Below are 144,179 nucleotides of genomic sequence, written 5' to 3'. Positions count from 1 at the left end.
CGTGTTCAACCTTTGGATTGCACGTACCACCTGATGAAGATCGCTTGCGTTGTGATCGAAACGTCGTGATTGTTTTGATTTAAAGCTTTCGTGACTGCAGTAATTCATATTCTTACCTCAATTGGTAAAGTCACGTTGAAGGGAAACAATATTGTTTATATATTTTATATATATTTTATTGTTTCCCTTCAACGTGACTTTACCGAAAGAGCTAAGAATGTCGTGATTGTTTTTTGTTTTTATATAATTTTATTGTATTTCTACATACGTGACTTTACCGAAAAAAACAATGAGTAATTTTATGCAGTCACGAAAGCTTTAATGCTTTATTAAGTTCTGAATTGTCTCGTAGTAAGGTAGGGGCAACTGATGAGGGGTTGACAGCTGCGCCATCGAGAGGGAATCTTGATGGTGACGGTGTTTGTCTTTGTGGGTGAAGGACGCCAGTGGGAGAGCCTCGCCATGGACACGTCAGGTGACGAACTTGGTCGTGGTGCCAGCAGCAGCAGCAAGGCCGCTTCTGACAGCCGGTGATGGCTCTGTGGTGATCGTGATGGGGTTGGTGGTGGCGATTGTGAGGGTGGTAGTGATGGATGGTGATCGTGATGGGTGGTGATCGTAATGATTGTGGTAATGGTGGTGATGGTTGGGGATCGTTATGGTGATTGTGAGGGTGGTAGTGATGGTGGTGATCGTGAGGGTGGTAGTGAGGGTGGTTATCGTGATGGGTGGTGATCGTAATGATTGTGGTAATGGTGGTGATCGTGAGGGTGGTAGTGAGGGTGGTTATCGTGATGGGGTTGGTGGTGATCATGATGATGGTAGTGATGGTTGGAGATCGTTATGGTGATTGTGAGGGTGGTAGTGATGGTGGTGATCGTGAGGGTGGTTATTGTGAGGGTGGTGGTGATGGTGGTTATCGTGATGGGGTTGGTGGTGATCATGATGATGGTAGTGATGGTTGGAGATCGTTATGGTGATTGTGAGGGTGGTAGTGATGGTGGTGATCGTGAGGGTGGTTATTGTGAGGGTGGTGGTGATGGTGGTTATCGTGATGGGGTTGGTGGTAATCACGATGATGGCAGTGATGGTTGGGGATCGTTATGGTGATTGTGAGGGTGGTGATCGTGAGGGTGGTGACCGTGAGGGTCGTGGTGATGGTGGTGATTGTGAGGCTGGTGGTGGTGATTGTGAGTGTGGTGGTGATCGTGATGATGGTGATCATGATGGTGATGATGTTCATGACGATGGTGCACGTGATGGGGATGGTTATGATGGTGATCGTGGTCATCAGGGCCATAGAAAGTAATAGACGACGGTTAGGCAATACGTAAAAAGATGTATTCTTGACCAGGGAGTATACATTTTGTGAAGTATAATTACCTTCTCAGGGAGTATAATCTCCAAAGTTTTGCACTATTGGACATTGTGCTCCCTAGTTGGATCGTATTCTCCCCGTACAGAAATTCACGATCACATTGTGTCTCGTACATTTTCTCTCCCACCTGTCACAATCCCAACACCAGGTACGATTCCAACACCAATTATGGCCCTTCCACCCAATTATCTCCAGCCGCCGAGGAGGCCTTGACCCTGCTCTCAAGCCCCTCAGGCAGGCCCACCTCTGACGATCTGACAAACGAGCTGGAAGCACTGGTGCAGGAGATTAACGATAAACGTGCCAGGGACTTGGAGATGTTGAACGAGTTCCAGAATTCACTATTATTCGAGGTGAGAGGATGTTACTACGACCCAGGGTCGCCTTAATCTGGCTCTCTTGAGCCTCTAGGGCTTAACGCCTGGGTCCTTAGGCGCCCTCATTCTGGCTTTGAAACTGTGCGAAGGATTTATGAAACAAGCCTCAGAGTTGTAACACTGAACCTGACGGGGAGCCTTCAGACCAAATTGAACGAGGGCCATTTTCAGGAAACGGTTGGCAAAAATCATCAATGATGATTGCATGTGAAAGAAATGCTGTATCTTAAAAAAAAAACTGACTCAAATCTGATGACTTGATCTCCCTGTTGTACATTTGGGTAAGCAACTTCCGTTGAGATCTTAGAAGTCACCTTTCTTGAGGTGCGCTCTTCAGTGGTCGTTCATGTAACCCACGTAGCAACAAACTCGTTTTTTTTACCAGCTCGACCAGGGGGTGGGCAATTTTTTTGACTCGCGGTGCCACAGTGGGTTCTAAAATTTGACAGAGGGGCCGGGCCAGGAACAGATGGATGGAGTGTTTGTGTGAACTAAATATAAATGACGTGTTAAAAATCATTACGTGAAAGGATCTGGCCTTTAACAGGTAGCAAAGCATTCATTTGCAAGGCAATTTAACAAGTTGCACGAACATAAACGGTACAAAAACATAAATTTTGATTTAAAGCTTTCGTGACTGCAGTGATTCATATTCTTAGCTCTTTCGGTAGTCACGTTGAAGGGAAACAATAAAATAATAAACTATATATAAAACAATAAAAATTCTCACGACGTTTCGACCATAACACAAACGGTCGTGATCAGGTGCGTCGGTTTGCATTAATTAATTTATTTTTAAATATATTTTATTGTTTCCCTTCAACGTGACTTTACCGAAAGAGCTTAGAATATGAAATACAAAACGTGTCGTAACTCGCGGTCAAAGTGCGCCATGTAATGGGGAAATGGGGGCATTACAGGATAAAGGTAAAATTTCATTTAACAATAATAATAATAATATTTGGACAAGTTCGGCGGGCCGGATTATAAAGCCCAACGGGCTGTAGAAGGCCCGGGGGCCGTACTTTGCCCACGTCTGAGCTAGACACAACTCTTTCACCATACGGCAGGATTCCTCACGGCTATTAGGCCACGTGACATCATGCACGTTATCTCTGTCTTGGGGGAGCTTGGCTGCAATCTCGCTTTATCTCTTATCTCCAGCTATTTAACAACAAAAAAACACTCAGTGGGACACTCCAAGAGCATTTGACTTACAGCCCACCGGTTGCGCATTTACTTACCGTGACAATATGTGTTTCCCTCAAGTTTAGTTCAAATAAATGTTTAACGAGGTGAGAACTCAAGGGACCAGGATAGTCTCATTATTCAAAATCGATCCCCCGAGTCCAAGGTTGACAAAAGAGTAAGCAACAAAGAAAGTACAGAAATTATCAAATAAAAAATCGGAAGAAAAAACAACAACAGCCGCCATTCACCGCTCCGCCACTAACTGGTGGTAATGCCACCAAATAGCTTGCGCCTTTGAATCCATGGTGCCCGTTTCGAAGGCAAGAGGTCATTGGACAGGCCCAGATCATTGTGGGTTAACTGACAGAGGTAAATGGCAGATGCACGGCCTGTGAGCCACACTGTGCCAACTTGTGTGTTTTAGCCGCCCACTGCTCCACTCTTGAGCGTCGCTCCTCCACCCTACGTTGATGCTTGCAGAGCGACTGCCTCCAACTGCCCAGTAGCATCCTTCATGAGCCTCCTCCACAGAGGCCGATCTTGACAACGCTGGTACCAATCCTTGGCAAGTCCAATCAGCTTTATATTCTCCTGTACCACAGCAGCCCCTGTGTTCTGTAGCTTGTACCATGACCATGCAGTCCCTTCTATCTGGCTAGACAGAAACTGATTGGGCATGCGGTGGCTGGGCATGTGGGCTATGTGACCCAGCTAACACACAGTCTAGCCTCATTGAGGAAGTCACTGGTGTGACTTTGTCCAGATCTTTCAAGAACATGTGAGTTCCTCACAACACAGCAGGGTGGATTGGAGGCAGGCCAGCCTGAATGTTTCAAACCGATGCAAAATGTTCCTTTAAATGTGTTCAGTTCCATGAAAACAAAACACGATCATATGAGGAATTGAAAACATTTCCCTCCATTATTGCTTGTAAAATTGCCCTTTCGCCCCCCCCCTCCCCCCACTGTAGGTGTCTCAGGTGTGCGATGCTATCCGCTCCTCCATCATGTCACGTCACGAAGGCTACAATATCCGCTTGACCATGCAGTTTGGGGAAATGGCGACGGTGCTGCAACAAGCTCGACAACAAGAGGTAGCTCTCGCCACCTCGTGGCAAGCCCTGGACTCAATCATGCAGTTACAACAGAGGCCCTAGAGGGTGTCAGTAATGGTCGTGTCAGACATGAGCCCTGGGGTGTTTATTTACAGAGAGAAAAAGCAACGTTGGAAGTTCACAACGCCCATGGCGGATTAACAACGGATTTGTTGGTTAAGTCACGTAAAATAGAAATAATAATAATAATAAAAGGAAATGAATAAAAATAAAACCTACGATGTTTCAATCGCAGCACAAGCGGCGATCGTCATCAGGGTTCATATTGGCCATGCCATGTTCTGACTGAGTTCGTACCGGATTGAGGCTTCACTTGAGCCTAACGAGGTGCAGAGTAATGGGAGAAAACTGGCAGAGGAAAAAAAAACCCTACAGAGGAATCGAGCCGGAGGACTCCACCATTTGTGAGGTGCAGATGTGCGTGTTTGGCAGGGGTTTTACACGAGACCAGCATTTGAAACATTCATATGCCAGGTTCCTAAACTTAAATACAAATTGTTGGCTAATCCTTCACTCACAACGCTCCTCCACACGTGGAATTATATCACATTTGTATAACATCTAAACATGATCCTGGCCCACTCAGTTTTTATAATTGTCAAGTCAAAGTTGATTTCCTGCTCAAATGTGCAATGGTGTTGTGTTTTTACGGCCCTTAACCAGTCTTAGAAATGTCACATTTCAATGATGGGTGTGAGTCGACCCATAGGACAACCACTGTTTACTTCCCTACTTAGTGGTACTAATTGTATTGGCCCTTGAGGGCTCATAGGCTGAGTCAACCCCCAACCTTAGGATTTTATTGGTTTTTAATAAGCTATTAATTCCATAATTGGATGTTATAAATTTGAGCGCTTTTCAGTTTTGTTGCATAGATAGTGTGAGTTTTCAGATTTTAGTTAGACCTTTTCGGCAATGTTAATTGTAAAATGTTGTGAAATGTATTCTAATATATTCTTAGCTGTTACTGCAACTGCTTTTAAAATTGCTTTGTACTTGCTGTGCTTTCGTGATGTTTCATGAGTGCTGACCCAGGGCTCACTGAAATAAAATACATCGAGACTCTGGGCTTACACTTGGTTATAAAGTTAATACTGGTAGGAACCTCCTGGTTATTACACCACCAGCCCACGGGATTATTGTTAGGTCCGTCCGTCGTGCATCCACCAATGGGAGGGGTGGGGCTGGGTGGAGAGGGGAGGGTGGGGAGGGGCTGGGTGGGGAGGGGAGGGTGAGGAGGGGAGGGTGGGGCTGAGTGGGGATGGGTGGGGCTGGGTGGGGAGGGGCTGGTCACCCCGTGGTGCCCTTATAAAACTCAACGTGTAACCTACTCACGCCGGCTCATGCCCGCCCTCACAGTCGAGCATATTTACGGAATACACCACGTGGTGGTGCCGCCGTTGACCCTGGCCATTGACCGAGCAGCCCAACGTTCCTACTACCAACTCCCTCCGCAAGAGAATCTGTTATCTTATGGTTGTGCCTCTACGTGCCTTTGGCCTTGCTTTACATACCCTTTAACTCTCTAAACATTGGGCCTCGCTCTTTGGCTCTTTAGGTAAAGTCACGTAGTAGGTATAAAATAAATAAAATCCGCGACGTTTCGGGCGCAACACAAGCGTCCGCCGTGAGGTGGGACAATAACAGCAAGAAAACAATTGCTGAAGTGGGCAAAAGGGCTGCTGTGACAAGAGGCTATGTAGGTAAGAGAGGGGTTCAGGAGCCAGGGAGGAGAGAGTAGAGGGGGTGTGGAGTAGGGGCAGTGGAGTGCTGCAAGTGAGTCACATCTAGATTGGGTCTTGCGTTTCATTATCAAGTTACATTTTCCGAAAGCGCACGAACCTGCTCTCATCCGCTTATTTTGTAAGTTTGATCCCAGGCGGCCTTCAGTTTTATGCGTGCCTCTTATGGCAGCCAGGATGCGTTCTTGATAAACGGAACACTTCGTGAAACAGCGCTGTAGGAAGTCATCATAACATGCTTCCAATGGAGATGCATTACCGAATGAGCATTGGTTTTCCTCTGACCAAATATGAGCACTTTATTGGGGTATCAGTACCCGCCTTAATTACGATACTGTGCACATGATAAATGTTTAGAGTTTTTATATGTATTTAAAACAAGTTCAATGGTTAAAGACGTAAGAGTTATTCCTGTACATGTGTAGTGGGTTCTTTAAGACAGCGTAGAGACGAATCGGTAGAGGCAATGCTTATTTATTACAAAGGTGCTTAACACAATACAATACAGCCTTCTACTTGAAGGGGTAACGGCCCCTTCACCCGCTGCTAGCTGAGGAGGTACGGCTTCGGTCTAACTCGCCCTATTCCTGGGCTATTCATTTACTCACCTAGCCACCCACACACTCAGTCATTCACTCACCTAGCCGCACACACACACAGTCACTCATTCACCTAGCCACCCACACACTCACTCACCTAGCCACCCACAGACACAGTCACTCACCTACCCACCCACACAGACACTGTCACTCACTCACCTAGCCACCCACACAGTCACTCACTCACCTAGCCACCCACACAGTCACTCACTCACCTAGCCACCCACACAGTCACTCATTCACTCACCTAGCCACCCACACACTCAGTCACTCACTCACCTAGCCACCCACACACTCAGTCACTCACTCACCTAGCCACCCACACACTCAGTCACTCATTCACTCACTCACCTAGCCACCCACACACACTCATTAACACACTCACCTAGCCACCCACACACTCAGTCACTCATTCACTCAGTCACTCACTTAGCCACCCACACACTCATTCACTCACCTAGCCACCCACAGACACAGTCACTCATTCATTCAGTGACTCATCTAGCCACCCACACAGTCACTCACCTAGCCACCAACACTCAGTCACTCATCTAGCCACCCACACACTCACTCATTCACTCAGTCACTCACTTAGCCACCCACACAGACACTTAGTCACTCATTCAGTCACTCACCTAGCCACCCACAGTCACTCACCTAGCCACCCACACAGTCACTCATTCACGCACTCACCTAGCCACCCACACATTCACTCACTCATTCACTCAGTCACTCACCTAGCCACCCACACACTCATTCACTCACCTAGCCACCCACACACTCAGTCACTCAGTCACTCACCTAGCCACCCACACACTCAGTCACTCACCTACCCTATGCCCAACTTCCTTCATGTCTCCACGCTCATGTTCAATCGATTCCAGTTCGATGTCAAACATGCATCTCTCCATACTTTTATTTTCAAACACTGTTCTATTTTCTCTTGGGGTTTATATTTGCAAGCGTATTAACCTGCTAAATACACGCACTGTACAGAATGGCAACCCATGTTTTTCAATGGGATTGTCAATGAGTCAGGGTATATTTTTACCAGCCCCCCCCCAAAAGGGTCTTTAATTTCAGAGCTCTCCGTTATGAAATTAAATGGGCAATATTAGTGCCATGGGCTACAGCAAGAAAGGAGCATCACTCGTGGTGGGAGCAAAAACTTTGGCTATGAGCAAGTTGAGAACCCCCCCAAATTGTAAATTAATTGGAGCCGCTAAAGTTACCGCACCCGAGGACTGCCAAGTGAAATCTGGTTTGGGGCTCATGGACAAAATGGCAATGCACACGGCAGACAAACTCGGCAGGTTAAGGAGACTAACCATAATTATTTTAATTTCAACATTCTTCATTTCCACTGCGACCTTTAAAATCTTTCGGTGCAGTCAATATAGAAATCTAAATTAATCCTCCAAAAAATGACAACTAAAATGTAAACACATCAAATTGCACTTTCGACCTATACCCACGGTTAACTTTCAACAAGATGGGACATTCACAAATAATACACAAAGTGACAATGATGTTGACACCGACGTTCAATACGGCATGAAACATGTTGAGTTGTCTTCTATGAAGGCTGGGCAGTGGAGAAGCACAGTTTGAGGGTGTAGAAGTATGGAACATCTGAGAAAATAAAAACAGGGGAGCCACATGACGTCTTCACTGGAGCACACAAAAACTTAAAACAATGAAGCGATTCTTAGGAGGGTCTTTGTCGGTCGACAAACTCGTTCAGGGAGCTAAGATAACGTTGAGTTGTGATAAGTGAAAGTGCTTGGCTATGTCAACTTTCAATTCCATTCTGTATATGCAAACAACGAAATCCAAATCGCCCATAAATAACAACCTGTTAATATATAATACAACAATCTACAACTGCTTTCACTTCCTGCAATTTCACCCAAGGCTGCTAGGCAGCCAGTGTACACAGATGGTGCTATGGTAATAACAAGCGCCCCCCCCCCCAAATCTGAACATTTGGTGCTCAACAGAGCGTACGACCAAAGATTTGCCGATAATGCAGCACTGCTTCAATGTCATCGCACCAACACAAATGGCCAACACCCCACAACTTACTTGCGTTCTTCAGGGGGTGATGGTTAATGCACGCCAGAGCCTCCATGGCATCGTTCTTGGTCTCCCACTCCGTCAGGCCGGACACGCTCCTATCGGCTGGACACGTGGACGGACCGTTGCTCATGGAGTCATTTGGGTCGTGTAAAACGCAACACCCTTCACCATTTTGATTTAAAGCTTTCGTGACTGCAGGGATTCATATTCTTGGTTCTTTCGGTAAAGTCACCACCACGTAGAAGGGAAACAATAAAATAATAAAAATATAAAACAATAAAATTCTCACGACGTTTCGACTGCAACACAAGCAATCATCATCAGGTGTGAAAACCACAGCAAGAAAATTTGAAAAAAGTGGCGGTTATTTTTAACGTTAGCACCACGGAGAGCGATTTGGCAGTTGTTCAGATGGACGAGTCCATCTATATTCTGAAAAGAGGAGGGGGGAGACGAAAATAATGGATGCGGTCTGAAAGCCACCGTAAGCGTGAACAATCAATTAAGACCCGAAATGGTTTATCAAATCCTTCCAATGATTGCTAAGCCAGAATCCATCTTCTCGGTTGAAATTGTCTGTGTATATATTTATTATTCTGTTGTTTCCCTTCTACGTGACTTTACCTAAAGAACCAAGAATATGAAACCCTTTGCCGTGTTTAAAGGGTGGTGTCAGTCGTTGGTGAATTTCTGCAGCAGGAAGGCTTCAGTCCGATGCCTTGGCTACGCTAACACGCTTCAGTCAGCTTGGGCGCGAGTGAATAGCAAGGACTGCTCTCGGGAGAGAATTTCTCACAGGGTTTCTTGAGCATGGCCTCATAGCACACGTTGCAGATCATCTGGTGTCGTGCTGTAAATCAAGCGACGATTGCATGGAGAATACAGTACACGATTTATTCTGTGCCATGACACGTAAGATAAATAATAAACATACTTTGCGGGACTTACTTTTTCCAGAAAACACTTTGAAAGAGCGGGGCCTCGCAATCGACATTTCGTCGCACAGCTGCGGGGACAGAACGGGTGGCGTTCACGTTATAGTTGGTAACAGTTAACGTGCACCGGTAAAGCATTCGGGAGATGTCATTTTAATTGCAGGCACAAATCCCGTTGTCCATTTTTAAATTTACATTCGCCAGCTTTGGAGCAGTCTTTCAAAGTGCTCAGATTATTGTGAACACCAAGCATAGACTCAGGGGGAATGCAACCATTTGCAGAAACAATGTCCAAAGACTGAAATGGAAACCTTTCGAATACGAATGAATATGAATCGTAATGTATTAAACAGGACAAATTAACGCGAGGTGTTGTCTAGTCTGTAACAAAAAAGTCCCTTTGGAACATCGACTGCATTATTTATACATCTTATGTTTTAACCGCTGAAAGGAAACTACATTACACCATTTTACATTTGTCCCGTCACAGGAAACGTGTCATGGGCCACCACAAACTCCACAACATCAATAGGCTCATCTTAAAAACCCACGATTGTTTCACGTGCAAACTTTGGACTTGAATATTTATAAAAGCTTCACCTGGGAAAACTTTTAAAGAAACCGAACGCGCTCCCCTTCTGCGCTGCTGGCAGCAGGCTGAAGGGGCGGCGGGGGCACGGACCTGCGCGAACATCTCGGCCGTGATGTCCGTGGGCGCGTTGAAGAAGTGCAGCACCGCGGTGGGACGCTGGTTGCGGTTCTTCGCCGCCTTCTCGCTGTCGGCATAGCGGTGGTTGCGAGAACCTGCGTAGTCCCTGTAGCTGTCGGTGCCGTCCGGCAGCTCGAACGCCTGGCCCGGCACAATCGACCGCTGCCTCGACACGCTGCCGAAGAAACTGTTTTTAGTTTTTATTTTATCACGTTCCAAATTTCATGTGCTCTTTGGTTCGATTCGGTAAAGTCACGTGGGTAAAAAATAAAATAACAAAAAATCACGACGTTTCGGCCACAACACAAGTGGCCTTCATCAGGTGAAGGGACCGGACTGTCCAGAGGACAGCGTTGGAGTGAAGACAGCAAGCCCAGGTCGCGTCCTTTAAGCTTGTTGTCGCGGCATCTTTTGAGGAAGGTCAGCGTCTCGATGAGCTTTGACTTCTTGTCCCATTGTCTGTTGAAAGCTCTAACAGATAGGTGAAAGCCCTCCCCGTAGAGCTTCAAATCTAGAATCCAAATTTCACGTTCGCTATTTCAATAAAGGCCCTCCCCGTAAAGCTTCAAATCTAGAATCCAAATTTCATGTTCGCCACTTCAATAAAGGCTCTGGACAGTAAGTAATCGGGGTCCTCGTGAGCTGTGTGACAAGTGTTTCGTTCACGGTATTCATCAGCTCTCTTTTTCACCGTCCTAAAATTTCGTCATTTGCACTAAATATTTACTAAAGTGTCTTCCCTAAAGAGAAAGCAGTATCCAATTACATTAACAGGATATGACGAGTTACATTTACCAATTTAACACGGGAACAAAAAGGCTCACCAGAGGTTGATTTTATTTCCAAAGATCTGAGACATATTGAGGTGAAAAACCGCCCTGTGCACGGCGTACTGATCTCCCATCTCGACCATGGCGGCTCCCGGCTTGCTCTTCAGGAACTTAACCTACAAAAATAACAACCCGTAAGACGGTTCAGCATCGCGCAATCTTGCACGAAAATATCTACAAGTTTCGTTGTAACGCATTGTTTAAATGTGAAGTGTTGGCCGAGGGGCCATTAGAAAACATGCACAAAGAACACTTCGCATTGGGTACATTTTTGTAAAGAAAATGACCAAATGTGTATGTTGTCAATCGGTGAACAAATTTGGTCGTGTGAATCTCCCACTTTATATAACACGATCAGCGCACGACGTGCACCACACGCATGCGTACGCATTGCACCGCGGTTGAACCTTTGGAAGAAAAAAAACGGGGACTCATTTCAAAGCAGGTGCGCGCAACACCCAGCGAAGGCACCTTCTCCACGTCGCCGAAGAGGCAGAGGATGTTAAACACGCGGTCGCAGTTGAAGCGTTCGGCGTCCAAGTCGTACACAATGAGGACCTTGTTGTCGGCCTGCTGGTTCATCATGGCCTGCACGTGCTGGCCCTGGGTACCACCCAGGTTGCCCATTCCTCCCATGCCCATTCCTCCCCCACCGCCCATGCCCATGCCGTCGCCGCCAGATCCGTAGTCGACGCCCGGTGGCGATGGCTGCTGGTGGCCTGTGACGCAAATACACAAGAGGGGGAAACGCATCGTGAACAGCTGAAACTCTCTAAACTTCTCTGAAAAACAGATTTACCACAGCCATCATCCTACACACACGTGTGCCCTTTCCTATAAGATCAGGCAACCCAGGATTCACCACTCTACCCCTTGGAGACACTGGAAAACATTGGTCCAGAAGACTCAGTTGCCTAGGGAAGACTAAACTAGTTTTTATTTTAGGTTGAGGCCCACCAAGCTCTTATTCAGCATAGCTTGTTTTAAATACCCAATACATCTGATAACTGTTGGAAATATCGTCTCTTAAAACACAAAGCAACTCGTACGTTGCAATTGTTAACCGCAAAAAAAGGTTTTTAGGATGCACCTTAACACTAATTCCAAATAAGAAATGTTCTCAACAGGCAGCAGGTTCTTTCAATCTGACAGCAAGCTGAAGGAAACCGAAATTACAGCATTCGCAACAAAGGGATTACCTCCACAGTCGCCACCACCGCAAGCGTGTGCTTTGGGATGTTCGCCAAGGAGAGACGTTTGCTTCGCTGGCATCACTGCATTGCCCTCTGAAAACAACAAAAAAACGATCACCAAATTCACCCACGGGAAACATAAGCGCTCACTGCTGCACAAAATATGACAATCCAAAAAATTAATTCTGCACCCAGAACATTCACACTACCAACACATTAAGAAATTCCGGGCACACTCCACAAGGGGGCGCGCTGCGTCTGCCCATAAAACAATCGGCGGTATTTTAAAAATGCAGATTTCACACGGCGCAACATAAATAACGAGTGCCATACAAAATACAGCGCGTAAAGAAATGCTCATCGCAAGAAGAAGAAAAAAACAAAATTTATTGGAGGTGTACAGATGCACGCGACAAATTGTTCTGAGGTGCGGCGTCAGCGAGTGTCCGTGGTTGCCGCCTGCGATGCCCGCTCGTTTCTTACCCAGTCTACGCTTCGACGGGAACACAAAGTTGCCCAGAGTCGGGCGGCGGCTGACGACCCATCGCGAGGAGGATGCAACAGAAAGGCCGGCACCTTCTTTCCTGCGCCAACAGCAGTCAGACTCGGCACAAACGGACCCCCCCGCGTTGTCCGTGCCACCGCACCTCTCGCTCTCCGGCGACCCTTTTTGGTTTGGGGCTTAAAATTGGGACGCTTGAAGTGGGCGACGGGGCCTTACGAACCTTTAAAATGAAAAAGATCGCCGCTTATAAACCGATGCGAAATGCGTTGTGTCTGGCATCTGCAATGTCAAAAGCCTCGTTTGCAAACAAAACTTTAGCAAGGCAGTCTAAACGTACGAGCGTGGAGGTAAATTCTCACCAACGGAGCGATTTTAAGCCCCAAACGCATCGGCACGCATTCCGTTCGGCTTATTTCCAAGTCCCGTTCGCGGTGAATGCGGGCTTTCGTCGCTCCCGGCTTCTTCGCGGCGGTTCCGGTGCTTTGCCGGTCTGTCAGCGCCGTGTCCCCCGGTGCCTGCGGCTGGACGCGGGTTATCCGATGGCCTCTGCCAAGCGGCACGTGGCGGTTGCGGTGCAGCGGACGCGGCGTGCTGCGCCGAGTGTTCCGTGACGTGGCGCTGCAGGCGTGGGGTGCGCGGGTCAGCCGTGCGTGTCACAGCGGTGGCGGCGTGTTGGTTGCTTGGTCCCTGGTGCCTCCCAAGTGCCGACGAGGATGTCGCCAATGTCGCCGTTCGTGTCGTCGCCGTTAACGTCGGTGGCTGTTGGCTGCCGGGCGCTTGATTGCTCGTGTGTTGCTTGCAAATTGCCTCCGTGTGCTTCTGTGTGCGGCAATGCTCGCAGATGCTCCTTGTAGCGTTGATGTTGGGAGTGAGGAAAATACTCTTCGAAGCGTTTACGGAAATTTGGCGATTAAATCAAACCGCACCGTGTCCCTGAAGCTCCTTTGATAAAGTGGCGAGACTTACCTCTTCGGAAACTAATATCTGTGCGTACACACAATGTACTCGGGACAAAGATACCATTTTCCTGTTCAGGCTCAATCGTACCAAATTAAAAGGGTTACTTTATAATAAGTGATATTTTCAATCGTAAATATCGGCTTTTCTGACATCCTCTAAGCTTCTCCGCTTAGTATCCAGACACCACATAATGCAGTCAAGGTTTCTCAACCCTACAAAATATAAAAACGCAACGTGCAATGTCCACCTCAAATATGCCAGTGAAAGTTGGCACCTACTTCTGATCCAACAGACACACACCCTGGTAAATCTAAATATAAAAGTAAAACCTTGGATTGCGAGTAACTTGGTCTGCAAGTGTTTTGCAAGACGAGCTAAAATTGTAAATAAATATTAACTTGATAAACGAGCGAGGTCTTGCAATACGAGCAGTGTACGTGTAGACACACTTTGTACTGCCGTGAGTCACGTGATCACACAACTGATAGACGAGTGCTTTGATGTACGAGCGCTTTGGATTACAAACACGTTCCCGGAACGAATTATGCTCGCAATGCAAGGTTTTACACTGAAGTGTTATAATGCCCAGCCTTGATACACCCCGAACAACCGAGTACCCGCCTATGGGCCACATGCACTTGACGTTGGGAAAATCTTCAAAGCTGATCAAAATCTAAAACGCCACCAACTTAATGGCAATGTCTATCGCATGTCCAGTACCAGGGCAACAGCTTTAATGGTAACATAAAAATGAATCCAATGGATTATTGAACACTCCAGCAGCCACATGCCTCCTTGTGAATCCTGTTCTTCACAACATTCACTTATACTGCCACATTGTTCTGAAGGGTAAACTAGAAAAACAAAGTACACGGGCACGAGTTTAAAACCAATCTGCCCAGAGTAAACTACGCAAGCTGAGCATGGGCTAAAAAAACACAAAGATTATTTACTTATATGTTGCGCTAGCTGTTACTACCCGGCTTCGCCCGGGACTTGGATCCACCACGCCCGGCCGTCTTTGTCTCCCCAGTAGCGATGTTCACACACCACAGCAGTTAGTCGTTTGAGGCTGAGTCGACCTAGGGGAGGCCCAGGACCGGTTAAAATAATCGTCACCGGCGGTGGCGGTGAGCAGGAATCGAACTTGGGTCGCCGGGTTCATAGCGCAGCGTAACGCTAACCGCTACACTACGGGTCACGTGACAGATTTGACGTCACAGCTCACTTGCCGTACAAAAAATAAGTGCATTATTGAGCTCCCCCCCACCCCCCAGAAAAAAAGTGTATTTTTATAATGTTTGCACGGTGTACAGTCTGGAAAGTACCCACATGGCAAATTTCCAGTTTGTTGCATGTCGGGAAGTACGCTAAACATTTTGAACAGACACACACAATCACAACTTTGCCTTTTATATATATGGAGAAGATAGGTATAAACGAAAATAACCTTGACCAGCTCTACACAATTGCAGTGATTGCATGTTTGATACAGAAGAGGGGAGTGGCGTTTCAAATAACTTCCTGTGACATCGACCAAGTTCTGTAGATTTTTCGATTTAAAGCTTTCGTGACTGCAATGATTCATCTTCTTTGGTTCTTTCGGTAAAGTCACGTAGAATGAGAATAAAATAATGAATTGATAAAATAACACAATAATATTCTCATGACGTTTCGGCCACAACACAAGCGGCCTTCATCAGGTGAAGGGGGCGAGACTGTCTGGTAGGACAGCGCTGGAGTGAGAGAGCCACGTTCAGATCACGGCTTTTAAGCTGTGTGAGAGGAACAAAGAGCCTTGACGAAGGAATTAGCATAAAATTTAGCATTGAAATGGCTGAATGATTAGCTTGTGACTGGTCACAGAAATAGCTATGTTAAAAGTTAAAGCATACACATCCGCAGAGGCACCCATTGTTAAAAGGAATTAGCATAGAATTTAGCATTGAAATAGCTAAGTTAAGGCATACACATCCGCAGAGGCACCCCTTGACAATGGGATTAGCATAGAATTTAGCATTGAAATGGCTGAGTGATTCGCTTGTAACTGCTACAGAAATAGTTACGTTGAAGTCAGAGCATACACATTCACCGAGGCACTTAGTACAAATCAAACAGGAGAATTTAGCATTGAGATAACTAGGCGAATTTAGCATTGAAATAACTGGGTGATTTGCTAGTGACTGGTCACAGAAATGACTACACATCTGAGCTATTCACAGTACTATATAGTGAACCAATAAAAACTAAAATATAAATTACCTTCATGTTATCAATAAACTCTATATTCTCCAATCAGCTAAGCTACCAACCATAAGTCGTTATATATCACAATGCTATATGGCGAAAAAATGGGTGGATTCTTACCCTCAAATTTCCGTACCACGGATAGCTACGGGCCCCGTTCAGACGGACGAGTTCGTCCATGGTCGGAACAGAGGAGGGGGAGAGAGACAGCTGCGAAGCCCTAGTATACTCCATGTTGTAAACCATACCATTAACCGTGGTGTGAGAGGTATTAAGAGGCAATGCTGGCGAAAGAGCTGCGGTCTGAAGGTCATCGTAAAATTACAATTAATTAAGAACAGAAATGATTTAACACATCTTTCCAGTGGTTACTAAGCCTGAATCCATCTTCTCGGTTGAAATTGTCTCTGTGCTTGTATATGTGAATGGCCTCATGAACGAATCTCTCATGGTAGCCAGTTGGTTTGCAAAGAACCTCCGTCTTGGAGAAGTCAATGTCATGTGAGCCCACTGAATTGTTACAGTGATCTGCCACGGCAGAGGAGTTCGTCTTACCGTGTTTCAAGTCTGCTTTATGTTCGCGGATGCGGTCCGAGATATGTCTTTTGGTTTCTCCAATGTAGCTACTACCACAGAGGCACTTTAGTTTGTAAACGCCCGGGTACTGTATGTCTGGAAGAGCATCTTTTACAGATGGAACTAAATCACGGATTTTGTGTACTGTGTTGAATCGGACCTGGATCTTGTGTTTATTCAGGATTTTGGAGATCTTTTTAGTGACCCCTGCAATGTAGGGTAAGGTGATGGTTTTGAGTGGCTCCACAAGAGGATCCTTCTTCATGACTGGAGTGATGGCTTTGCGGATTGTGTAGTCGGAGTAGCCATTAGCCCTGAGAGCCTGGTGTACGTGCTTGAGTTCACTGGTAATGTGTTCCTGGTCGGAAATGCATTGGGCTCTATGGTATAGAGTCTTGATGAGGCAGTTCTTCTGGGATGGATGGTGGTGGGAATCCGGTTTCAAGTAAGCATCTGTATGGGTAGCTTTCCTGTAGACAGAGTGGCTCATTGAACCATCATGTCTCCTTTTAATTAAGACATCCAGAAAGGGTAGTTTGCCATCTTTTTCGACCTCCATGGTAAATCTGATGGCTGGGTGTATGGAATTGATGTGGTCGCGGAATTGGTCTAGAGCAGGCTGGCCATGTGGCCAGATGACAAAGGTGTCATCAACGTACCTCTTCCATAAGGTCGGGCGTAGAGTGGCAGTCTGGATGGCGTCAGTTTCAAATTTTTCCATGAATACGTTGGCTACAACCGGAGATAGGGGGGAGCCCATTGGGGTGCCCTCAGTTTGTTTGTAGAAAGTTCCATTCCAGGTGAAGTATGTGTTGGTTAAGCAATGTCTCACCAGGGGGGGTACATCAGTATGCAGTCCTTGATGAACCAGGTCTTCAATGATAGCGATGGTGTCAGGTACCGGGACTTTGGTGAACAAGGACACCACATCAAAACTGACAAGCAGGTCGTTTGGGGACAGGGAAATGTCTTTGATTGTCGATACCAGGTGAGTAGAATTTAGTACCGCAGAGGTGGTTTTTCCAGTGAAAGGTCGCAGTATATCAGCCAGAAAACGTGCCAGTTTGTAGGTGGGGGAGCTGATAGTAGAGACGATGGGACGAAGGGGTGTATCTTCTTTGTGTATCTTTGGAAGGCCATATAATCTTGGTGGTCTGGCAGCAGAGGGTTTCAACAAGAACTGTTTGTTCTCATCAATTAATGCTGTTGAATCAGAGATAATTTTGTTCGTTTTTGTGACCAGGCTGTTGGTGGGATCTCTTTTTATTTTTGTATAGCTGCCATCGTTGAGTAGTTCTTGAATTTTGTTGTTATATTCTGTTTTGTCCATGATGACAGTGGCATTGCCTTTGTCGGCTGAGAGAACGACAATATCATCCCTCTTTTTTAATTGAGATAATTCAAAACGTTCGTCTTTGCTGATGTTGCTAGGTGGCAACTTAGCGTTTTTGAGGGTTGCAGCGATTTCAGATCTTGCTACGTCTGCAGAGATGTGACTCAAGCCCTTGAGTGCAACGTCGACATGGGCAATGATATCATTAACCGGTAAGTGTCTCGGTGTGACAGCAAAGTTTAGACCTTTAGCTAAAACGGATTTCAGACCATCAGAAATGGAACTGTTACTGCGATTAATTACGACTTTGTTGACGTCTATCTTTTCGGTGTGTGGATCCGATTTTTTGCTGGAGAGGTGATTGAATTTGGAAATCAAATTGTCCCTACATTTGTTCGACATAGTGGCAGCCGAAGAGGTAGTCATATTGTCTACATGTTCCCAATCCGATGTAGACATTGTTGCTGTCAATTTTAAGTGTGATTTGTAGAGTGTCTTGTCTAACTGATCGAGTTCGGTGCGTGTAAGTCTGATTTTTTCCGAGATAAGAGCGAAGCTAGTTCTAGCTAGAATTCGTTTTGCATTGAGAGAAGTTGCAACAGCAGAGGTTAGTGTAAATGCGGTTGGTATTACCTTAGAGTCGCGGCATCTCTTCAGAAAGGTGAACATAAAGCAGACTTGAAACACGGTAAGACGAACTCCTCTGCCGTGGCAGATCACCTTTACAATTCAGTGGGCTCACATGACATTGACTTCTCCAAGACGGAGGTTCTTTGCAAACCAACTGGCTACCATGAGAGATTCGTTCATGAGGCCATTCACATATACAAGCACAGAGACAATTTCAACCGAGAAGATGGATTCAGGCTTAGTAACCACTGGAAAGATGTGTTAAATCATTTCTGTTCTTAATTAATAGTAATTTTACGATGACCTTCAGACCGCAGCTCTTTCGCCAGCATTGCCTCTTAATACCTCTCACACCACGGTTAATGGTATGGTTTACAACATGGAGTATACTAGGGCTTCGCAGCTGTCTCTCTCCCCCTCCTCTGTTCCGACCATGGACGAACTCGTCCGTCTGAACGGGGCCCGTAGCTATCCGTGGTACGGAAATTTGAGGGTAAGAATCCACCCATTTTTTCGCCATATAGCATTGTGATATATAACGACTTATGGTTGGTAGCTTAGCTGATTGGAGAATATAGAGTTTATTGATAACATGAAGGTAATTTATATTTTAGTTTTTATTGGTTCACTATATAGTACTGTGAATAGCTCAGATGTGTAGTCATTTCTGTGACCAGTCACTAGCAAATCACCCAGTTATTTCAATGCTAAATTCGCCTAGTTATTTCAATGCTAAATTCTCCTGTTTGATTTGTACTAAGTGCCTCGGTGAATGTGTATGCTCTGACTTCAACGTAACTATTTCTGTAGCAGTTACAAGCGAATTACTCAGCCATTTCAATGCTAAATTCTATGCTAATCCCATTGTCAAGGGGTGCCTCTGCGGATGTGTATGCCTTAACTTAGCTATTTCAATGCTAAATTCTATGCTAATTCCTTTTAACAATGGGTGCCTCTGCGGATGTGTATGCTTTAACTTTTAACATAGCTATTTCTGTGACCAGTCACAAGCTAATCATTCAGCCATTTCAATGCTAAATTTTATGCTAATTCCTTCGTCAAGGCTCTTTGTTCCTCTCACACAGCTTAAAAGCCGTGATCTGAACGTGGCTCTCTCACTCCAGCGCTGTCCTACCAGACAGTCTCGCCCCCTTCACCTGATGAAGGCCGCTTGTGTTGTGGCCGAAACGTCGTGAGAATATTATTGTGTTATTTTATTTTATCAATTTATTATTTTATTCTCATTCTACGTGACTTTACCGAAAGAACCAAAGAAGACAAGTTCTGTAGATTGTAAACAGTACACCAATGTGCTTCAAGACAACCAAGTGTCTGCAGGTGTGACATTTTTCTGCAACCAAAATCTCAAGTGCAGAAGCTGCATTATCCTCTTGAGAACGCTCCAAACTTCCCCCTCTACTTGGCCACGGATCTTCAAGTATAACACGGCAAAGCCGGCTGCGTACAGAAATAGTCAATGCCTGTTTCATCACGCCGTGCACACCCCCCACCCCTTGCGTTAAAAACGTCACCCCCCCCCCCCCCCACACACTGAGGGCTCACCACCACCAGCTGTCGAGAGAGCGCGGCTCTGATATGCTCAATATTGGTCTTACCTTGCTTGAGGCCAGGGTTGGTGAAGTCCCAGGTCTCAGAGTCATTTTTAAACACATTCAGACGCGTCGCCTGTAAAGAGGACACAGCAGGGGGAAAAGATAAACATTATTCGTGGCCAGCATATAGGGCATAGATGCTCGGAAAAAAATTATATTACTTTAGAACCTTCTTTGGTTCTTTCGGTAAAGTCATCACGTAGAATGAGGATAAAATAATAAACTAAAACAATAAAAGTCTCACGACGTTTCGCCACAACACAAGTGGCCTTCTTCAGGTGAAAGGAAGAAACCTGTCGTCCCGACCTTGTGTTGTGGCCGAAACGTCGTGAGAATTTTATTGTGTTATTTTATTATTTTATTCTCATTCTACGTGGTGGTGACTTTACCTGAAAGAACCAAAGAAGATGAATCCTTGCAGTCACGAAAGCTTTAAATCGAAACTTTAGAACCATTTAAAATGTACAAGCATAATAATTATTAAGCAAGTCATTACCCCCGAGACAATTACGGCATGCAACTTGCGGTGAAACCGAGGTACTTAACGCAACCCTTCACCTCCTGGGAGATGAATGAATAAAAGCTGCCACACGTAGGAAGTCAACGGTAAGCTAAACTTTCGCGCCGTACGTAGCAAAAGCGTGCTTCTTCTTTGGTTTTGCAGTCACGAAAGCTTTAAATCGAAATAAAAGCGTGCTTATCGGAGTTGTGGGAAACAGTGGCCATTCTGCCACCGTTTTTTTTTTAATATCACGTGTTGATTATCCCTCTTCGTTGGAACAAGCTCCCTTCGTGTTTGCAGATAAAAATTGCTAACCCTCGGTGGCCTATTTAAATTCCAAACTTGTTTAATTGCACATAAGTTTGGCATGCTTTGCCTAACTTGGTATTATTTATTCGCGGTGTTCCTCGTGTACTGTGAAGCGTTAGCCTTGATCGTATACCTCAAAAATGTTGAAGTGCCATAACCCCGTTATGAAAATGATGCATTCGTTATTACTGTTCTGTAATTTTATTTCCTGCTAACAATGTAACATCTCCCCTCAAGTACTCTGCAGGTCTCGCAAAGCAGCCTATGGCTGAATGTTAATCACCCGTCACCAAATAAAATTGAATTAAAAACCAACTCTACCCTTCCCACTGGATGCGAATTTTCCACTAACTGGCTCAGGGCACTGGCTCAGATGAGAACCACCCTCACGGTAATATCAATTAGGAAAAGTTTGACTTTAGACAACGGCAAGGATGACCGTCATGCACAATGGGTTGTTGTAGGTTGTGGGGCTGTGTGGTGGGCAGCTGTAAAACCCACTGGGTGCATTGTATTTCTATGCTGCCACAAAATATGCTACACTCCTTTACCCCGCACACAAGTCAAATAACCCCACAACAGGCGTCGAGTGCGGAAGCCCTCATCTGGCAATGAATTGCCGTGTGTATTCAGCATTATTTGCTCACCAAAGTGGTCAATTCAGAATATTAAATTAATCTTTGGTCTGTGGGTGAAAAAACCCAGGTTGTGGTGCACACACTTGTGAATGTACAAAGTATCGGTTGTACTTGCCCTCGCATAGTCCACTATAAGAGTACAGCAGCCCGAATAGATGTCTGCTCCATTCAGAGATGAGTTCGCTCTCTCGGCGCTCTCAACCGAAACAAACGTGGCCAAAAATTAAGGAAAACACGACCATTTCATTTTAAAAACAATACATTTACCATCTCCAAAATAACACGTAAAATTACGTGAATGGCGGACATGTCGTTACGGTTATGCATCTCGTTGAAAGGATATTCCACAAAGGCCTGCAGGCCATTCTTCCTGAAGATCACAATGCGTTGCAGAGGCCCAAATGGTTTGCAAATGTTGTAAAGCACATCCTGCAGGACCACATGGAGCACACAAACGCAGCGAGGTGATTTTGCACGCATTACCAAGTAAATTTGAAAAGCTTTTTTTCCAGTGAATTTTTAAGATCGAGCCATACAGGACATCAACGCTTTCCAAAATCAACATTAGGTCTATATATTTTTTTTTTATTCAATGCCATTGGTAGACTTCAAAGCACAAACAAAAAACACGACTTCAATTGCCTCAAATGAACCAAAGGATCGATGTAATTTCCTTAGCAAAGCCATTCACTGTAATCCAAAACGGACATAATTTCACTCGTAAAAATGAAACACACGTGTGTGCGCGCGTGTGCGCATGGCACACCCGACAAATTATTCACGAGTGAATGTCCAGCTGCTGTGAGCGTAACAATGCCCACCGTGGTGATGGGGTTGAGGATGGTGAAGAGCAGGACGTGGTTGCTGTTGCCGTTATCCCCCGGGACGCCAGGGCGCCAAAGCTTCTGGCTGGTAGAGAAGTTAAAATAGGCCGGCTGCCCGCACACGTAGACGGAGCCCGTGGACGAGTAGTCGACGCAGCTGCGGGAGCTCTCCGGGTCTTCAAACTCCACCAGCGCCTGCCGCGTCTTGGGCATCATCACCACGTAGCTGCACGGAGGGAGCGATTCAAACGAGTGCCGTTATTCAAAGATGTGGCCGACTTTAAAATGCGTGCCTGTTGTTGATGTTAAACACGAGGTTGGTCTGCTCCAAGTCACCTCATTTGATCTCAAGAAATGTTTCAATGCATGCAACGGAGTGGAGACTGGTTGGATGCAGGTTAGATGCCACGTCCCATTTCAGTTTGGCAGTGTAGTGCGTTGGAATTGAATGTACTGTAACAATATAATTAGATTTAGAATACATCTTGAGGGTAATGTAGTCTTCTTCTGTCGATGTATCACCTGATAAAGGAAGCCTCTTCAAACGTACATAAACAAGGTATGTGTGCACCATTTCAATACAAGATATTAATTTTTAACACGGTTACTAATCACATTTGAACGTGTGCCGCTTTTGTCAGACGGCACAACAAAAGCAGCAGCGGCACTTTAATTCGGAGGGAATTCGTGACTTGGGAAAATTGAAAAACAAACGGTTTTTTGTTTCGATTTAAAGCTTTCGTGACTGCAAGGATTAATCTTCTTTGGTTCTTTCGGTAAAGTCACCAACACGTAGAATGAGAATAAAATAATACAATAAAATAACACAATTCTCACGACGTTTCGGCCACAACACAAGTGGCCTTCATCAGGTGAAGGGACGAGACTGTCCCATTTCAGTTTGGCAGTCTCGTCCCTTCACCTGATGAAGGCCGCTTGTGTTGTAGCCCGAAACGTCGTGAGAATTTTATCGTGTTATTTTAAGTTTTATTAATTTATTATTTTATTCTCATTCTACGCGGTGGTGACTTTACCGAAAGAACCCCAAAGAAGATGAAGCAGTTTTTGGTTGGTCACTTCAGGCTGTAAAGGCCCCGAGTAAGCCACGCACGGCGGCGCCGCTCACGCCGTGACGTGGGCAACGCCGCGCCCTCTCGTCCACCGCCACACGCGGCCACGGCTTTTTATTTACGGAAGTGGTTCTTGAGCTTTAACCTGCAGCCTTGCCACCCCCCCTTTGGTTCTCAATATTTTTTTTAAAACGTACAATGTTTATTAATTTAGAGGTTTGATGGAACAAAGTAGCGGTGCTTACGTGCCCGTGCTCAATGTGTTTCGATGATTTACCTTGTTAAAAATAATCTGGCACGTCTTGCGCCCCCAGAAAGGGCATCTCCCACCCCGTGCTTAAGAACCATCGAGTATTTTCGTGTTATGCAATTTCTTGAGTTGTCGAAGCGAAAATCGGTAATATTCGAATTTCCAAGGTCCAAGTTCACTCCACGTCCGCAAACACCACCACCACAACAATAATAACAATAACAACAATAATAATAACAACAATAATAATAACAACAATAATAACACCAATAATAATAACTATAATAACAATAATCTTTGTTTTTTTCGGTAAAGTCACGTATAAATAAGAAATAATAAAATAACATAATAGCGTACGACGTTTCGGTTGCAACACAAGCAGCCATCATCAGGTACAGAAGAGCTAAATTTATGAGAGAGGGGAGACACATAACCTCAGATGTATATACAGACACCCAAGTAGGGGGGAACTAACACCGACACAATAGGGGACACAGAGAGAGAAGCATACCAAACAGACAAGAGTTTAGCAGAATTTGGAAACCAAATAAAGCAACACAGACGGTCGGTCAAAACACAATTAACGCAAAGCCTGGTTGATTACGTTATTTCAAAGATTGCTAAATTGCAAGTTAAGTATGAAATTTAAGATACAGACGGCACACACACACATAGACATTCAAGTAGAGCGGACCAGCACAGGTACAAGCACACAGTGAAGTCGCCTTAAATAGGCAGAGAAGGCAAGGCTGAGAGACAATGGGACATATTAGCATGAGAAGGCAAGGCTGAGAGACAATGGGACATTTTAGCATGAGGTATGCATAGAGCAAAGTGGAGCACGGCAGCAAACATTCGGAAGCACCAAGACCGACACACAGGCAGAGACAGCACAGAGAAACAAATCCAAGCACAGACACAAAGGCAGATACACAAGCAGAGACAACACACAGACAACACAAGACAACACAAAGACAGACACAAAGATACAGACCTTATACCTCCCCGTAGAGGCGGTTTAAACTTGGTTCAAAGCTTTCGTGACTGCAGGAATTAATCTTTGGTGTTTTCGGTAAACAACAATAATAATAATACAGCTTCCTTCCCCATGCGGGCAACGGTCACCACCGACTGGTCACCTGACTAGGCCAAAGTGCTGCACGGCCTCCACGAGGTCCGACTCGAGGGCTGTGTCCAAGAGTCCCCGCACGTGAACCACAGCCGACGGTGGGGGCTTGTGTGGGTCCTCAAACGTGTCCTGTGCACGTCGGCAAGGAAGCAAACTCAACACGACTATTGTGCAAAGCTGTTGTTTCCTCCTATACCGAGAAGAGTTTTCAGTTTCATTTATTTGGTATAGCCCTGTGAGCCATTCGGCTCTTGAATCGGGTGCAACCGCAACAAACAAAAACATGAACAAGAAAAACATCTTACAGTGATTATTTGACTGTGCAAACAGAAAATCCAGGAAAAAACAGCAAAATAATCCTTGAAATAGCACCGTACACCAACGCTGTGTGCAAAAATCCCAGTGGGATCCAAGTCAAACAACAACAACAACCACAAGACAACTTAGATTAAGGCCATCAGTCTAACTCCATACTACAACAAAACAAACATGGCCAAACCATAAAACTTTTTCAAAATCACCAAAATAAAGCCACGGCTAACATCGCCGGCAAGTGATATCGGAGCAGATGCAGACACTTGCATTAAAGGGGTTTTTAAATCTGCATCCGTTTGGCAAAAAATGTCCATAGCTCAGTGCCATCATTTCAGTAATTGCTAAGAACGTTCGCGAGTTTAACTTTAAATCTAAACGGCCCTCGAGTTACAAACTCTGGAACTCGCATCCCCCACCGCCAGGTGCGCTTTTGTAGATGCTGTAAAGTTTTATTATTCCGCAAAGTTTTTAATCACATTGGGGAGGGTCGAAGAGCTACCCCACGACGCCATCGCGTGGGACATTTAACACATCGGTATTTTAACTTAATTAGTATTTTAACTTTTGATTTAAAGCTTTCGTGACTGCAGGGATTAATATTCTTGGTTCTTCCGGTAAAGTCACCACGTAGAAGGGAAACAATAAAATAATAAAAATATAAAACAATACAATTCTCACGACGTTTTGACTGCAACACAAGAAGCAATCATCGTCAGGTGTGAAAACCACAGCAAGAAAATTTGAATAAAAGTGGCGTTTTTTTAACGTCAGCACCACGGAGAGCGATTTGAGAGTTTGTTCAGATGGACGAGTCCATCTATGTTCTGAAAAGAGGAGGGGGGAGACGAAAATAATGGATGCGGTCTGAAAGCCACCGTAAGCGTGAACAATTAAGACCTGAAATGGTTTATCAAATCCTTCCAATGATTGCTAAGCCAGAATCCATCTTCTCGGTTGAAATTGTCTCTGTGCTTGTATATGTGGATAGCCTCATGAACGAATCTCTCCTGGTAGGCAATGTTTTTATTCGTGGTCCGCCAGGAAGTGTCTGTGTCGTTGGCCTGACTGGATGTGCTTCACGTAATGTTGTTTCAGGTTTGTTGAATTCTCGTCTCTCATCTTTTGCTGTATTTACCTCCGTGATTTGTTCTTGACACCTGATGAAGATCGCTTGCGTTGTGATCGAAACGTCGTGATTGTTTTTTGTTTTAATATAATTTTATTGTATTTCTACATACGTGACTTTACCGAAAAAAACAATGAGTAATGTTTTTATTGTTTCATATTTTTTTATTATTTTAGTTCAGTGCAAAGAGAATACACACCCTTAGAAGAGAAAACGCCGTATAAAAAAATTACACTGGAAATAGCCCAAAGTGTTAACGAACACGAAATCCACGTTTACCAAAACGCGTTTTACTGAACGTAAGCAGAGCCTAGCGATGCTGTGGTCCGCGTGGTCCATCCCCAACACCAACAACGAGAAGCTCTTCGCAACGGCACTGGAATCTGCGAGTTACAAAGCTAAACAATCACGTTAAATAATATAAACACGGCTGGTGGTGGTGGTGGCACGTCGCCTGAGTGAAGCCTCTGGCCCAGGCCTCACAACGAGGCTCTGGGCGAGGAGTAAAATAAACATCTTCTCGTTATAAAAACACCTCGTCAAGTCGCTCGTCACTGACGCTCACCATCGCGCCCGCCTGGACGCGGTCGTTGCCTTCGCCTTTGACTCCCAGGCGCTTGGCCGCGTGCCGGGCGGCGGAGGCGGCGGTGGTCAACATCGTCGTGATGGCGTGGAGCGCCGGAGGGAATCGATTCGCGATCCTGTCGCTAAAAATCGACGCCTGCGCGGATCGCCGAGCGTCAGCGGCAGCAGCGGGCGGCGGCGGGGCGATTCCAACGCGTGACATCGATTCTCGGATCGATGTGTCCTCTGGCGATGTTCGCGCGGCTTGGTGTGACCCCACAGCCACTCGTCACGTGACGCCTCTCTCGGCCGACTGGGGCCGGCGACGGAGATTTGAAGCAGTCGTGGGCCTCCCCCTAGGTCGGACTCGGACTACAATTAAATTTGATTATATTTTTATAATATTAAATAAATAATAATAAAAATGATAAATAAAAGTACTCAAATTTGATTATTGTAAAATCATTATAAATAAATAAAAATAACTTAAAAATAATCAAATTTGATTACTTTTAAATAAGAATAAATTAAAAAAACAAATTTGATTATTTTTAAAATAAGCATAAATAAATAAAAATGTATAAACTAAAATAATGAAATGTAATTATTATTAAATAATAAACAAATATACATTATATGTTAAAATAATCAAATTGGATTATTAAATAATAATGAATAAATATGAAAATAATTGCCCAATTTCGATCACTTTTACATAATAAATAAAGGCAGAAATATTTAATTAATAATTTCGCCTTTCTTTATAACCTAATTTTAATATTTTAAAGTAATAATAAATAAAACTTACAAATAATCACATTTGATTATTTAAAATAATAAATATATAACATTTCGTTTAAAATTTAACTAAGCAAATTTGATTATATTTAAATAAGAATAAATAAATAAAAATAATCAAATTTGATTATTATATGAATTAAAAAAAGAGGGATGACATTGTCATCCTCTCAGCCGACAAGGTCAACGCCACTGTCATCATGGATAAAATAGAATATAACAACAAAATTCAAGAATTACTCAATGATGGTAGCTATACAAAAATAAAAAGAGATCCCACCAACAGCCTCGTCATACAAACCAAAATCATTTCTGATTCAACCACATTAATTGATCAAACCAAACAGTTATCTTTGAAACCTTCTGCTGCCAGGCCACCAAGATTATACGGCTTACCAAAAATACATGAAGTAGATACACCCCTTTGTCCCATCGTCTCTACTACAGTGAGGGAAAAAAGTATTTGATCCCCTGCTGATTTTGTATGTTTGCCCACTGACTCAACACCGCACCATAGACTCAACACTGCCCATAGACTCAACACTGCACCATAGACTCAACACTGCACCATAGACTCAACACTGCACCATAGACTCAACACTGCACCATAGACTCAACACTGCTACCCATAGACTCAACACTGCACCATAGACTCAACACCGCACCATAGACTCAACACTGCCCATAGACTCAACACTGCACCATAGACTCAACACTGCACCATAGACTCAACACTGCACCATAGACTCAACACTGCACCATAGACTCAACACTGCTACCCATAGACTCAACACTGCACCATAGACTCAACACTGCACCATAGACTCAACACTGTACCATAGACTCAGCACTGCACCATAGACTCAACACCGCACCATAGACTCAACACTGTACCATAGACTCAGCACTGCACCATAGACTCAACACCGCACCATAGACTCAACACTGCACCATAGACTCAACACCGCACCATAGACTCAACACTGCCCACTGACTCAACACTGCACCATAGACTCAACACCGCACCATAGACTCAACACTGCCCACTGACTCAAAACTGCACCATAGACTCAACACTGCACCATAGACTCAACACTGCACCATAGACTCAACACTGCACCATAGACTCAACACTGCACCATAGACTCAGCACTGTCCCATAGACTCAACACTACCCATAGGGGGATCCCTGCCTAGGGGGTGTGAGGGGTCAAGGAGATCCCTGCCTAGGGGGTGTGAGGGGTCAGGGGGATCCCTGCCTAGGGGTGTGAGGGGTCAAGGGGATCCCTGCCTAGGAGTGTGAGGGGTCAAGGGGATCCCTGCCTAGGGGTGTGAGGGGTCAAGGGGATCCCTGCCTAGGGGTGTGAGGGGTCAAGGGGATCCCTACCTAGGGGGTGTGAGGGGTCAAGGGGATCCCTGCCTAGGGGGTGTGAGGGGTTTTACCGGCACGAAGTTTTCGCCGAGGCTTCGCGGTCCGCCCCTCTAGGCCGCTGTAACTTTATTGACACCACGTGGTGGCTGTAACTTTATTGACACCACGTGGTGGCTGTAAACTTTACTGACACCACGTGGTGGCTGTAACTTTAGTGACACCACGCGGTTCCTGTAACTTTATTGACACCACGTGGTGTCTGTAACTTTATTGACACCACGTGTGTCACTATGTGTGTCGCTGTGTCACTGTTTGTGTACACTGTGTGTGTGTACACTGTGTGTCACTGTGTGTGTGTACACTGTGTGTGTACACTGTGTGTGTGTACACTGTGTGTGTGTACTGTGTGTCACTGTGTGTCACTGTGTACACTGTGTGTGTGTACTCTGTGTCACTGTGTGTGTGTGTCGCTGTGTCACTGTGTGTGGGGAGCGATAGTGTAGCGGTTAGCGCGCTGCGCTATGAACCTGGCGACCTGGGTTCGATTCCCGCTCACGGCCAACACCAGTGACGATTTTCTGAACCGGTCCCGGGCTTCCCCTAGGTCGACTCAGCCTAAAATGAGTACCTGGTGCGGTGTGTAAACATTGCCACTAGGGAGACAAAGGCGGTCGGGCGTGGTGCTGGGGACCCACCCCCTCGTGTACCGTTCAGGCCTTCATAGGTGCTCGCTAACAGCACTTGCCCCTATAGTCTAAGGCTATATGGGGGATCTTTGTATCTTTGTTTTTGTCACTGTGTGTGTCGCTGTGTCACTGTTTGTGTACACTGTGTGTGTATACACCGTGTGTGTGTACACTGTGTGTGTACACTGTGTGTACACTGTGTGTGTGTTCACTGTGTTTGTGTACACTATGTGTGTATACACTGTGTGTGTGTCCACTGTGTGTGTGTACACTGTGTGTATACACTGTGTGTGTACACTGTGTGTGTGTACACTGTGTGTGTACACTGTGTATACACTGTGTGTGTACACTGTGTGTGTGTGTACTGTGTGTACACTGTGTGTGTGTACACTGTGTGTGTGTACACTGTGTGTGTACAGTGTATATACTGTGTGTGTGTACACTGTGTGTGTGTACACTGTGTGTGTGTACACTGTGTGTATACACTGTGTATAAACTGTGTGTGTACACTGTTTGTGTCCACATTGAACCGAACCCCCTGCAAGGCCATCCACTTAACGACGAGAGAAAATTCACACGAAATGTCCTTTTCAATGAAGTCTTCCACATGTAAATTGATACAAGCTTTTAATGAAGAAATAAAATCATCTAATTCAAAACACAACACAATTCAAAGATGTTTCATTTTAAAACTTCAAAACGGAGCATGGGGTATTTGCGTGAATGCGTCCTTCGTGTGCAAATGTTGTGACTTTCCTGGCCTGAAGGCCGTCAATGTGTTGGACCCTTATTGGTGCACAATGTCTCAACAACAGCAGTGGGGTTTGCTTCAAGTGATAGGTACGAACATCCAGACGTCAATCAGCAAGGAGCACTTCTAGTCCCAGTTAGACAAAATCCACGTCAACACGTAAGACAAAACTACAATTCGTGTTGTAGAGAATGTACCTCCTCCTATACGTGTAACTTTCAAGTGGTATGCCTTGTAACTGATGAATGATCCGAGCGTGCTACCTATTTCAAAGACAATGAGTTGCTCCAGAGGCAGACGCTTCGTGAAACACAAAAGTACCCTTTGACCTGTATCACAAGAACAACGGGTCTCACCCGAGTTCTCTGTACAGGTTACTTCCAAAACACACACACACTTTTTCCTAACATCACTTATTCAATGTGTGACCCTCAGACAAAATGTTACATGTACGCACACAATCAGACAAGTATTAATTCTAAATTATTGACGGGCATATTAACATTGAATTACTGCAGCGAAATTGACTGCATCACGTTACATCGTATTAACAAGAAGTTATTTTACAAATACGCACCGTCTGCTTAACAGTGTATGTACAACGTACTATTGTTGCGTCATTCAAAACGAGTAGGCCGTTGCATGCTGGCGTCTGGGTCAAAATGTAGCAAATTCTAAACATTACGCTACAAATAATAAATCACGGCGTTTTGATGGCAACACAAGCAATCGTCATCAGGTGGGACAAGCACAGCAGCAATAAGAAGAAACTGCTGGAGTAGGCGCCTACTACTTCAGCAGTTCCTCTTGCTGTGGTTGTCCCACCTGATGACGATTGCTTGTGTTGTGATCTAAACGCCGTGATCTGTTATGTTTCTACCCACGTGGTGACTTTACCGAAATAACTCAAGAGTGTGGATTCCTGCAGTTACGAAAGCTTCGAATCAAGATTGCCTACAAACTACACAACTGAGATGACGCATCAATCATTGCCCCCTACTGACAGGCTCTTGTCTACATGCAGGCTGGTGCAGGGCCACGACCTTGTGCCACACAGGGGCAGCTGCTACTTGGGGATGCTCTTCGAGTGTTTCAGACAAGGTACGACACGAAACTTTGAGTTGCTGAGGCGATAAAGCAAGCACCGTGTAAATGCAATTGTTATAACATAGTGAATGCTTGGGAGCTTATTGTCTCTCGCTCCTGGTTACAGATCTACCCAACCCATGGGCCCACAAAGTGTTCAACTTCACGTTCTTGTCATTAAAGGCCTGTGACAAAGGTGCATCTATTGGAGCGACATCGTCTCTGGCTTACACATCTACCGGGTCTCCACTTGACTTTGTATTGTCTCGGAGGAAGTCCACCCACACCTCCACTTCCACAAACTGCTGGGAGTTGCCTCGCTCTGCCTCACAGTCAGAATTCTCCTCCTGCTTCACGATGTGAAGGTCCCATTTTGGAGTTGAATCTTCACCTTCACATTTTACCTTCACGTCTTCGCTCTTCACCATCACTTCTTCTCTCTTCACCATCACCTCTTCATATTTCACTTCGATACCTTTAATCGTGTCCAAGCTGGGATTTTCTTCCGGTTCTTGTTTCATGAGGGATGGGCTCATGATGGCACTTTGACTTTCACAAGCTGATTTCAGACTCCACTCCTTGTGAATCTTCTGATGCTTCTGTGTTTTCTGGTGTACTTGAAGATGTTGTTGCTGTGAAAAAGTTATCCCGCACGGAGTGCACTTGAAGGGTTTCTCTCCCGTGTGTGTTCTTTGGTGTACTTGAAGATTTGATGAATCTGCAAACGCCTTCCCACACACAGTGCACTTGAAGGGTTTCTCTCCCGTGTGTGTTCTCTGGTGTTTTTTAACAATAGATGACTGTGCAAACGCCCTCTCACACACACTGCACTTGAAGGGTTTCTCTCCCGTGTGTGTTCTCTGGTGTGTTTTAACAACAGATGAACATGCAAACGCCTTCCCACACACAGTACATTTGAAGGGTTTCTCTCCTGTGTGAGTTCTCTCGTGCCGTGTCAAATTTCCAGTCCGATCCGTGCTGTATGCACACCGGTCGCATTGGAGCCTTGTAGTACCGAGCTGCTGTACTGACTGCCTTTGCTCCATCAGACCAGCGTCAGCTGCAGACAGAAAAAAATAATATCCACACCATCTACACGACAGTATCGAGGCACAGAGGAATGCATATATAGTCACATGTGACTTACACGTCTATACTTATTCATATATTCAGGATGTAGTAAAAACGTTTCCCAAATTCATCACAGGGCTGTTATGGCACACAATGAGAGGGCAAATGGTCATAAACATGCCTGGAAGTCCTCGTATCTTCAAAATTAATGTTCACCCAAAACTCCGAGCACACAATTTCGGTTGTCTGTCTACAAAAGGAATATTTATGAGAGCCAAATTCAGCTGACATAGCAAAGGGTGTTGAAAACAATACTATTTGCAGAGGTGTGAATCCAGGCTCAGATGTCCTTGAATGCTGGGGATGAACAGTTCTGACTTCAGCTGAATGTGTGTGCTGTGTTCACCTCCTGTTTCCATTCTTATAAAGAGTTCCAGAGGAAAACAAAAATAGACTACTGTTACGCTATAACCTCCGTGTTCAACAGAGTTAATAGACGTTACTGCAAACACAAACTGTACACTGTCACTGGGTAAACAGGTGGTGGCGTGTCTAGAATCACGCCTGGCCACCTTCATTTGCTCGGTATTAATGCTTCCTCACTACACCAAGTAATTCATCGAGGATCAACGAACATAGCCGAGGCTAACTGGAGTTTGCGTGTCTCTCTCCGTGGTGAGATGTTAACTACCTCACCTGGTATACAGGAAGTTGTGGGTTCGATCCCGACCCTGACGCCTGCTGTATATTTGTATTTTGCGCGTCACTCCGTTTAGTGTCTTTGACCGATAGACATTGACACACGTATTCTTGTTGATTTCGGTAAAGTTACGTAGATAGAAAATAACAATAACTGATAATACAATTACATTAAATAAACACCACTTGTGTTGCGATCAAAACGACGTGAGTTGTTTTGCTTTATTTGGAATTATTCATTTATTTTATTGTTATTTTTATTTTATTTTCTATCTACGTGACTTTACCAAAAGAACCATGAATATTAATTCCTACAGTCACCAAAGTTTTAAGTCAAAACATTCACACACGTTGACAAAGCCTCACCTTGTGTTGTTGTGGGCAGGTCGCTTCTGATAACAAGAGCGGTATAGCAGCTCAAGCGGGCTTGGCCTGCTAACAAAAGAAAATAAAAACTGCGTGAATATTTACAATAAAACAAAGTTACAAAGTGGCGAGCCGGGTGAAGACAAATTGAACTTAAGCGAGATAATTAAAGTGAATGCAATCAGGCAAGGGCAGGAGGCAAGGCCCTGCGTGGCTAGGCCCCGCGTTGTAAAGTTCCAACCTGGACATCGATTCCCATGCTCGCTGCTACTCAACTGACATCCCTACGAGAGAGAGGCTCTACCTTGGTAAACAACAACAACCACCACCACCACCACAACGATGAGAATTTCTCACCTCGGATTTCAGTGCAAGCGCACACACGGCAGCTTCCTGTTACTCTCCCACGAGCGGCTCTGTAACTGAATAAATTATATTCTTAGTTTTTTCGGTAAAGTCACGTTGAAGAGAAACAACAAAATAACAAAATATATATAAAACAATAAAAAATTCTCACGACGTTTCGACCATAACTCAAACGGTCATCATCAGGTGTGTCGGTTTGCATAAATTTATTTTGAAAACGGCATATTTATTTATTTATATATAAAAAAATAACGTTTGCGTCGCGCGCAACGATTGGCTGTTTGCCAGGACTAGTCCATCTATTTTTTGAAAAGAGGAGGGGGGAGACGAAATTTGTTTTTATGTATGCTGTCTGAAAGCCACTGTAAGCGTGAACAATCAATCAAGAACTGAAATGATTTATCAAATCTTTCCAATGATTGCTAAGATAGAATCCATCTTCTCGGTTGAAATTGTCTCTGTGTTTGTATATGTGGATAGCCTCATGAACGCATCTCTCATGGAAGCCAGATGGCTTACAAAGAACCTCCGTCTTAGAAAAGTCAATGGCATGTGAGCCTACTGAATTAGAACAATGATCTGCTACGGCCGAGGTGTTGGTCCTACCGTGTTTAAGGTCTGCTTTATGTTCACGAATGCGGTCCGAGATATGGCGTTTGGTTTCTCCAATGTAACTACTACCACAGAGGCAACTTAGTTTGTAGACACCAGGGTATTGTATGTCCGGAATCACATCTTTTACAGACGGAACCAGATCACGGATTTTATGTAATGTGTTGAAACGGACCTGGATCTTGTGTCTATTCAAGATTTTGGAGATCTTTTTTGTGATCCCAGCAATGTAGGGTAAAGTGATGGTTTTGAAAGGCTCCTCAAGAGGGTTCTTCTTCATGGTTTGAGTGATAGCTTTGCGGATTGTATAGTCGGAGTAACCATTAGCCCTAAGAGCTTGGTGTACGTGCTTGAGTTCACTGCTTATGTGTTCCTGGTCGGATATGCATTGGGCTCTATGATACAGAGTCTTGATGAGAGAATTCTTCTGTGATGGATGGTGGTGGGAATCCGGTTTCAGATAAGCATCCGTATGGGTAGCTTTCCTGTAGACAGAGTGGCTCATTGAACCATCAGGTCTCTTTTTATAAGCCATCTGGCTTCCATGAGAGATTCGTTCATGAGGCTATCCACATATACAAACACAGAGACAATTTCAACCGAGAAGATGGATTCTATCTTAGCAATCATTGGAAAGATTTGATAAATCATTTCAGTTCTTGATTGATTGTTCACGCTTACAGTGGCTTTCAGACAGCATACATAAAAACAAATTTCGTCTCCCCCCTCCTCTTTTCAAAAAAATAGATGGACTAGTCCTGGCAAACAGCCAATCGTTGCGCGTGACGCAAACGTTATTTTTTTATATATAAATAAATAAATATGCCGTTTTCAAAATAAATTTATGCAAACCGACACACCTGATGATGACCGTTTGAGTTATGGTCGAAACGTCGTGAGAATTTTTTATTGTTTTATATATATTTTGTTATTTTGTTGTTTCTCTTCAACGTGACTTTACCGAAAAAACTAAGAATATGAATTACTGCAGTCACGAAAGCTTTAAATCAAAATTTAATCGCCTCTACGGGGAGGGTTTTCACGTAACTTTAAGATCCTTCAACAAACTCCGGGATAAGAAAGCTCAGCTGATCGAGTCTCTCACCTTCCTGAAGAGATGCCGCGACTCTGGGGTAATACCAATCGCATTTACACTCACCTCTGCTACTGTAACTTCTTCTAATGCGAAACGAATTCTTTTCAAAACTAGCTTAGCTCTTATCTCAGAAAAAATCAGACTTATACGCACAGAACTAGATCAGTTAGACAAGCCACTCTACAAATCACACTTATCATTGACGGCAATAATGTCCACATCGGATTGGGAACATGTAGACAATATGACTGCCTCTTCAGCTGCTACTATGTCGACCAAATGTAAGGAAAACCTGATTTCCAAATTTAACCTCCTCTTTAACAAAAGACCGGACCCACACACCAAAAAGTTAGACGTTAATAAAGTCGTAATTAATCGCAGTAACAGTTCTATTTCCGATGGTCTGAAATCCGTTTTAGCTAAAGGTCTAAACTTTGCAGTCACACCTAAACACATACCAGTTAATGATATAATTGCCCAAGTAGACGTTGCTCTCAGGGGCCTGGGTCACATCGCTGCAGACGTAGCAAGATCTGAAATCGCTGCAACCCTCAAAAACGCTAAGATGCCAGCTAGCAACCTCAGCAAAGATGAGCGTTTTGAATTATATAAATTAAAAAAGAGGAATGATATTGTAGTTCTCTCAGCTGACAAAGGCAATGCTACTGTCATCATGGATAAAATAGAATACAACAACAAAATTAAAGAATTACTCGACGATGGTAGTTATACAAAAATAAAAAGAGATCCCACCAACAGCCTCGTCACACAAACCAACAAAATAATTTCTGATTCAACCGCATTAATTGATCAATCTAAACAGTTTTCGTTGAAACCTTCTGCTGCCAGGCCACCAAGATTATACGGCTTACCAAAAATACATAAAGTTGATACACCTCTTCGTCCCATAGTCTCTACTATCAGCTCCCCCACCTACAAACTAGCTCGTTTTTTGTCTGAAATCCTGCGTCCTTTCACTGGAAAGACCACCTCTGCGGTACAAAATTCTACTCACCTGGTATCAACAATCAAGGGTATTTCCCTGTCCCCAGACGACCTGCTTGTCAGTTTTGATGTAGTTTCCTTATTCACCAAGGTTCCTGTACCTGACACCATTGCAATCATTGAAGACTTGGTTCATCAAGGAATAAACACTGAGGTACCCCCCCTGGTGAGACACTGTTTAACCAATACATACTTCACTTGGAATGGAACTTTCTACAAACAAACTGAGGGCACCCCAATGGGCTCCCCCCTTTCTCCAGTTATAGCTAACATTTTCATGGAGAAATTTGAGACTGACGCCATCCAGACTGCCACTCTGCGCCCAACCTTATGGAAGAGGTACGTGGATGACACTTTTGTCATCTGGCCACATGGCCGGCCTGCTCTAGACCAATTCTTCGACCACATCAATTCCATACACCCAGCCATCAGATTTACCATGGAAGTCGAAATAGATGGCAAGATACCTTTTTTGGATGTCCTAATTAAAAAGAGACCTGATGGTTCAATGAGCCACTCTGTCTACAGGAAAGCTACCCATACGGATGCTTATCTGAAACCGGATTCCCACCACCATCCATCACAGAAGAATTCTCTCATCAAGACTCTGTATCATAGAGCCCAATGCATATCCGACCAGGAACACATAAGCAGTGAACTCAAGCACGTACACCAAGCTCTTAGGGCTAATGGTTACTCCGACTATACAATCCGCAAAGCTATCACTCAAACCATGAAGAAGAACCCTCTTGAGGAGCCTTTCAAAACCATCACTTTACCCTACATTGCTGGGATCACAAAAAAGATCTCCAAAATCTTGAATAAACACAAGATCCAGGTCCGTTTCAACACATTACATAAAATCCGTGATCTGGTTCCGTCTGTAAAAGATGTGATTCCGGACATACAATACCCTGGTGTCTACAAACTAAGTTGCCTCTGTGGTAGTAGTTACATTGGAGAAACCAAACGCCATATCTCGGACCACATTCGTGAACATAAAGCAGACCTTAAACACGGTAGGACCAACACCTCGGCCGTAGCAGATCATTGTTCTAATTCAGTAGGCTCACATGCCATTGACTTTTCTAAGACGGAGGTTCTTTGTAAGCCATCTGGCTTCCATGAGAGATTCGTTCATGAGGCTATCCACATATACAAACACAGAGACAATTTCAACCGAGAAGATGGATTCTATCTTAGCAATCATTGGAAAGATTTGATAAATCATTTCAGTTCTTGATTGATTGTTCATGCTTACAGTGGCTTTCAGACAGCATACATAAAAACAAATTTCGTCTCCCCCCTCCTCTTTTCAAAAAAATAGATGGACTAGTCCTGGCAAACAGCCAATCGTTGCGCGTGACGCAAACGTTATTTTTTTATATATAAATAAATAAATATGCCGTTTTCAAAATAAATTTATGCAAACCGACACACCTGATGATGACCGTTTGAGTTATGGTCGAAACGTCGTGAGAATTTTTTATTGTTTTATATATATTTTGTTATTTTGTTGTTTCTCTTCAACGTGACTTTACCGAAAAAACTAAGAATATGAATTACTGCAGTCACGAAAGCTTTAAATCAAAATTGAATAAATTATGTTAATGAGGCCGGCCCATATGTCGAGGGATGGGGGCGTGGGCGCTGAACCCGTCGCAATAAACTCGCGACGGCTTTAACGGATGTCTTAATTAAAAGAAGACATGATGGTTCAATGAGCCACTCTGTCTACAGGAAAGCTACCCATACAGATGCTTACTTGAAACCGGATTCCCACCACCATCCATCCCAGAAGAACTCCCTCATCAAGACTCTATACCATAGAGCCCAATGCATTTCCGACCAGGAACACATTACCAGTGAACTCAAGCACGTACACCAGGCTCTCAGGGCTAATGGCTACTCCGACTACACAATCCGCAAAGCCATCACTCCAGTCATGAAGAAGGATCCTCTTGTGGAGCCACTCAAAACCATCACCTTACCCTACATTGCAGGGGTCACTAAAAAGATCTCCAAAATCCTGAACAAACACAAGATCCAGGTCCGATTCAACACAGTACATAAAATCCGTATACACAGTGTACACACACACAGTGTACATACAGTGTGCACACAATGTACACACACATTGTACACACACAGTGTACACACACAGTGTACACACACATTGTACATACAGTATATACACAGTGTACACACACAGGGTACACACACAGTGTATATATACACACTGTACACACACACAGTGACACACAGTGTACACACACAGGGTATACACAGTGTACACACACACAGTGACACACAGTGACACACAGTGTATACACATGGTGTACATACACACAGTGCACACACACAGTGTATACACAATAATGTCCACGTTGTTGTAGCTGAGCTCACACACCAAAGGGAGTGAGCAATGGAAAATGAATCTAAATCAACTTAAACTCCAACCCCGCTCTGTGACGTCACCACTCAGCATTACTTCATCGGCGTGAAACGCCAGGGGGAGGTGTACCTCGCTAGTGACGTCATGTCACCAAGTTTTTTCACTGCGATTTTGAGCGTGATGTCCAATCCGCTTGGGTCACTGCCAATATCGTTCCAGTGGCAATCCTTATTTGGGCAAAACTACGCCCAGTGACTGATGGCTCATTAACATAATGTGTCCGTTAAAGCCGTTGCGAGTTTGTTGCGACGGGTTCAGCGCCCACGCCCCCATCGCTCGACATATGGGCCTGCCTCATTAACATAATTTCTTCAGTTGGAGAGCCGCTCGTGGGAGGGAAGTGACGTCATACTACTTCCTGCTGTCGCGAGGCAACAGGAAGCTGCCGTGTGCGCGCTTGCACTGAAATCCGAGGTGACAAATTCTCATTGTGGTGGTGGTGGTTGTTGTGGTGGTGGTGGTTGTTGTGGTTGTTGTGGTGGTCGTTGTTGTTGTTTACCAAGGTAGAGCCTCTCTCTCTCGTAGGGATGTCAGTTGAGTAGCAGCGAGCATGGGAATCGATGTCCAGGTTGGAACTTTACAACGCGGGGCCTAGCCACGCGGGGCCTTGCCTCCTGCCCTCGCCTGATTGCGTTAACTTTAATTATCTCGCTTAAATTTAATTTGTCTTCACCCGGCTCGCTACTTTGTAACTTTGTTTTATTGTAAATATTCACGCAGTTTTTACTTTCGTTCTTTTGTTTGCAGGCCAAGCCCGCTTGAGCTGCTATACCGCTCTTGTTATCAGAAGCGACCTGCCCACAACAACACAAGGTGAGGCTTTGTCAACGTGTGTGAATGTTTTGACTTAAAACTTTGGTGACTGCAGGAATTAATATTCTTGGTTCTTTTGGTAACGTCACGTAGATAGAAAATAAAATTAAAATAACAGATAATATTTTTTCTTTTTTTAAATGAAGCAAAAACCCCACGACGTTTCTATGGCAACATTAATGTTGAAGATGCGAGGGCTTACAGGAATATTTATGACATTTGCCCTCTCATTGCGTACCATGACAGTGCTGTTTGCACAGTCACACATAGTCACTGTAAGATGTTTTTCTTGGTCGTGTTTTTGTTTTGTTGCTTGTTGTGGTTGCACCCGATTCAAGAGCCGAATGGCTCACGGGACTATAACCAACATAAATCAAACTGAAAATCAAAAAAACTGAAACCGCGTGATGAATTTTGGGAAAGTTTTTCACTGCATCTCCAAATATATATAAAAGGCAAAGTTGTGATTGTGTGTGTCTGTTCAAAATGTTTGGCGTACTTCCTGACATGCAACAAACTGGAAATTTGCCATGTGGGTACTTCCCAGACTGTACACCGTGCAAACATTATACAAATACACTTTTGTGTTTTTTTGGGGGGGAGCTCAATAATGTATTGATTTTTTGCACGGCAAGTGAGCTGTGACGTCAAATCTGTCACGTGACCCTCGCACGTGGAAGTGTAACGCATTGTAGTGTAGTGGTTAGCGTTCTCTGTGTGTGTGTCTGTGTGTGTGTCTGTGTGTGTGTGTGTCTGTGTGTGTGGAAGCATAACGCATTGTAGTGTAGCGGTTAGCGCTACGCCGCGCTACGAACCCGGTGACCCGAGTTCGATTCCCGCTCACGGCCACCACCGGCGACGATTATTTGAACCGCTTCTGGGCCTCCCTTAGGTCGACTCAGCCTCAAACGAGTAACTGATGTGCTGTGAACATCGCCACTGGGGAGACAAAGGCGGCCGGATGTGGTGGATCCAAGTCCCGGGCGAAGCCGGGTAGTACAGCTAGTCATGAATATATGAATGAATATAGACGTGCAAGTCACGTGTGACTGTATATATTCATTCCTCCATGGCTCGATACTGACGTGTCGATGGTGTGGATATTCTTATTTTCTGTCTGCAGCTGACGCTGGTCTGATGGAGCAAAGGCCCTCAGCACAGCAGCTCGGTACGACAAGTCAACAATGCGACCAGCGTGCATACAGCACGGATCGGACTGGAAATTTGACACAGCACCAGAGAACTCGCACAGAAGAGAAACCCTTCAAGTGCACTGTGTGTGACAAGGCATTTGCATGGCCATCAGTTCTTGAGACCCACCAGAGAACACACACGGGAGAGAAACCCTTCAAGTGCAGTGTATGTGGGAAGGCATTTTCACGGTCATCTACTCTTAAAATACACCAGAGAACACACACGGGAGATAAACCCTTCAAGTGCGCTGTGTGTGGGAAGGCATTTTCAGATTCATCTGCTCTTAAAACACACCAGAGAACACACACGGGAGAGAAATCCTTCAAGTGCAGTGTGTGTGGGAAGGCATTTCCAGATTCATCTAGTCTTAAAAAACACCAGAGAACACACACGGGAGAGAAACCCTTCAAGTGCAGTGTGTGTGGGATGGCATTTTCATGGTCATCTGCTCTTAAAACACACCAGAGAACACACACGGGAGAGAAACCCTTCAAGTGCACTGTGTGTGGGATGAAATTTTCAGATTTATCTACTCTTAAAAAACACCAGAGAACACACACGGGAGAGAAACCCTTCTGGTGCACTCCGTGCGGGAAGGCGTTTTCACAGCAACAACATCTTCAAGGACACCAGAAAACACAGAAGCATCAGAAGATCCACAAGGAGTGGAGTCTGAAATCGGCTTGTGAAAGTCAAAGTGCCACCATGAGCCCATCCCTCATGAAACAAGAACTGGAAGAAAATCCCAGCTTGGACACTTTTAAAGGTGTCGAGGTGAAATGTGAAGAGGTGATGGTGAAGAGGGAAGAGGTGAAGGTGAAATGTGAAGAAGTGATGGTGAAGAACAAAGAAGTGAAGGTGAAATGTGAAGATGAAGATTCAACTCCAAAATGGGCAAACCTTCACATTGATGGAGGCAACGTGAAGCAGGAGGAGAATTCTGACTGTGAGGCAGAGCGAGGCAACTCCCAGCAGTTTGTGGAAGTGGAGGTGTGGGTGGACTTCCTCCGAGACAATACAAAGTTAAATGGAGACCCGGTAGATGTGTAAACTTTGCGTTTGAATAATTGTGTTTTTTTATTTTATTTTGGGCACCTTTATAATATATGCCACAGGACCCGCACGAGCTTAATCCGGCACTGTGTGGGATACCGTTCAAGTGCCCAACCAGGCTGTTGAAAACACCGTGAGTGGATATTCTTAGCTCTTTCGGTAAAGTCACATTGAAGGGAAACAATAAAATAATAAAAAATATATATAACAATTAAAATGCTCACGACGTTTCGACCATAACACAAACGGTCGTCATCAGGTGTGTCGAAACGTCGTGAGAATTTTTATTGTTTTTTATGTATTTTATTATTTTGTTGTTTCCCTTCAACGTGACTTTACCGAAAGATCTAAGAATATGAATTACTGCAGTCACAAAAGCTTTAAATCAAAATTTAACCGCGAGTGGAGTTGAGGGTGATGGTGGAGGGTGCGAAGGGGGCGAGTGATGCCAATGGGCGGCGAGGGGGTCATCCGAGAGGATGCCCAGTGGGGAGACGAAGCAATGAAATCACTCCACCTGTCAGGCGACGGCACGTGGAGGTCTCTACCCGCCAGTGGATTGACCGTGGCTGATGGTGATGACGACGACGATGGATGTTGCTCACTCAACTCTGCGACGTACGAAACGCCGGAGACGCACGGCGATGTGCGGGGTGTTCAGCGGCACGGTGGAGCCGATGGCCTCCTTGCAGCCGCTGTACAGCTGACGCACGACGTGGAGCAGGGCAGGGAGCACGCTGTCCACTATGTCCTGCCAGCTGCCGCTCAGCTGACCCATAGCCTGCACTAGGGCAGGGAGCATGCTGTCCACAATGTCCTCACTGTGGCTACTGCACAGCTGACCCATAGCCTGCACTAGGGCAGGGAGCACGCTGTCCACTATGTCCTCACTGTGGCTACTGCACAGCTGACCCGCAGCGTGCAGGAGAGGAGTCTGCGCGCTGTCCATGAGCCAGGACATCCCGGGGGGCTAGGCTGGGCCGTCCCTCTCCTGTCTGTCTGCGTGGCCGCTGGTGAACATCGGTCCCCAGGTGGCGACCGCTGCCGGTGGAGAGACGTCCTTCATGAGTCCCGAGTAGTTGTTGATCGTGGTGGTGGTGGTGGAGCCGTTGATGTTCGTACCTCCACGCCGAGATCCTCCGAGGAGTTCCACCACTGGCTGCGTGAGCAGCAGAACCAAAGTGAGCACAGCCGTGAAGATCGCCACGCTAGTGGTGGTGGCGAAGTTCTCCGCAGACCTCGAAGTGGAGGAGCAGCGTGGGGCAAGGTGGTTGCCTCTCCCGGAGCCGACTCCACTCTGGTCGCTCCAATGGATGCACCTTAGTCACAGGCCTTTAATGACAAGAACGTGAAGTTGAACACTCAGTTCCTTGGTTAAACCTGCATGGTGAGAGCGGCCAGTCTTTGTGGACCTGTGGGTTGGGTTGATCTCTAACCATGAGCGAGAGCCAATAAGCTCCCAAGCATTCACTCGGTTTTAATAATTCCATTCTAGATTTGAAGCTTTCGTGACTGCAAGGATCCATACTCTTTGGTTCTATTCGGTAAAGTCACGTAGGTAAAAAGATAAAGTAAAAAAAATCACGACGTTTCGGCCACAACACAAGTGGCCTTCATCATGACAGCACGGTCCCTTCACCTGATGAAGGCCACTTGTGTTGTGGCCGAAACGTTGTGATTTTTGTTATTTAATAATTCCACTTATATGGTGCTTGCTTAATCGCCTCTGGCAATTCGGAGTTTTGTATCTCGTCTCAGACACACGAAGAGCATCCCCAAGTAGCAGCTGCCCCTGTGTGGCACACGGTGGTGGCCCTGCACCGGCCTGCATGTGGACAAGAGCCTGTCAGTAGGGGGCGATGGTTGATGTGGCATCTTAGTTGTGGAGTTTGTAGGTAATGTTTAGAATTTGATCAATTTTGACTCAGACGCCAGCATGCAATGGCCTACTCGTTTTGAATGACGCAACAATAGTACGTTGTACATACACTGTTAAGCAGACGGTGCGTATTTTTTTAAATAGCTTCTTGTTAATACGATGTAACGTGGTGCAGTATATTTCAGTGCAGTAATTCAATTTTGTTAATATGCCTGTCAATAATTTAGAATGAATACTTGTTTGATTGTGTGCGTACATATAACATTTTGTCTGAGGGTCAAACATTGAATAAATGATGTTAGGACAAAGTGTGTGTGTGTTTGGAAGTAACCTGTACAGATAACTCAGGTGACACTCATTGTTCTTGTGATACAGGTCAAAGGGTATTTTTGTTTTTCGATTTAAAGCTTTCGTGACTGCAAGGATTCATCTTCTGTGGTTCTTTCGGTAAAGTCATGTAGAATGAGAATAAAATATTAAATTGATAAAATAAAATAACACAATAAAATTATGACGTTTCGGCCACAACACAAGTGGCCTTCATCAGGTGAAGGGACGAGACTGTCTGGAGGAAAGAACCAAAGAAGGGTATTTTTGTGTTTTCAGGAAGCATCTCCCTCTGGAGCAACTCATTGTCTTTGAAATAGGGAGAACACTCGGATCATTAATCAGTTACATGGCACACCACTCAAAGATTAGACGTAGAGGAGGTTCATTCTCTGCAACACGAATTGTAGTTTTGTATTACGTGTTGACGTAGATTTTGTCGAACAAGGACATAGTTCATAGTTCATTTATTTGGTATAGCCCTGTGAGCCATTCGGCTCTTGAATCGGGTGCAACCACAACAAACAAAAAACATGAACAAGAAAACATCTTAAAGTGACTTTGTGTGACTGTGCAAACAGAAAATACAGGAAAAAAAATATCAAAATATTCCTGAAATAGCACCGTACACCAACGCTGTGTGCAAAAATCCCAGTGGGATGCAAGTCAAATAACAACAACAACCACAACACAACTAAGATTAAGGCCATCAGTCTAACTCCGTACTACAATAAACAAAAACATGGCCAAAAAAAAAAAAACTTTTCGAAATCAAAATAAAAGCCATAAATCCAATGTAACAGTGATCATAGGGACTGTGACCGAATTTTTAACAATAAACTACATAAATTATAACACCAAAATCTAGAGCCATATTTTAGGCCACTGAATAGCAGTGGCAGCTAGGGTTGTACAACTCCTCTAGCGCAGTTTTGAGTGAAGATCTCATAGGTAGTGATTCAAGTTGCAGTTTATTGGCAATAGCATTACAGACCCTGGGGGCATCGATAGCAAAGGCCCTTCCTCCGGTTTTTGTACGGCAATAGGGAATGTGAAGCTGGTAAATGAGCGAAGACCTGAGGTCAAATTTGTTCTTTGAAACAGGAGATCCAGTAGGTAGTCTGCGGAATTTTTTGTAAGCACATCGTGAATAAATAAGATCTGGTGCACAAGCTGTCGAATATTAAGAGATGTTAAGTTTGACCCAATGTAGAGATCACAGTGGTGAGTCCTATATGGGCAGTTCAATGCAAATCTTAAGGCCGAGTGATAGATGGAATCAAGCTTCTTCAGTACAGTACTTGGGGCTGATTTATACACGATGTCACAGTAGTCAAGTAGAGGCAGTATGGTAGCTTTTATCAATTCCAAACGAAACATTGGGGGGAAGCAGTGCTTGTGTCGATACAGAAAACCAATTTTTATTTTTGTCTTTTTACCAATATAATCAATGTGATCTTCAAAACTAAGTTTTGAATCCAGGATGACCCCAAGATACTTATAGATCTTGACTTGCTCTATTTGATAATTATTCAAGGAATTGTAATTGGGGAAAAATAACTTCCTGCTTTAGTCCCGGAGAGAAGCATAGCACCTTGGTTTTGGAGGTATTCAGGACTAGTTTAAGAGAAACTAGCTGATGTTGTAGTTTGTTGAAATCACCCTGGAGCTTAGCAATCACGTCATCCGGAGAGCGGCCAGCAGTAATCAGTATCGTGTCATCTGCAAAAAGATTTACCCTGGAATTATCCAGTTCAGTGGCCAAGTCATTGACATACATACATACACACACACAGAGACACAGATACACACATACACACAGATACACACACTATTACACTATTCAACTACAGACGAGAGACCTTCTGCAGTGATCTGTCAGTGCAGGAGCGGAGCTGCTGTGAGGCGAGGCGCTTGGAGCTCTCTGATTGGTCCAAGCGGCGACTTGGAGCCAATCAGATTTGGTTCCTCCCTAGCCACGTGACGCGGGATTTTTTTTTTCCGCCAAATTTTTGAGACTCCTCCTCGGCCAGGCGCCATTTTGAGAGTCGTGAGGTGCGGATTTGAATTTTTTTTATTTCGGAGCAGAAATTAACGACGATGACGACCCCCCAGGGGTGCGAGATCGCCTCTCGTGAGGGAAAACGTGAGGTAAAAAGTGGCCTCAAATGTCCAGCCCGTGATTCTCAGATAGTTTAAATATGCACTGTTGAATTTATGGGCAGTGTTGGGTCTATGGGGCGGTGCTGAATCTATGGGGCAGTGTTGAGTCTATGGGCAGTGCTGAGTCTATGGGGCAGTGCTGAGTCTATGGGGCAGTGTTGAGTCTATGGTGCAGTGTTGAGTCTATGGGGCAGTGTTGAGTCTATAGGCAGTGCTGAGTCTATGGGGCAGTGCTGAGTCTATGGTGCAGTGTTGAGTCTATGGGGCAGTGTTGAGTCTATGGGCAGTGCTGAGTCTATGGGGCAGTGTTGAGTCTATGGTGCAGTGCTGAGTCTATGGGGCAGTGCTGAGTTTATGGGGCAGTGCTGAGTCTATGGGGCAGTGCTGAGTCTATGGGGCAGTGCTGAGTCTATGGGGCAGTGCTGAGTATATGGGGCAGTGCTGAGTCTATGGGGCAGTGCTGAGTCTATGGGACAGTGCTGAGTCTATGGGCAGTGTTGAGTCTATGGTGCAGTGCTGAGTCTATGGGACAGTGCTGAGTCTATGGGGCAGTGCTGAGTCTATGGTGCAGTGCTGAGTCTATAGTTTACCTCGTGAGGGGCATAAGATGCGCCAGTATTCGTCGAGATGACTGTTTTCTTTTCACCCCGTGAGTAATTTATTGCTTACAGGAGACATCGTGGAGGGAAACAATGGGAGTGATATAAAACTACATCTGTGTGCTTTGTGGTTGTTCCTACAAGTAACTAAACCTACCCACGTGACGCGGGAGTTTTTTCCCCGCCACATTTTTTTTGGCTCCTCCCCGCCCCCGCCTTGGAGCCAATCAGGTTTCGTTCCCTCCTACCCACGTGACACGAGATTTTTTTTTTATCCCGCTAAATTATTTTGGCGTCTCGCCCTCCTCGCTACGCCTTGGAGCCAATCAGGTTTGAGTCCTCTCTACCCACGTGACGTGATATTTTTTTCCCGCCAAATTTTTTGTGACTCCTTTTCCTCGGCCAGGCGCCGTTTTTAAAGTCGTGAGGTGCGGTTTTGATATTTTTTTTATTTCGGAGCAGAAATTAACGACGATGACGACCCCCCAGGGGTGCGAGATCGCCTCTCGTGAGGGAAAACGTGAGGTAAAAAGTGGCCTCAAATGTCCAGCCCGTGATTCGCAGATAGTTTACAAATGCACTGTTGAGTTTATGGGCAGTGATGAGTCTATGGGACAGTGCTGAGTCTATGGGGCAGTGCTGAGTCTATGGGGACAGTGTTGAGTTTATGGGGCAGTGCTGAGTCTATGGCACAGTGATGAGTCTATGGGACAGTGCTGAGTCTATGGGACAGTGCTGAGTCTATGGGACAGTGTTGAGTCTATGGGACAGTGCTGAGTCTATGGGACAGTGTTGAGTCTATGGGACAGTGCTGAGTCTATGGGACAGTGCTGAATCTATGGGACAGTGGTGGGTCTATGGGGCAGTGCTGAGTCTATGGGACAGTGCTGAGTCTATGGGACAGTGCTGAGTCTATGGGGCAGTGCTGAGTCTATGGGACAGTGCTGAGTCTATGGGACAGTGCTGAGTCTATGGGACAGTGCTGAGTCTATGGGGCAGTGCTGAGTCTATGGGACAGTGTTGAGTCTATGGGGCAGTGTTGAGTCTATGGGACAGTGCTGAGTCTATGGGGCAGTGCTGAGGCTATGGTCATTGACAAAATACAAACGATTTAATTTGTGAATAGTTTACCTCGTGAGGGGCATAAGATGTGCCAGTATTCGTCGAGATGACTGTTTTCTTTACACCCCGCGAGTCATTTATTGCTTAAAGGAGACATCGTGGAGGGAAACAATGGGAGTGATATACAACTACATCTGTGTGCTTTGTGGTTGTTCTTACACGAATGTAGACTGTAGTAATGGTTATTAACCAGAGTGTACTGACAGTCTATAATGTAGACTGTAGCCTGGTTATTAAGTATGGTGAGTGTACTGACAGTCTATAATGTAGACTGTAGTAATGGTTATTAAGTACGGTGAGTGTACTGACAGTCTATAATGTAGACTGTAGTAATGGTTATTTATTATGGTGAGTGTACTGACAGTCTATAATGTAGACTGTAGTAATGGTTATTAAGTATGGTGAGTGTACTGACAGTCTATAATGTAGACTGTAGCCTGGTTATTAAGTATGGTGAGTGTACTGACAGTCTATAATGTAGACTGTAGCCTGGTTATTAAGTACGGTGAGTGTACTGACAGTCTATAATGTAGACTGTAGTAATGGTTATTTATTATGGTGAGTGTACTGACAGTCTATAATGTAGACTGTAGTAATGGTTATTAAGTATGGTGAGTTTACTGACAGTCTATAATGTAGACTGTAGTAATGGTTATTAACCTGAGTGAGTGTACTGACAGTCTATAATGTAGACTGTAGCCGGGTTCTTAACCTTGGTGAGTGTACTGACAGTCTATAATGTAGACTAGTAATGGTTATTAACCTGAGTGAGTGTACTGACAGTCTATAATGTAGACTGTAGTAATGGTTATTAAGCTGAGTGAGTGTACTGACAGTCTATAATGTAGACTGTAGCCTGGTTATTAAGCTGAGTGTACTGACAGTCTATAATGTAGACTGTAGTAATGGTTATTTATTATGGTGAGTGTACTGACAGTCTATAATGTAGACTGTAGTAATGGTTATTAAGTATGGTGAGTGTACTGACAGTCTAGAATGTAGACTGTAGTAATGGTTATTAAGTATGGTGAGTGTACTGACAGTCTATAATGTAGACTGTAGCCTGGTTCTTAACCTTGGTGAGTGTACTGACAGTCTATAATGTAGACTAGTAATGGTTATTAACCTGAGTGAGTGTACTGACAGTCTATAATGTAGACTGTAGTAATGGTTATTAAGCTGAGTGAGTGTACTGACAGTCTATAATGTAGACTGTAGCCTGGTTATTAAGTATGGTGAGTGTACTGACAGTCTATAATGTAGACTGTAGCCTGGTTATTAAGTATGGTGAGTGTACTGACAGTCTATAATGTAGACTGTAGCCTGGTTATTAAGTACGGTGAGTGTACTGACAGTCTATAATGTAGACTGTAGTAATGGTTATTTATTATGGTGAGTGTACTGACAGTCTATAATGTAGACTGTAGCCTGGTTATTAAGTATGGTGAGTGTACTGACAGTCTATAATGTAGACTGTAGCCTGGTTATTAAGTACGGTGAGTGTACTGACAGTCTATAATGTAGACTGTAGTAATGGTTATTAACCTGAGTGAGTGTACTGACAGTCTATAATGTAGACTGTAGCCGGGTTCTTAACCTTGGTGAGTGTACTGACAGTCTATAATGTAGACTAGTAATGGTTATTAACCTGAGTGAGTGTACTGACAGTCTATAATGTAGACTGTAGTAATGGTTATTAAGCTGAGTGAGTGTACTGACAGTCTATAATGTAGACTGTAGCCTGGTTATTAAGCTGAGTGTACTGACAGTCTATAATGTAGACTGTAGTAATGGTTATTTATTATGGTGAGTGTACTGACAGTCTATAATGTAGACTGTAGTAATGGTTATTAAGTATGGTGAGTGTACTGACAGTCTAGAATGTAGACTGTAGTAATGGTTATTAAGTATGGTGAGTGTACTGACAGTCTATAATGTAGACTGTAGCCTGGTTCTTAACCTTGGTGAGTGTACTGACAGTCTATAATGTAGACTAGTAATGGTTATTAACCTGAGTGAGTGTACTGACAGTCTATAATGTAGACTGTAGTAATGGTTATTAAGCTGAGTGAGTGTACTGACAGTCTATAATGTAGACTGTAGCCTGGTTATTCAGCTGGGTGAGTGTACTGACAGTCTATAATGTAGACTGTAGTAATGGTTATTAAGTATGGTGAGTTTACTGACAGTCTATAATGTAGACTGTAGTAATGGTTATTAACCTGAGTGAGTGTACTGACAGTCTATAATGTAGACTGTAGCCGGGTTCTTAACCTTGGTGAGTGTACTGACAGTCTATAATGTAGACTAGTAATGGTTATTAACCTGAGTGAGTGTACTGACAGTCTATAATGTAGACTGTAGTAATGGTTATTAAGCTGAGTGAGTGTACTGACAGTCTATAATGTAGACTGTAGCCTGGTTATTAAGCTGAGTGTACTGACAGTCTATAATGTAGACTGTAGTAATGGTTATTTATTATGGTGAGTGTACTGACAGTCTATAATGTAGACTGTAGTAATGGTTATTAAGTATGGTGAGTGTACTGACAGTCTAGAATGTAGACTGTAGTAATGGTTATTAAGTATGGTGAGTGTACTGACAGTCTATAATGTAGACTGTAGCCTGGTTCTTAACCTTGGTGAGTGTACTGACAGTCTATAATGTAGACTAGTAATGGTTATTAACCTGAGTGAGTGTACTGACAGTCTATAATGTAGACTGTAGTAATGGTTATTAAGCTGAGTGAGTGTACTGACAGTCTATAATGTAGACTGTAGCCTGGTTATTAAGTATGGTGAGTGTACTGACAGTCTATAATGTAGACTGTAGTAATGGTTATTAAGTATGGTGAGTGTACTGACAGTCTATAATGTAGACTGTAGCCTGGTTATTAAGTATGGTGAGTGTACTGACAGTCTATAATGTAGACTGTAGCCTGGTTATTAAGTACGGTGAGTGTACTGACAGTCTATAATGTAGACTGTAGTAATGGTTATTTATTATGGTGAGTGTACTGACAGTCTATAATGTAGACTGTAGTAATGGTTATTAAGTATGGTGAGTTTACTGACAGTCTATAATGTAGACTGTAGTAATGGTTATTAACCTGAGTGAGTGTACTGACAGTCTATAATGTAGACTGTAGCCGGGTTCTTAACCTTGGTGAGTGTACTGACAGTCTATAATGTAGACTAGTAATGGTTATTAACCTGAGTGAGTGTACTGACAGTCTATAATGTAGACTGTAGTAATGGTTATTAAGCTGAGTGAGTGTACTGACAGTCTATAATGTAGACTGTAGCCTGGTTATTAAGCTGAGTGTACTGACAGTCTATAATGTAGACTGTAGTAATGGTTATTTATTATGGTGAGTGTACTGACAGTCTATAATGTAGACTGTAGTAATGGTTATTAAGTATGGTGAGTGTACTGACAGTCTAGAATGTAGACTGTAGTAATGGTTATTAAGTATGGTGAGTGTACTGACAGTCTATAATGTAGACTGTAGCCTGGTTCTTAACCTTGGTGAGTGTACTGACAGTCTATAATGTAGACTAGTAATGGTTATTAACCTGAGTGAGTGTACTGACAGTCTATAATGTAGACTGTAGTAATGGTTATTAAGCTGAGTGAGTGTACTGACAGTCTATAATGTAGACTGTAGCCTGGTTATTCAGCTGGGTGAGTGTACTGACAGTCTATAATGTAGACTGTAGCCTGGTTATTAAGTATGGTGAGTGTACTGACAGTCTATAATGTAGACTGTAGTAATGGTTATTTATTATGGTGAGTGTACTGACAGTCTATAATGTAGACTGTAGTAATGGTTATTAAGTATGGTGAGTGTACTGACAGTCTAGAATGTAGACTGTAGTAATGGTTATTAAGTATGGTGAGTGTACTGACAGTCTATAATGTAGACTGTAGCCTGGTTCTTAACCTTGGTGAGTGTACTGACAGTCTATAATGTAGACTAGTAATGGTTATTAACCTGAGTGAGTGTACTGACAGTCTATAATGTAGACTGTAGTAATGGTTATTAAGCTGAGTGAGTGTACTGACAGTCTATAATGTAGACTGTAGCCTGGTTATTCAGCTGGGTGAGTGTACTGACAGTCTATAATGTAGACTGTAGCCTGGTTATTAAGTATGGTGAGTGTACTGACAGTCTATAATGTAGACTGTAGTAATGGTTATTAAGTATGGTGAGTGTACTGACAGTCTAGAATGTAGACTGTAGTAATGGTTATTAAGCTGAGTGAGTGTACTGACAGTCTATAATGTAGACTAGTAATGGTTATTAACCTGAGTGAGTGTACTGACAGTCTATAATGTAGACTGTAGTAATGGTTATTAAGCTGAGTGAGTGTACTGACAGTCTATAATGTAGACTGTAGCCTGGTTATTAAGCTGAGTGTACTGACAGTCTATAATGTAGACTGTAGTAATGGTTATTTATTATGGTGAGTGTACTGACAGTCTATAATGTAGACTGTAGTAATGGTTATTAAGTATGGTGAGTGTACTGACAGTCTAGAATGTAGACTGTAGTAATGGTTATTAAGTATGGTGAGTGTACTGACAGTCTATAATGTAGACTGTAGCCTGGTTCTTAACCTTGGTGAGTGTACTGACAGTCTATAATGTAGACTAGTAATGGTTATTAACCTGAGTGAGTGTACTGACAGTCTATAATGTAGACTGTAGTAATGGTTATTAAGCTGAGTGAGTGTACTGACAGTCTATAATGTAGACTGTAGCCTGGTTATTCAGCTGGGTGAGTGTACTGACAGTCTATAATGTAGACTGTAGTAATGGTTATTAAGTATGGTGAGTTTACTGACAGTCTATAATGTAGACTGTAGTAATGGTTATTAACCTGAGTGAGTGTACTGACAGTCTATAATGTAGACTGTAGCCGGGTTCTTAACCTTGGTGAGTGTACTGACAGTCTATAATGTAGACTAGTAATGGTTATTAACCTGAGTGAGTGTACTGACAGTCTATAATGTAGACTGTAGTAATGGTTATTAAGCTGAGTGAGTGTACTGACAGTCTATAATGTAGACTGTAGCCTGGTTATTAAGCTGAGTGTACTGACAGTCTATAATGTAGACTGTAGTAATGGTTATTTATTATGGTGAGTGTACTGACAGTCTATAATGTAGACTGTAGTAATGGTTATTAAGTATGGTGAGTGTACTGACAGTCTAGAATGTAGACTGTAGTAATGGTTATTAAGTATGGTGAGTGTACTGACAGTCTATAATGTAGACTGTAGCCTGGTTCTTAACCTTGGTGAGTGTACTGACAGTCTATAATGTAGACTAGTAATGGTTATTAACCTGAGTGAGTGTACTGACAGTCTATAATGTAGACTGTAGTAATGGTTATTAAGCTGAGTGAGTGTACTGACAGTCTATAATGTAGACTGTAGCCTGGTTATTAAGTATGGTGAGTGTACTGACAGTCTATAATGTAGACTGTAGTAATGGTTATTAAGTATGGTGAGTGTACTGACAGTCTATAATGTAGACTGTAGCCTGGTTATTAAGTATGGTGAGTGTACTGACAGTCTATAATGTAGACTGTAGCCTGGTTATTAAGTACGGTGAGTGTACTGACAGTCTATAATGTAGACTGTAGTAATGGTTATTTATTATGGTGAGTGTACTGACAGTCTATAATGTAGACTGTAGTAATGGTTATTAAGTATGGTGAGTTTACTGACAGTCTATAATGTAGACTGTAGTAATGGTTATTAACCTGAGTGAGTGTACTGACAGTCTATAATGTAGACTGTAGCCGGGTTCTTAACCTTGGTGAGTGTACTGACAGTCTATAATGTAGACTAGTAATGGTTATTAACCTGAGTGAGTGTACTGACAGTCTATAATGTAGACTGTAGTAATGGTTATTAAGCTGAGTGAGTGTACTGACAGTCTATAATGTAGACTGTAGCCTGGTTATTAAGCTGAGTGTACTGACAGTCTATAATGTAGACTGTAGTAATGGTTATTTATTATGGTGAGTGTACTGACAGTCTATAATGTAGACTGTAGTAATGGTTATTAAGTATGGTGAGTGTACTGACAGTCTAGAATGTAGACTGTAGTAATGGTTATTAAGTATGGTGAGTGTACTGACAGTCTATAATGTAGACTGTAGCCTGGTTCTTAACCTTGGTGAGTGTACTGACAGTCTATAATGTAGACTAGTAATGGTTATTAACCTGAGTGAGTGTACTGACAGTCTATAATGTAGACTGTAGTAATGGTTATTAAGCTGAGTGAGTGTACTGACAGTCTATAATGTAGACTGTAGCCTGGTTATTCAGCTGGGTGAGTGTACTGACAGTCTATAATGTAGACTGTAGCCTGGTTATTAAGTATGGTGAGTGTACTGACAGTCTATAATGTAGACTGTAGTAATGGTTATTAAGTATGGTGAGTGTACTGACAGTCTAGAATGTAGACTGTAGTAATGGTTATTAAGCTGAGTGAGTGTACTGACAGTCTATAATGTAGGCTGTAGTAATGGTTATTAAGTATGGTGAGTGTACTGACAGTCTATAATGTAGACTGAAGCCTGGTTATTAAGTATGGTGAGTGTACTGACAGTCTATAATGTAGACTGTAGTAATGGTTATTAAGCTGAGTGAGTGTACTGACAGTCTATAATGTAGACTGTAGTAATGGTTATTAAGTATGGTGAGTGTACTGATAGTCTTTAATGTAGACTGTAGTAATGGTTATTAAGTATGGTGAGTGTACTGACAGTCTATAATGTAGACTGTAGCCTGGTTATTAAGCTGGGTGAGTGTACTGAAAGTCTATAATGTAGACTGTAGTAATGGTTATTAAGTATGGTGAGTGTACTGACAGTCTATAATGTAGACTGTAGTAATGGTTATTAAGTATGGTGAGTGTACTGACAGTCTATAATGTAAACTGTAGCCTGGTTATTAAGTATGGTGAGTGTACTGAGAGTCTATAATGTAGACTGTAGTAATGGTTATTAATTCTGGGTGAGTGTACTGATAGTCTATAATGTAGACTGTAGTAATGGTTATTAAGTATGTTGAGTGTACTAATAGTCTTTAATGTAGACTGTAGTAATGGTTATTAAGTATGGTGAGTGTACTGACAGTCTATAATGTAGACTAGTAATGGTTATTAACCTGAGTGAGTGTACTGACAGTCTATAATGTAGACTGTAGTAATGGTTATTAAGCTGAGTGAGTGTACTGACAGTCTATAATGTAGACTGTAGCCTGGTTATTAAGCTGAGTGTACTGACAGTCTATAATGTAGACTGTAGTAATGGTTATTTATTATGGTGAGTGTACTGACAGTCTATAATGTAGACTGTAGTAATGGTTATTAAGTATGGTGAGTGTACTGACAGTCTAGAATGTAGACTGTAGTAATGGTTATTAAGTATGGTGAGTGTACTGACAGTCTATAATGTAGACTGTAGCCTGGTTCTTAACCTTGGTGAGTGTACTGACAGTCTATAATGTAGACTAGTAATGGTTATTAACCTGAGTGAGTGTACTGACAGTCTATAATGTAGACTGTAGTAATGGTTATTAAGCTGAGTGAGTGTACTGACAGTCTATAATGTAGACTGTAGCCTGGTTATTAAGTATGGTGAGTGTACTGACAGTCTATAATGTAGACTGTAGTAATGGTTATTAAGTATGGTGAGTGTACTGACAGTCTATAATGTAGACTGTAGCCTGGTTATTAAGCTGGGTGAGTGTACTGAAAGTCTATAATGTAGACTGTAGTAATGGTTATTAAGTATGGTGAGTGTACTGACAGTCTATAATGTAGACTGTAGTAATGGTTATTTATTATGGTGAGTGTACTGACAGTCTATAATGTAGACTGTAGTAATGGTTATTAAGTATGGTGAGTTTACTGACAGTCTATAATGTAGACTGTTGTAATGGTTATTAAGTATGGTGAGTGTACTGACAGTCTATAATGTAGACTGTAGCCTGGTTATTAAGTATGGTGAGTGTACTGACAGTCTATAATGTAGACTGTAGCCTGGTTATTAAGTACGGTGAGTGTACTGACAGTCTATAATGTAGACTGTAGTAATGGTTATTTATTATGGTGAGTGTACTGACAGTCTATAATGTAGACTGTAGTAATGGTTATTAAGTATGGTGAGTTTACTGACAGTCTATAATGTAGACTGTAGTAATGGTTATTAACCTGAGTGAGTGTACTGACAGTCTATAATGTAGACTGTAGCCGGGTTCTTAACCTTGGTGAGTGTACTGACAGTCTATAATGTAGACTAGTAATGGTTATTAACCTGAGTGAGTGTACTGACAGTCTATAATGTAGACTGTAGTAATGGTTATTAAGCTGAGTGAGTGTACTGACAGTCTATAATGTAGACTGTAGCCTGGTTATTAAGCTGAGTGTACTGACAGTCTATAATGTAGACTGTAGTAATGGTTATTTATTATGGTGAGTGTACTGACAGTCTATAATGTAGACTGTAGTAATGGTTATTAAGTATGGTGAGTGTACTGACAGTCTAGAATGTAGACTGTAGTAATGGTTATTAAGTATGGTGAGTGTACTGACAGTCTATAATGTAGACTGTAGCCTGGTTCTTAACCTTGGTGAGTGTACTGACAGTCTATAATGTAGACTAGTAATGGTTATTAACCTGAGTGAGTGTACTGACAGTCTATAATGTAGACTGTAGTAATGGTTATTAAGCTGAGTGAGTGTACTGACAGTCTATAATGTAGACTGTAGCCTGGTTATTAAGTATGGTGAGTGTACTGACAGTCTATAATGTAGACTGTAGTAATGGTTATTAAGTATGGTGAGTGTACTGACAGTCTATAATGTAGACTGTTGTAATGGTTATTAAGTATGGTGAGTGTACTGACAGTCTATAATGTAGACTGTAGCCTGGTTATTAAGTATGGTGAGTGTACTGACAGTCTATAATGTAGACTGTAGCCTGGTTATTAAGTACGGTGAGTGTACTGACAGTCTATAATGTAGACTGTAGTAATGGTTATTTATTATGGTGAGTGTACTGACAGTCTATAATGTAGACTGTAGTAATGGTTATTAAGTATGGTGAGTTTACTGACAGTCTATAATGTAGACTGTAGTAATGGTTATTAACCTGAGTGAGTGTACTGACAGTCTATAATGTAGACTGTAGCCGGGTTCTTAACCTTGGTGAGTGTACTGACAGTCTATAATGTAGACTAGTAATGGTTATTAACCTGAGTGAGTGTACTGACAGTCTATAATGTAGACTGTAGTAATGGTTATTAAGCTGAGTGAGTGTACTGACAGTCTATAATGTAGACTGTAGCCTGGTTATTAAGCTGAGTGTACTGACAGTCTATAATGTAGACTGTAGTAATGGTTATTTATTATGGTGAGTGTACTGACAGTCTATAATGTAGACTGTAGTAATGGTTATTAAGTATGGTGAGTGTACTGACAGTCTAGAATGTAGACTGTAGTAATGGTTATTAAGTATGGTGAGTGTACTGACAGTCTATAATGTAGACTGTAGCCTGGTTCTTAACCTTGGTGAGTGTACTGACAGTCTATAATGTAGACTAGTAATGGTTATTAACCTGAGTGAGTGTACTGACAGTCTATAATGTAGACTGTAGTAATGGTTATTAAGCTGAGTGAGTGTACTGACAGTCTATAATGTAGACTGTAGCCTGGTTATTAAGTATGGTGAGTGTACTGACAGTCTATAATGTAGACTGTAGTAATGGTTATTAAGTATGGTGAGTGTACTGACAGTCTATAATGTAGACTGTAGCCTGGTTATTAAGTATGGTGAGTGTACTGACAGTCTATAATGTAGACTGTAGCCTGGTTATTAAGTACGGTGAGTGTACTGACAGTCTATAATGTAGACTGTAGTAATGGTTATTTATTATGGTGAGTGTACTGACAGTCTATAATGTAGACTGTAGCCTGGTTATTAAGTATGGTGAGTGTACTGACAGTCTATAATGTAGACTGTAGCCTGGTTATTAAGTACGGTGAGTGTACTGACAGTCTATAATGTAGACTGTAGTAATGGTTATTAACCTGAGTGAGTGTACTGACAGTCTATAATGTAGACTGTAGCCGGGTTCTTAACCTTGGTGAGTGTACTGACAGTCTATAATGTAGACTAGTAATGGTTATTAACCTGAGTGAGTGTACTGACAGTCTATAATGTAGACTGTAGTAATGGTTATTAAGCTGAGTGAGTGTACTGACAGTCTATAATGTAGACTGTAGCCTGGTTATTAAGCTGAGTGTACTGACAGTCTATAATGTAGACTGTAGTAATGGTTATTTATTATGGTGAGTGTACTGACAGTCTATAATGTAGACTGTAGTAATGGTTATTAAGTATGGTGAGTGTACTGACAGTCTAGAATGTAGACTGTAGTAATGGTTATTAAGTATGGTGAGTGTACTGACAGTCTATAATGTAGACTGTAGCCTGGTTCTTAACCTTGGTGAGTGTACTGACAGTCTATAATGTAGACTAGTAATGGTTATTAACCTGAGTGAGTGTACTGACAGTCTATAATGTAGACTGTAGTAATGGTTATTAAGCTGAGTGAGTGTACTGACAGTCTATAATGTAGACTGTAGCCTGGTTATTCAGCTGGGTGAGTGTACTGACAGTCTATAATGTAGACTGTAGTAATGGTTATTAAGTATGGTGAGTTTACTGACAGTCTATAATGTAGACTGTAGTAATGGTTATTAACCTGAGTGAGTGTACTGACAGTCTATAATGTAGACTGTAGCCGGGTTCTTAACCTTGGTGAGTGTACTGACAGTCTATAATGTAGACTAGTAATGGTTATTAACCTGAGTGAGTGTACTGACAGTCTATAATGTAGACTGTAGTAATGGTTATTAAGCTGAGTGAGTGTACTGACAGTCTATAATGTAGACTGTAGCCTGGTTATTAAGCTGAGTGTACTGACAGTCTATAATGTAGACTGTAGTAATGGTTATTTATTATGGTGAGTGTACTGACAGTCTATAATGTAGACTGTAGTAATGGTTATTAAGTATGGTGAGTGTACTGACAGTCTAGAATGTAGACTGTAGTAATGGTTATTAAGTATGGTGAGTGTACTGACAGTCTATAATGTAGACTGTAGCCTGGTTCTTAACCTTGGTGAGTGTACTGACAGTCTATAATGTAGACTAGTAATGGTTATTAACCTGAGTGAGTGTACTGACAGTCTATAATGTAGACTGTAGTAATGGTTATTAAGCTGAGTGAGTGTACTGACAGTCTATAATGTAGACTGTAGCCTGGTTATTAAGTATGGTGAGTGTACTGACAGTCTATAATGTAGACTGTAGTAATGGTTATTAAGTATGGTGAGTGTACTGACAGTCTATAATGTAGACTGTAGCCTGGTTATTAAGTATGGTGAGTGTACTGACAGTCTATAATGTAGACTGTAGCCTGGTTATTAAGTACGGTGAGTGTACTGACAGTCTATAATGTAGACTGTAGTAATGGTTATTTATTATGGTGAGTGTACTGACAGTCTATAATGTAGACTGTAGTAATGGTTATTAAGTATGGTGAGTTTACTGACAGTCTATAATGTAGACTGTAGTAATGGTTATTAACCTGAGTGAGTGTACTGACAGTCTATAATGTAGACTGTAGCCGGGTTCTTAACCTTGGTGAGTGTACTGACAGTCTATAATGTAGACTAGTAATGGTTATTAACCTGAGTGAGTGTACTGACAGTCTATAATGTAGACTGTAGTAATGGTTATTAAGCTGAGTGAGTGTACTGACAGTCTATAATGTAGACTGTAGCCTGGTTATTAAGCTGAGTGTACTGACAGTCTATAATGTAGACTGTAGTAATGGTTATTTATTATGGTGAGTGTACTGACAGTCTATAATGTAGACTGTAGTAATGGTTATTAAGTATGGTGAGTGTACTGACAGTCTAGAATGTAGACTGTAGTAATGGTTATTAAATATGGTGAGTGTACTGACAGTCTATAATGTAGACTGTAGCCTGGTTCTTAACCTTGGTGAGTGTACTGACAGTCTATAATGTAGACTAGTAATGGTTATTAACCTGAGTGAGTGTACTGACAGTCTATAATGTAGACTGTAGTAATGGTTATTAAGCTGAGTGAGTGTACTGACAGTCTATAATGTAGACTGTAGCCTGGTTATTCAGCTGGGTGAGTGTACTGACAGTCTATAATGTAGACTGTAGCCTGGTTATTAAGTATGGTGAGTGTACTGACAGTCTATAATGTAGACTGTAGTAATGGTTATTAAGTATGGTGAGTGTACTGACAGTCTAGAATGTAGACTGTAGTAATGGTTATTAAGCTGAGTGAGTGTACTGACAGTCTATAATGTAGGCTGTAGTAATGGTTATTAAGTATGGTGAGTGTACTGACAGTCTATAATGTAGACTGAAGCCTGGTTATTAAGTATGGTGAGTGTACTGACAGTCTATAATGTAGACTGTAGTAATGGTTATTAAGCTGAGTGAGTGTACTGACAGTCTATAATGTAGACTGTAGTAATGGTTATTAAGTATGGTGAGTGTACTGATAGTCTTTAATGTAGACTGTAGTAATGGTTATTAAGTATGGTGAGTGTACTGACAGTCTATAATGTAGACTGTAGCCTGGTTATTAAGCTGGGTGAGTGTACTGAAAGTCTATAATGTAGACTGTAGTAATGGTTATTAAGTATGGTGAGTGTACTGACAGTCTATAATGTAGACTGTAGTAATGGTTATTAAGTATGGTGAGTGTACTGACAGTCTATAATGTAAACTGTAGCCTGGTTATTAAGTATGGTGAGTGTACTGAGAGTCTATAATGTAGACTGTAGTAATGGTTATTAATTCTGGGTGAGTGTACTGATAGTCTATAATGTAGACTGTAGTAATGGTTATTAAGTATGTTGAGTGTACTAATAGTCTTTAATGTAGACTGTAGTAATGGTTATTAAGTATGGTGAGTGTACTGACAGTCTATAATGTAGACTAGTAATGGTTATTAACCTGAGTGAGTGTACTGACAGTCTATAATGTAGACTGTAGTAATGGTTATTAAGCTGAGTGAGTGTACTGACAGTCTATAATGTAGACTGTAGCCTGGTTATTAAGCTGAGTGTACTGACAGTCTATAATGTAGACTGTAGTAATGGTTATTTATTATGGTGAGTGTACTGACAGTCTATAATGTAGACTGTAGTAATGGTTATTAAGTATGGTGAGTGTACTGACAGTCTAGAATGTAGACTGTAGTAATGGTTATTAAGTATGGTGAGTGTACTGACAGTCTATAATGTAGACTGTAGCCTGGTTCTTAACCTTGGTGAGTGTACTGACAGTCTATAATGTAGACTAGTAATGGTTATTAACCTGAGTGAGTGTACTGACAGTCTATAATGTAGACTGTAGTAATGGTTATTAAGCTGAGTGAGTGTACTGACAGTCTATAATGTAGACTGTAGCCTGGTTATTAAGTATGGTGAGTGTACTGACAGTCTATAATGTAGACTGTAGTAATGGTTATTAAGTATGGTGAGTGTACTGACAGTCTATAATGTAGACTGTAGCCTGGTTATTAAGCTGGGTGAGTGTACTGAAAGTCTATAATGTAGACTGTAGTAATGGTTATTAAGTATGGTGAGTGTACTGACAGTCTATAATGTAGACTGTAGTAATGGTTATTAAGTATGGTGAGTGTACTGACAGTCTATAATGTAGACTGTAGTAATGGTTATTAAGTATGGTGAGTGTACTGACAGTCTATAATGTAGACTGTTGTAATGGTTATTAAGTATGGTGAGTGTACTGACAGTCTATAATGTAGACTGTAGCCTGGTTATTAAGTATGGTGAGTGTACTGACAGTCTATAATGTAGACTGTAGCCTGGTTATTAAGTACGGTGAGTGTACTGACAGTCTATAATGTAGACTGTAGTAATGGTTATTTATTATGGTGAGTGTACTGACAGTCTATAATGTAGACTGTAGTAATGGTTATTAAGTATGGTGAGTTTACTGACAGTCTATAATGTAGACTGTAGTAATGGTTATTAACCTGAGTGAGTGTACTGACAGTCTATAATGTAGACTGTAGCCGGGTTCTTAACCTTGGTGAGTGTACTGACAGTCTATAATGTAGACTAGTAATGGTTATTAACCTGAGTGAGTGTACTGACAGTCTATAATGTAGACTGTAGTAATGGTTATTAAGCTGAGTGAGTGTACTGACAGTCTATAATGTAGACTGTAGCCTGGTTATTAAGCTGAGTGTACTGACAGTCTATAATGTAGACTGTAGTAATGGTTATTTATTATGGTGAGTGTACTGACAGTCTATAATGTAGACTGTAGTAATGGTTATTAAGTATGGTGAGTGTACTGACAGTCTAGAATGTAGACTGTAGTAATGGTTATTAAGTATGGTGAGTGTACTGACAGTCTATAATGTAGACTGTAGCCTGGTTCTTAACCTTGGTGAGTGTACTGACAGTCTATAATGTAGACTAGTAATGGTTATTAACCTGAGTGAGTGTACTGACAGTCTATAATGTAGACTGTAGTAATGGTTATTAAGCTGAGTGAGTGTACTGACAGTCTATAATGTAGACTGTAGCCTGGTTATTAAGTATGGTGAGTGTACTGACAGTCTATAATGTAGACTGTAGTAATGGTTATTAAGTATGGTGAGTGTACTGACAGTCTATAATGTAGACTGTAGCCTGGTTATTAAGTATGGTGAGTGTACTGACAGTCTATAATGTAGACTGTAGCCTGGTTATTAAGTACGGTGAGTGTACTGACAGTCTATAATGTAGACTGTAGTAATGGTTATTTATTATGGTGAGTGTACTGACAGTCTATAATGTAGACTGTAGTAATGGTTATTAAGTATGGTGAGTTTACTGACAGTCTATAATGTAGACTGTAGTAATGGTTATTAACCTGAGTGAGTGTACTGACAGTCTATAATGTAGACTGTAGCCGGGTTCTTAACCTTGGTGAGTGTACTGACAGTCTATAATGTAGACTAGTAATGGTTATTAACCTGAGTGAGTGTACTGACAGTCTATAATGTAGACTGTAGTAATGGTTATTAAGCTGAGTGAGTGTACTGACAGTCTATAATGTAGACTGTAGCCTGGTTATTAAGCTGAGTGTACTGACAGTCTATAATGTAGACTGTAGTAATGGTTATTTATTATGGTGAGTGTACTGACAGTCTATAATGTAGACTGTAGTAATGGTTATTAAGTATGGTGAGTGTACTGACAGTCTAGAATGTAGACTGTAGTAATGGTTATTAAGTATGGTGAGTGTACTGACAGTCTATAATGTAGACTGTAGCCTGGTTCTTAACCTTGGTGAGTGTACTGACAGTCTATAATGTAGACTAGTAATGGTTATTAACCTGAGTGAGTGTACTGACAGTCTATAATGTAGACTGTAGTAATGGTTATTAAGCTGAGTGAGTGTACTGACAGTCTATAATGTAGACTGTAGCCTGGTTATTAAGTATGGTGAGTGTACTGACAGTCTATAATGTAGACTGTAGTAATGGTTATTAAGTATGGTGAGTGTACTGACAGTCTATAATGTAGACTGTAGCCTGGTTATTAAGTATGGTGAGTGTACTGACAGTCTATAATGTAGACTGTAGCCTGGTTATTAAGTACGGTGAGTGTACTGACAGTCTATAATGTAGACTGTAGTAATGGTTATTTATTATGGTGAGTGTACTGACAGTCTATAATGTAGACTGTAGTAATGGTTATTAAGTATGGTGAGTTTACTGACAGTCTATAATGTAGACTGTAGTAATGGTTATTAACCTGAGTGAGTGTACTGACAGTCTATAATGTAGACTGTAGCCGGGTTCTTAACCTTGGTGAGTGTACTGACAGTCTATAATGTAGACTAGTAATGGTTATTAACCTGAGTGAGTGTACTGACAGTCTATAATGTAGACTGTAGTAATGGTTATTAAGCTGAGTGAGTGTACTGACAGTCTATAATGTAGACTGTAGCCTGGTTATTAAGCTGAGTGTACTGACAGTCTATAATGTAGACTGTAGTAATGGTTATTTATTATGGTGAGTGTACTGACAGTCTATAATGTAGACTGTAGTAATGGTTATTAAGTATGGTGAGTGTACTGACAGTCTAGAATGTAGACTGTAGTAATGGTTATTAAGTATGGTGAGTGTACTGACAGTCTATAATGTAGACTGTAGCCTGGTTCTTAACCTTGGTGAGTGTACTGACAGTCTATAATGTAGACTAGTAATGGTTATTAACCTGAGTGAGTGTACTGACAGTCTATAATGTAGACTGTAGTAATGGTTATTAAGCTGAGTGAGTGTACTGACAGTCTATAATGTAGACTGTAGCCTGGTTATTCAGCTGGGTGAGTGTACTGACAGTCTATAATGTAGACTGTAGCCTGGTTATTAAGTATGGTGAGTGTACTGACAGTCTATAATGTAGACTGTAGTAATGGTTATTAAGTATGGTGAGTGTACTGACAGTCTAGAATGTAGACTGTAGTAATGGTTATTAAGCTGAGTGAGTGTACTGACAGTCTATAATGTAGGCTGTAGTAATGGTTATTAAGTATGGTGAGTGTACTGACAGTCTATAATGTAGACTGAAGCCTGGTTATTAAGTATGGTGAGTGTACTGACAGTCTATAATGTAGACTGTAGTAATGGTTATTAAGCTGAGTGAGTGTACTGACAGTCTATAATGTAGACTGTAGTAATGGTTATTAAGTATGGTGAGTGTACTGATAGTCTTTAATGTAGACTGTAGTAATGGTTATTAAGTATGGTGAGTGTACTGACAGTCTATAATGTAGACTGTAGCCTGGTTATTAAGCTGGGTGAGTGTACTGAAAGTCTATAATGTAGACTGTAGTAATGGTTATTAAGTATGGTGAGTGTACTGACAGTCTATAATGTAGACTGTAGTAATGGTTATTAAGTATGGTGAGTGTACTGACAGTCTATAATGTAGACTGTAGTAATGGTTATTAACCTGAGTGAGTGTACTGACAGTCTATAATGTAGACTGTAGTAATGGTTATTAAGTATGGTGAGTGTACTGACAGTCTATAATGTAGACTGTAGTAATGGTTATTAAGTATGGTGAGTGTACTGACAGTCTATAATGTAGACTGTTGTAATGGTTATTAAGTATGGTGAGTGTGCTGACAGTCTATAATGTAGACTGTAGCCTGGTTATTAAGTATGGTGAGTGTACTGATAGTCTATAATGTAGACTGTAGTAATGGTTATTAAGTATGGTGAGTGTACTGACAGTCTATAATGTAGACTGTAGTAATGGTTATTAAGTATGGTGAGTGTACTGACAGTCTATAATGTAGACTGTAGTAATGGTTATTAAGTATGGTGAGTGTACTGAGAGTCTATAATGTAGACTGTAGCCTGGTTATTAAGTATGGTGAGTGTACTGACAGTCTATAATGTAAACTGTAGCCTGGTTATTAAGTATGGTGAGTGTACTGAGAGTCTATAATGTAGACTGTAGTAATGGTTATTAATTCTGGGTGAGTGTACTGATAGTCTATAATGTAGACTGTAGTAATGGTTATTAAGTATGTTGAGTGTACTAATAGTCTTTAATGTAGACTGTAGTAATGGTTATTAAGTATGGTGAGTGTACTGACAGTCTATAATGTAGACTGTAGCCTGGTTATTAAGCTGGGTGAGTGTACTGAAAGTCTATAATGTAGACTGTAGTAATGGTTATTAAGTATGGTGAGTGTACTGACAGTCTATAATGTAGACTGTAGCCTGGTTATTAAGTATGGTGAGTGTACTGACAGTCTATAATGTAGACTGTAGTAATGGTTAAGTATGGTGAGTGTACTGACAGTCTATAATGTAGACTGTAGTAATGGTTATTAACCTGAGTGAGTTTACTGACAGTCTATAATGTAGACTGTAGTAATGGTTATTAAGTATGGTGAGTGTACTGACAGTCTATAATGTAGACTGTAGTAATGGTTATTAAGTATGGTGAGTGTACTGACAGTCTATAATGTAAACTGTAGTAATGGTTATTAAGTATGGTGAGTGTACTGACAGTCTATAATGTAGACTGTAGTAATGGTTATTAAGTATGGTGAGTGTACTGACAGTCTATAATGTAGACTGTAGCCTGGTTATTAAGCTGAGTGTACTGACAGTCTATAATGTAGACTGTAGTAATGGTTATTTATTATGGTGAGTGTACTGACAGTCTATAATGTAGACTGTAGTAATGGTTATTAAGTATGGTGAGTTTACTGACAGTCTATAATGTAGACTGTAGTAATGGTTATTAACCTGAGTGAGTGTACTGACAGTCTATAATGTAGACTGTAGCCGGGTTCTTAACCTTGGTGAGTGTACTGACAGTCTATAATGTAGACTAGTAATGGTTATTAACCTGAGTGAGTGTATTGACAGTCTATAATGTAGACTGTAGTAATGGTTATTAAGCTGAGTGAGTGTACTGACAGTCTATAATGTAGACTGTAGCCTGGTTATTCAGCTGGGTGAGTGTACTGACAGTCTATAATGTAGACTGTAGCCTGGTTATTAAGTATGGTGAGTGTACTGACAGTCTATAATGTAGACTGTAGTAATGGTTATTAAGCTGAGTGAGTGTACTGACAGTCTATAATGTAGACTGTAGTAATGGTTATTAAGTATGGTGAGTGTACTGATAGTCTATAATGTAGACTGTAGTAATGGTTATTAAGTATGTTGAGTGTACTAATAGTCTTTAATGTAGACTGTAGTAATGGTTATTAAGTATGGTGAGTGTACTGACAGTCTATAATGTAGACTGTAGCCTGGTTATTAAGCTGGGTGAGTGTACTGAAAGTCTATAATGTAGACTGTAGTAATGGTTATTAAGTATGGTGAGTGTACTGACAGTCTATAATGTAGACTGTAGCCTGGTTATTAAGTATGGTGAGTGTACTGACAGTCTATAATGTAGACTGTAGTAATGGTTAAGTATGGTGAGTGTACTGACAGTCTATAATGTAGACTGTAGTAATGGTTATTAACCTGAGTGAGTTTACTGACAGTCTATAATGTAGACTGTAGTAATGGTTATTAAGTATGGTGAGTGTACTGACAGTCTATAATGTAGACTGTAGTAATGGTTATTAAGTATGGTGAGTGTACTGACAGTCTATAATGTAAACTGTAGTAATGGTTATTAAGTATGGTGAGTGTACTGACAGTCTATAATGTAGACTGTAGTAATGGTTATTAAGTATGGTGAGTGTACTGACAGTCTATAATGTAGACTGTAGCCTGGTTATTAAGCTGAGTGTACTGACAGTCTATAATGTAGACTGTAGTAATGGTTATTTATTATGGTGAGTGTACTGACAGTCTATAATGTAGACTGTAGTAATGGTTATTAAGTATGGTGAGTTTACTGACAGTCTATAATGTAGACTGTAGTAATGGTTATTAACCTGAGTGAGTGTACTGACAGTCTATAATGTAGACTGTAGCCGGGTTCTTAACCTTGGTGAGTGTACTGACAGTCTATAATGTAGACTAGTAATGGTTATTAACCTGAGTGAGTGTATTGACAGTCTATAATGTAGACTGTAGTAATGGTTATTAAGCTGAGTGAGTGTACTGACAGTCTATAATGTAGACTGTAGCCTGGTTATTCAGCTGGGTGAGTGTACTGACAGTCTATAATGTAGACTGTAGCCTGGTTATTAAGTATGGTGAGTGTACTGACAGTCTATAATGTAGACTGTAGTAATGGTTATTAAGCTGAGTGAGTGTACTGACAGTCTATAATGTAGACTGTAGTAATGGTTATTAAGTATGGTGAGTGTACTGACAGTCTATAATGTAGACTGTAGTAATGGTTATTAAGTATGGTGAGTGTACTGACAGTCTATAATGTAGACTGTAGCCTGGTTCTTTACCTTGGTGAGTGTACTGACAGTCTATAATGTAGACTAGTAATGGTTATTAACCTGAGTGAGTGTACTGACAGTCTATAATGTAGACTGTAGCCTGGTTATTCAGCTGGGTGAGTGTACTGACAGTCTATAATGTAGACTGTAGCCTGGTTATTAAGTATGGTGAGTGTACTGACAGTCTATAATGTAGACTGTAGTAATGGTTATTAAGTATGGTGAGTGTACTGACAGTCTATAATGTAGACTGTAGTAATGGTTATTAAGTATGGTGAGTGTACTGACAGTCTAGAATGTAGACTGTAGTAATGGTTATTAAGCTGAGTGAGTGTACTGACAGTCTATAATGTAGGCTGTAGTAATGGTTATTAAGTATGGTGAGTGTACTGACAGTCTATAATGTAGACTGAAGCCTGGTTATTAAGTATGGTGAGTGTACTGACAGTCTATAATGTAGACTGTAGTAATGGTTATTAAGCTGAGTGAGTGTACTGACAGTCTATAATGTAGACTGTAGTAATGGTTATTAAGTATGGTGAGTGTACTGATAGTCTTTAATGTAGACTGTAGTAATGGTTATTAAGTATGGTGAGTGTACTGACAGTCTATAATGTAGACTGTAGTAATGGTTATTAAGTATGGTGAGTGTACTGACAGTCTATAATGTAGACTGTTGTAATGGTTATTAAGTATGGTGAGTGTACTGACAGTCTATAATGTAGACTGTAGTAATGGTTATTAAGTATGGTGAGTGTACTGACAGTCTATAATGTAAACTGTAGTAATGGTTATTAAGTATGGTGAGTGTACTGACAGTCTATAATGTAGACTGTAGTAATGGTTATTAAGTATGGTGAGTGTACTGACAGTCTATAATGTAGGCTGTAGTAATGGTTATTAAGCTGAGTGTACTGACAGTCTATAATGTAGACTGTAGTAATGGTTATTTATTATGGTGAGTGTACTGACAGTCTATAATGTAGACTAGTAATGGTTATTAAGTATGGTGAGTTTACTGACAATCTATAATGTAGACTGTAGCCTGGTTATTCAGCTGGGTGAGTGTACTGACAGTCTAGAATGTAGACTGTAGCCTGGTTATTCAGCTGGGTGAGTGTACTGACAGTCTATAATGTAGACTGTAGCCTGGTTATTCAGCTGGGTGAGTGTACTGACAGTCTATAATGTAGACTGTAGTAATGGTTATTAAGTATGGTGAGTGTACTGACAGTCTATAATGTAGACTGTAGTAATGGTTATTAAGCTGAGTGAGTGTACTGACAGTCTATAATGTAGGCTGTAGTAATGGTTATTAAGTATGGTGAGTGTACTGACAGTCTATAATGTCGACTGAAGCCTGGTTATTAAGTATGGTGATTGTACTGACAGTCTATAACAGGGGTCGGGAACCTTTTTGACTAAGAGAGCCATGAAAGCAAAACATTTGGAAATTTATTTCAGTGAGAGCCATATAATATATTTTAAAAGTGAATTCAACTAAATGTCAGTATAATAAGCCTCTGAATTTATTCTTTTAAATAATGTTGTTATAACACTCACCATTAATGCGACTTCTGGTGCTGCATGGATTGCTGATGTCTTTGTAGTCGGGTTGGTACTTGGTGAGGTTAAGCTTCATGCAAGCGTTGAGGCTTTCATCCGTTAAACGTGATCGTAGGTTGGACTTGATGTTTTTAAGATGTGAGAATGACTGCTCACATGCATACGTAGATCCAAACATGGTCAATACAGCAATACTCACACGCTGCAGTGTGTGGTATGTGACAGGAAGCGCGTTCCAAGTTTTGAGAATCAGCTGGTCTTCGGGTTGGAGTTTTTTCATTTCTGTCCACATGTGCTTGCTCGCCAACTCCGCTTTCTGTCATGTGATTCTTTCCAAATCTTCATTCAGTGACTTGAACTTATTCACCCACATGTCTGAGGCCTTCAGGTCAGCCACTTCTGCTTCAAAATCTCTGACGGAGACCCCAGGGATGTAATTCAGGTCGGCTGTGTTCAGTGAACACTCGTTTGGATGGGTGATGAACTTAAAAAGACGAGTGTGCTCACGAAATTCTCCAAAGCGTGCTTTGAAGGACTGTAGGAGACTGGATGTGCAGCCAGCTAGCTGGTGGAGATCAAGGTTTTGAATGGGCTCACTTGCTGTGCATGCATCTTTAAATTGGCTCAGTTTTTCAAAATGTAGTAAACGACCTGTTTCAAGATCCGTGATGAAAAGCTCCAGCTTGTTTTCAAAAGCAAATACAGCTTGTTGAAGGGATAACACTGTATTTCCAATGCCTTGCATTTTCACGTTGAGCTGGTTCAGATGTTCAGTCAGATCTACGAGATAGTAAAACTTGAGGAGCCACTCGGTGTCGGCTAGCTCAGGATGCCCGACGCCTTTCATTTCAAGGAAAGTCCGGATTTCGTTCAGGCAAGCCGCAAAACGGCTAAGCACCTTCCCTCTTGACAACCAACGCACATTGCTGTGCAAAAGCAGACCAGGATAGTTATTTACAACTTCATCCAGCAGTGTTTTAAACTGGCGATCATTTAAGGCTCGGGCAACAATAAAGTTGATCACACGAATGACCAGCGACATCACTTCGCCAAACTGCCTGTCACACATCTGAGCACAAAGTGCCTCCTGGTGTATAATGCAATGGAAACTTAGGATGGGTCTATTTTCATGTTCACGGAGAAGCGCCACAAATCCTTTGTTTTTCCCCACCATACACGGAGCACCATCAGTACACACTGAGAGAAGTTTATCCATAGGTAGACTTTTTTCTTGAGCAAACTCCATGAAAGACTTGAATAAATCCTCACCTCTTGTGGACCCTTTTAATGGCAGAACAGCAAGACTTTCTTCGCGCAGTGTGTCACCAACAGCATATCTTGCAATCACGCTGAACTGCGACAAATGGCTCACGTCTGTTGACTCATCCAAAGCCAGAGAAAAGAACGGCGCTGCATTTATGTCCTTCACTTGCGTTTCCTCCACTTTGTTTGCCATCACGATGGTACGATCATGAACAGTTCTTGCCGACAGAGGCATGTCTTGTATCCGTTTGATTATCTTGTCTTTGTTCGGAAGATCATCAAAAAGTTCATTGGCTACATCCAGCATGAACGTTTTAGCATACTCGCCATCTGTGAATGGTTTTCCGTTCCTCACTATTGCTAAAGAACCAGCAAAGCTAGCCGAATTATAGTCACCTTGCCGGGTCCATACGCGGAGTTGCTGCTGGCTAGCTTGCACCCTGCTCATAAGCTCTTGGCACGCTTTCTTTCTGCTGTCTCCCGCAGGGTATTTTGATGCAAAGGTAGCGTGGCGCGTGTCGAAGTGCCGCTTTACATTCGACCGTTTCAACGATGTAATTTTGTCATTGCAAATTAGACACACCGCAGAACCCGCTCTCTCCACAAAGGCGAATTCTTCGGTCCATTCGTCCTGAAATGTACGATACTCGTCGTCTTTTTTTCTTTTCGCCATCTTCTTCGTCGAAGGGTTAGCTTTGAGCTAATGACCGAGCAGACGCAGTCTCAGACTGATTAAAAAGGGGGCGTTTACCTGTTTTACCCAGCAACGGCAAACGTAGGCCAGTATCATCCAATTAAAATAATGGACAATTGCTCCTGCAGCCCTGAACAGGACATGCGCAGTGAAAAATCGATGGATGGATTAAAACAAGTGAGAATATTTAGTTTTATCTGCGAGCCATATGCAATCATCAAAAGAGCCACATCTGGCTCGCGAGCCATAGGTTCCCGACCCCTGGTCTATAATGTAGGCTGTAGTAATGGTTATTAAGTATGGTGAGTGTACTGACAGTCTATAATGTAGACTGTAGCCTAGTTATTAAGTATGGTGAGTTTACTGACAGTCTATAATGTAGACTGTAGCCTGGTTATTAAGCTGAGTGTACTGACAGTCTATAATGTAGACTGTAGTAATGGTTATTTATTATGGTGAGTGTACTGACAGTCTATAATGTAGACTAGTAATGGTTATTAAGTATGGTGAGTTTACTGACAGTCTATAATGTAGACTGTAGTAATGGTTATTAACCTGAGTGAGTGTACTGACAGTCTATAATGTAGACTGTAGCCTGGTTCTTAACCTTGGTGAGTGTACTGACAGTCTATAATGTAGACTAGTAATGGTTATTAACCTGAGTGAGTGTACTGACAGTCTATAATGTAGACTGTAGCCTGGTTATTCAGCTGGGTGAGTGTACTGACAGTCTATAATGTAGACTGTAGCCTGGTTATTAAGAATGGTGCGTGTACTGACAGTCTATAATGTAGACTGTAGTAATAGTTATTAAGTATGGTGAGTGTACTGACAGTCTATAATGTAGACTGTAGTAATGATTATTAAGTATGGTGAGTGTACTGACAGTCTAGAATGTAGACTGTAGCCTGGTTATTCAGCTGGGTGAGTGTACTGACAGTCTATAATGTAGACTGTAGTAATGGTTATTAAGTATGGTGAGTGTACTGACAGTCTATAATGTAGACTGTAGCCTGGTTATTAAGTATGGTGAGTGTATTGACAGTCTATAATGTAGACTGTAGTAATGGTTATTAAGCTGAATGAGTGTACTGACAGTCTATAATGTAGACTGTAGTAATGGTTATTAAGTATGGTGAGTGTACTGGCAGTCTATAATGTAGACTGTAGCCTGGTTATTAAGTATGGTGAGTGTACTGACAGTCTATAATGTAGACTGTAGCCTGGTTATTAAGTATGGTGAGTGTACTGACAGTCTATAATGTAGACTGTAGTAATGGTTATTAAGTATGGTGAGTGTACTGACAGTCTATAATGTAGACTGTAGCCTGGTTATTAAGTATGGTGAGTGTACTGACAGTCTATAATGTAGACTGTAGTAATGGTTATTAAGCTGAATGAGTGTACTGACAGTCTATAATGTAGACTGTAGTAATGGTTATTAAGTATGGTGAGTGTACTGGCAGTCTATAATGTAGACTGTAGTAATGGTTATTAAGTATGGTGAGTGTACTGACAGTCTAGAATGTAGACTGTAGCCTGGTTATTAAGTATGGTGAGTGTACTGACAGTCTATAATGTAGACTGTAGCCTGGTTATTAAGTATGGTGAGTGTACTGACAGTCTATAATGTAGACTGTAGCCTGGTTATTAAGTATGGTGAGTGTACTAACAGTCTATAATGTAGACTGTAGCCTGGTTATTAAGTATGGTGAGTGTACTGACAGCCTATATTGTAGACTGTAGTAATGGTTATTAAGCTGAATGAGTGTACTGACAGTCTATAATGTAGACTGTTGTAATGGTTATTAAGTATGGTGAGTGTACTGGCAGTCTATAATGTAGACTGTAGTAATGGTTATTAAGTATGGTGAGTGTACTGACAGTCTATAATGTAGACTGTAGTAATGGTTATTAAGCTGAGTCAGTGTACTGGCAGTCTATAATGTAGACTGTAGCGGTACGTAGCTAACCGTGCTAATTGTGTTTTGGTTGCATTTTGCACAATTATAATCGTACAATATGGCACCAATCTTTAGCACGAATGTTCAGTTTTATCCTGAACATTCAGCTCTGACACTTTCAGTGAATACCTGAAATGATTTCCATTGAGAATGTCAATCTCTTGACGCTTAAGGGGAAAATACCCCGGTGGGTTATGACCACGCGATGCCTCGCATTCACCAAGACAATGCAGTGAATGTGCTAGGGGAAAGTAAGCACATTAAGAGCAAACATCCTAAAATTTTTTTTTTTATAAAACTTGACCATAACGTACTCTTTGGCTTTTTCGGTGAAGTCACATAACGGCCAGCATGGTTTTTTTTCCCTCCAAATGTTTTTGTAATCTGTGCACATGACCTGATGAAACGAATAACCTTTTTTATTTAAATAACCCACGTGACAGATCCAACTCATCTCTCTTCTTAAACTATAAACTAGTTTTCTATTTTATTGTACAAGGTAAGGACCACTGAGCTATGTAGCGTTTTTTCACAAGCGACCTGCCCATCACAAATGAAAGCTCAACACAAAGTGACTTAATCGTGTGGAAATGTATTGCAGTTAAATATTTTAAATGCGTGATGTTAATTCTAAATCTGGAGGGGGGGAAACCGGAGGAACCAGAAACAAATCCACGTGACCACGAGGCGAGAGACACTCACACTCCAAATATACTACCAGCAGCTCCACTGTCAACAACAACAACCGCAGTTCGCCACCAAGTGGCGGTGACGTCACCACGACGCTTGTGCCAGGCCATGTGCACCTTGAGGCCACGTGAAATGTCGAACGCCCGCTGGCAGGAGGTCACGGGGCAGACCCAGGTGCCACGGGTCGACTGACTGAGACGACTGGCTGATGCACCACCTGTGCCCCCTACTGTGCCAACTTGCTGTCCTCAACGGATGGCACCTCAGCCAGCCAATCACAGTGGGTGACTTCCTCCAATATTTGAGGCACCGCAACCTCAGCAGGGTCATCCCCACTTTGTCCCACGTTTTCCTGGCTGAGGGATTTCCCCTTTCCCAGGACCTCAGGAATGCTCAGAAAATCTGCAAACCTGTTCCTGGGGGTCGGATATTGGATCACCGTTCTTTCCCCTAATGACGGTAATAGGTGTGGCGCTGCAGGTTACTTTTTTGATGGAGTTAAATAGAGATTTGTGATCGCGGGCCACTGAGGCAGACTCCATCTCCTCAGCAACCCGCGACCACCACCCATCCTTGCAGCGCCTCACGGCTCCCCGAACCTCCGAGCGAAGGCTGCGGTAAGCCTCCTCATTCTCCGACGTGGGACGCTGTAGCCGATGAGAGTGGGCCTGTCGATTTTTCTCAGCCAGCTTGAACACCTCCTCTTGTCAGCCAGGGTCTCTGGGGAGGTCTGGACCGTGTACCCAAATGCAGCCATTGCAACTACATGAGCTACAGTCCTAAACCTCGCCCATTTCCCCTCGACATCAAGAGGAGTGGGAGACGATGCCAATCCCAGCCGCAAGCGATGATGAAATTCTCGTTTGTAACTTTCATCAGCTAGCTGAGACCATGCCACTAAGGGTTTGAATGGGGTCCTGGGTGTACACCCACCACCGGAGTGGAAGAATTGCAGGTGCATCTTACAGATGACAAGTCGATGGTCAGTGGGCAGATCAGCTCCACGGTCGGTCCTGGTGTCAAGGACATGGGCTCGCATTCGCTGTTCCGTCACTATGTAGTCCAGCAGATGTTCTTGCTTGGACCCGGCATGCATCCATGATGTGGTGTGGATGCTCCGATGCCGGAACAGTGTGTTGGTAATTACAAGCCCATGGGTTGCACAAAAATTTAGCAGCCTCCTGCCGTTGTTATTGAGCTGATCTGCCCGATGCCTTCCAATTACTCCAGACCAGGTGCCAGCATCATGACTAACTTGGGCATTGAAGTCACCCAACAAGATGACTATCCCGAGGGGCCACTTTAGCCAGCACCTGTGACAGGAGGTCATAGAAGGCATTTGACTCATTGGCCTTGCTTGCATCCCTCCACGGATGTTCGTCTTTGGTGGGGGCATAAGTTACCATGACCACCACTCCTCGCCTGTGGTTGATGGGAAGGCGAGCCCAAAGTAGCCTGGAGCTTACAGCTTCCCACACCTCATCACCACGCTCCCACAGCCCTTCATTCTTTTATTCAGAAAAAGAGCCACACCCTGTTGTTTGGCAGTCTCCTGCCCCGTATAGAGGACTGTCCACCCCTCATGGTGGCAGGAGCCAGAGCCGGTCCACAGGACCTCCTTATTACCACAGAGATCCAGGCGGTACCGGTCCAGCTCTTGACAGAGGAGTGGCAGCCTCTCCTCCGCAGTGAGCATTCGAACATTCCACGTGGCCACACGTAGTGTTTTTTTTGTTGTTTTTGGAGGAGCCCCGAGAGGAAGGATTCAGTCTCCTGGCTCCGCCAAATGGGGTTTGGTCAGGAGACGTCATAGACGCCTGTCCCCCCGGGGCCTCCGGCACAAGCTTATTTATAAAATGTTGTGGTCGTGGTTTAGTGGTAATTAATTGGAGGTGGAGGGGTTTCCAGCCCTTCACACCTGTCCAGAGCCCCCACTTAGCCACTGTGGTGGTTACAAACGCCATGAGGGGAAAGGCCAATCCGAATTGGCCCTCCCCCCCGGCACTGCCCACGGCAGCATTGCCCGTCCGGCACCACAAGGAGGTAGGGGGTTGTTTTGCCGGACACCACCACCATTACCACCACTACTACCACCAACACTACCACCACCATTACACCACCACTACTACCACCACCACTAGCACCACCACCACTTCCACCACTTCCACCATTACCACCACTACTACCATACACTACCATCACTACCACCACCACCATTACCACCACTACTACCAGCAACACTACCACCACCATTACACCACCACTACTACCACCACCACTAGCACCATCACCACCACCACTTCTACCGCCACTTCCACCATTACCACCACCACCACCACTACTACCATACACTACCATCACTACCACCAATACCACCACCACCACTACTACCGTACACTACAATCACTACCATCACCACCACCATTACCAACATCACTACAATCACTGACCACCACCGCTACCACCAATACCACCACCACTACCAGGACGTTTGCGTGCTGAATGCTGGAATCTGATCCCGCGTCTCCTCCCTCTCCTCCGGCCCTCCCCCCTCACCAGTGGCCTCCCAGACGGCCTCCCCCGGCCCGGGCCCCGGCCCCGGCCATGGCCACGGCCGCCCCCTCCGTGAGGGCTCGCTCCTCCTGGCCCATCCGGGTGCCCAAGCGCTCCGCGGACGACGCCGGAGGAGGAGGAGCCGAGTCCCACGCGGCGCCCTCCAAGGTCGCTCGCCCGCTCCACGACGACGACGCTGGGGGGCCGGGGCCCGCGCCGGGGCCTCCCCTCCACGACCGTCATCTTCGTCGCCCCGTGACGTTCCGGGCTCTCGAGGGGGGGCGCCGCTGCCGGGAGACTCCGGTGGCGGCGGCGCCCCCCCAGGAGAGCTCCCGCGGTGGCGGCGGCGGCGCCCGGCCGACGCCGGGAATCGGCCCGAGGGTCGCCCCGAAGCGCGGAGACGGCGGCGGAGAGTCGGGGCCGGCGCTCGGTGCCGACGAGTCGGCGGGCAAGGAGGAGGCGGAGGCGGAGAGACGCAGGGAGGCCGCGGTTGGACCGCGTGCGGCGTGGAAGAGACACTTCGACTTTTGGTGGCAGGGCGTGGGCAGGAGGGCGAGCAGCAGGATGGGCGGAGGAGGCGGAGCGAGAGGAGGAGGAGGGGAAGAGGAGGCCGAGGCGGTGATGAAGGCGGAGGAGGAAGAGGAGGAGGTTTTGGCCGGGCGGTCGCTGCTAAGCAAGCGGCGGGAGGTGGCGGCGGCGGCGGATTGCCCGGCGGGACCGAATCCCGATCCCTGCCCGGGCTCCTCTACCTGCCGCGCTCCTCCGCCTCCTCCGCCTCCTCCGCCTCCTCCGTCGCCGCCGGCTCCTCTTCTGCCGCCGCCGCCGCCACCGGCGCCGGCGGTCGCGGGCAAGCGGCGCTCGGCCCCGCGTGGGGCGACGTTCCACTTCTCCTCGCTGATGCCGCGGCCGCTGGCTGAGCCGCCGCCGCCCACCGAGAGGCGCCGGGGTCGCGCCCTGGAGAAGCAGCGGCAGCGACGGAAACAAACTCAGCAACAATACCGGCAGCAGAGAGCGTCGTCGTCGTCATCCAGCTGTTGGTCGTTCTCGGACGCATCGTCGTTGTCGTCGTCTTCATCATCGTCGTCGTCATCGCCGGAGGAGGTGGTGGAGGGGGACGAGGCGAAGGAGCGGAGGGACGAGGAGGAGGAGGTGGTGGTAGATGACGAGGTGAAGGAGCGGAGGGACGACGAGGAGGAGGTGGTGGTGGAGGGTAACGAGGTGAAGGAGCGGAGGGACGAGGAGGAGGAGGAGGTGGTGGTGGAGGGTGACGAGGCGAAGGAGCGGAGGGACGAGGAGGAGGAGGAGGGGGAGGTGGTGGTGGAGGGTGACGAGGTGAAGAAGCGGACGGACGATGAGGAGGAGGAGGGGGAGGTGGTGGTGGAGGGTGACGAGGTGAAGGAGCGGAGGGACGACAAGGAGGAGGAGGTGGTGGAGTCTACAGGGGGCGTCCGCAGGCTGCTGCTGAAGTTTCGCGCCAGCCGCCTGCAGCCGAGCGTCGACAGAGCACGAGACGAGGAGGAGGCGGCGGACAACGAGGAGGAGGAAGAAGAAGAAGAGGAGGAGGAGGAGGGGACTACGGAGATCACGCAGTGCAGCCGATGATGGCGACTGCAAGTCGGGCGACGGGGTGGAGGAGGAGGAGAGGGTGGCGAGTCTCAAGAGGGTGGAGGAGTGCCGGATTCTCAAGCAGATAGACGACATCATGGCTGAGATACACCAGCTGGAGGGGAGATGCAGGGTGAGGAGGAGCAGATGAGGTGTAGGGTGGTGAGGAGGGGCTGGGTGGTGAGGTGTAGGGTGGTGAGGAGGGGCTGGGTGGTGAGGTGTAGGGTGGTGAGGAGGAGCAGATGAGGTGTAGGGTGGTGAGGAGGGGCTGGGTGGTGAGGTGTAGGGTGGTGAGGTGGGACTGGGTGGTGGGTCTTCCTCTGGATTTGGAAACTCGACAGATATAACATCGATTTGGATTGGATGATTTTTTTCTTTCAGCCAGATTAAAATATGAGCATGGGGAAGTCATCTACATCATTAGACCTCCTTTGGCAGTACCAAAATATAATAATAGGGGTTTTTCCCCTTTTTTCTGGCAACAAACTGAAACCTTTTTACAAGGATTTATATTACAGCATTAACCACAATACCTGCAGTCAAAATGCAAGCAAAAAACACGCACTATGATAATATATATGTGGAATTGTCCTTGAAACCGCTTGTTCCACACCAAGGGACGGCTTTCTTGAGAGCCTCGACCCAATTGGTGCTCGACCAGAGGACGCCAAAAGGTTTCAGTTTTCTTGCCACAAAAAAAGGGGAAACCCCTATGATGTGGAAGTCCTCGTTTCTGCCACTCAGTTGAGTACATCCAGCATCGTTTCTCCAAAAAACACGACTCTCAGTGAATGCTCTCGATGAATTTGACTTGCTTTTGTCTGAACACCCTGGCTGTGAAGTCGTATCGACGGCTGGGTGTCTGGCCGAATGAAAGTTATTATTATTTTTGTTTTATCTCAGGCCAAGCTGGATTACATGTAAAGGTAATAAATAAGTCGGGGACATCCATACGCTTGAACGTATGACATGGCACCTTGAGCATATTTGTGCATGCGTCTAGGGCTTCCTGTGAACGTAGCAGACGCCTGGATGCTACAAGGGGGGGGGGGGATGATGTAACGCCATTGTTGGGCTGTATGCGTATTACCACGGGAGCTGACCTGTAATAGCGGACATGTGTCAGCAGGGGGTGGTGTACAGACCAGGTGTGACGAACAGGGCCCCCAGACCCCAAGATGGGGGGGGGGGGGCTGGGGGATGTTCCAGGGCCCCCTAGAGAGTTCCAGAAGGCTTGGCCAGGGGCGGAGAGACCCTGGAACGGGGATAAAAGCCGGACCCCTGAACGGGTTTGGCGGTCCTCGTCCACCTGAAGCTCTGAAGAAGTCTCTGAGCGCTATCCAAGGTCGCTCGCCCGCTCCACGACGACGACGCTGGGGGGCCGGGGCCCGCGCCGGGGCCTCCCCTCCACGACCGTCATCTTCGTCGCCCCGTGACGTTCCGGGCTCTCGAGGGGGGGCGCCGCTGCCGGGAGACTCCGGTGGCGGCGGCGCCCCCCCAGGAGAGCTCCCGCGGTGGCGGCGGCGGCGCCCGGCCGACGCCGGGAATCGGCCCGAGGGTCGCCCCGAAGCGCGGAGACGGCGGCGGAGAGTCGGGGCCGGCGCTCGGTGCCGACGAGTCGGCGGGCAAGGAGGAGGCGGAGGCGGAGAGACGCAGGGAGGCCGCGGTTGGACCGCGTGCGGCGTGGAAGAGACACTTCGACTTTTGGTGGCAGGGCGTGGGCAGGAGGGCGAGCAGCAGGATGGGCGGAGGAGGCGGAGCGAGAGGAGGAGGAGGGGAAGAGGAGGCCGAGGCGGTGATGAAGGCGGAGGAGGAAGAGGAGGAGGTTTTGGCCGGGCGGTCGCTGCTAAGCAAGCGGCGGGAGGTGGCGGCGGCGGCGGATTGCCCGGCGGGACCGAATCCCGATCCCTGCCCGGGCTCCTCTACCTGCCGCGCTCCTCCGCCTCCTCCGCCTCCTCCGCCTCCTCCGTCGCCGCCGGCTCCTCTTCTGCCGCCGCCGCCGCCACCGGCGCCGGCGGTCGCGGGCAAGCGGCGCTCGGCCCCGCGTGGGGCGACGTTCCACTTCTCCTCGCTGATGCCGCGGCCGCTGGCTGAGCCGCCGCCGCCCACCGAGAGGCGCCGGGGTCGCGCCCTGGAGAAGCAGCGGCAGCGACGGAAACAAACTCAGCAACAATACCGGCAGCAGAGAGCGTCGTCGTCGTCATCCAGCTGTTGGTCGTTCTCGGACGCATCGTCGTTGTCGTCGTCTTCATCATCGTCGTCGTCATCGCCGGAGGAGGTGGTGGAGGGGGACGAGGCGAAGGAGCGGAGGGACGAGGAGGAGGAGGTGGTGGTAGATGACGAGGTGAAGGAGCGGAGGGACGACGAGGAGGAGGTGGTGGTGGAGGGTAACGAGGTGAAGGAGCGGAGGGACGAGGAGGAGGAGGAGGTGGTGGTGGAGGGTGACGAGGCGAAGGAGCGGAGGGACGAGGAGGAGGAGGAGGGGGAGGTGGTGGTGGAGGGTGACGAGGTGAAGAAGCGGACGGACGATGAGGAGGAGGAGGGGGAGGTGGTGGTGGAGGGTGACGAGGTGAAGGAGCGGAGGGACGACAAGGAGGAGGAGGTGGTGGAGTCTACAGGGGGCGTCCGCAGGCTGCTGCTGAAGTTTCGCGCCAGCCGCCTGCAGCCGAGCGTCGACAGAGCACGAGACGAGGAGGAGGCGGCGGACAACGAGGAGGAGGAAGAAGAAGAAGAGGAGGAGGAGGAGGGGACTACGGAGATCACGCAGTGCAGCCGATGATGGCGACTGCAAGTCGGGCGACGGGGTGGAGGAGGAGGAGAGGGTGGCGAGTCTCAAGAGGGTGGAGGAGTGCCGGATTCTCAAGCAGATAGACGACATCATGGCTGAGATACACCAGCTGGAGGGGAGATGCAGGGTGAGGAGGAGCAGATGAGGTGTAGGGTGGTGAGGAGGGGCTGGGTGGTGAGGTGTAGGGTGGTGAGGTGGGACTGGGTGGTGGGTCTTCCTCTGGATTTGGAAACTCGACAGATATAACATCGATTTGGATTGGATGATTTTTTTCTTTCAGCCAGATTAAAATATGAGCGTGGGGAAGTCATCTACATCATTAGACCTCCTTTGGCAGTACCAAAATATAATAATAGGGGTTTTTCCCCTTTTTTCTGGCAACAAACTGAAACCTTTTTACAAGGATTTATATTACAGCATTAACCACAATACCTGCAGTCAAATGCAAGCAAAAAACACGCACTATGATAATATATATGTGGAATTGTCCTTGAAACCGCTTGTTCCACACCAAGGGACGGCTTTCTTGAGAGCCTCGACCCAATTGGTGCTCGACCAGAGGACGCCAAAAGGTTTCAGTTTTCTTGCCACAAAAAAAGGGGAAACCCCTATGATGTGGAAGTCCTCGTTTCTGCCACTCAGTTGAGTACATCCAGCATCGTTTCTCCAAAAAACACGACTCTCAGTGAATGCTCTCGATGAATTTGACTTGCTTTTGTCTGAACACCCTGGCTGTGAAGTCGTATCGACGGCTGGGTGTCTGGCCGAATGAAAGTTATTATTATTTTTGTTTTATCTCAGGCCAAGCTGGATTACATGTAAAGGTAATAAATAAGTCGGGGACATCCATACGCTTGAACGTATGACATGGCACCTTGAGCATATTTGTGCATGCGTCTAGGGCTTCCTGTGAACGTAGCAGACGCCTGGATGCTACAAGGGGGGGGGGGGGATGATGTAACGCCATTGTTGGGCTGTATGCGTATTACCACGGGAGCTGACCTGTAATAGCGGACATGTGTCAGCAGGGGGTGGTGTACAGACCAGGTGTGACGAACAGGGCCCCCAGACCCCAAGATGGGGGGGGGGGGGGGCTGGGGGATGTTCCAGGGCCCCCTAGAGAGTTCCAGAAGGCTTGGCCAGGGGCGGAGAGACCCTGGAACGGGGATAAAAGCCGGACCCCTGAACGGGTTTGGCGGTCCTCGTCCACCTGAAGCTCTGAAGAAGTCTCTGAGCGCTACCCTGAAGACCCTGAAGACCCTGAAGCGAAGAGCCCAGTGACCCTGGCTAGGGTCGGGTTCAGACATAACCAGTGTAGGGTTAGCGCTAGAACCAGAGTAAGGGCACCGTAGTGTGGAGGGACTGCCTCCTGAGGTTATCGGCTGTGAGGGGTCGTCACCCCTCTGTGCTGTGGTTCCCTTGTTGAATAAACGTGTTGCCTCCAGCGAACCGTCTCGCCTCGTCTTGGACCCACTGCACGTGTAACCTGTGGTAATGAAACCTCTTGTCGCAAAAAATTAGCGGCGTGCGAACGTGAAAGGTGTTAACGAAGTAAAAATAAATTTGGATTTTAAGCTTTCGTGACTGCTAGGAATTCATGTTCTTGGTTCTTTCGGTAAAGTCACCACGTAGAAGGGAAATAATACAATAATAAAAATATAAAACAATACAATTCTCACGACGTTTCAACTGCAACACAAGCAATCGTCGTCAGGTGTGAAAACCACAACAAGAAAAATAATAAAAATATAAAATAAAAATTCTCACGTTTCGACTGCAACACAAGCATTCATCATCAGGTGTGAAAACCACAGCAAGAAAATTTGAAAAAAGTGGCGTTTTTTTAACGTTAGCACCACGGAGAGCGATTTGACAGTCATTCAGATGGACGAGCCCATCTATGTTCGGGATAGAGGAGGGGGGAGACGAAAATAATGGATGCGGTCTGAAAGCCACCATAAGTGTGAACAATCATTTAAGACCCGAAATGGTTTATCAAATCCTTCCAATGATTGCTAAGCCAGAATTCCTTCCTCTCGGTTGAAATTGTCTCTGTGTATATGTGGATAGCCTCATGAACGAATCTCTCATGGTAGCCAGATGGATTGCAAAGAACCTCCGTCTTGGAGAAGTCAATGTCATGTGAGCCTACTGAATAATAACAGTGATCTGCCACGGCCGAGGTGTTGGTCCTACCGTTTTTTAGGTCTGCATTCTGTTCACGAATGAGGTCCGAGACATGTCGTTTAGTTTCTCCAATGTAACTACTACCACAGAGGCAACTTAGTTTGTAGACGCCAGGGTACTGTATGTCCGGAATCACATCTTTTACAGACGGAACCAGATCACGGATTTTATGTAATGTGTTGAAACGGAACTGGATCTTGTCTTTAGTCAAGATTTTGGAGATCTCTTTTGTGATCCCCGCAATGTAGGGTAAAGTGATGGTTTTGAAAGTCTCCTCAAGAGGGTCCTTCTTCATGGTTGGAGTGATAGCTTTGCGGATTGTGTAGTCGGAGTAACCATTAGCCTTAAGAGCTTGGTGTACGTGCTTGAGTTCACTGGCTATGTGTTCCTGGTCGGATATGCATTGGGCTCTATGGTGCAGAGTCTTGATGAGGGAATTCTTCTGGGATGGATGGTGGTGGGAATCCGGTTTCAGGTAAGCATCCGTATGGGTAGCTTTCCCGTAGACAGAGTGGCTCATTGAACCATCATTTTTTTTTACCAATTCCACTTTACAGTAAAATTGTAGACACGGCACAATATATACTTCTGAATCTTTATTTTTACCAACATTTAAAAAAAATATTCTCCGTTAAGGCAAAATTCTGAAATATTGGATTTTTTACCAAGCCTTGTGAATTCACCTTGTATCTGAACAAGTTAAATTTGTGCAAATATTTGTTTTCAAACGTAAAAATAACAGACATTGCTTACAAATATCAGCTCTATGTTTTCAAGTAAATACATTTTGGGTAGTGAATAAATTATAGTCTAAATAAGCTACACATGACGAATTGTAGGCAATTATAGTTATAATCAAATACATTTTTAAACAATCACGTGGTCCCTGTAGTCGCCGTTAGAGACAATCTGCTTGAAACAGTTTATCAACATATATACGAATACATTGATTCGAATAAGCAGAGTTAATTTCCTATTTATGGCATGCCAGTTATGTGTCAGTTTTCAATATTAACATCACCTTATAAAAGAATAACATTTAAAATACGCACAGAGAAGTATTCATTCGTAATTATTGACAGGCATATTAACAAAATTGAATTACTGCAGTGAAATATACTGCATCAGGTTACATCGTATTAAGAAGCTATTTTAAAAATACGCACCGCCTGCTTAACAGTGTATGTACAACAAACTATTGTAGTGTCATTCAAAACGAGTAGGCCATTGCATGCTTGCATCTGGGTCAAAATGTAGCAAATTCTAAACATTGCCAACAAATAATAGATCACGGAGTTTAGATCGCAACACAAACAATCGTCATCAGGTGGGACAACCACAGCAGCAAGACAACTGCTGAAGTAGGCGCCTACTTCAGCGTCTTCTTCTTGCTGTGGTTGTCCCACCTGATGACGATTGCTTGTGTTGTGATATAAACGCCGTGATCTGTTATGTTTCTACCCACGTGGTGACTTTACCGAAATAACTTGAGAGTGTGGATTCCTGCAGTCACAAAAGCTTCGAATCAAGATTGCCGACAAACTACACAACTGAGATGATGCATCAATCATCGCCCCCTACTGACAGGCTCTTGTCCACATGCAGGCCGGTGCAGGGCCACCACCTTGTGCCACACAGGGGCAGCTGCTACCTGGGGATGCCCTTCGAGCATCTCAGACGAGATACGAAACTCCGAGTTGCCGAGGCGATTAAGCAAGCACCATGTAAAAGCAATTATCATTAGAACATCGTGAATGCTTGGGAGCGTATTGGCTCTCGCTCCTGGTCAGAGATTGACCCAACCCACAGGTCCACAAAGACTGGCCGCTCGCTCTTACTCTGCAGGTTAAACCTAGGAATTGAGTGTTCAACTTCACATTCTTGTCATTAAAGGCCTGTGACAAAGGTGCATCTATTGGAGCGACATCGTCTCTGGCTTACACATCTACCGGGTCTCCACTTGACTTTGTATTGTCTAGGAAGTCCACCCACACCTCCACTTCCACAAACTGCTGAGAGTTGCCTCGCTCTGCCTCACAGTCAGAATTCTCCTCCTGCTTCACGTTGCCTCCATCGATTAGAAGGTCCCATTTTGGAGTTGAATCTTCATCTTCACATTTCACCTTCACTTCTTCACATTTCACCATCACTTCTTCACATTTCACCTTCACTTCTTCGCTCTTCACCATCACTTCTTCCCTCTTCACCATCACCTCTTCATATTTCACCTCGATACCTTTAAAAGTGTCCAAGCTGGAATTTTCTTCCGGTTCTTGTTTAATGAGGGATGGGCTCATGGTGGCACTTTGACTTTCACAAGTGGATTTCAGACTCCACTCCTTGCAGATCTTCTGATGCTTCTGTGTTCTCTGGTGTACTTGAAGATTTGATGAATCTGCAAACGCCTTCCCACACACACTGCACTTGAAGGGTTTCTCTCCCGTGTGTGTTCTCTGGTGTACTACAAGAGATGAACGTGCAAATGCCTTCACGCACACACTGCACTTGAAGGGTTTCTCTCCTGTGTGTGTTCTCTGGTGTTCTACAAGAAGAGATGAACGTGGAAACGCCTTCAAGCACACACTGCACTTGAAGGGTTTCTCTCCTGTGTGTGTCCTCTGGTGTATTACAAGAGCAGATGAATATGCAAACGCCTTTCCACACACACTGCACTTGAAGGGTTTCTCTCCTGTGTGTGTTCTCTGGTGTGCTACAAGAGTACATGAATGTGCAAACGCCTTCACACACACACTGCACTTGAAGGGTTTCTCTCCCGTGTGTGTTCTCTGGTGTGTTACAAGAGCAGATGACCGTGAAAATGCCTTCCCACACACACTGCACTTGAAGGGTTTCTCTCCCGTGTGTGTTCTCTGGTGTTCTACAAGAAGAGATGAACGTGGAAACGCCTTTAAGCACACACTGCACTTGAAGGGTTTCTCTCCTGTGTGTGTCCTCTGGTGTATTACAAGAGCAGATGAATATGCAAACGCCTTTCCACACACACTGCACTTGAAGGGTTTCTCTCCTGTGTGTGTTCTCTGGTGTGCTACAAGAGTACATGAATGTGCAAACGCCTTCACACACACACTGCACTTGAAGGGTTTCTCTCCCGTGTGTGTTCTCTGGTGTGTTACAAGAGCAGATGACCGTGAAAATGCCTTCCCACACACTGCACTTGAAGGGTTTCTCTCCTGTGTGAGTTCTCTTGTGCCGTGTCAAATCTCCAGTCCGATCCGTGCTGTATGCACACCAGTCGCATTGTTGACTTGTCCTACCGAGCTGCGCTGAGTGCATTTGCTCCATCAGACCAATTCTGCAGAGGAAGCGTCAGAGGAAGCGTCAGCTGCAGACAGAAAAAAATAATATCCACACCATCTACACGTCAGTATCGATGCACAGAGGAAAGCATACATACACAGTAACACGTGTGTCTATACTTATTCATATATTCATGATATAGTGGAAAAGTGTCCCAAATTCATCACATGGGCTGTTATGGCACACAATGAGAGGGCAAATGGTTATAAACATGCCTGGAAGCCCTCGTATCTTCAAAATGAATGTTCACCAAAAACTCCGAGCACACAATTATAGCTGTCTGGCTACAAAAGGAATATTTATGAGAGCTAAATTCAGCTGACATAGCAAAGGGTGTTGAAAACAATACTATTTGTCTTCTTTGGTTCTTTCGGTAAAGTCACGTAGAATGAGAATAAAATAATAAATTGATAAAATAAAATAACACAATAATATTCTCACGACGTTTCGGCCACAACACAAGCGGCCTTCATCAGGTGAAGGGAGCGAGACTGTCTGGTAGGACAGCGCTGGAGTGAGAGAGCCACGTTCAGATCACGGCTTTTAAGCTGTGTGAGAGGAACAAAGAGCCTTCACGAAGGAATTAGCATAAAATTTAGCATTGAAAAGGCTGAATGATTAGCTTGTGACTGGTCAAAGAAATAGCTATGTTAAAAGTTAAAGCATACACATCCGCAGAGGCACCCATTGTTAAAAGGAATTAGCATAGAATTTAGCATTGAAATAGCTAAATTAAGGCATTCGCTTGTAACTGCTACAGAAATAGTTACGTTGAAGTCAGAGCATACACATTCACCGAGGCACTTAGTACAAATCAAAACAGGAGAATTTAGCATTGAAATAACTAGGCGAATTTAGCATTGAAATAACTGGGTGATTTGCTAGTGACTGGTCACAGAAATGACTACAAATCTGAGCTATTCACAGTACTATATAGTGAACCAATAAAAACTAAAATATAAATTACCTTCATGTTATCAATAAACTCTATATTCTCCAATCAGCTAAGCTACCAACCATGAGTCGTTATATATCACAATGCTATATGGCGAAAAAATGGGTGGATTCTTACCCTCAAATTTCCGTACCACGGATAGCTACGGGCCCCATTCAGACGGACGAGTTCGTCCATGGTCGGAACAGAGGAGGGGGAAAGAGACAGCTGCGAAGCCCTAGTATACTCCATGTTGTAAACCATACCATTAACCGTGGTGTGAGAGGTATTAAGAGGCAATGCTGGCGAAAGAGCTGCGGTCTGAAGGTCATCGTAAAATTACAATTAATTAAGAACAGAAATGATTTAACACATCTTTCCAGTGGTTACTGAGCCTGAATCCATCTTCTCGGTTGAAATTGTCTCTGTGCTTGTATATGTGAATGGCCTCATGAACGAATCTCTCATGGTAGCCAGTTGGTTTGCAAAGAACCTCCGTCTTGGAGAAGTCAATGTCATGTGAGCCCACTGAATTGTAACAGTGATCTGCCACGGCAGAGGAGTTCGTCTTACCGTGTTTCAAGTCTGCTTTATGTTCGCGGATGCGATCCGAGATATGTCTTTTGGTTTCTCCAATGTAGCTACTACCACAGAGGCACTTTAGTTTGTAAACGCCCGGGTACTGTATGTCTGGAAGAGCATCTTTTACAGATGGAACTAAATCACGGATTTTGTGTACTGTGTTGAATCGGACCTGGATCTTGTGTTTATTCAGGATTTTGGAGATCTTTTTAGTGACCCCTGCAATGTAGGGTAAGGTGATGGTTTTGAGTGGCTTGAGTCACATCTCTGCAGACGTAGCAAGATCTGAAATCGCTGCAACCCTCAAAAACGCTAAGTTGCCACCTAGCAACATCAGCAAAGACGAACGTTTTGAATTATCTCAATTAAAAAAGAGGGATGATATTGTCGTTCTCTCAGCCGACAAAGGCAATGCCACTGTCATCATGGACAAAACAGAATATAACAACAAAATTCAAGAACTACTCAACGATGGCAGCTATACAAAAATAAAAAGAGATCCCACCAACAGCCTGGTCACCAAAACGAACAAAATTATCTCTGATTCAACAGCATTAATTGATGAGAACAAACAGTTCTTGTTGAAACCCTCTGCTGCCAGACCACCAAGATTATATGGCCTTCCAAAGATACACAAAGAAGATACACCCCTTCGTCCCATCGTCTCTACTATCAGCTCCCCCACCTACAAACTGGCACGTTTTCTGGCTGATATACTGCGACCTTTCACTGGAAAAACCACCTCTGCGGTACTAAATTCTACTCACCTGGTATCGACAATCAAAGACATTTCCCTGTCCCCAAACGACCTGCTTGTCAGTTTTGATGTGGTGTCCTTGTTCACCAAAGTCCCGGTACCTGACACCATCGCTATCATTGAAGACCTGGTTCATCAAGGACTGCATACTGATGTACCCCCCTGGTGAGACATTGCTTAACCAACACATACTTCACCTGGAATGGAACTTTCTACAAACAAACTGAGGGCACCCCAATGGGCTCCCCCCTATCTCCGGTTGTAGCCAACGTATTCATGGAAAAATTTGAAACTGACGCCATCCAGACTGCCACTCTACGCCCGACCTTATGGAAGAGGTACGTTGATGACACCTTTGTCATCTGGCCACATGGCCAGCCTGCTCTAGACCAATTCCGCGACCACATCAATTCCATACACCCAGCCATCAGATTTACCATGGAGGTCGAAAAAGATGGCAAACTACCCTTTCTGGATGTCTTAATTAAAAGGAGACATGATGGTTCAATGAGCCACTCTGTCTACAGGAAAGCTACCCATACAGATGCTTACTTGAAACCAGATTCCCACCACCATCCATCCCAGAAGAACTGCCTCATCAAGACTCTATACCATAGAGCCCAATGCATTTCCGACCAGGAACACATTACCAGTGAACTCAAACACGTACACCAGGCTCTCAGGGCTAATGGCTACTCCGACTACACAATCCGCAAAGCCATCACTCCAGTCATGAAGAAGGATCCTCTTGTGGAGCCACTCAAAACCATCACCTTACCCTACATTGCAGGGGTCACTAAAAAGATCTCCAAAATCCTGAATAAACACAAGATCCAGGTCCGATTCAACACAGTACACAAAATCCGTGATTTAGTTCCATCTGTAAAAGATGCTCTTCCAGACATACAGTACCCGGGCGTTTACAAACTAAAGTGCCTCTGTGGTAGTAGCTACATTGGAGAAACCAAAAGACATATCTCGGATCGCATCCGCGAACATAAAGCAGACTTGAAACACGGTAAGACGAACTCCTCTGCCGTGGCAGATCACTGTTACAATTCAGTGGGCTCACATGACATTGACTTCTCCAAGACGGAGGTTCTTTGCAAACCAACTGGCTACCATGAGAGATTCGTTCATGAGGCCATTCACATATACAAGCACAGAGACAATTTCAACCGAGAAGATGGATTCAGGCTCAGTAACCACTGGAAAGATGTGTTAAATCATTTCTGTTCTTAATTAATTGTAATTTTACGATGACCTTCAGACCGCAGCTCTTTCGCCAGCATTGCCTCTTAATACCTCTCACACCACGGTTAATGGTATGGTTTACAACATGGAGTATACTAGGGCTTCGCAGCTGTCTCTTTCCCCCTCCTCTGTTCCGACCATGGACGAACTCGTCCGTCTGAATGGGACCCGTAGCTATCCGTGGTACGGAAATTTGAGGGTAAGAATCCACCCATTTTTTCGCCATATAGCATTGTGATATATAACGACTTATGGTTGGTAGCTTAGCTGATTGGAGAATATAGAGTTTATTGATAACATGAAGGTAATTTATATTTTAGTTTTTATTGGTTCACTATATAGTACTGTGAATAGCTCAGATTTGTAGTCATTTCTGTGACCAGTCACTAGCAAATCACCCAGTTATTTCAATGCTAAATTCGCCTAGTTATTTCAATGCTAAATTCTCCTGTTTTGATTTGTACTAAGTGCCTCGGTGAATGTGTATGCTCTGACTTCAACGTAACTATTTCTGTAGCAGTTACAAGCGAATGCCTTAATTTAGCTATTTCAATGCTAAATTCTATGCTAATTCCTTTTAACAATGGGTGCCTCTGCGGATGTGTATGCTTTAACTTTTAACATAGCTATTTCTTTGACCAGTCACAAGCTAATCATTCAGCCTTTTCAATGCTAAATTTTATGCTAATTCCTTCGTCAAGGCTCTTTGTTCCTCTCACACAGCTTAAAAGCCGTGATCTGAACGTGGCTCTCTCACTCCAGCGCTGTCCTACCAGACAGTCTCGCTCCCTTCACCTGATGAAGGCCGCTTGTGTTGTGGCCAAAACGTCGTGAGAATATTATTGTGTTATTTTATTTTATCAATTTATTATTTTATTCTCATTCTACGTGACTTTACCGAAAGAACCAAAGAAGATGAATCATTGCAGTCACGAAAGCTTTAAATCGAAATACTATTTGTGTTAGGCAGAAATTCATAAATTAATGTTCAATCACAACTTAGAGGTGTGAATCCAGGCTCAGATGTCCTTGAATGCTGGGATGAACAGTTCCGACTTCAGCTGCATGTGCGTGCTGTGTTCACCTCCTGTTTCCATTCTTACAAAGAGTTCCAGAGGAAAACAAAAGTAAACTATTGTTTTGATATAACCTCCGTGTTCAATAGAGTTGATAGACTTTACTGCAAACACAAACTTGACACTGTCACACACTGGCGGTGGCGTGTCCAGAATCATGCCTGGCCACCTTCATCTGCTCAGCATTAATGCTTCCTCACTACACCAAGTAATTAATCGAGGATCAACGAACATAGCCGAGGCTAACTGGAGTTTGCGTGTCTCTCTCCGTGGTGAGATGTTAACTACCTCACCTGGTGTACAGGAAGTCGTGGGTTTGATCCCGACCGTGACGCCTGCTGTATATTTGGAGTTTGCACATCTCTCCGTATAGCGTCTTTGACCGATAGACATTGACACACGTATTCTTGTTTCTTTCAGCAAAGTTACGTAGACAGAAAATAACAATAACAGATAATACAATTACATTAAATTAAGACCACTTGTGTTGCGATCAAAACGACGTCAGTTTTTTTAGCTTTATTTACAATTTTTTAAATTATTTTTATTTTCTGTTATTTTCATTAAATTTTCTATCTATGTGACTTTACCGAAAGAACCAAAAATATTAATTCCTGCAGTAACCAAAGTTTTAAGTCAAAACATTCACACACGTTGACAAAGCCTCACCTTGTGTTGTTGTGGGCAGGTCGCTTCTGATAACAAGAGCGGTATAGCAGCTCAAGCGGGCTTGGCCTTGTGAAAAATATAAAAACTGCGTGAATATTTACAATAAAACAAAGCTACAAAGTGGTGATCCGGGTGAAGGCAAATTAAACTTAAAGCGAGATAATTAAAGTGAATGCAATCAGGCGAGGGCAGGAGGCAAGGCCACCGCGTGGCTAGGCCCCGCGTTGTAAAGTTCCAACTTGGACATCGATTCCCATGCTCGCTGCTACTCAACTGACATCCCTACGAGAGAGAGCGAGGCTCTACCTTGGTAAACAACAACCACCACCACCAGCACAACAACCACAATCGCAATGAGAATTTCTCACCTCGGATTTCAGTGCAGGAAGCGATAGCTTCCTGTTACCTCGTGACGTCACGCAGCAGCAAGTGACATGACGTCACATCCGAGATACGAGACACGCTCCTCCCACAATGAGCGGTCTGTAACTTACTATATTAGAGAATGAATAAATTATGTTAATGTACCATCCGTTATGTCGTGAGTGCTGAACCCGTCGCAATAAACTCGCGAGGGCTTTAACGAGTACATTATGTTAATGAGCCGCCAGTCACTGGGCGTAGCTTTGCCCAAATAAGGATTGGCAATGGAACGATATCGGCAGTGACCCCAGCGGAGGTGACGTCACGCTCAAGAACGCGGTGGATGGGGGAGGGGTAAATACTTTGGTGACATGACGTCACTGGCAAGGTACACCACCCCATGGCGTTTCACGCTAATGAAGTAATGCTGAGTGGTGACGTCACAGAGCGGGGTTGGAGTTTAAGTTGATTTAGATTCATTTTACATTGCTCCCTCCCTTGGGTGCGTGGGCTCAGCTGCAACAACGTGGACATTATTGTGTGTACACTGTGTGTGTGTGTACACTGTGTGTGTGTATACTGTGTGTATACACTGTGTGTGTACACTGTGTGTATACACTATGTGTGTGTGTACACTGTATACACTGTGTGTATACAGTGTACACTGTGTGTATACACTGTGTGTGTGTACACAATGTGTGTGTACACTGTGTGTGTTTACACTGTGTGTGTGTACACTGAGTGTGTGTAGGTGTTCACGCCACGTCCCTTTCTCTGTGTGTGTACACTCTGTGTGTGTGTACACTGAGTGTGTGTAGGTGTTCACGCCACGTCCCTTTCTCTGTCACCATTTTAATTCTGGGCCAAAGAGGTCCCGCAAATGTAAACATTTTCTGTTTAAAATGTAACACGAACATAACAAACAATGAATTATATTCTTGGTTCTTTCGGTAAAGTCACGTTGAAGGGAAACAATAAAAATATATAAAATAATAAAATTCTCACGACGTTTCGACTGTAACACAAGCAGTCATCATCAGGTGTCAAAACCAACGGCAAGAAACATTTGAAAGAAGTGGCGGTTTGTATTTATTTTTAAACGTTAGCGCCACGGAGAGTGATTTGGAAGGTATTCAGATGGACGAGTCCATCTATGTTCGGAAAAGAGGAGGGGGGAGACGAAAAATTAATGTATGCTGTCTGAAAGCCACCGTAAGCGTGAACAATCAAAAGACCCGAAATGGTTTATCAAATCCTTCCAATGATTGCTAAGCCAGAATTCCTTCCTCTCGGTTGAAATTGTCTCTGTGCTTGTATATGTGGATAGCCTCATGAACGAATCTCTCATGGTAGCCAGATGGATTGCAGAGAACCTCCGTCTTGGAGAAGTCAATGTCATGTGAGCCTACTGAATTATAACAGTGATCTGCCACGGCCGAGGTGTTGGTCCTACCGTGTTTAAGGTCTGCTTTGTGTTCACGAATGCGGTCTGAGACATGGCGTTTGGTTTCTCCAATGTAACTACTACCACAGAGGCAACTTAGTTTGTAGACACCAGGGTATTGTATGTCCGGAATCACATCTTTTACAGACGGGACCAGATCACGGGTTTTATGTAATGTGTTGAATCGGACCTGGATCTTGTGTTTATTCAAGATTTTGGAGATCTTTTTTGTGATCCCCGCAATGTAGGGCAAAGTGATGGTTTTGAAAGGCTCCTCAAGAGGGTCCTTCTTCATGGTTGGAGTGAGAGCTTTGCGGATTGTAAGAGCTTGGTGTAACGTGCTTGAGTTCACTGGCTATGTGTTCCTGGTCGGATATGCATTGGGCTCTATGGTGCAGAGTCTTGATGACGGAATTCTTCTGGGATGGATGGTGGTGGGAATCCGGTTTCAGGTAAGCATCCGTATGGGTAGCTTTCCTGTAGACAGAGTGGCTCATTGAACCATCATTTTTTTACCAATTACACTTTACAATAAAATTGTAGACACGGCACAATATATACTTCTGAATCTTTATTTTTACCAACATTTAAAAAAATATTCTCTGTTAAGGCAAAATTCTGAAATATTGGATTTTTTACAAAGCCTTGTGAATTCACCTTGTATCTGAACAAGTTCAATTTGTGCAAATATTTTTTTTCAAACGTAAAAATAACAAAGACATTGCTTACAAATATCAGCTCTACGTTTTCAAGTAAATACATTTTGGGTAGTGAATAAATTATAGTCTAAATAAGCTACACATGACGAATTGTAGGCAATTATAGTTATAATCAAATACATTTTTAAACAATCACGTGGTCCCTGTAGTCGCCGTTAGAGACAATCTGCTTGAAACAGTTTATCAACATATATACGAATACATTGATTCGAATAAGCAGAGTTAATTTCCTATTTATGGCATGCCAGTTACGTGTCAGTTTTCGATATCAACATCACCTTATAAAAGAATAACATTTAAAATATGCACAGACAAGTATTCATTCGTAATTATTGACAGGCATATTAACAAAATTGAATTACTGCAGTGAAATATACTGCATCAGGTTACATCGTATTAACAAGAAGCTATTTTAAAAATACGCACCGCCTGCTTAACAGTGTATGTACAACGTACTATTGTAGTGTCATTCAAAACGAGTAGGCCATTGCATGCTGGCGTCTGGGTCAAAATGTAGCAAATTCTAAACATTAGCTACAAATAATAGATCACGGAGTTTAGATCGCAACACAAGCAATCGTCATCAGGTTGGACAAGCACAGCAGCAAGAAGAAACTGCTGGAGTAGGCGCCTACTACTTCAGCGTCTTCTTCTTGCTGTGGTTGTCCCACCTGATGACGATTGCTTGTGTTGTGATCTAAACGCCGCGGTCTGTTATGTTTCTACTACGTGGTGACTTTACTGAAATAACTCGAGAGTGTGGATTGCTGCAGTCACGAAAGCTTCGAATCAAGATTACCTACAAACTACACAACTGAGATGACGCATCAATCATCGCCCCCTACTGACAGGCTCTTGTCCACATGCAGGCCGGTCTAGGGCCACCACCCTGTGCCACACAGGGGCAGCTGCTACTTGGGGATGCTCTTCGAGTGTTTCAGACGAGGTACGACACGAAACTCCGAGTTGCTGAGGTGGTTAAGCAAGCACCGTGTAAATGCAATTATTATTATAACATAGTGAATGCTTGGGGGCTTGTCTCTCGCTCCTGGTGAGAGATTGACCCAACCCACAGGTCCACAAAGACTGGCCGCCCTTACTCTGCAGGTTGAATCTAGGAATTGAGTGTTCAACTTCACATTCTTGTCATTAAAGGCCTGTGACAAAGGTGCATCTATTGGAGCGACATCGTCTCTGGCTTACACATCTACGGGGTCTCCACTTGACTTTGTATTGTCTAGGAGGAAGTCCACCCACACCTCCACTTCCTCAAACTGCTGGGAGTCGCCTCGCTCTGCCTCAGTCAGAATTCTCCTCCTGCTTCACGTTGCCTCCATCGATGTGAAGGTCCCATTTTGGAGCTTAATTTTCATCTTCACATTTTACCGTCACTTCTTTGCTCTTCACCATCACCTCTTCACATTTCACCTCGGTTCCTTTACAGTGTCAAAGCTGGGATTTTCCTCCGGTTCTTGTTTCATGAGGGATGGGCTCATTGTGGAACTTTGACTTTCACAAGCTGATTTCAGACTCCTCTCCTTGCAGATCTTCTGATGCTTCTGTGTTCTCTGGTGTACTTGAAGATTTGATGAATCTGGAAACGCCTTCCAGCAGAGTGCACCGGAAGGGTTTCTCTCCTGTGTGTGTCCTCTGGTGTTTTTTTAGAAAAGATGACTGTGAAAAGGCCTTCCCACACAGACTGCACTTGAAGGGTTTCTCTCCCATGTGTGTTCTATGGTGTCTTTGACGATTTGATGAACGTGCAAACGCCATCCCGCATAGAGTGCACCTGAAGGGTTTCTCTCCCGTGTGTGTTCTCTGGTGTACTTTAAGATGTGGCAACTGTGCAAACATCATCCCGCACAGAGTGCACCTGAAGGGTTTCTCTCCCGTGTGTATTCTCTCGTGTCTTTGAAGATGTGACACACGTACAAACGCCATCCCGCACAGAATGCACCTGAAGGGTTTCTCTCCTGTGTGTGTTCTCTGGTGTACTTTAAGATGTGGTGACTGTGCAAACGCCTTCCCGCACAGAGTGCACCTGAAGGGTTTCTCTCCTGTGTGTGTTCTCTGGTGTTTTACAAGAACAGATGACTGTGAAAATGCCTTCCCACACACACTGCACTTGAAGGGTTTCTCTCCTGTGTGTGTTCTCTGGTGGATCTGAACAACTGATGAATATGCAAACGCCTTCCCGCACAAGGTGCACCTGAAGGGTTTCACTCCTGTGTGTGTTCTCTGGTGGGTCTGAAGAACTGATGGCCAGGCAAATGCCTTCCCACACACAGTGCACTTGAAGGGTTTCTCTCCTGTGTGTGTTCTCTGGTGGGTCTGAAGAACTGATGGCCATGCAAATGCCTTCCCACACACAGTGCACTTGAAGGGTTTCACTCCTGTGTGTGTTCTCTGGTGGGCCTGAAGAACTGATGGCCATGCAAATGCCTTCCCACACACAGTGCACTTGAAGGGTTTCTCTCCCGTGCGTGTTCTCTGGTGTTTTTTCAGAGCAGATGAATTTGCAAACGCCTTCCCACACACAGTGCACTTGAAGGGTTTCTCTCCCGTGTGTGTTCTCTGGTGTCTTTTAAGATTATATGACTGTGAAAATGCCTCCCCACACACACTGCACTTGAAGGGTTTCTCTCCCGTGTGTGTTCGCTGGTGTCTTTTATGAGCAAATGACTGTGAAAATGCCTCCCCACACACACTGCACTTGAAGGGTTTCTCTCCCGTGTGTGTTCTCTGGTGTATTTTAAGAGCAGATGACGGTGAAAATGCCTTGTCACACACACTGCACTTGAAGGGTTTCTCTCCAGTGCGAGTTCTCTGGTGCTGTGTCAAATTTCCAGTCCGATCCGTGCTGTATGCACGCTGGTCGCATTGTTGACTTGTCGTACAGAGCTGCGCTGAGTGCCTTTGCTCCATCAGACCAGCGTCAGCTGCAGACAGAAAATAAGAATATACACACCATCTACACGTCAGTATCGAGGCACAGAGGAATGCATATATACACAGTAACACGTGACTTATACGTCTATACTTATTCATATATTCATGATGCAGTGAAAAAGTTTCCCAAATTCCTCGCACGGGCTGTGATGGCACACAATGAGAGGGCAATGTCATAAACATGCCTGGAAGCCCTCGCATCTTCAAAATGAATGTTCACCCAAAACTCTAAGTACACAATTTCGGCTGTCTGGCTACAAAAGGAATATTTATAAGAGCTAAATTCAGCTGACATAGCAAAGGGTGTTGAAAACAATACTATTTGTGTTATGCAGAAATGCATAAATTAATGTTCAATCGCAACTTAGAGGTGTGAATCCAGGCTCAGATGTCCTTGAATGCTGGGGATGAACAGTTCCAACTTCAGCTGAATGTGTGTGCTGTGTTCACCTCCTGTTTCCATTCTTACAATGAGTTCCAGAGGAAAACAAAAATAAACTATTGTTTTGATATAACCTCCGTGTGCAATAGAGTTAATAGACTTTACTGCAAACACAAACTTGACACTGTCACACACTGGCGGTGGCGTGTCCAGAATCATGCCTGGCCACCTTCATCTGCTCGGCATTAATGCTTCCTCACTCCACCAAGTAATTAATCGAGGATCAATGAACATAGCCGAGGCTAACTGGAGTTTGCGTGTCTCTTTCCGTGGTGAGATGTTAACTACCTCACCTAATATACAGGAAGTCATGGGTTCGATCCCGACCCTGATGCTTGCTGTATATTTGGAGTTTGCGCGTCTTTGACCGATAGACATTGACACACGTATTCTTGTTTCTTTCAGTAATGTTACGTAGACAGAAAATAACAATAACAGATAATACAATTAAATTAAATAAAGACTACTTGTGTTGCGATCAAAACGAGGGTTTTTTTTTGCTTTATTTACTATTTTTTATTTTTATTGTTATTTTTTATTTTCTATCTACGTGACTTTACCGAAAGAACCAAGAATATTAATTCCTGCAGTCACCAAAGTTTTAAGTCAAAACATTCACACACGTTGATAAAGCCTCACCTTGTGTTGTTGTGGGCAGGTCGCTTCTGATAACAAGAGCGGTATAGCAGCTCAAGCGGGCTTGGCCTGCTAACAAAAGAAAATAAAAACTGCGTGAATATTTACAATAAAACAAAGTTACAAAGTGACGAGCCGGGTGAAGACAAATTAAACTTAAGCGAGATAATTAAAGTAAATGCAATCAGGTGAGGGCAGGAGGCAAGGCCCCGCGTGGCTAGGCCCCGCGTTGTAAAGTTGCAACCTGGACATCGATTCCCATGCTCGCTGCTACTCAACTGACATCCCTACGAGAGAGAGAGGCTCTACCTTGGTAAACAACAACCACCAAAACCACCACCACAACAACCACAATGAGAATTTCTCACCTCGGATTTCAGTGCAGGAAGCGATAGCTTCCTGTTTAGATCGTGACGTCACACGGTAGCAGGTGACGTGACGTCACGTCCGGAGAACGAGATACGTTCCTCCCACAATGAGCGGCTCCGTAACTAAATTAGAGAATGAATGTTAATGTTACTCGTCCCATGTGTCGTGGGCAATGAACTCGTCGCAATTAACTCGCGAGGGCTTTAACGAGTACATTATGTTAATGAGCCGCCAGTGACTGGGCGTAGCTTTGCCCAAATAAGGATTGGCACTGGAACGCAATCGGCAGTGACCCAAGCGCAAAGTGACGTCACGCTCAAGAGCACAGTGGAATACTTTGGTGACATGACGTCACTAGCAAGGTACACCTCCCCCTGGCGTTTCACGCCGATGAAGTAATGCTGAGTGGTGACGTCACAGAGCGGGATTGGAGTTTAAGTTGATTTAGATTCATTTTCCATTGCTCCCTCCCTTGGGTGTGTGGGCTCAGCTACAACAACGTGGACATTATTGTGTATACACTGTGTGTGTGTACACTGTGTGTGTGTGTGTACACTGTGTGTGTACACTGTGTGTGTATACACTGTGTGTATACACTGTGTGTGTGTACACTGTGTGTGTACACTGTGTGTGTGTACACTGTGTGTGTGTACACTGTGTGTGTGTACACTGTGTGTGTGTACACAGTGTGTGTACACTGTGTGTGTGTGTACACTGTGTGTGTACACTGTGTGTGTGTGTACACTGTGTGTGTACACAATGTGTGTGTATACACTGTGTGTGTACACTGTGTGTGTGTACACTGTGTGTATACACTGTGTGTGTATACACTGTGTGTGTATACACTGTGTGTACATTGTGTGTGTATACTGTGTGTGTACACAATGTGTCTGTGTGTACACTGTGTGTGTACGCAATGTGTCTGTGTGTACACTGTGTGTGTACGCAATGTGTCTGTGTGTACACTGTGTGTGTGTACACTGTGTGTGTGTACACTGTGTGTGTGTGTACACAATGTGTGTGTACACAATGTGTGTGTATACTGTGTGTGTGTACACAATGCGTGTGTGTGTACACTGTGTGTGTACACTCTGTGTACACTGTGTGTGTTTACACTGTGTGTGTACACTCTGTGTGTTTACACTGTGTGTGTGTGTTCACTGTGTCTGTGTACACTGTGTGTGTACACTGTGTGTGTTTATACTGTGTGTTTACACTGTGTGTGTACACTCTATGTGTGTGTACACTGTGTGTGTGTACACTGTGTCTGTGTACACTGTATGTGTGTGTACACTGTCTGTGTACGGTGTGTGCACACTGTGTGTACAGTGTGTGTGTGTACACTGTGTGTGTGTACACTGTGTCTGTGTACACTATGTGTGTTTACACTATGTGTTTGTGTACACTGTGTGTGTGTGTACACTGTGTGTGTACACTGTGTGTATGTGTGTACAGTGTGTGTACACTGTGTGTGTACACTCTGTGTGTGTACAATCTGTGTGTGTGTACACTGTGTGTGTGTTTACACTGTGTGTGTGTACAATGTGTGTGTGTGTACACTCTGTGTGTGTACAATCTGTGTGTGTGTACACTGTGTGTGTGTTTACACTGTGTGTGTGTACAATGTGTGTGTGTGTACACTGTGTGTGTTTACACTGTGTCTGTGTATACACACAGACACAACCTCTACCGTCAGCAGTGGATGGGTGTAGCGAGGTGCAATGCCCCCCCCCCCCCCCCATCTCTGTGATTAAAACACACAAACACCACTAGCCTATAATAATGTGACCAAAAAGGACAAAGAGTACGTTTGACCTGTCAACTGATGTAAATTCCACATTTATATGGCGTAGCCCAGTCTCTCCATTGGATGACTCCTGTTAACCTCACACAGAGTAGTACTCAATTTATTGAGCTCTGATGCCCAAACTGTATTTTGAAATTGCAACCTTTAAAACTGCGAGACAAACGTTTTAACCACATCACTTTCCAGCCAGATATCTCTGCCCAAGTTGGAGCACTCTACCAATGAATCCAGTCATCTGAAATGAACGTTATTGTAACATGCATTCGGAATTCCTTTGGTCGCCAAAATGAGCCTCCGCACCTTGGCATGGATAGCGAGTCCTGCACTCACGTCAGAAGCAATAACGTCCAGCTATTTTATTTCAGCATGGCAGATTTTAAGCCACGTTGACTTGGGATAAACCTCCCCACGTACTTGGTCCGATTGAAACTGTAAAAATAAAATTGTACCCTTAGGGGTTAGCCTGAATTGAACCCATGAGATCGGATCCAAGCGTAATACATCAAAGCAGCACTCCCATCTCACTGGGTTTGTACGAAATATCTGTGCTATACACCATACTACTTTACAGTCATATACTACTATACTTTAGCTGGAATGTAGCATGTTTATGGTAGAGTGGATTATTTGTAAATTTTGATTGAAAATCCGAAGTGTCTTCAGTTATAAGACTCCGTCATTCTTCAAGCTGCATACCAATGTTGAACAAACATTTACATTGCTAAAGGACATTTGCAGATGATACATTATTAATGTTTGAGACAGAGGGACATGCCAATGCACGTGAATGTTTTTCAATAAAACATATCAAAACTATACAGTTGCAATGATATTAAAATTAAATCCAAGCAACATTACCATTTTCCCTGCTCCTTGAGTTTGTGCTCAATACTTTAACGTGTACAGGGCCATGGCGGTGTGGGGGCCGACGTCCACCCCACCGCCCTCGCTGGGCAGGTGGGGCGCGACGTCCGCCCCTTCCGCCGCCTCCTCCACCGCGTCGGTCGGCTCCCGCCGGGACCCCGCCAACCGAGCGATCGGGCCCCCCGCGCTAGCGCCCTCTCCGAGGGACAGACTCGTGCTGCTGGCTCACGGCCGCACGGAGTAAACCCACGCACCCCCGCGCGCACCGCGGCTATCGCTAATGCAGCGGACAGCGGCACGCTAGCACCTACACCGGCGAGTGATTACCTCCACGAGCATCCGCACGCACCGCAGCCGTCGTTAACACGGGGCCTGAACGGTCTCGCACCTGCGGGCGATTATCTCAACGCGTGTCCGTGCACGCCGCGCGCCCACTACGGCTGACGCTGACGCAGCACGCGGCGGCCCACCCGTGTCCACGCCGACGGGCGATGATCTCAACGCGCGAGCTCCGGCCGCGGTTCCGCCCTCGCTCTCGCCGCGCATCCGCCCACGGAGCCACTCCGCACGGGAATCACACGCGCACCACACCGATGCTCTCTGCTAACTTTTATTCGTGGCGCAAATTCCCGCACCGCCCGAAGGGAATATTCTACGAGCCGACCCTAGGCCTACCGCTACCCAAGTCCGCAAATGCTCGCACGCCCCATCACGTACCTCGCGGCCGTGCTCACGGCGTCGCGCGGACGCCGTGAGAGTCGGAGGGACGAAGACGAAAGGGAACTTTGCCTATCGCCGCCTCGTAGCGGCGCTCGCCGGCGTCACACGGATTCCGCGATCGGCTTGAGACGGCGGGGAGCGTCGCGTGCGACTCGTCGCCGCCGACCCGGCGAACCTTCGCGCGCCCAAACAATTTGAAGCCAACTCAGGGGCGCCGCAATGTGACTTGCTCTGCGAGGGTCGGCCATTCTCCTGGCACCGGGAAACCGCGGGACTTCATCCCAGAGACCCTTCGGATGAAAACCCGTCGTGACGGGCAATCCCCCGCCAGGACGCTACATGTGCGCGCTGCAGGTGCGTGCTCGGTGTGGGGGGCCACGGGGGAGTCGAGGCGGCGGCAGAGTTGCTCCGAGACCGTGGCACCACAACGGATCGGGAATTGTGTTGAAATCCGGCTCACGCAAAAGCACAAAAGGGGCGACCCAACGGGACCCGAAATCAAATCGATTCGCCGAGTCGACAAATGTGCACATTGCCCCGGGGATGGCAACTGACAGTCGAGTACGGAAAATCGTGATGTGAACAGATTCTGTTTATGTGCGACACAACTTCACGCCACATGGTCCCACGGGGAAAGACGGTGGCATAAGTAAATACAAAAACGAACCAGTAAACCATTGGTGATTGAATTTAGATTTAAAGCTTTCGTGACTGCAGGGATTCATATTCTTGGTTCTTTCGGTAAAGTCACGTATAAGGAAAACAATAAAATAATAAAAATATAAAACAATAAAATTCTCACAACGTTTCGACTGCAACACAAGCAATCATCATCAGGTGTGAAAACCACAGCAAGAAAATTTGAAAAAAAAAGTTGGTAATGGATCAAAGCTATGAAGGTGATGATCCAGGAAAATTATATTATGATGCTGTGGGAAAAGGTAATAAGTTACTCTAAAGTGCCTGGCCATGGAAACGTTGGTAATGATTAGGAAAAAGTCTTAAATATGTTGACGTGTAAATCAGCAAATCAAATTAAATCCACAGAGGAGGGAAAGAAGGATCCCAAACATGCGACACTCAGAACCAAAAGTGGCAGAGACTCGGCCGAGAGAGTGGAGAGAGAGAGAGGAAGAGACTTTTCAGGACTTTATTTCCACTAAAAAATTTACAAAAAAACATTACAGGAAAAAAACACCTAAATGGAAAATCAATAAAACATCAAACTCTTAACAGCGGTATGTGCATGAAATACAAATGGCAGCGGGATAGAAGCTGTGGAAACGAGGCATGCACGGACATCTCCGTGTGCAGCAAAGTTGTTCAAGGGTTTTTGAATTTTATAAAGAATCAAATGTTTTGACATCAGAATGCGATGTGAACAATATATATTTTTCTCCCGTACAAAACGAAATGTCAAACACCTGAATTCGTTTTTTCTTCAAGGATTCTGTTGTCGTAGTTACGTATGCAGTCTGCAAGTTTTTTTAATGTGGGCACGTGCAAATATTGTCTGGGTACATGAAAATATTTCTTTGAAAATGTGTCCTAGACAATATATTTGTAAGTTAATAAAAGTAGAATTGAAACATTAGCACAATGTAGATTTGTATATTGTAGGGTAGAAATATATTTATCATAGCGATGATCTAACATTGGTTTAATACAATTTATATTTTTACTTAGAATACTTTAGCCATGCAATAGACTAAATATAATGCTTGTGTTTTAAAAGAAAAAAATATATTTACTAGGATTAAAGTTGCGCGAAAGATTTTCTAAAATCTGAGGCTTGGAGAATTGCATGCTGGGAATTAAATTGAGACAGAAAGGGGTTAATGCATGGCTTGCAGAGCAGTCGCACGTTACAGAGATCATTGACAAAACAGAATGCGATGTGAACAATATATATTTTTCTCCGCTACATTTTCAAAACGAAATGGCGTCGACATGTCAAACACCTGAATTAGTTTTTTTCTTCAAGGATTCTGTTGTCGGTTTTCATTAAAGTGCAATGACAGGGTGACACCTGCTGACATCACAGGGTGACACCTGCTGACATCACAGGGTGACACCTGCTGACATGACAGGGTAACACCTGCTGACATGACAGGGTGACACCTGCTGACATGACAAGGTGACATCTGCTGACATCACAAGGTGACACCTGCTGACATGACAGGGTGACACCTGCTGACATGACAGGGTGACACCTGCTGACATGACAGGGTGACACCCGCTGGCCTGGCAAGGGCTTCACGGGTACGGCCACGGAGGTAACAACCAATCAGGGAAGGAGGCGCATCTGGGGCAAAGGCAACAGGTGGGGCTAGCCGAGTTACTCCGGTAACCTTTGCGAAAGGTTCCACGAGAGGGCGTGGCCGGAGGCGGGGCCTAGCCACGCCTCTGGCCACATTCTCAGAGGATTTGCCTTGCTGAGGATGTTGTAGGCGAGCTGACATGCCACCTCCCGTGCTCCCTCCTCGCTGGAGCTCAGAAATTCGGGGAAGATGTCGGCGCCTTCTTCCACCCCGGGAATCGACACCTTATAGAGGAGGCCCACAGGTATCCCGGGCTCCGAGTGAGCGTGCAGCTCGAAGATTGGGTAGCTGATGCCGGCGGTCCGGCACAGCATCCGCAGCCGCACCTCCCACGACAGCATGGCCGCCTCCGGCAGCGCCTCGAGAGCTACGGGCATGGGCCGCAGGTGGAGAGGTACCCACCACAGCCACGTGCGTGCCCCCCAGCCCTCAAACAGGCTGTGTGCGGCTTTGCCGGTGCCCGTGCACTCCGGCTGCAGCAGGTCTGGCACGGCCGCCTCCATCTCCACCGCCGCGGCCGCAGCCACCCGTTCCGGGATGGCCCAGTCCACCTTGATGGTCCGGCCCCATAGCTGCAAGGTGATTCGAAGGAGCTTCTTCCGGGCCATGGCGGCCGCGCGATGGCTCCCGTACTCGACGAACGCGTAGCCTCGGTTGAGGGTTTTGTCCCAGCAACAGAAGCTCATCTTGACGTCCACCACGCCCTCCGTGGCACCGCTCATCGCCATCATCACCTCCGCTCGCTTCTTGTCCTTTGGCAGCCCCCCAATGAAGAGGCAGCGATTGTCCACGCTGATGCAGACTGCAATGCGGCGTCCGGGACGGATCTCTACCTTGTCGAGTTTCTTGACGGGATCCGTGGCTTGGGCGAGCGTCGTGTAGGTAGCGAACGCGTAGCCGCGGTTCTCTCCGCTATAATCCATCATGAGGTGGAGCTGGTAGAGCTTCCCCACCGTCTCCAGCACGGGCACCAGCTCATCCTCGTAGAGGTCGCGCGGGATCCTCCCCAGAAACACCTCGCAGCCACGGGCGGGAGGGGGCCCCCGCCAGTCGGGCGGCGGTCCGAACCTCCTCTGTCCGTTCTCCCGAACGATGTTGTACCCCGTGCGCAACATGAGGTCCAGCAGGACCTTCTTCATGCAGGCCATGCCGAGCACCGGTGGTTTGGCTGCTACGGTGGTGCTGGGGCAGCGCCTTGGGGCCCGGTGGAGCCCTTGACGCTCTGCGCGGTCGCCTCGTGCCGACAAAGCCACGGGGGGAATCAACCCCTGAAGAGCCAAATCCCCGGCAGGAACTCGCTCGGGCCCGAACCTACAGGGGATAGGAAGAGAGGGAGAGAGTGGAGACAGAGATGGATGGAGAGAGAGAGAGAGAGACGCGTTTAAGCAGAGCCACCTATATAGACTCATGATAAAGGTGTTTGGGTTAGATCGCGTTATTTATAAATGTGTCGTAACCCTCCACCACCCGACACGGCCAATCAGCAAAAAAAAGTGTCACGTTGACAAAAGACAAATAATTCACAATAAAACCATCTTTTTGGTTTAGATATGTGGATGACACTTTGGTTGTCTGGCCACATGGTAAAGATACGCTTAATGATTTTCTAAGTCATCTCAATGCACAAAACCCGGCCATCCAGTTCACCATGGAAATGGAGGTGAATAACACACTCCCATTCCTAGATATTTTGCTTGGACATGGCCTAAACGGTAAAATAACACACAGCGTTTACAGAAAGCAAACGCACACTGATGCCTATCTGAATGCAGATTCGCATCATTATCCAGCTCAGAAATCCTCTCTTATCAAGACGCTCATACATCGGGCTAAAACAGTGTCAGATGGTGAAGTCTAGTGAGAGAGATCAAACACGTTAAAGACGCACTACGACAGAATGGCTACAATAATGTTCAAATCAACAGAGCACTGAATGCCAAATCACGGTCGCAAAGCAATACTGCTGAAAGCGATCAGATTGTTAAAACAATAATAATTCCATATATCTCAGGAGTAACTGACAAATTAGCTCGTGTTTTGCAAAAGCAAAACATTACAGTAAGATTTGGTACAGTACACAAAATTCAAAAACTAGTATCTTGCACTAAAGACGCATTACCTAAATTATCAACATAAGGTGTATATCGGATTGATTGTTTATGTGGCAGATGCTATATTAGACAGACGGGACGTAACATCAGCGTAAGACTAAAAGAACATCAAATAAATATTAAATTATCTCAAAAACAACTGTCGGCAGTGGCAGAACATGCTTGTCAACAAGGACACTCAATTGATTTTGATAACGTTGAAGTGTTGTGTAAAACTAATTATTACTGGCAAAGACTAATTAGAGAATCCATTGAAATTGAGAGGAATAAAAATAACTTTAATCGCTCTGACAGCTACAGGCTTAGTGCGGCCTGGAAGCGTATTATTAAATAATACATATTACAATTCCTTATAGGGGAAACACATACTAATTAACGGATTACTAACATAGCATATAATCACTAACTCATATTACAACTAATTACTAATCTACAACTCATTACTAATCATAACCATTGACTGATTACTAATCGATTACATAATTACAATACCCCCCTCCGCCTCTAATCACTGCACCTGATATGAGTTAAATGATGACGTCACCCTGCTGCCCTATATAAAACCGGGAGCAAGCGAGGGCTTTACCATTCTGGCGAATTGCCCGATGATGCTGGATGTATTTACGAGCGAAAAGTCACAGTACTACTCACACTGTAAATGTTGTGGATTCACTCTTCAACACACCGGTGGGTTTAAGTAGTGAACTATTTGTCTTTTGTCAACGTGACACTTTTTTTGCTGATTGGCCGTGTCGGGTGGTGGAGGGTTACGACACATTTATAAATAACGCGATCTAACCCAAAAACCTTTATTATGAATAATATTGGTCGCGAAAGCCTACGTGTTAAACTTTATAAACTCGAAAAATCCAATGAACTTAAAGAGAAACCCAAGAAACTGTGTCCTAACTTTTGGACTGCCTTGTATAATAATCATTACCCCTCACCCCCTGTACATCCCCCCCACCCTCCGCAGCACCCCTCCTCACTCATCCACTCACTCACCGAGTCGCTCACACATTCACCCAACCATTTACTCACCCACTCACTCAGCCACTCCCCAATCACTCACCTGCTGGCTCACCCACTCACTTGCTCACTTACTCGCCCACTCACTCAGCCACTCACCCACCCACACACTCACCCAACCACTCATACACTCACTCGTCCAGTCGCTCACATACTCATCTACACACACACCCACTCACTCACCCAGTCGCACACCCAGTTGCTCACTCACTCACACAGTCACCCACCCACTCATCCACCTACACACTCACCTAGTCGCTCACCCAGTCGCTCACACACTCACCTCACACACTCACTCACTCACCCACACACTCACTCACCCAGTCGCTCACACACTCACCACCCACTCACCCACCCACTCACCCAGTCGCCCACACACTCACCTCACACACTCACTCACTCACCCAGTTGCTCACCCAGTTGCTCATTCACTCACACAGTCACCCACCCACTGATCCAGCCACACACTCACCTAGTCGCTCACCCAGTCGCTCACACATTCACCTCACACACTCACTCACTCACCCACTCACCTACACACTCACCCAGTCGCCCACACACTCACCTCACACACTCACTCACCCACTCATTCACTCACTCACCCACCCACACACTCACTCACCCAGTCGCTCACACACTCACCACCCACTCACCCACCCACTCACCCGCTCGCTCACCCAGCCACTCACCCACTCACTCACCTGCTCGCTCACCCAGCCACTCACCCAGCCACACACAACAATCGCCACTAATTGGCGGTGACGTCACCACGACGCTTGTGCCAGGGTCACGTGGTTAGCGGTAATCAATTGAAGGTGGAGGGGTTAATTAATTGAAGGTGGAGAGGGGCTTAATTCATTAATTACTGCTAACCACGTGAGCCTGGCACATGCGTCGTGGTGACGTCACCGCCAATTAGTGGCGATTGTTGTGAGTGGCTGGGTGTGTGGGTGAGCGTGTAAGTGGGCCACTGGGTGATTGGGCGACTGGGTGAGTGGGTGGGTGAGTGGGTGGTGAGTGTCTGGATGAGTGTCTGGGTGAGTGGGTGGGCGACTGGGTGAGTGGGTGGATGTGTGAGTGTCTGGGTGAATGGGTGGGTGAGTGGATGTGTGAGTGGGTGGTGTCTGGGTGAGTGGGTGGGTGAGTGGGTGGGCGACTGGGTGAGTGGGTGGATGTGTGAGTGTCTGGGTGAGTGGGTGGGTGAGTGGGTAACCCCTCCACCTTCAATTAAGTAAATGAAGGTGGAGGGGTTACCAGCCCCTCCACCTTCAATTAATTAGCCGCTATGGTGGTCGCAAATGCCCTGAGAGAAGAGGCCGATTGGAATTGGCCCTCCACCCCACAGCACTGTCCACGACAACGTTGTCCGTCCGGCACCGCGGGGAGGTAGGGAGTTGTTTTTGTCAACAACAACAACAATCGCCATTCGCCACTAAGTGGCGGTGACGTCACCACGACGCTTGTGCCAGGCTAGGTGCACCTTGAGGCCACGTGAAGTGTCGAACGCCCGCTGGCAGGAGGTCACGGGGCAGGCCCAGTAGGTGTCACGGGTCGACTGACTGAGATGACTGAGATGACTGGCTGATGCACCACCTGTGCCCCCTACTGCGCCAAAGTCACCCACTCACCCAGACACTCACACCCACCCACACCCACTCACTCACCCAGACACTCACACACACACTCACACACTCACCCAGTCGCCCACACACTCACTCACACACCCAGTTGCTCACCCAGTTGCTCACTCACTCACACAGTCACACATACACCCACTCACCCAGTCGCTCACACACTCACCCACACACTACCCACTCACCCAGTCGCTCACTCACTCACTCACCCACACACTCACCCAGACACTCATACACTCACTCGTCCAGTCGCTCACATACTCATCTACACACTCACCCACCCACACACTCACCCAGTCGCTCACTCACACACCCATTCGCTCACACACACACCCACTCACTCTCCCATTTACACACACACTCACACATCCACTCACTCACACAGTTGCTCACTCACTCACACAGTCACCCACCCACTCATCCACCCACTCACTCACCTAGTCGCTCACCCAGTCGCTCACACACTCACCTCACACACTCACTCACTCACCCACCCACACACTCACTCACCCAGTCGCTCACACACTCACCCACACACTCACCACCCACTCACCCACCCACTCACCCAGTCGCCCACACGCTCACCCACCCACTCTCTCAGCCACTCACCCACTCACTCACCTGCTCGCTCACCCAGCCACTCACAACAACCGCCACTAATTGGTGGTGACGTCACCACGACGCTTGTGCTAGGGTCACGTGGTTAGCGGTAATTAATTGAAGGTGGAGATGGTTTAATTAATTAATGCTAACCACGTGAGCCTGGCACAAGCGTCGTGGTGACGTCACCGCCAATTAGTGGCGGTTGTTGTGAGTGGCTGGGTGAGTGGGCGGGTGGGTGAGTGGGTGAGTGGGTGGTGAGTGTCTGGGTGAGTGGGTGGGTCAGTGGGTGGGCGACTGGGTGAGTGTGTGTGTGTGGGCGGGTGGTTGGGTGGGTGAGTGGGCGACTGTGTGAGTGGGTGGGTGAGTGAGTGGGTGGTGAGTGTCTGGGTGAGTGGGTGGGCGACTGGGTGAGTGGGTGGATGTGTGAGTGTCTGGGTGAGTGTGTGGGTGAGTGTGTGGGTGAGTGGGTGGGTGAGTGGGTAACCCCTCCACCTTCAATTAATTAGCCGCTATGGTGGTCGCAAATGCCCTGAGAGTAGAGGCCGATTGGAATTGGCCCTCCACCCCACAGCACTGTCCACGACAACGTTGCCCGTCCAGCACCACGTGGAGGTAGGGAGTTGTTTTTGCCAACAACAACAACCACCATTCGCCACTAAGTGGCGGTGACGTCACCATGACGCTTGTGCCAGGCTAGGTGCACCTTGAGGCCACGTGAAGTGTCGAACGCCCACTGGCAGGAGGTCACGGGGCAGACCTAGGTGCATCGGGTCTACTGACTGAGATGACTGGCTGATGCACCACATGTGCCCCCTACTATGGCAACTTGTTGTGCTTTAGCCACCTGGCGCTCCGCTCGTTGTTCTGAGCGTCGCTCCTCCGCCCTCCGTTGTTGTTGGAGGGCGACTATCTCCAAGTGCCCAGTAACGTCCTTCACGAGCCTCCTCCACAGAGGCCGATCTTGACACCGCTGGTACGAGTCAACGTCAAGTCCACTCAGCTCCACGTCCTCCTGTACCACATCACTCCATCTCCTCTCTAGCCCTTGCCGCGCCCGTTTAGCCCCCTCGATCCGGCCGGACAAAATCTGTTTCGGCATGCGGTGGCTGGGCATGCGGGCTACATGACCAAGCCAACGCAGCCTTGCCTGCCGGAGGAGCTCACCGTTGGGACCGTGCCCAGATCTTTCAAGGATTTGTGAGCTCCTCACACAATCCAGCCTGGTTAAACCCAGGATGGATTGTAGGCGGGCCAGCCTAAATGTTTCTAACCGGCGAAGATGTTCCATTAGGGGGTCCACGTTTCGCAAGCGTAGAGAAGGGAGGGAATGACCGTGGCCGAGATCTGAAGCTTAGTGCCGAGCGACAGATCAGGTAGCTTCCACACAGCGTTACGCAACCGATGAAAAGATATTGGCGCTCGACTGATTCGGAGTGAGACCTCTGCTGTTAAACTGGAGCCGCTCATAAGCACACTGCCCAGGTATGGGAAACTCTCCACTCTCTCCACAAATGCCCCATCACCGATTGGGAGTTGTGGGGGTGGAGTGTCCGATGGTACAAAATACCCAGGCAGGTGCTTAGTTTTGGTGAGGCTGATGGTAAGGCCCCATCTCGTAGTGGCACGCTCCAGTCTCAGCAGCAGCGTCTCCAACTCCTCCACTGCATGAGCAGAGTCACACACACACAGACACACAGACAGACACACAGACAGACACACACACAGACACACACACAGACACACACAGACACACAGACACACCCACACACAGACACACACACAGACACACACAGACACACACACCCACACAGACACACACTCACACACACACAGACACACACACATCCACACAGACACACACACCCACACACACACCCACACACACACAGACACACCCACACCCACAGACACACAGACACACATACACCCACACACACCCACACAGACACACACACACACACCTACACACACACCTACCCACACACCCACCCACCCACACACCCACACACACACACCCACACACACACCCACACTGACACACACACACCCACATACACATCCACACACACACACAGAGACACTTACACAGACACACACACACCTACACACAGACACACAAAAACCTACACACACACCCACACACACACCCACATCCACACAACAACAACAACCGCCATTCACCACTAAGTGGCGGTGACGTCACCACGACGCTTGTGCCAGGCTATGTGCACCCTGAGGCCACGTGAAGTGTCGATCCACACACACCCACAGACACCCACACACACACATACACCTACCCACACACCCACACACACACACACCCACACACACACCCACACAGACAGACACACCCACCCACACACCCACACACAGAGAAAAAGACAAAGATCCCCCATATAGCCTTAACAGACTGTAGGGGCAAGTGCTGCTAGCGAGTAGCACCTGTAAAGGCTGGAACAGTACACGAGGGGTTGGGTGTCCAGCACCACGCCCGACCACCTTTGTCTCCCCCGTGGCGATGTTTACACACCGCACCAGGTACTAATTTGAGGCTGAGTCGACCTAGGGGAGGCCCGGGACCGGTTCAGATAATCGTCACTGGTGTTGGCCGTGAGCGGGATTCGAACTTGGGTCGCCGGGTTCGTAGCGCAGCGTAGCGCTAACCACTACACCACCGCTCCCCACTTTGACACACACACACAGATAGACACACACGGACACACACAGACACGGACACACACACAGACACACACACAGACACACACACGGACACACAGACACACACACACAGACACAGACACACACACGGACACACACAGACACACACAGACACACACACAGACACACACACACACAGATAGACACACACGGACACACACAGACACGGACACACACACAGACACACACACAGACACACACACGGATACACACACATGGATACACACACACACATAGACACACACACGGACACAGACACACACACGGACACAATGTATAAACCTCCACCCACTCGTGCGAGTGATGAATATAATAGATAAGTGCCAATGATGCATTGTAAACACGCGTCCACGTCACGTGCTCTCGCAATTAACTCATTAACCCGATTGGCAATCATTGACATCCACGCGCGTGGCTTCCCAGCGTCACGTGGCCGTCAAGGCATCGGCCAATCAATTATGCAAATTAGTGTCGCAATCCCACTGATTGATGAATCAAGGCGGGCAGGCTGAAGGAGGAGTGAGCCTAGTGAATAGTGAATTGTTCACTCGGTGTGTGTGTGGAGCGGTGGCTACCGCCGGCGCTGTGGAGGGCTTGTTAATGATCGTTCACTGGACTCGACATTGGTGGTGGTGGTGATGTTGTAAGGAGTTGGGGCACAAAGTGAACCTTCACCTGGCCAGCAGGACGGTCTGTTGTCTCGAGTTTACGACGTTTGTTATTCGAGCTACAAATAGCTGAGTGGGGGGTGGGGTGTGGACGCGTGACAGACCCCCAACTCTGTGCGTTCTCTACCGTAGTCTCCAGATTCATAGACGCACTTTCTGGAGAATGTGATCATTCTTAATTTCAACAACAACAACAAACACCGCGTTAAGCAGTAGTGGTAGTAATAATGCTGTAGCTCTTGGGTTACGTTATGCATTTCGTACAATGCCGAGCCGTTAGGATGTTTTGCGATGACCATAATATTAATGACTTAAAGCTTTCGTGACTGCAGGAATCACATCTATGTTTCCTGCCTCAGCAGCTCTCCCGCTATATGATATTGTTATTATTTTTATATATATTTTTTCTATCTACGTGGCTTTACAGAAAGAACCAAAGAATATAATAATCATGTTTGTCAATCATCATCATCGTCACCAGCTGCGATAGCATTAAGTGGCATCATCAGTTGAATCATCATCATCAGCAGCATCATCATCGGCCCTCGACAGCAGCAGCATCATCACAGCCCTTGTCGCTATCTGACAGCATCATCATCACTGCCCTTGTCGCTATCTGACAGCATCATCATCACTGCCCTTGTCGCTTTCTGACAGCAGCATCATCACTGCCCTTGTCGCTATCTGACATCATCATCATCACTGCCCTTGTCGCTATCTGACAGCATCATCATCACTGCCCTTGTCGCTATCTGACAACATCATCATCACTGCCCTTGTCGCTATCTGACAGCATCATCATCATCACTGCCCTTGTCGCTATCTGACAGCATCATCATCGGCAACAGAGGCAGCAGCAGCGTCACGACCGCCATGCAGTGCAGCGCTGCCAGCGAGACTCTTCCCAACTCCAACTCCTTAGCAGGAGGAGAAGGAGGAGAGGCCGCAGCCGCGAGCACCATGTGGCCACTCGCAGGCGCTGCGTCACGTGGTGTCGGCACCGGGCTAGTCTCACAATCGCAGGGTTACCTGCACGTACCTCCAGGTGTGCCTCGGACAGGTGTGTCTGTGTATCGGCCAGGTGTAGATAAGTACCAGCCAGGTGTGTCTGTGTATCAGCCAGGTGTACCTGTGTACCAGCCAGGTGTGTCTGTGTATCAGCCAGGTGTGTCTGTTTATCAGCCAGGTGTGCCTGTGTATCAGCCAGGTGTGTCTGTGTATCGGCCAGGTGTGTCTGTGTATCGGCCAGGCATGACTGAGTGCCAGCCAGGTGTGTCTGTGTATCAGCCAGGTGTGGCTGAGTGCCAGCCAGGCTCTCAGAAGGGCTACGCTTGTTGGGGGTTCGCGACGGGCGTGCGGCCGGTGTCGACGCCGGCGTGGGCAACGGGCGAGTGGCAGGTAGGGCGGCTTATTCCACGTGCTAGCGGCGGTGATGGCAGTGGTGGTATTGATTACGGTGGCAGTGGTGGTTATGACATTGGTGGTGATGGTAGTGGTGGTATTGATGGTGGTGGTGGTGTTGGTAGTGCTGGTTGTAATATTGATGGTGGCAATGGTGGTGATGGTAGTAGTGGTATTGATGATGGTGGTGGTGGTAGTGTTGGTAGTGGTGGTTGTAATATTGATGGTGGCAATGGTGGTGGTATTGACGGTAGTGTTGGTAGTGATAGTGCTGGTTGTAATATTGATGGTGGCAATGGTGGCGATGGTAGTAGTGGTAGTGACGGTGGTGTTGGTCGTGGTAGTGCTGGTTGTAATATTGATTGTGGCATTGGTGGTGATGGTAGTAGTGGTATTGACGGTGGTGTTGGTCGTGGTAGTGCTGGTTGTAATATTGACGGTGGCGATGGTGGTGATGGTAGTAGTGGTAGTGACGGTGGTGTTGGTAGTGATAGTGCTGGTTGTAATATAGATGGTGGCAATGGTGGCGATGGTAGTAGTGGTAGTGACGGTGGTGTTGGTCGTGGTAGTGCTGGTTGTAATATTGATGGTGGCAATGGTGGTGATGGTAGTGGTGGTATTGACGGTGGTGTTGGTAGTGATAGTGCTGATTGTAATATTGATGGTGGCGATGGTGGCGATGGTGGCGATGGTAGTAGCGGTAGTGACGGCGATGGTGGTGGTGGTAGCAGTGGGGTGTTATTGTGGCACGGCGTGAAAGCCCTCGGCGCTGCTGCCGCTGCTGCCGCTGTGAGCCAGGCCGGCACCAGGCGCGCCCCGCCGGCACCCCCGGCCGGGGTGATCTGCTGCGTGGCGGCGCGCGACGCCTCGCACGGCCGTGCCATCCCACAACGCTCACAGGTAACGGAGCTCCCTCACACCCCCCCTCCCCCCCGCGATGTCGCGAACGTCAACACACATTGCACAGTAGGTCCTCATTAAGACCACACATTTATTTCACCGATCTGTAGTGCAAACGAATGAATGCATGTGTGTGTGTGTATGCATCTTCATTCGCGTGCGCCTATCTCCGACATTTCAGGAGATTAATTCCCGCCGCCTTTCCAGTCCTGCCAGGGTCGATAAAATAACGACCACTTTGTTGGGGGGGGGGGGGGGGGAGTTGAAAGGGATCGGCCCCGCCAGAGGAATATGGAATTTCCACCATCGGCTCAGGGCTGTGAAACCGGACACGAGCACCGCCGCTCACCTGAGCGGCAAATCACTTTGACCTCGACTTGACCTTCAGCAGAAACAAAATCACGTGCCTTGTGAACGCCTCTGATGCACCACAGTGCCTTGTGAATGCCTCTGATGTGCCACGTGCCTTGTGAACGCCTCTGATGCACCACAGTGCCTTGTGAATGCCTCTGATGTGCCACGTGCCTTGTGAACGCGTCTGATGCACCACAGTGCCTTGTGAACGTCTCTGATGCACCACAGTGCCTTGTGAACGCCTCTGATGCACGTGACGTGCCTTGTGAACGCTTCTGATGCACCACAGTGCCTTGTGAACGCCTCTGATGTGCCACAGTGCCTTGTGAACGCCTCTGATGCACGTGTGTGCCTTGTGAATGCCTCTGATGCACCACGGTGCCTTGTGAACGCGTCTGATGCACCACAGTGCCTTGTGAACGCCTCTGATGCACCACAGTGCCTTGTGAACGCCTCTGATGCACGTGACGTGCCTTGCCTTGTGAACGCCTCTGACGCACCACAGTGCCTTGTGAACGCCTCTGATGGACCACGGTGCCTTGTGAACGCCTCTGATGCACCACAGTGCCTTGTGAACGTCTCTGATGCACCACAGTGCCTTGTGAACGCCTCTGATGCACCACGGTGCCTTGTGAACGCCTCTGATGCGTCACGTGCCTTGTGAACGCCTCTGATGTACCACAGTGCCTTGTGAACGCCTCTGATGCACCACAGTGCCTTGTGAACGCCTCTGATGCACCACAGTGCCTTGTAAACTCCTCTGATGCACCACAGAGCCTTGTGAACGCCTCTGATGCACCACGGTGCCTTGTGAACGTCTCTGATGCACCACGGTGCCTTGTGAACGCCTCTGATGCACCACAGTGCCTTGTGAACGTCTCTGATGCGCCACAGTGCCTTGTGAACGCCTCTGATGAACCACGGTGCCTTGAGAACGTCTCTGATGCACCACGGTGCCTTGTGAACGTCTCTGATGTACCACAGTGCCTTGCGAACGCCTCTGATGCACGTGACGTGCCTTGTGAACGCCTCTGATGCACGTGACGTGCCTTATGAACGCCTCTGATGCACCACAGTGCCTTGTGAACGTCTCTGATGCACCACAGTGCCTTGTGAACGTCTCTGATGTACCACGGTGCCTTGCGAACGCCTCTGATGCACGTGACGTGCCTTGTGAACGCCTCTGATGCACGTGACATGCCTTATGAACGCCTCTGATGCACCACAGTGCCTTGTGAACGTCTCTGATGCACCACAGTGCCTTGTGAACGTCTCTGATGCACGTGACGTGCCTTGTGAACGCCTCTGATGCACGTGACGTACCTTGTGAACGCCTCTGATGCACGTGACGTGCCTTGTGAACGCCTCTGATGCACCACAGTGCCTTGTGACCGCCTCTGATGCACCACAGTGCCTTGTGAACGCCTCTGATGCACCACAGTGCCTTGTGAACGCCTCTGATGCACCACAGTGCCTTGTGAACGCCTCTGATGCACCACGGTGCCTTGTGAACGTCTCTGATGCACCACGGTGCCTTGTGAACGTCTCTGATGCACCACGGTGCCTTGTGAACGCCTCTGATGCACGTGACGTGCCTTGTGAACGCCTCTAATGCACGTGACGTGCCTTGTGAACGTCTCTGATGCACCACAGTGCCTTGTGAACGTCTCTGATGCACCACAGTGTCTTTTGAACGTCTCTGATGCACGTGACGTGCCTTGTGAACGCCTCTGATGCACGTGATGTGCCTTGTGAACGTCTCTGATGCACCACAGTGCCTTGTGAACGTCTCTGATGCACCACAGTGCCTTGTGAACGCCTCTGATGCACGTGACATGCCTTGTGAACGTCTCTGATGCACCACAGTGCCTTGTGAACGCCTCTGATGCACGTGACGTGCCTTGTGAACGCCTCTGATGCACCACAGTGCCTTGTGACCGCCTCTGATGCACCACAGTGCCTTATGAAAGCCTCTAATGCACCACAGTGCCTTGTGAACGTCTCTGATGCACCATAGAGCCCCGTCGCCCCCTGCCCCACGGAGCGGCTGCACGCCGGCTCCCGGGGGTCACGTGACCTGTGGGGCTCCGTGATCCCTCTGGGACCCGTGGCCTCCGCGGACCCGGCGAGACTCCGGCAGTGGCCTTCGGGACCCGCGGGGCCTTCGGAGCCGGGCCGACCCCCGGGGCACCCCTGGCCTGGCCAGCCGGTGAGGGGCGGTGTTGACTGTGTTGTCTTCACTGTGTTGTGTTCACTGTGTTGTGTTCGATGTGTTGTGTTCGCTGTGTTGGCTGTGTTCGCTGTGTTGTGTTGGCTGTGTTGTGTTCGCTGTGATGTGTTCGCTGTGTTGTGTTGGGTGTGTTGTGTTGGCTGTGCTGTGTTGGCTGTGTTGTGTGTGTTTGTTGTGTTCGCTGTGCTGTGTTCGCTGTGCTGTGTTCACTGTGTTGTGTTGGCTGTGTTGTGTTCACTGTGTTGTGTTCGCTGTGTTGTGTTCGCTGTGTTGTGTTGGCTGTGTTGTGTTTGCTGTGCTGTGTTCACTGTTTTGTGTTGGCTGTGTTGTGTTGGCTGTGCTGTGTTCGCTGTGTTGTGTTCGCTGTGCTGTGTTCGCTGTGTTGTGTTGGCTGTGTTGTGTTCGCTGTGTTGTGTTCACTGTGTTGTGTTGGCTGTGTTGTGTTTGTTGTGTTGGCTGTGTTGTGTTTGTTGTGTTCGCTGTGTTGTGTTGGCTGTGCTGTGTTGGCTGTGTTGTGTTGGCTGTGTTGTGTTTGTTGTGTTCGCTGTGTTGTCTTCGCTGTGCTGTGTTCACTGTGTTGTGTTGGCTGTGTTGTGTTCACTGTGTTGTGTTGACTGTGTTGTGTTCGCTGTGTTGTGTTCGCTGTGTTGTGTTCGCTGTGTTGTGTTCGCTGTGTTGTGTTGGCTGTGTTGTGTTTGCTGTGTTCACTGTGTTGTGTTCGCTGTGTTGTGTTGGCTGTGTTGTGTTGGCTGTGCTGTGTTCGCTGTGTTGTGTTCGCTGTGTTGTGTTGGCTGTGTTGTGTTCACTGTGTTCGCTGTGTTGTGTTCACTGTGTTGTGTTGGCTGTGTTGTGTTCACTGTGTTGGCTGTGCTGCGTTCACTGTGTTGTGTTGGCTGTGTTGTGTTCGCTGTGCTGTGTTCGCTGTGTTGTGTTCACTGTGTTGTGTTCGCTGTGCTGTGTTCGCTGTGTTGTGTTCACTGTGTTGTGTTGGCTGTGTTGTGTTGGCTGTGTTGTGTTCGCTGTGCTGTGTTCGCTGTGTTGTGTTCACTGTGCTGTGTTGGCTGTGTTGTGTTCGCTGTGTTGTGTTGGCTGTGTTTGCTGTGTTGTGCTGTTTTGGCTGTGTTGTGTTCGCTGTATTCGCTGTGCTGTGTTGGCTGTGTTGTGTTCACTGTGTTGGCTGTGTTGTGCTGTGTTGGCTGTGTTGTGTTCGCTGTGTTCGCTGTGTTTGCTGTGTTGGCTGTGCTGTGTTCGCTGTGTTGTGTTCGCTGTGCTGTGTTCGCTGTGTTCGCTGTGTTGTGTTCGCTGTGTTCGCTGTGCTGTGTTGGCTGTGCTGTGTTGGCTGTGTTGTGTTCACTGTGTTGTGTTAGCTGTGTTGTGTTGGCTGTGTTGTGTTCGCTGTGTTGTGTTGGCTGTGTTCGCTGTGTTGTGCTGTTTTGGCTGTGTTGTGTTCGCTGTATTCGCTGTGCTGTGTTGGCTGTGTTGTGTTCGCTGTGTTGGCTGTGTTGTGCTGTGTTGGCTGTGTTGTGTTCGCTGTATTCGCTGTGCTGTGTTGGCTGTGTTGTGTTCGCTGTGTTGGCTGTGTTGTGCTGTGTTGGCTGTGTTGTGTTCGCTGTGTTCGCTGTGTTTGCTGTGTTGGCTGTGCTGTGTTCGCTGTGTTGTGTTCGCTGTGTTGGCTGTGTTGGCTGTGCTGTGTTGGCTGTGTTGTGTTGTGTTGGCTGTGTTGTGTTCGCCGTGCTGTGTTGGCTGTGCTGTGTTGGCTGTGCTGTGTTCGCTGTGTTGTGTTCGCTGTGTTGTGTTCGCTGTGTTGTTTTGGCTGTGTTGTGTTCACTGTGTTCGCTGTGTTGTGTTCACTGTGTTGTGTTGGCTGTGTTGTGTTCGCTGTGCTGTGTTCGCTGTGTTGTGTTCACTGTGTTGTGTTCGCTGTGCTGTGTTCGCTGTGTTGTGTTCACTGTGTTGTGTTGGCTGTGTTGTGTTGGCTGTGTTGTGTTCGCTGTGCTGTGTTCGCTGTGTTGTGTTCACTGTGCTGTGTTGGCTGTGTTGTGTTCGCTGTGCTGTGTTCGCTGGGTTGTGTTCACTGTGTTGTGTTGGCTGTGTTGTGTTGGCTGTGTTGTGTTCGCTGTGTTGTGTTGGCTGTGTTCGCTGTGTTCGCTGTGTTTGCTGTGTTGGCTGTGCTGTGTTCGCTGTGTTGTGTTCGCTGTGTTCGCTGTGTTGGCTGTGTTGGCTGTGCTGTGTTGGCTGTGTTGTGTTGTGTTGGCTGTGTTGTGTTCGCCGTGCTGTGTTGGCTGTGCTGTGTTGGCTGTGCTGTGTTCGCTGTGTTGTGTTCGCTGTGTTGTGTTCGCTGTGTTGTTTTGGCTGTGTTGTGTTCACTGTGTTCGCTGTGTTGTGTTCACTGTGTTGTGTTGGCTGTGTTGTGTTCGCTGTGCTGTGTTCGCTGTGTTGTGTTCACTGTGTTGTGTTCGCTGTGCTGTGTTCGCTGTGTTGTGTTCACTGTGTTGTGTTGGCTGTGTTGTGTTGGCTGTGTTGTGTTCGCTGTGCTGTGTTCGCTGTGTTGTGTTCACTGTGCTGTGTTGGCTGTGTTGTGTTCGCTGTGCTGTGTTCGCTGGGTTGTGTTCACTGTGTTGTGTTGGCTGTGTTGTGTTGGCTGTGTTATGTTCGCCGTGCTGTGTTGGCTGTGCTGTGTTGGCTGTGCTGTGTTCGCTGTGTTGTGTTTGCTGTGTTGTGTTCGCTGTGTTGTTTTGGCTGTGTTGTGTTCACTGTGTTCGCTGTGTTGTGTTCACTGTGTTGTGTTGGCTGTGTTGTGTTCGCTGTGCTGTGTTCGCTGTGTTGTGTTCACTGTGTTGTGTTCGCTGTGCTGTGTTCGCTGTGTTGTGTTCACTGTGTTGTGTTGGCTGTGTTGTGTTGGCTGTGTTGTGTTCGCTGTGCTGTGTTCGCTGTGTTGTGTTCACTGTGCTGTGTTGGCTGTGTTGTGTTCGCTGTGCTGTGTTCGCTGGGTTGTGTTCACTGTGTTGTGTTGGCTGTGTTGTGTTGGCTGTGTTGTGTTCGCTGTGTTGTGTTGGCTGTGTTCGCTGTGTTGTGCTGTTTTGGCTGTGTTGTGTTCGCTGTATTCGCTGTGCTGTGTTGGCTGTGTTGTGTTCGCTGTGTTGGCTGTGTTGTGCTGTGTTGGCTGTGTTGTGTTCGCTGTGTTTGCTGTGTTGGCTGTGCTGTGTTCGCTGTGTTGTGTTCGCTGTGCTGTGTTCGCTGTGTTCGCTGTGTTTTGTTCGCTGTGTTTGCTGTGTTCGCTGCGCTGTGTTGGCTGTGCTGTGTTGGCTGTGTTGTGTTCACTGTGTTGTGTTAGCTGTGTTGTGTTGGCTGTGTTGTGTTCGCTGTGATGTGTTGGCTGTGTTCGCTGTGTTGTGCTGTTTTGGCTGTGTTGTGTTCGCTGTATTCGCTGTGCTGTGTTGGCTGTGTTGTGTTCACTGTGTTGGCTGTGTTGTGCTGTGTTGGCTGTGTTGTGTTCTCTGTATTCGCTGTGCTGTGTTGGCTGTGTTGTGTTCACTGTGTTGGCTGTGTTGTGCTGTGTTGGCTGTGTTGTGTTCGCTGTGTTCGCTGTGTTTGCTGTGTTGGCTGTGCTGTGTTCGCTGTGTTGTGTTCACTGTGTTCGCTGTGTTGGCTGTGTTGGCTGTGCTGTGTTGGCTGTGTTGTGTTGTGTTGGCTGTGTTGTGTTCGCCGTGCTGTGTTGGCTGTGCTGTGTTGGCTGTGCTGTGTTCGCTGTGTTGTGTTCGCTGTGTTGTGTTCACTGTGTTCGCTGTGTTTGCTGTGTTGGCTGTGTTGTGTTCGCTGTGTTGTGTTCGCCGTGCTGTGTTGGCTGTGCTGTGTTCGCTGTGTTGTGTTCGCTGTGTTGTGTTCACTGTGTTCACTGTGTTGGGTGTGTTCGCTGTGTTGTGTTTGCTGTGTTCGCTGTGCTGTGTTCACTGTGTTGGCTGTGTTGTGTTTGCTGTTTGCCACGAGGGTGACCGCGGTTTGTCAGTGACTCGCAGTCTCTGTTGCGGTCTCTGTGGTGCGGCAGTCGAAGCCCAACGGGGCAGGTCGCGTGCGGCGGGCCGAGGCGTGGGGGTGGCCGCCGCCTCTCCCCGAGTCGTCTTGGCCAGCGTGGAAGAGCAGGCCGACGAATTTACCCCCCCCCCCCCCCCCCATCGAGAGGGGTCGCTCGCTCTCGCCCTGCGCTTCTCTTTCCGCAGCGCCGAGCACCGGGCCACCGGGGGGGAGGCCCGGCGCCGCCACCCCGGTTGTTCCGCACCCCGGCACCGGAGCTCTTCTCTGCCGTGCAGCGCGGCGAGACGACTCCCAGCCAAGTCTCATCGATATCGTCCTCCTGCAGCACCACTACCACCAGCAGCAGCAGCAGCAGGTCCACTACCACCAGCAGCAGCAGCAGGTCCACCACCAGTAGCAGCAGGTCCACTACCACCACCAGCAGCAGCAGCAGGTCCACCACCACCACCAGCAGCAGCAGGTCCACTACCACCACCAGCAGCAGCAGCAGGTCCACCACCACCACCAGCAGCAGCAGCAGGTCCACTACCACCAACAGCAGCAGCAGCAGGTCCACCACCACCACCAGGTCCACCACCACCAGCAGCAGCAGCAGCAGGTCCACCAGCAGCAGCAGGTCCACCACCACCAGCAGCAGCAGGTCCACCAGCAGCAGCAGGTCCACCACCAGCAGCAGGTCCACCACCAGCAGCAGGTCCACCACCACCAGCAGCAGGTCCACCACCACCAGCAGCCACAGCAGCAGCGGATGCTGCAAACTGGGTCGTCCTGCGTGGTTCTCAAGGGGTCTCAGATTCCAGCTGGGCTCTGCAGGACTCTCACGGGTCCCTCCAGCACCTCCAGCACCTCCACCACCTCCACCGCCGTCTGCTCCACCACCTCCACCGCCGTCTGCTCCAGCACCACCACCACCGTCTGCTCCACCGCCGTCTGCTCCACCACCTCCACCACCGTCTGCTCCACCTCCTCGCGCTCCTCCCGCTGGAGCTCCTCCGCCTCCCAGAGGACAGCGGCTGCTGCCGCGTTAGCTCGGAAGAGCAAAGCGAACGTGCGCGAAAGGTTCCGGGTGAGAAGCCACGATCCCCTTAGGTTGACTCAGACTAAAATAAAACTTGGGGGGGGAGGGGAGGGGGGGTGATATGGCCCAGCGGTGGCACGTTCGAGACTCAGTTCGGATCTCGCAGGCCACCCCAGCGATTACATGAATAGAGTAGCCCATCGTGGTCCATGTGAGTGACGTTTTAAACATTGACACTGCACCTACATCAGTTGGGACCACACGTAGCAGCGACAGTCTCCTCCAGACTGGCCCCCACTTGCAGGCCGGGCGTCACGTGGTGCAGCACGAGGACAGCTGCCACTGGGAGAGCTGGCGGGTGCCCTTTCAAACGTCTGAGGTGTAAAACGTAAAGTCGCTCATCGTCGCGCGAAGAAATGGCCCAAGACGAGGACGCCGCGTAAAACAAATAATTTTTTAACTTAAAACTCGGATCCGTCCGTCCGTCCGTGTGCCCATCCTCCCACGCGTCCGTTTCTCTCCCCGTGCTTTTGAGTGACTTCGCGTTTACATTATGAGACCTCCTTTGCCAGTAACAAGATATAGTAATAGGTTTTACCCTTGTACGCCTTTTGGCGTCATCTGGTCCAACACCAATGGAGACTAGGCTCTAAGAAAAGCCGTCTCGGGTGTGGACCAATCAAATTCAAGGACAGTGCATATTATTATCAGAGTTGTCTCTTTTGTTTACATTTTGACTGCTTGTGTTGTGGTTATTGCAAACATGATGCCTTGAATAAATGTGTCAGTTTTTGTGCCAGTTAAAAGGGTAAAACCTATTACTATGACTTCGCGTTATCGTGGCCTGCCGTGCGGTTGTTGGAACGCGGCACGGGGTGACGCGAGACGGTTGAAGTCTGGTCGAACCGAGTCCTCGCCCACGGGTGGCGGAACGAGTTAAATTCACGGGAACAAAAATCCCGTGCTGGTGGCGAGAGAAGAGCGATAGGGAGGGCGACTGACCGCCAGCGAGCGACGGGAAGCGAATCGGCGATTCACCGGATCGTCAATCGCCTTCGACGCCGCTCGGCCCTCGAGCGCCGCCGCTCAAGGGCCAAGCGGCGTCCATCCCCGGCACTGACGGCGTGTCCGCGCACGTCCGTCCGTCTGCGTGTCCGTGCCCTCAGGTGCGAAACCTGAACCGCGCGTTCCTGCTCCTGCGTCGCCTGCTGCCGCCGGACCGCCTCCGGCCGTCGCGGGCGGCGACGCTGCGCGCGACGGTTCGCTACATCGGCCTGCTGCAGGCCGTGCTGGTGGAGACCGCCGCGGCACGCGGCTCCTCCCCGCGTGGCGCGTGACAGCGCGGGGAGGGAGGGGGGAGCGGCGGTCAACCCACCTCGGAATGCAGCAGTATGTGTGCTTGGTGAAGGGTGTCCCACCGACTCGGCCAGGTGCGTACACGTAGGTGCGCGTGAGCACGATGCCAACCGTGCGCTAGTCGGAGATGGGGGGGCGAGGGGGGGGGAAGGACAAAAACAGTTCTAAGTAATATTATATTCTTAGCTCTTTCAGTAAAGTCACGTTGAAGGGAAACAATAAAATAATAAAATATATATAGCAATAACATATGTATTATTTTATTGTTTCCTTTCAACGTGACTTTACTGAAAGAGCTAAGAATATGAATTACTGCAGTCACGAAAGCTTTAAATCAGTTGTAAGTGAATTAGTTTTCAACGTCAGATGATCATTTCAAAGTGCACAGCTCCCGTGGTGAGCGTTGTGTACACGTCATGATGCCACGTGCACACGGCACGATGCCACGTGTACGCGTCACGATGCCACGTGCACGCGTCACGATGCCACGTGCACGGACCGCCCGCGTACCCGCCGGGTAGGTGGCTACGAGTTTGCCGGAACGCTCGACGACCCTCGCCACTCGTTCCCCGAGCTCCTTAGCCCGTCACCCAGTGGCGTGGGCTCCGTGGCGAGACCTTTGACGTCCGCTCGTGCTGCGGCCGAAACGTCGTGATTTTTTATTGTTTTATTTTATTTTTACCCGCGTGACTTTACCGAATAGAACCAAAGAGCGTGGATCCTCGCAGTCACGAAAGCTTCAAATCTAGAATTGATAGCCTGTACGGGGAGGGTTTTCACCTATCTGTTAGAGCTTTTAACAGACAACGGGACAAGAATCACCTGATGAAGGCCGCTTGTGTTGTGGCCGAAACGTCGTGATTTTTTATTGTTTTTTTACCCACGTGACTTTACCGAATAGAACCAAAGAGCGTGGATCCTCGCGTTCACGAAAGCTTCCAATCTAGAATTTTTTTGCTCGTCTGCTTCGGCACCGTCGCCGCGGTACGTCGGGACTTGCGAGCGCGCCACGCCGCCCCACGGTTTGTTATTTAGGGTCGCGTTCCTTAATATTTGTTGTTTGAGTGAGCCTCGAGATTTATTGTTTTCCCCCAATCGTTGACGCGGTTTCAACAACATTCTCAAATTTGCGCGGCGTTCTGGTTTTGTGTGCGTGGGCGCGTCGAAGGATTATCGACTTATTTCCACGTGAGCTAAAGTTTCTACAGCCGCGTGATTTGCAACGTTCCGCGCGTACGAGCTTGTCGCCCCGGTCGCACGTTTGCTGCCGCGCGATTCGTCCGAAACGCTAAAATAAACAACCGCCGGATGAACCGATAGCGTGTACATCGCGAGCCGCGAGGACCGACGTCGCAGACAGCGGGGTCGAAATACGGCGCGCGGAGGCCGCGGGAGAGTCCGGCTTCGGCTCTGCCGAGTCCGGGAGGTCAAAACCGCCGACCTCTGGGCGGCGATTCGGGCGCGTGACACCGTCCGTTGCAACTGCGTCGGCTTGCCCGGCGTGACGCGTGTGGCGGACCGCGCGCGTGTAACTAACGCGGCGTGTGCGACGCGCGAGCGACGTTGCGAATCGCGCGGGCCAACGCGTGCGAATCGCGCGCAAGTTACGCGCCGACGTAACGACGCCTCGGGTGACGGCTCAAGCAAAGCGTTGCTCGTGGGGCGTTGGAAACCAGACGCCGGATAGTTGGACGGAGATCGCGAATGCAAGGCATCCGGGCCACCCCGCGCTAAACGTTGTACGCATTGAACACGAAGCGCGCAATCCCGCCAGGCACTCCGTGCCGCTACAACCACCGCAATATTGTTCTTGGTTCTTGCGGTAAAGTCACCGCCACGTAGAAGGGAAACAATAAAATAATAAAAATATAAAACAATAAAATTCTCACGACGTTTCGACTGCGACACAAGAAGCAATCATCATCAGGTGTGAAAACCACAGCAAGAACAATTTGAAAAAAGTGGCGTTTTTTTTACTACTACACCTGATGATGATTGCTTGTGTTGCATTCAAAACGTCGTGAGAATTTTATTGTTTTATATTTTTATTATTTTATTGTTTCCCTTCTACGTGTTGGTGACTTTACCGAAAAGAACCAAGAATATGAATCCCCGCAATCGCGAAAGCTTTACATCAAAATTCACCACAATCTTGTAAAGCAAATACAACACATATTGTGGATTCAACATGGTGGGGGGCGGAGGGGGTATGTTAGACCCCCTAATGTAATGTCGTAGTGGGGGGGGGGTACGTTGAGACCCCCTAATGTAATATTGTAGTGGAGGGGGTACGTTAGACCCCCTAATGTAATATGTCGTAGTGGAGGGGGTACGTTAGACCCCCTAATGTAATGTTGTAGTGGAGGGGGTACGTTAAACCCCCTAATGTAATGTCGTAGTGGAGGGGGTATGTTAGACCCCCTAATGTAATATGTTGTAGTGGGGGGGGTACGTTAGACCCCCTAATGTAATATGTCGTAGTGGAGGGGGTACGTTAGACCCCCTAATGTAATGTCGTAGTGGAGGGGGTACGTTAAACCCCATAATGTAATGTCGTAGTGGAGGGGGTACGTTAGACCCCCTAATGTAATGTTGTAGTGGAGGGGGTACGTTAGACCCCCTAATGTAATATGTCATAGTGGGGGGGAGGGGTACGTTAGACCCCCTAATGTAATATGTTGTAGTGGAGGGGGGTACGTTAGACCCCCTAATGTAATGTCGTAGTGGAGGGGGTACGTTAGACCCCCTAATGTAATATGTCGTAGTGGGGGGGGTACGTTAGACCCCCTAATGTAATGTCATCGTAGTGGAGGGGTGGCGATGCTGATGCCATCCTGGAAGGCGTCAGGAGCTTGCTACTGTGGAGTGAGTGTCACGAGTTGAACGCCCCCTGGCGCATTCCCAAGTCGCGGGACGCGGCACCACCACCACCACCGCCACCACCACATCATCTCGCACTCTCATCCCTCTCCGCACTTCCTCCTCTCTCACGACCACCCACCCGCCTCCCTCCGTCTCACTCACACTCCCCTCTCTCTCACTCACTCTTCCTCACTCGCTCACTCATCCACCAACATCCAACATCGGGGCCGGATTCGGGCGTGGGGGGGGGGCTTTAGGGGCTGCAGCCCAGGGGCCTCGTCCAGCTGAAGCGCCTCCAGAGACGAAGTGAAAAGTGATTTCAGTTGCGCATGCTGAATTTTATTCGTCGTTAGCCTAGTAACAAAAAATACTTTTTATTTTTCTTTAACTTTGTTTTCCTTATTCTTAGCTCTTTTGGTAAAGTCACGTTGAAGGGAAACAATAAAATAATAAAATATATATAAAGTCACGTTGAAGGGAAACAATAAAATAATAAAAATATATATAAAACAATAAAAAAAAATTGTTTCCCTTCAACGTGACTTTACCGAAAGAGCTAAGAATATGAATTACTGCAGTCACGAAAGCTTTAAATCAAAATTTGTTTTCCTTTTGAACATTTTTTACCGGGGTGCCTCACGGTACCTGTAGCCCAGGGGGCTTACACAATCTTAACCCGGCTCTGTCTCCAGTGGACTCCTATTAGTATTTGCCCTAACACGCTGTTAAGGCTGGGGGGCGCTACTGGGGGGTGTGGGTTGTTCTTGTAAGTGCACGGGAAGGGTGCGGGGTGCGGGGTGCTCGCGTAGCCTTAGGAATGCGGAATTCGGTCGTGCGGGTCAAGAGGTCACGTGCGGGGGAATCACGTGGTGAGGCGCGGCCACGTGTCTACCCCAACTGGCGATCTTCCCATCAGCATCGGGGCCCCTGAATTGTCGCGGTGAACTTTCGGGGGCCCACCACAACTCTACGCACACTGCCTCCTCTCTCTCTCTCGCTCTGGTAGAGTTGGCTTCAGGACGACCATAACGCCTCTCAGAACAATATAATATTACCGTGGAGGCGTCCTGTTGAGTTTGGCCAGGGCGGCACGGCGATAAGGGGGCGATAACCGATGAACGCAGACGAGGCGGTAAGATCACAGCTCACGGGCAGAAAAAGCTCGGTGGCTTTTTTGCCACCGCAGCCACGATTGAAGGGAGGTATTCAGCCGGAAAACGACAGATCGTAGCTGACGACGTATTTGCGGATTTCGGATCCGCTCCAAATTGGCGAGGAATTTTGAACGCGCGTCCATTTCGTGCAACTTTTATTCATAGGTTTCAACAGTCGACACGTAACCATCCGTGACAATTACAAAAACACATTGAACATTCCAAAAAAAGTCGTGCGCGTGCACACGTCATGTGACGTGTGTGCACACGTCATGTGACGCGCACGCACACGTCATGTGATGCGTGTGCACACGTCATGTGATGCACGTCACACGTCATGTGACGCGTGTGCACACGCAACTATAAAAATACTATGCTGTCAACAAACATGTGGAGGGACTGCGTTAACCAGTCCCCCAGTACTTAGAGGTACATTACGCTCCGCTCCAGAAATGCCTCTCTATAAATCTCACCAACGAAATATTTTTTTGTTATTTTTGTTCGCATCAACACTCTTCTGGGATCTTTGACGAGCCATATCCTCGTGTATCCTCATTGTTCTTGTATAAAGATCTCATTGGATTGATTGTAAGGATATTTGGTGCAATAAACATAGCGGTGGAATAATACAAAAAGAAGGATTTACCCTTTCTGGCAATAAGGCGGCAGGTGTTAAGATGTTCAAACACCAAATGGACCCCTGTTACAAGGCATCCAGTCTGCATTAACCACACATACTTGCGGTAAACCGTTCAAACAAATATACTTCGGTAATGTATGCATTGCCCTTTAAACTGATTGGCCTACACAACAACATGTACTCTTACGATGGGTGTATCTCACACTCACTAGGTGCAGTGCCTTCTGCTGATAATTCCTAACTCCAAGCCAGCACGCATTCTAGGGAAACATTGAGAGCCCTGCTTGTAGGAGAGTTTGTGAATACTGCTGAAATATATTTCCATTCTCTCTTCACGTGAAACACATGCTTGTACTGTGTAGGAACCTCCTGGTTATTACACCAGCAGCCCACAGGGGATTATTGTTGTGTCCGTCCGTCGTGCATCCAAAAATGGGAGGGGAGGGGCTGGGTGGGGAGGGAGGGGCTGGGTGGGGAGGGGAGGGGAGGGTGGGGAGGGGAGGGTAGGGAGGAGCTGGGTGGGGATGGTGGGGAGCGGCTGGGTGTGGAGGGAGGGGCTGGGTGGGGGGTGGGAGAGGTGGGGCTGTGTGGGGAGGGGCTGGTCACCCCGTGGTGCCCTTATAAAACTCAACATTTCACCTACTCACGCCGGCTTGTGCCCGCCCTCACAGTCGGACCTATTTGTGGAATACACCACGTGGTGCCGCCGTTGACCCTGGCCATTGACCGAGCAACCCAACGTTCCTACCAGCTCCCTCCCTCCGCAGGAATGTGTTTATCGATGAACCGTCTTCAAATTGGGGATTTTTGTAACATTTTAGCTGTAACGGTGGTCGCTCTTCGTAACTACGCCGTACTCTTCTGCACCTCATAGCACGGCAAATTGTCTGACATGTTCAGCGATTAAAGGTTTCAGTCGTGAGGAAGCGTTTGTTAATAATGTGGGCTTATTAAAGTTAGTCACTGTTATGTTGTCCCCAAAGCAGTTTGTGGCATGCGACAACCTTAATGTGCGTCCTCTGTTACAAGCTACGTCTCAATTTACGGAATGTAATTTAATTAATCATACCTCATCATCACCACTCATCGTGTAATTATTTAACCCTCTACAATCGATTTAATTAATGCGATGAGTGTTCTATATTGGATAATTTAGAGGACTTCAATCGACGGGCTTGAAAGACTCCGGCTACAGCTTATATAAAACTGTCATCTCTTTCCCAAAAATGTTTCTGCAGTTTGCCCAACGGCCCACAGAAGCATGTCACGCAGAACTACCACCAGGAGCCACGGCTTCCCTACGCGCATGGCGATCAAACCAACATTTTAAATTCTGAAACCCAGAATTATTCGACAAATCAACTTTAAGATTTTGATTTAAAGCTTTCGTGACTACAGTAATTCATATTCTAAGCTCTTTCGGTAAAGTCACGTTGAAGGGAAACAATAAAATAATAAAATATATTTTTATTCCGAAATATTTATTTTATTATTTTATTGTTTCCCTTCAACGTGACTTTACCGAAAGAGCTAAGAATACAACTTTAAGATGGCAATTTTTGCGCAGTCAACTCGCCGAACTTAAGAACCCAATATAATCACGGCTGGGCAGCTGAAACATCGATTTAAATGGTTGCTATATCAATGTTTCTGAGCCCTCACACTCGGTTTGTGACTACAACAACACGACCATTTAAAAGGCCCTTCCCCCGCCCCCCCACCCCCGTCTTGTTCGACCACGTCTTTCTCCGCAACGGTGAACCGTGCATCCTCACCGACCCTCCTCCCGGCGGGGCGGTCTCCTCGCGCAAACCCGGAGCAGCAGCTTCAAGTGCTTCTCCAGCCTCCTTCCCCCCTGCTTCCCGCGCCGCCGCCGCCCTGCGTAGAGAGAGAGAAAGATGAGAAGAGAATAGGCATAAATTTCGATTTAAAGCTTTCGTGACTGCAAGGATTCATCTTCTTTGGTTCTTTCGGTAAAGTCACCACGTAGAATGAGAATAAAATAATAAATTAACACAATAAAATTCTCACGACGTTTCGGCCACAACACAAGTGGCCTTCTTCAGGTGAAAGGAACAGACCTGTCGGGACGACTTGAAGCTCTGTCGTCCCGACAGGTCTGTTCCTTTCACCTGAAGGGCACTTGCGTTGTGGCCGAAACGTCGTGAGAATTTTATTGTGTTATTTTATTATTTTATTCCCATTCTACGGGGTGACTTTACCGAAATAACCAAAGAAGAAGAAGAATAGGCACAAATTGGCGCCGGGAGATAGCTGGGAGATAGGAGAGTGGAGATAAGATTCCCCCCGACTTGACGAGCACTGGCCGGCGGGGCACAGTAAATACGTTTACAAATGAATGATCATCAAAAGAGTGAAAGTAGGAACCAATTGATTTCTGAGTGGGGTAGAAATCTCGCGCTGCGCGCGAAGGAGCTCTGTCCCGATGGAACGTGAACGATTTAACCTCTAGCCAATGAATGAAGAATGCATGAACGGGGAGTTTGGGCGTTCGTGCGTTTTTCGCCGCAGGGATCTGTTGACGGGGGAGGCCACGCGGAACGAACCCTTATCGATTCAACTAATTAAATCGGACGCAACGATTGAGCGGCGTCTTTGGTCACGGGCGAATCGATCGCCGGACGAATGGCAACGACACACGTAGTGTAGCCCAGCCCCTCCCCGCCCACCCCGCCCCGCCCCCCACCCCGCGCGTGCCTTTGGTGACGACGCCGTGCCCGGCGGCACAGCCGCTGTGCCGCTCGCAGAACTCCTGCGGCAGCGTCAGGAAGGTGCCCGGCTCGCACTCGCACACGCGGTCGTGCGTGGGGCTGCACTCCTTCGCGAGCCGCTGGCCCTCCTTGCACGGCGAGCCGCAGTAGAGACACCGGTCCAGGGAGTTCCAGAACTGCGTGTAGTGGCGCGGCGGGCACGGCGTGCAACGCGCCTCCACGTCGGACGTGTCCTCCAGGAGGAGCTGTTGCTGCTGCTGCTCGCTGGCCTTGGTGGAACACGGCAGCGAGACGTGGTGGCCCGGGGGACACAGCCCGCACGGCGGCTGGGACGGTGAAGGCATCGGCGAGACGTCTGCCGACGCCGCCGCCGCCGCCCCCGTCATCACCACCAGCAGCAGCAGCAACATCGTCGTCGTCATCGTCGTCATCATTGTCATCGCTAGCGTAGCCCCGATGCGATCTGCGAGGGGGGGGGGTGCGGGAGGAGCGCGCACGTTTTGTGTTTAAGCACAGGCGGGCGGGAGATGCCGTGCATCGCGTTACATCGCTGGTGCGTCGTCACCAGCGACCGCTGAGAGACGGCCGTGGGTTGGCGGGAGCGTCTTCATCTCCGCCAAGGATCGAGCGTGGCTGACGAAAACGATGACCGCGTGGCTGACGACAACGATGACCGCCGCGTCGAGATCAGCAAGGCGGGGGGGGCGGTATCATCGCCGACCATTCGATGGGCACCGATGCGATCACCACAAGTGTTGTTCGGCAAAGAGACGGACCGCGCGGGGGCGCAACGAGACGAAGGCAAAACCGCAGAGTTCAAACGCGAGTTCACAGACAACGGGGATAAAACAATGAGACAAATTATACATTACTCATTGTGTTTTTTCGGTAAAGTCACGTGTGTAGGAATACCATAACATTATATTAAAAAAAAATCAATCACGATGTTTCGACCGCAACACAAGCGATCCTCATCAGGCGTAAGAAACGAATCACGGAGGCAAATACAACAAGGAGAGACGAGAATTCAACAAACCTAAGGAAAATTACGTGATACACAACCAGTCAGGTCAACAACACAGACACTTACCTGGCGGACCACGAATTTCAGAAGAGTGTTAAATTTCGTGTTCAACCTCTGGATTGAACATACCAGCATAGACAGAGTGAACAAATACGAGGTACAAGTCAGAAATACAGAGACACCAAGAGGCAAGGACGGACAGAGAAGTGAGGTCGGATGAAACGGAAGCCTTAAATAAGAAGTGAAGGTGGGGGGAGGGGCCAGAGAGAAAGGACGGGGCAGGAGGAAACGTCGTGATTTATTTGTTTTAATATAACGTTATGGTATTCCTACATACGTGACTTTACCGAAAAAACCAATGAGTAATTTATGCAGTCACAGAAGCTTTAATTCTTTATTAACACACTTCTACGGGGAAGTTACCTTTACATCGTGATTGATTTATTTTAATATAACGTTATGGTATTCCTACATACGTGACTTTACCGAAAAAACCAGTAACTAATTTATGCAGTCACGAAAGCTTTAATTCTTTATTAAATAATCCATTCTTCTGGAATCTTCTCGACACAATCGGATCGTGGTGGTGGGGGGGGATGAGAGGACGGGGATCTTGGGACATCGAGGTGGGGGGAGGGATACGGGGAATGTTTGGTGGGGAGTGCGAGGTTGTATGCCGAGTGGATCGCCACATCCTGCCGCACAGAGACATCAGCAGGGGACTCAAGCCCCAAGCCTGGGGCAGTGTCGCGAGCGACTTCGGCATTTCGCCTTGGTCAAACGCTACAATCACGTATTCCAATCACGGCTCCAACTCTTTATCAATCGCACGATTTGTAATAATAATAGGGTTTTTCCCCTTTTTTTCTGGCAACAAAACTGAAACCTTTTAACAAGGAATCATGTCTACTGCATTAACCACAATACCTGCAGTCAAAATGCAAACAAAAAACATACTATGATAATATATGTGGCATTGTCCCTTAGAAAGAAAGCCGTCCCTTGGTGTGGACCAATCAGTTTCAAGGTCAATGCATTATATATTATCATAGTATGTTTTTTGTTTACATTTTGACTGGAGGTATTGTGTAAAGTCACCACGTAGAATGAGAATAAAATAATAAATTGATAAAATAACACAATAAAATTCTCACGACGTTTTGGCCACAACACAAGTGGCCTTCATCAGGTGAAGGGACAAGACTGTCTGGAGGACAGCGCTGGAGCGAACAAAGCCAAGCTCAGACCTTTAAGCTGTGTGAGAAGAAACAGAGCGCCTTGACAAAGGAATTAGCATAGCATTTAGCATTGAAACGGCTTGTGTTGTGGCCGAAACGTCGTGAGAATTTTATTATTTTATTTAATCAATTTATTATTTTTATTCTTATTCTACGTGTTGGTGACTTTACCGAAAGAACCAAAGATGATTAATCCTTGCAGTCACGAAAGCTTTAAATCGAAATTCCGACTGGTGCTTTTTAATCGATTTGTGTACACGCCACGAGGCTCTCTCCGCTCGTCGCGTTCACCGCGGCAGGGAGTCAAACTTCGGCCCCCACTGTCTCAGGTCACGCTCGATGTACCCAAAGACAAAGATCCCCCGGGTAGCCTCCGGCAAGACCGCCGGGGGCAAAGCGCTGCCGGCGAGCAGGGCCGCGAAGGCCGGGGAAAGGTTGCACGAGGCGGGAGGGTGGACCAAGCGCCAGGGCCGCACCCGACGAGGAGCTCACTCGAGGCCGAGTCGACCACCGGGGGGCACGGCCAGGAACGGCGCGGGCGTCCCCACCGCTCCATCCTCGCCGCGTCCCGTCTCTTACCTCGGGGGGCGTGGAGGCGGTGCGGAGCCCCGGGCGACTGTGAGTGGAGTCGCCCTTCGGATGTGCCGCTCGCCACTCGCTCGCTTCTCGTCGACTTGTGGGAAACTCCCCACCCCCACCACCACCCCCACCCCACCCACGTGCTCAGCCACCGAACAGCAGAGCCAAGGGGCGTGGGCGGAAGTGACGGGCGTGGGCAGGAAGTGAGGCGTGGGCAGGAATTGAGGCGTGAGCGGAAGTGAGGCGTGGGCAGGAAGTGAGATGTGGGCAGGAAGTGAGGCGTGGGCGGAAGTGAGGCGTGGGCAGGAAGTGAGGCGTGGGCAGGAAGTGAAAGTGACGGGCGTGGGCGGAAGTGACGTAATTGGGCGGAAGTGAGGCGTGGGCAGAGAGTGACGGGCGTGGGCAGGAAGTGAAACTGAGGGGCGTGGGCGGAAGTGACGTGTATGAGCGGAAGTGTGTGTGGGGTGGGGGGGACAGGGGGGGTGATGCTCATTGCTGTGGCTTGTCACGTGTTCCGTAATGTAAGGACCAAGTCAGTCCTTACGCTTTGGTTCTTTCGGAAAAGCCACGTGACTTTACCGAAAGAACATTTTATTTTATACGTAGGTATAAAATAAAATATATATTTTTATTTTCTACCTACTACGTATGGATTCCTGCAGTCACGAAATCTTTAAATAAAGATTGAAGTCAGTCCTTGATTGACCCACTGCTGGATGATGGTCACGGTCACTTCACCCCTTCCGCACGCCGTTGTTGTCGGTCGTGATGGTGGTGGTGGGGGGGTGATTCACCATATTTGACCACTCTGGCCAGTGGGGGCTGGTGAAGTGTGGGGAGGGAGGGGTGTGTGGGGAGGGAGGGGTGGGTGGGCAGGTCCAGGACCGGTTCGAATATTGCCACTGATGCGCGCCGCCGTGGGCGAGGAATCGAATCCGGGATGTGTGCTAACCACTGCGCCACCGTTCCACTCGGCTCATGCGGCAATAAGCATTTTAAATGTCACACTCGCAACCTGATGACGGTTATAATTACCCACAACAGCAAAACGTTTAACAACACCGTGGCCTTAGAATGTTTAAACGTATATATTCTTCACTCTTTCGGTAAAGTCACGTGAAGGGAAACAAAATAATAAAATATATGAGAATTTAATTGCGTTATTTTATTAATTTATTATTTTATTCTCATTCTACGTGACTTTACCGAAAGAACCAAAGAAGATATATTATATTTTGATTTAAAGCTTTCGTGACTGCAGTAATTCATATTCTTAGTTTTTTCGGTAAAGTCACGTTGAAGAGAAACAACAAAATAACAAAAATATATATAAAACAATAAAAAATTCTCACGACGTTTCGACCATAACTCAAACGGTCATCATCAGGTGTGTCGGTTTGCATAAATTTATTTTGAAAACGGCATATTTATTTATATATATATAAAAATAACGTTTGCGTCACGCGCAGCGATTGGCAGTTTGCCCAGGACTAGTCCATCTATTTTTTGAAAAGAGGAGGGGGGAGACGAAATTTGTTTTTATGTATGCTGTCTGAAAGCCACTGTAAGTGTGAACAATCAATCAAGAACTGCAATTATTTATCAAATCTTTCCAATGATTGCTAAGATAGAATCCATCTTCTCGGTTGAAATTGTCTCTGTGCCTGTATATGTGGATAGCCTCATGAACGAATCTCTCATGGAAGCCAGATGGCTTACAAAGAACCTCCGTCTTGGAAAAGTCAATGGCATGTGAGCCTACTGAATTAGAACAATGATCTGCTACGGCCGAGGTGTTGGTCCTACCGTGTTGAAGGTCTGCTTTATGTTCACGAATGCGGTCCGAGATATGGCGTTTGGTTTCTCCAATGTAACTACTACCACAGAGGCAACTTAGTTTGTAGACACCAGGGTATTGTATGTCCGGAATCACATCTTTTACAGACGGAACCAGATCACGGATTTTATGTAATGTGTTGAAACGGACCTGGATCTTGTGTTTATTCAAGATTTTGGAGATCTTTTTTGTGATCCCAGCAATGTAGGGTAAAGTGATGGTTTTGAAAGGCTCCTCAAGAGGGTTCTTCTTCATGGTTTGAGTGATAGCTTTGCGGATTGTATAGTCGGAGTAACCATTAGCCCTAAGAGCTTGGTGTACGTGCTTGAGTTCACTGCTTATGTGTTCCTGGTCGGATATGCATTGGGCTCTATGATACAGAGTCTTGATGAGAGAATTCTTCTGTGATGGATGGTGGTGGGAATCCGGTTTCAGATAAGCATCCGTATGGGTAGCTTTCCTGTAGACAGAGTGGCTCATTGAACCATCAGGTCTCTTTTTAATTAGGACATCCAAAAAAGGTATCTTGCCATCTATTTCGACTTCCATGGTAAATCTGATGGCTGGGTGTATGGAATTGATGTGGTCGAAGAATTGGTCTAGAGCAGGCCGGCCATGTGGCCAGATGACAAAAGTGTCATCCACGTACCTCTTCCATAAGGTTGGGCGCAGAGTGGCAGTCTGGATGGCGTCAGTCTCAAATTTCTCCATGAAAATGTTAGCTATAACTGGAGAAAGGGGGGAGCCCATTGGGGTGCCCTCAGTTTGTTTGTAGAAAGTTCCATTCCAAGTGAAGTATGTATTGGTTAAACAGTGTCTCACCAGGGGGGGTACCTCAGTGTTTAGTCCTTGATGAACCAAGTCTTCAATGATTGCAATGGTGTCAGGTACAGGAACCTTGGTGAATAAGGAAACTACATCAAAACTGACAAGCAGGTCGTCTGGGGACAGGGAAATACCCTTGATTGTTGATACCAGGTGAGTAGAATTTTGTACCGCAGAGGTGGTCTTTCCAGTGAAAGGACGCAGGATTTCAGACAAAAAACGAGCTAGTTTGTAGGTGGGGGAGCTGATAGTAGAGACTATGGGACGAAGAGGTGTATCAACTTTATGTATTTTTGGTAAGCCGTATAATCTTGGTGGCCTGGCAGCAGAAGGTTTCAACGAAAACTGTTTAGATTGATTAATTAATGCGGTTGAATCAGAAATTATTTTGTTGGTTTGTGTGACGAGGCTGTTGGTGGGATCTCTTTTTATTTTTGTATAACTACCATCGTCGAGTAATTCTTTAATTTTGTTGTTGTATTCTATTTTATCCATGATGACAGTAGCATTGCCTTTGTCAGCTGAGAGAACTACAATATCATTCCTCTTTTTTAATTTATATAATTCAAAACGCTCATCTTTGCTGAGGTTGCTAGCTGGCAAAGATGAGCGTTTTGAATTATATAAATTAAAAAAGAGGAATGATATTCTTCTTCTTTGGTTCTTTCGGTAAAGTCACGTAGAATGAGAATAAAATAATAAATTGATAAAATAAAATAACACAATAATATTCTCACGACGTTTCGGCCACAACACAAGCGGCCTTCATCAGGTGAAGGGAGCGAGACTGTCTGGTAGGACAGCGCTGGAGTGAGAGAGCCACGTTCAGATCACGGCTTTTAAGCTGTGTGAGAGGAACAAAGAGCCTTGACGAAGGAATTAGCATAAAATTTAGCATTGAAAAGGCTGAATGATTAGCTTGTGACTGGTCAAAGAAATAGCTATGTTAAAAGTTAAAGCATACACATCCGCAGAGGCACCCATTGTTAAAAGGAATTAGCATAGAATTTAGCATTGAAATAGCTAAATTAAGGCATTCGCTTGTAACTGCTACAGAAATAGTTACGTTGAAGTCAGAGCATACACATTCACCGAGGCACTTAGTACAAATCAAAACAGGAGAATTTAGCATTGAAATAACTAGGCGAATTTAGCATTGAAATAACTGGGTGATTTGCTAGTGACTGGTCACAGAAATGACTACAAATCTGAGCTATTCACAGTACTATATAGTGAACCAATAAAAACTAAAATATAAATTACCTTCATGTTATCAATAAACTCTATATTCTCCAATCAGCTAAGCTACCAACCATAAGTCGTTATATATCACAATGCTATATGGCGAAAAAATGGGTGGATTCTTACCCTCAAATTTCCGTACCACGGATAGCTACGGGCCCCGTTCAGACGGACGAGTTCGTCCATGGTCGGAACAGAGGAGGGGGAGAGAGACAGCTGCGAAGCCCTAGTATACTCCATGTTGTAAACCATACCATTAACCGTGGTGTGAGAGGTATTAAGAGGCAATGCTGGCGAAAGAGCTGCGGTCTGAAGGTCATCGTAAAATTACAATTAATTAAGAACAGAAATGATTTAACACATCTTTCCAGTGGTTACTAAGCCTGAATCCATCTTCTCGGTTGAAATTGTCTCTGTGCTTGTATATGTGAATGGCCTCATGAACGAATCTCTCATAGTAGCCAGTTGGTTTGCAAAGAACCTCCGTCTTGGAGAAGTCAATGTCATGTGAGCCCACTGAATTGTAACAGTGATCTGCCACGGCCGAGGAGTTCGTCTTACCATGTTTCAAGTCTGCTTTATGTTCGCGGATGCGGTCCGAGATATGTCTTTTGGTTTCTCCAATGTAGCTACTACCACAGAGGCACTTTAGTTTGTAAACGCCCGGGTACTGTATGTCTGGAAGAGCATCTTTTACAGATGGAACTAAATCACGGATTTTGTGTACTGTGTTGAATCGGACCTGGATCTTGTGTTTATTCAGGATTTTGGAGATCTTTTTAGTGACCCCTGCAATGTAGGGTAAGGTGATGGTTTTGAGTGGCTCCACAAGAGGATCCTTCTTCATGACTGGAGTGATGGCTTTGCGGATTGTGTAGTCGGAGTAGCCATTAGCCCTGAGAGCCTGGTGTACGTGCTTGAGTTCACTGGTAATGTGTTCCTGGTCGGAAATGCATTGGGCTCTATGGTATAGAGTCTTGATGAGGCAGTTCTTCTGGGATGGATGGTGGTGGGAATCCGGTTTCAAGTAAGCATCTGTATGGGTAACTTTCCTGTAGACAGAGTGGCTCATTGAACCATCATGTCTCCTTTTAATTAAGACATCCAGAAAGGGTAGTTTGCCATCTTTTTCGACCTCCATGGTAAATCTGATGGCTGGGTGTATGGAATTGATGTGGTCGCGGAATTGGTCTAGAGCAGGCTGGCCATGTGGCCAGATGACAAAGGTGTCATCAACGTACCTTTTCCATAAGGTCGGGCGTAGAGTGGCAGTCTGGATGGCGTCAGTTTCAAATTTTTCCATGAATACGTTGGCTACAACCGGAGATAGGGGGGAGCCCATTGGGGTGCCCTCAGTTTGTTTGTAGAAAGTTCCATTCCAGGTGAAGTATGTGTTGGTTAAGCAATGTCTCACCAGGGGGGGTACATCAGTATGCAGTCCTTGATGAACCAGGTCTTCAATGATAGCGATGGTGTCAGGTACCGGGACTTTGGTGAACAAGGACACCACATCAAAACTGACAAGCAGGTCGTTTGGGGACAGGGAAATGTCTTTGATTGTCGATACCAGGTGAGTAGAATTTAGTACCGCAGAGGTGGTTTTTCCAGTGAAAGGTCGCAGTATATCAGCCAGAAAACGTGCCAGTTTGTAGGTGGGGGAGCTGATAGTAGAGACGATGGGACGAAGGGGTGTATCTTCTTTGTGTATCTTTGGAAGGCCATATAATCTTGGTGGTCTGGCAGCAGAGGGTTTCAACAAGAACTGTTTGTTCTCATCAATTAATGCTGTTGAATCAGAGATAATTTTGTTCGTTTTGGTGACCAGGCTGTTGGTGGGATCTCTTTTTATTTTTGTATAGCTGCCATCGTTGAGTAGTTCTTGAATTTTGTTGTTATATTCTGTTTTGTCCATGATGACAGTGGCATTGCCTTTGTCGGCTGAGAGAACGACAATATCATCCCTCTTTTTTAATTGAGATAATTCAAAACGTTTGTCTTTGCTGATGTTGCTAGGTGGCAACTTAGCGTTTTTGAGGGTTGCAGCGATTTCAGATCTTGCTACGTCTGCAGAGATGTGACTCAAGCCCTTGAGTGCAACGTCGACATGGGCAATGATATCATTAACCGGTAAGTGTCTCGGTGTGACAGCAAAGTTTAGACCTTTAGCTAAAACGGATTTCAGACCATCAGAAATGGAACTGTTACTGCGATTATTTACGACTTTGTTGACGTCTCTCAGCTGACAAAGGCAATGCTACTGTCATCATGGATAAAATAGAATACAACAACAAAATTAAAGAATTACTCGACGATGGTAGTTATACAAAAATAAAAAGAGATCCCACCAACAGCCTCGTCACACAAACCAACAAAATAATTTCTGATTCAACCGCATTAATTAATCAATCTAAACAGTTTTCGTTGAAACCTTCTGCTGCCAGGCCACCAAGATTATACGGCTTACCAAAAATACATAAAGTTGATACACCTCTTCGTCCCATAGTCTCTACTATCAGCTCCCCCACCTACAAACTAGCTCGTTTTTTGTCTGAAATCCTGCGTCCTTTCACTGGAAAGACCACCTCTGCGGTACAAAATTCTACTCACCTGGTATCAACAATCAAGGGTATTTCCCTGTCCCCAGAAGACCTGCTTGTCAGTTTTGATGTAGTTTCCTTATTCACCAAGGTTCCTGTACCTGACACCATTGCAATCATTGAAGACTTGGTTCATCAAGGACTAAACACTGAGGTACCCCCCTGGTGAGACACTGTTTAACCAATACATACTTCACTTGGAATGGAACTTTCTACAAACAAACTGAGGGCACCCCAATGGGCTCCCCCCTTTCTCCAGTTATAGCTAACATTTTCATGGAGAAATTTGAGACTGACGCCATCCAGACTGCCACTCTGCGCCCAACCTTATGGAAGAGGTACGTGGATGAGACTTTTGTCATCTGGCCACATGGCCGGCCTGCTCTAGACCAATTCTTCGACCACATCAATTCCATACACCCAGCCATCAGATTTACCATGGAAGTCGAAATAGATGGCAAGATACCTTTTTTGGATGTCCTAATTAAAAAGAGACCTGATGGTTCAATGAGCCACTCTGTCTACAGGAAAGCTACCCATACGGATGCTTATCTGAAACCGGATTCCCACCACCATCCATCACAGAAGAATTCTCTCATCAAGACTCTGTATCATAGAGCCCAATGCATATCCGACCAGGAACACATAAGCAGTGAACTCAAGCACGTACACCAAGCTCTTAGGGCTAATGGTTACTCCGACTATACAATCCGCAAAGCTATCACTCAAACCATGAAGAAGAACCCTCTTGAGGAGCCTTTCAAAACCATCACTTTACCCTACATTGCTGGGATCACAAAAAAGATCTCCAAAATCTTGAATAAACACAAGATCCAGGTCCGTTTCAACACATTACATAAAATCCGTGATCTGGTTCCGTCTGTAAAAGATGTGATTCCGGACATACAATACCCTGGTGTCTACAAACTAAGTTGCCTCTGTGGTAGTAGTTACATTGGAGAAACCAAACGCCATATCTCGGACCGCATTCGTGAACATAAAGCAGACCTTCAACACGGTAGGACCAACACCTCGGCCGTAGCAGATCATTGTTCTAATTCAGTAGGCTCACATGCCATTGACTTTTCCAAGACGGAGGTTCTTTGTAAGCCATCTGGCTTCCATGAGAGATTCGTTCATGAGGCTATCCACATATACAGGCACAGAGACAATTTCAACCGAGAAGATGGATTCTATCTTAGCAATCATTGGAAAGATTTGATAAATCATTTCAGTTCTTGATTGATTGTTCACGCTTACAGTGGCTTTCAGACAGCATACATAAAAACAAATTTCGTCTCCCCCCTCCTCTTTTCAAAAAATAGATGGACTAGTCCTGGGCAAACTGCCAATCGCTGCGCGTGACGCAAACGTTATATTTTTTATATATAAATAAATAAATATGCCGTTTTAAAAATAAATTTATGCAAACCGACACACCTGATGATGACCGTTTGAGTTATGGTCGAAACGTCGTGAGAATTTTTTATTGTTTTATATATATTTTTGTTATTTTGTTGTTTCTCTTCAACGTGACTTTACCGAAAAAACTAAGAATAAGATATATTATTTTATATATTTTATTATTTTATTGTTTCTCTTCTATGTGACTTTACCGAAAGAGCTAAGAATATGAATCACTGCAGTCACGAAAGCTTTAAATCAAAATGTTTAAACGTGTATACAGTCGGCGGCGTTTCGGGCAATGACTCTTTAATTGTGCGTAAAAATAAAAGAGGCGAGCGATGGGAGTTGGGGTACAAAGGGAAACGCCAGCGGTGTTGACAATCTCTCTGCTGCTCGTGTTGAGGGAAGTTCGTCTGGCTGCTTTGACATTTACTGATGACGTCCGGCTGCATCAGAGGCTCAAATGGCATACCTTGTCCTTGACAACAACAAAAATCCATTTCAACTTACACGTAATTATATTAATATTTCCTCCCTTGCAGGTTTGCACTCATTTTATAAAGAGACGTATATACGCACACACGTACGTGTGGGGTGAAACGTTCCCCGGGGGAATACAGGAATGCATTCAGATGCGTCAGCTGTGACTTCACTCCATTCCGGTGTTCCACATTAAAGATAGAGACGTCCCTGTAGGATCTTGGTGTGTGGCTGTGGACCAATCTTAGCACGCAAACTCAACAACAAAATAACACAATAAAAGTCTCACGACGTTTCGGCCACAACGCAAGCGGCCGTCTTCAGGTGAAAGGTACAGACCTAACGGGATGACAGACATTGAAGCTCTGTTGTCCCGACAGGTCTGTACCTTTCACCTGAAGACGGCCGCTTGCGTTGTGGCCGAAACGTCGTGAGAATTTTATTGTGTTATTTTATTATTTTATTCTCATTCTACGTGACCTTACCGAAAGAACCAAAGAAGATGAATCCTTGCAGTCACGAAAGCTTTAAAGCGAAATTTAAACTCGACGTTTTAATTTAGGCACAGGAATTCTGGAAAGGCTGCAACAACCGGGGGGTGGGGGGAGAGTAAACCACCCCAGGTGGCTGTGGTTGCAGGCCGGTTTGATCGCCTACGCTCAACGTTATGAGAGAGATGAAAAA

General features: G+C 46.0%; 4 protein-coding genes across 7 annotated transcripts; 2 read left to right on the top strand and 2 right to left on the bottom strand.

Annotated features, from left to right (window-relative positions):
- Positions 1-6,260: 6,260 nt before the first annotated feature.
- Positions 6,261-29,077, bottom strand: LOC142905293 (heterogeneous nuclear ribonucleoprotein L-like). Of its 4 annotated transcripts, none has more exons than XM_076063094.1 (14): positions 28,980-29,077; positions 26,710-27,110; positions 24,744-24,862; positions 22,282-22,510; positions 21,804-21,889; positions 21,576-21,672; positions 20,015-20,084; positions 12,154-12,240; positions 11,426-11,673; positions 10,949-11,070; positions 10,098-10,299; positions 9,429-9,486; positions 8,487-8,582; positions 6,261-8,033 (listed from the first exon to the last, which is right to left on the bottom strand). In XM_076063094.1, the coding sequence occupies exons 2-14, from the start codon at positions 26,959-26,961 to the stop codon at positions 7,978-7,980; spliced, it is 1,722 nt and encodes a 573-aa protein (XP_075919209.1). In that variant the 5' UTR covers positions 26,962-27,110; positions 28,980-29,077; the 3' UTR covers positions 6,261-7,977. The 4 variants fall into 4 exon arrangements, with proteins under 4 accessions (XP_075919209.1, XP_075919210.1, XP_075919212.1 ...); XM_076063095.1 differs by having other exon boundaries at positions 26,740-27,110; XM_076063097.1 differs by lacking the exons at positions 6,261-8,033; positions 10,949-11,070 and having other exon boundaries at positions 8,495-8,582.
- Positions 29,078-47,520: 18,443 nt separating this feature from the next.
- On the top strand, positions 47,521-113,442 carry LOC142921822 (uncharacterized). Its single transcript, XM_076063159.1, has 3 exons — positions 47,521-47,654; positions 77,027-78,445; positions 113,419-113,442. Exons 1-3 carry the CDS (start codon positions 47,604-47,606, stop codon positions 113,440-113,442), a joined length of 1,494 nt encoding a protein of 497 aa, XP_075919274.1. The 5' UTR covers positions 47,521-47,603.
- An 826-nt stretch (positions 113,443-114,268) lies between these two features.
- Positions 114,269-124,469, top strand: LOC142921773 (uncharacterized). Its single transcript, XM_076063092.1, has 3 exons — positions 114,269-115,888; positions 118,260-118,451; positions 122,690-124,469. The coding sequence occupies exons 1-3, from the start codon at positions 114,461-114,463 to the stop codon at positions 123,530-123,532; spliced, it is 2,463 nt and encodes an 820-aa protein (XP_075919207.1). The 5' UTR covers positions 114,269-114,460; the 3' UTR covers positions 123,533-124,469.
- An 87-nt stretch (positions 124,470-124,556) lies between these two features.
- LOC142921774 (uncharacterized) lies at positions 124,557-135,234 on the bottom strand. The gene is made up of 4 exons (XM_076063093.1): positions 135,108-135,234; positions 132,253-132,729; positions 131,310-131,412; positions 124,557-124,995 (listed from the first exon to the last, which is right to left on the bottom strand). The coding sequence occupies exons 2-4, from the start codon at positions 132,704-132,706 to the stop codon at positions 124,557-124,559; spliced, it is 996 nt and encodes a 331-aa protein (XP_075919208.1). The 5' UTR covers positions 132,707-132,729; positions 135,108-135,234.
- Between the last annotated feature and the right edge of the window lie 8,945 nt (positions 135,235-144,179).

This window comes from Petromyzon marinus, unplaced genomic scaffold, assembly GCF_048934315.1.
Source record: "Petromyzon marinus isolate PM22_M1 ecotype Great Lakes invasive population unplaced genomic scaffold, UKy_Petmar_22M1.pri1.0 PM_G_Scaffold_9, whole genome shotgun sequence".
Lineage (NCBI taxonomy): Eukaryota > Metazoa > Chordata > Hyperoartia > Petromyzontiformes > Petromyzontidae > Petromyzon > Petromyzon marinus.
Note: the sequence above shows the minus strand (reverse complement) of the source record. Positions and strands in the feature narration are given on the sequence as shown.

Bases quoted from the DNA above. Each gene is read 5' to 3' on its own strand.
- LOC142905293 (XM_076063094.1), bottom strand. From the start codon at position 26,961: ATGTCACGCGTTGGAATCGCCCCGCCGCCGCCCGCTGCTGCCGCTGAC. The intron at 12,241-20,014 runs GTAAGACCAATA...TGTTGTTTTCAG, and splicing joins CAACCCTGGCCTCAAGCAAG to AGGGCAATGCAGTGATGCCA. The intron at 11,674-12,153 runs GTAATCCCTTTG...TTTGCGTCACAG, and splicing joins CGGTGGTGGCGACTGTGGAG to GCCACCAGCAGCCATCGCCA.
- LOC142921773 (XM_076063092.1), top strand. From the start codon at position 114,461: ATGCAGTGCAGCGCTGCCAGCGAGACTCTTCCCAACTCCAACTCCTTA. The intron at 115,889-118,259 runs GTAACGGAGCTC...GATGCACCATAG, and splicing joins CCATCCCACAACGCTCACAG to AGCCCCGTCGCCCCCTGCCC. The intron at 118,452-122,689 runs GTGAGGGGCGGT...CTCTTTCCGCAG, and splicing joins ACCCCTGGCCTGGCCAGCCG to CGCCGAGCACCGGGCCACCG.
- LOC142921774 (XM_076063093.1), bottom strand. From the start codon at position 132,706: ATGACAATGATGACGACGATGACGACGACGATGTTGCTGCTGCTGCTG. The intron at 131,413-132,252 runs GCACGCGCGGGG...CTCTCTACGCAG, and splicing joins GCACGGCGTCGTCACCAAAG to GGCGGCGGCGGCGCGGGAAG. The intron at 124,996-131,309 runs GTGAGGATGCAC...ATCTCCGACTAG, and splicing joins CCCCGCCGGGAGGAGGGTCG to CGCACGGTTGGCATCGTGCT.
- LOC142921822 (XM_076063159.1), top strand. From the start codon at position 47,604: ATGACGACCCCCCAGGGGTGCGAGATCGCCTCTCGTGAGGGAAAACGT. The intron at 47,655-77,026 runs GTAAAAAGTGGC...CCCCCTCACCAG, and splicing joins CTCGTGAGGGAAAACGTGAG to TGGCCTCCCAGACGGCCTCC. The intron at 78,446-113,418 runs GTGGTGGAGTCT...TGATGAATCAAG, and splicing joins GGGACGACAAGGAGGAGGAG to GCGGGCAGGCTGAAGGAGGA.